The 144,179-nt window shown below is 34.7% G+C and overlaps 2 protein-coding genes across 8 annotated transcripts; both read right to left on the reverse strand.

The window, feature by feature from the left end:
- Positions 1-1,606: 1,606 nt before the first annotated feature.
- Positions 1,607-9,935, reverse strand: LOC145675274 (uncharacterized). Its single transcript, XM_081745659.1, has 2 exons — positions 9,239-9,935; positions 1,607-1,677 (listed from the first exon to the last, which is right to left on the reverse strand). Exons 1-2 carry the CDS (start codon positions 9,933-9,935, stop codon positions 1,607-1,609), a joined length of 768 nt encoding a protein of 255 aa, XP_081601785.1.
- Positions 9,936-35,317: 25,382 nt separating this feature from the next.
- Positions 35,318-90,872, reverse strand: LOC145675018 (uncharacterized). Of its 7 annotated transcripts, none has more exons than XR_014129104.1 (6): positions 89,978-90,870; positions 82,293-82,769; positions 81,611-81,684; positions 76,668-77,019; positions 60,442-60,684; positions 37,498-37,632 (listed from the first exon to the last, which is right to left on the reverse strand). XR_014129104.1 is itself a non-coding variant. In XM_081745386.1 (6 exons), the coding sequence occupies exons 2-5, from the start codon at positions 82,613-82,615 to the stop codon at positions 72,079-72,081; spliced, it is 798 nt and encodes a 265-aa protein (XP_081601512.1). In that variant the 5' UTR covers positions 82,616-82,769; positions 89,978-90,871; the 3' UTR covers positions 64,456-64,592; positions 72,039-72,078. The 7 variants fall into 7 exon arrangements, 6 of the variants coding, with proteins under 6 accessions (XP_081601511.1, XP_081601509.1, XP_081601507.1 ...); XM_081745386.1 differs by lacking the exons at positions 37,498-37,632; positions 60,442-60,684 and adding exons at positions 64,456-64,592; positions 72,039-72,127 and having other exon boundaries at positions 89,978-90,871; XM_081745385.1 differs by lacking the exon at positions 60,442-60,684 and having other exon boundaries at positions 35,318-37,632; positions 89,978-90,872.
- Between the last annotated feature and the right edge of the window lie 53,307 nt (positions 90,873-144,179).

Raw genomic sequence — 144,179 nt, forward strand, 5'->3', positions numbered from 1 at the left:
TCGGAAAGCGGGTAACCAGGTCTTACCAACCGTGAAAACAGAATTTTAAAATTCAAATCGAAAGTGCTCGAAAAAAAATTCGCAAACTTCGACTTTTCAGATAAATTGACGTTCATTTGTTAATTTATGTACAAAAAGATACGCATGCGCAAACCAAACTATAATAAAATATAGTTTATTTATATCCCTATGTACATACCACAACAAGGATTATAAATCTACCTGTCTCCTCAGCCGAATGGTGAGGCTCCGAAGTTGACCATTTTCCATGTCTTCTACAATTCATAAATTGTACTCCTCATCTTTGATAGCCCATTACTTGGCGGGAAAATTTTTTTCGACAAAACAAAAAACTATGGGTCTCTTAAAAACATGTCTAGTTGCTATAAAAAAAGTTTCAACAATATCTGAGATGGTGATGGTACATGCTCTGCCTGAATTGAAATGGAAGGCACCAAAATGATTTTTAGTACAGTGAGGACTACATTGCAGAACTGAATGACGAAGTATGTGATTTTCAGTTTCATGTTCTAGTATCAGAAGTAATAAAACATTTAAAGAATAAACAAAATTTAACATATTTAATTACACAGCCAGTAATTAAATCCTCACATAGTACATAGTTTTATATAATATTATTTATAATTGTTTACCATTATTTGTTCATTGTTAATTGTTTAGCAGTTTCCGGAAGTATTCTTCTCTTTTCTTCAGTACTTTCCCTTCCTCTATTACTCTCTGTTTACGTTTGGTTTTGCAGTTATCCATTTTATATTGGTTTGTAACAGGTTATCTAAAATTAAGTATCGCTATTTAGAAAACTCTGGAATGTAACCACTGGATAGAATGCAACCAAACTTGTTGGGAGTATATTTGGAAATACGCAGAAGCGATTGGTGTAGAAAAAATAGTTCCAATTTTCGCCACCAGAGGTAATTGTGGCGCTGTATAACGCCAAGTAAGTGTAGCATGGATGAAATAGGACACTAGTGATGCGAAATGATAAGAAAGGCTGTAATTATCTCTCCTGTGGGTCTTGTGGCATTGTTGCGCTATTAACACCCCGTGGGCAGTAGCGGACTTAATCAGGGGAGATTTTGGACTGAACCTCCCCTGAAACTTCCGGGATCTCTTGAAAATCAAACGAAGTAAATGTTACTCTTTTTTTATGCTCATAAGCGCCGATCACTCCCGAAGTCCAAGATTTTCATAAAACAAAGTCCCTTGTGGAGAAATCCCTTCCAAAATATTGTTCCACCAATGTCCGTGGTTTAGTGGACACAGTATACTCACGGCTTAATCTGCATCTGCAGAGTGAGGTATGAGGTACTGTTGAACGTGAGCTCCATCCTGATGTTTCATGAAGAGAATTCGATCTACTGTATGGTCAATTTCAGAACGCAGTTGATTTGCAGTAATAATCTGGACATGTTGAATAATGTTCTGACGCAAAATGTTCCGAGTCGGAACATGTCCCTGATACACTAGACGTTTTAGGTACCTCATACACGGAGTTAAGTCGAGTGATCGGGCTGGCAATGGAAAGGCAAAGCAATGGCTAAGAATTCGGTTTTTTGTGAAGTGTTCGCGAAGAATTTGCTGTACATTAAGCTCCACATGTGGTGTCGTTCCGCTCTGGTGTAAACAGTTGATTTCGAGACACCTGCGTTGCTGCAACTATGGAATAAAAAATGTGGTTAACATGTTGGCATATCTCTGATAAGTGATGAACCTTGTCATTGGTCCATTTGGACCCGTCCTCAAAGAAATATGGTTTGAGGAAAAAAAAATGTGTAGTAAACCCGCACTACACAGTAATTTTAGGTGAATGCAGGAACACTTCGTGTATTTCATTTGGGTTTTCGCTAACCTAATGTGGTAGTTGTAGGTGTTCACAGTCTGAAGGTAAAAGTGAGCCTCATTGTTCCATAGAATATTCCACAATCAAGTATTGTCCACTTCCATGTGTGCACGAAATGTCAATGCAAATGGCATACGAGCATCGACATCTGCTGGACGCAATTGATGTTCTAGTTTACATGTAAGGGTACCAATGCAGCACTTTGCGCAGAATTATCCACAGTCGAATAGGACATGTCCAGATGTTTTGACACTGTCTTCGCATTTACCACGCTACTGTTATAACACAACCAGCGAACGAGTGCGGGCGGCCGGTTTTGGAACTAAAATGCAAGCAGCAGTGTTTCTAACCGGAATATTTGTAATCAATCTATCACAGTTCTTTCTGTCTTGTTCGTAGTAAACCACTTCACGCATATGCTCAAGTCAGGGGCGAGGATATGTAGATGCGATCGGGGCGATCGACCCCTTAGAATAGGATATTTTTTTATTTTAAAAATAAAACCTAAGAATTTTCACCTTTGTATTATAAATGTAAAATAAAACCTAAAATAGGTAGGCCTTACGTTTTTTTGTTTTACGTTGCAGAAGTCAAATAAAACAATAAATAGCAAGAAATTACTTACCTTGGCGTTCTTGCTAAAAAAAAAATGTCCACCTTCGAAATCGCAGGTGGCCATTTCTGTTCTAGAAATTGCAGACAATAGGTACTTCTCCTTTTCTACTTGATTTGACTTCGAACGACCGCCCCCTCCCCAAACTTTCAGCCTGGATCCGCCCCTGGCTCAAGTTAAGACAAACAGTTTAAAAGTTATTGTAGTTATTTACAGCATACAAACTTGCGAACAAACTAACCTCAGTATTGTACAAATGATCAGATGCTCTCTGTGGCAAAGAAAAGGAATTAAAATTGGTCGATTCGACTCGTTCTGACGTTTTTGACGAGAGGATATGTAGGATGTGTACTCGTTATTTTCTGGTGACTATCTGTAGTATAGGGATGGCCAATTCCGGAATCCGGAAAGTAAAAACGGAAAATTTCGGAAAAATTCCGGAATTCGGAAAAATTCCGGATTTCGGAAAAAATCCGGAATTCGGAAAAATTCCGGATTTCGGAAAAAATCCGGAATTCGGAAAAATTCCGGATTTCGGAAAAAATCCGGAATTCAGAAAAATTCCGGAATTCAGAAAAAATCCGGAATTCGGAAAAATTCCGGAATTCGGGAAAATTCCGGATTTCGGAAAAAATCCGGAATTCAGAAAAAATCCGGAATTCGGAAAAATTATTTTTTCTTTTTGTAATCCTAAGAATTTTGTTCAAATGCAAACGAACAAATTTCCTTTTTGTAATCCTAAGAATGTATGATGCAAGTTAAGCTGAAACTTACATCCTAAAGTATACACTACTCAATCTTCCCATGGTTAATGAGATGTAGTCCAAAAGTACGATGTACTCCTAATATTTAATTTTTGTTTTACTGTGATATTGTCCAGAGATAAGACATATATCACACTGAGATAAACAACTTGACATAATGAAGATGTTATCATACGTAGTTTTCCAGAAAATCGTGAGAAACGATTTTTTATGAAGTTAAAATATGCGTCGCTTGTTGCCAGTGTGATGCAATTGATAACTTTTATGCTGGAATAGTCTTATTATTATTATTATTATTATTATTATTATTATTATTATTATTATTATTAATCGTTTATGTACTGCAAAAGAAAAATATGAACCGTTAAGTAGTAGATTTTATCTGTTGTTTTTTGATATCTTCTAACAGTAATAACAAACTGTAAATACGCAACGATTATCAAGGACAATGGCATATTAACTTACTTGCTCTAACGGTTAACCTCATTTTTGAGATGATTCTTAGAAGTGGGCGTGTTGGCATGCAGTTGGAGTACTAACGATTTGCGTCACTATCGAACACTAACGTAGCACTAGCGACGTTTAAAGTCGAAATTGGAGTCTGACATAAGTGGCTTGTCAACTTCACGGACATTATATTTTCCTTGAATGCGAGAATTTTGCGCCCGGGAAATTTGCGCCCTACCCCAAAAAGAGGGGAAAATGCGCTCGCAATATATTTGCACTGGGATGTTTGCGCCCTACAATTCAACTTATTATTGTATTGTGTAAAGTAACTTCCACTCGCACTTGAACTAGGCTTGCCTCTCATCGTCTCAGTGAGTTACTCCATCCGTTATAATATTCCGAACAAATGAAAAAAATACAATTTTAGTTCACTAAAGGGCAATCCATACAAATACAATTTTTCATTATACTACAAAATTTACAATAAACGTATAAATGACTGATATATAATTATTTATTAATATAATCAAAGAGTATAATTTAATCTACAAAAGGCTGTTTGGTTCTACCCAGATATCTCTGTTCACAATCCTTGCGAGTTGTTTGGCTTTACAGGACACAAAATATAGAAAAGAAAATGTAAAGTGAATGTAAAATCAGTTCAGTAATATTATCAAGAAAACTATGTACAGTGTGTTTACTTGCTGGAATTACACTTCAAACACACAATTGCGTTCAGTCGTTCTTTCAGGAAAAATGTTCCGGGGGGCACATTTAGTATTCCGGAGGGGGGTCACTGCTGGTACTATTCTATTTATTATTATATTGTAGACGTATTATTTTGGTCTCCTCCGAGGGGGCACTCTGAGAGCTCTGGGGAGGCCAGTGTTCCCCCAAAATCATCTCCCTGGAAGAAGCAGTGATTGCGTTGATCCGTTGTGTTCTTTTGGCTTATATTGAAGTTTATTCTCCCCTTATATAGCCACAATGAAAATAAATCACAAATGGCATGGTTGTGGAGGGAGGATTGTTTATGCTGTAATGTCAGCCCCTCCGAGCAAATGTGCAAGCTCCAATAGGTTCTTTTATTTCGCAGGGCTCAAATTTCCCGGTGGAGGTACATCGCAGGCGCAATTTTCCCTGTTCTTGAGGTAGGACGCAAATTTCCCAGACGCAAAATTCTCGACACCGTTCGAATGACCTCGGAAGACGATATCTTTTTCAATACTTTTTTTATATTCTTTTACTCGAAATTTCTTCATAGCTTCTTATTAAAATACTTACTAATATATCCTCATTTTATTGTCCTAACCAATCAATATGGGTATGTTGTCAGTAAAATATTTAGATTGATCGAGCCTCTGGTGTGTAACCACAGTATTTCATATCATGCCCCCATTAGAAATCTTGGCTAAACGAACCAATATATGTTGCCAATAAAATAGTTTAGAATGATTGAGCCCCTGGTAAATAACCACAGTATTTCGTGACAGACCCCCCCCCCCTTCCTATTACCATATTCTAGCTACGTGCCTGACTCAGCTAATTCTCTACATTCTTTACCAAGCACACATTTTCTAAAGCGGAAAATGCTCTCTAAATACCTAAGCTCATTATTTTCAGCAGATGCACAAACTGGGTAACATTCTATCTACATGAATGTTATATATGTCGATTACTGGAAACCGCTTCTCGCTATCTATTACCATATTTACTATATAATGATTAACGTTAAAACCGGAAATGGTTGATTTGTACCGCTTCCGGTTTGAATATTACATTCATCAGGGAACTCGATTCTTAACTATTGACTCTGTACATCATGGCCAAAATTGATTGGTAATCCATCAGATAGTTCTTGAGACTGTTTCACTGACGGACAGAATGAATATATGGCTATAGAGTTTTGATAAACTAAATTCGTTAATGAGTGATGATGGAACAAATATAAGAAAGGGAACCAAGAGTACCACCGGGAAAATTTTCGAACACAAAATTAGCCATCGAAAACCCACATGTCCTGGGTTAGAATACCATAGATGAAAACTCTACCACTGAGTCATCAATCACCCGCTTATTAGTTTTGTTAATTATTATATTAATATAAATTAATGAATGCCTGCTTATGTTAATTATTGAACAATTACATTGTATACTTCGTAAAGTCAAAAATTATAAATTTGTATTTACTGTACATACAGTGAGCGCAGAAAGTGTTCGTACACCTATGCTATTGAAACGAGAATGCCTGCGAAAAAGAAACAGAAAATTTAAGAAGTGTAATAACACACACAATATGAATAATGCAAACTAAGCTTTATGAATATATCAATAAAGAACCACAAACACAAGTTTAATGGTCAGAAAGTAAATAAATTCCGTAGAAAATGTATAGAGTAGACGCAAAAAGTGATCGTACACCTGACGTACGAATACGAAACAAAGATACCACAACTGGGATTCACTAGTATTCACCTGAGTATACACCTCTGTATAGCATGACGAGTAACAGAATGAGTTTAGTTGTGAATAGGAGTGAAAAAAACTGCACGGTGGGCTGTCGAAATGGGAAGCAACCGAACAGAAACAAATGAGGAGACAAGAAAAGTAATTATTAAAGTGCATAAGAAGGGTAAGTCTTTGAGAAAGATAGCAAACCTCAGGGGCAGATCCAGAGGGGGCGATCGGGGCCATCGCCCCCCCCCCACAAGAGGAAACTTTATTTTATATATAAATAAACCCATCCATAACAAGTTTGGAGCTCTTAAAAGTAGCAGTATTACTGCCGACCGCCCCTTCCCCAGAAGTCCGTCCTTGATCCGCCCCTGTATAGAGTAGCCACAATCGAGTATTTTCCGCTGTATGTTTGGAGTCGTTGTCTTGCTGAACAATAAATTGTTTTCAAGAACCATCTTCTGCGCACTAGTATGGAGATATTCCTTTAATATGTTAATATACACTTTGTGGATCATCACTCCATCGATAAGGTGGAGACGACCCACTCCTGAGGCACTCATACAACCCCAGACGAGCACGGACCCTCCTCCGTGTCTTACTTTAGGGACGAGATTTTGAGGATTCATCTCTGTATTCACCTTGCGCCATACAATACGCCTCCCATTGGACTCGATAAAATTAAATTTACTTTCGTCCGAAAATATGACCCTATTCCAGAAAGAAGCCTGATCAAACTTTAGTCTCTTTATACGATTTGTCTTGTTCACCCAGAACATTTTCCTGGCTATCCGACCATGATACCCTGCAAATATTCCGCACTGTACTGGCTGATACTTTAACACCGCGTGTTTCCAGATCCGTTGCCAATTGCACAGCACTGCTTTTTGGAACTTTTTTTCTTTCCCTAATAATATAACGTTTAACTTGTTCACTCAACACTCTTGGTCTTCCAGTTCTTTTTATTATTATTATTATTATTTTTTATGGTTTCGCACAGTGATAGAAACATTATACATCGCAATTATTGTTTGTACTGTTGAACGAGGCCTGTCTGCAAGGTTTGCCAGGGGCGGGTCCAGGACGGACTTCTGGGGGGGGGCGGTCGGCGGTAATACTGCTACTTTTAAGAGCTCCAAACTTGTTATGGATGGGTTTACTTATATATAAAATAAGAAAGTTTCCTCTTGTGGGGGGCGCCCCCCTCTGGATCCGCCCCTGACTCTATAATACTTTGAAACAGCTTCGCACACCTCCCCAATCCCCAGACATGAACCCCATAGAACATCTATGATCTGTTCTGGAGACAAGAATCAGAAGGCACAGCTTGTCTACTAAAGAAGGCCTAAGAAAAGCTATTCAAGAAGAATGGGACATAATCAGTCCCGAAGCTACAGAACTACGAACTACTACAGGTGAAATCAATGCCACGAAGACTACAGACAATCATTAACGCACAGGGTAATCCCACAAAATATTAAATAACGTAACATACTTTATAAGCATTAATTCAAGCATAAGTGTACGGTGACTTTTTGTGTTTACAAAAAAGGAATTCTCTCTTTTCTTCTGAACAAAACAGTGATTGTGTTTGTTTGGCCTTTCTCTTGTATATAGAAATAAAATGTATGAATGTGGAGTCTTAATTCTGGTTATATATATATATTTTCCACCTCCCGTTCTCATGCTAGCTGTTTTCAATATAAAGTATGCACGGTGTACGAACACTTTCTGCGCTCACTGTAGGTATGTTGACAATAAGCGAATGTTATTAGAATATTTGTTGAGATTTATTTTCCTTCACTGCCTTTCGCCTGGTTAAAAAGTAGTTTGCAGTACTTGGAGCAGCTGCAGGTGGGAACGCGATAATGTTTGAGACATACCGGCGACTTTTTTGTGTGTGAAAATAAGACCTTTCTCATAAAGTAGTAAATAACTGCAGTAGCAATTGTCTACGTAAATAAAGACATCCAACTACAAGAAATTAATACAGTATATATAGCCTATTCATTATTGTGTTTCTCTTTTAACAGGCCAATTCCAGAATTTTTACTTTCCGGAATCTGGAAAGTAAAATCGGAAAAATTCCGGATCTCTGAAAAATTCCGATTTTTTCTAAATTCCGGATTTTTTCCGAATGTCGGAATTTTTCCGAAATCCGGAATTTTTCCGAATGTCGGAATTTTTCCGAAATCCGGAATTTTTCCGAATTCCGATTTTTTCTGAATTCCGGAATTTTTCCGAATTCCGGAAAGTAAATTTTTCGATTCCGGAAAACAAAATTTCCGGAATCCGGATTCCGGAAAATTTTGGCCATCCCTACTGTAGTATTTTTAAGTCTATAAACTATGCATAGGGACAAATACAAGGGAAGCTCGGAGCAAAAAGAGAAGAAACAAATTATAGAGTACTCACAATAAACACTAGAACTTTTGATAGATCTCCCATTTTCAAAAGTATAGGGCATGTTTATCCTCGTATACGCTCCTTCTTTCGTAAATATGAAGTGAGACAAGAATCGAAAAGAGGCGAGAAAATTCTTGAGTTTTGTAGGCAAGACTAGTTCACTCAAATGTTACATCTTAATTTCAAATACTGTTTAGTGGTACATGAATAATAATTAGCATATATATGTACTTTGATAAGGTGATTGTATGAACACAATGAAGAACATTTATCAAGTTTAAAGATCTACAAGTCATTACACAATTTACTTCAATAATAAATATATTTGAATGTTGTTACATGAATTCTCCGTCGACTCCTCGTAATGTGGAAGAATTCTGATAAATTCTACATGAAACTAAGACGAAAATGAGAACATATTTTGTACATAAATTTACAAAACGAGACAAGAAAATTTTGACTCGAGACGAGACTTCTAGAAACATTTACGACACGAGACGAGTAAATCTGAATTCTCGTCTTGTGAGCAACGCTATGAGCAAGCGAGTTAGAAATCAAAGAAACATGATCATGGTTCCTTTCAAGTGTATCATCTAAGTAGATAATTGTACTAATTTGATACAAGTTAGGAAGAAATGATACACACGTCTGAAGAAAGAAAGAAGTAACAACATGGTAACCAAATATACATACCTAATCTGAAAGACACTGCACACCTGAAAGTCCTTCTTCTGCCTGCCGTATCTGTTGAACTATCAGTTCTCTCTTCACTGGCCGTCTCCGTTTCGCTGTTGCTGCTTTCTGAAGAATGACATTCCATATCACTCTCTTCGTCACTACTAACAAGTCCAATATTAATCACAATCTTTTCGATTTCTTCCTCCATTAGTCCATCTCTGTGCCAATATTCATCTTCTCGATTTTTCACAAATTTACAAGCCTTCGACCAATCATCCGCAGTTATTTCATTGATTGCTTTTCGAGTAAGATCTTTCAGCTTACTTATGGGAATGTTAGGCATGTTCGCAGCTGCGATCTTCTGTTTTACCAAATTCCAGATTAATTCTATTGGGTTAAGATCACAATGATAAGGGGGAAGTCTGAGAACAGTAAATCCGTTTTCTTTCAAAATTTTGTCGGCTGAATATACAGGTTGTGGTCTGTTTTGTCGTACAGTTTCTAAGAATTCTCTTCTAATCATTTGGTCATCAAATGTAATGCCATTGTTTCGGAGCCACTGCTGAATTTCTTCTTTCCGCGAACTGGACGAAGGAAATTTATTTTCCTGAATGGTATGATACGATGCATTATCGAAAACAACAATGGCACCAGGCGGGAGATTAGGAATCAATCGTTCTTGCAACCACTTATTATAATTATGACTATTCATCTCCTGGTGATAATCTTCACTTTTTGACTGAGTCGTAAATTAGTTCTGCCCCGTCTATAAATCCCATTTCAGATCCCGCATGAACTACTATTAATCTTTGTCCAGCACTTTCATTTTTCATTACACCAAATACATCACTGCTTTGCCAACATTTATTCACTGTATAATGGGTGTGAATCCATGTTTCGTCTGTGTAGACAACTGGTAGCTTGGGTCCTTTGTCGTTGTTTCGAAGAGCTCTTAAGTACGTTGCACGCTGGGCAACGATATCTTGACGTTCTATTAAAATTGACCTTCTATTTTTGCACCTTTTGAAGCTAAATCCTATTTCCTTTAGGAGCTTCCGTAAAGTTTCCTTCTCACCTGGAAAGCTAATATCCTCTTTGAGTGCAGCAAGCAACTTTTTCAATGTGGGAATTTCTTCCTGGACTTCATAATATTCCAAAAATTTTCAACGCACAACACACTTTTCAAAATCATCCCAAAATATCCTTCCTCTTCGCAGTCGGGGTTTACGTGGAGTTCCTACTTTCTCTCCGCACCTTTCCGCTCTTTCGCAGTCTTGACGTATGTTTAATACTGTTCTTTCACTTCGACCTACAGCTCGAGCTGCTCTTGCAGTTGTCTGAGTCAAAGGAATTAACAGACCACTCTTTTTTTCTTCTTGACAAAATTTTAATACTTTATAAATAATACTTTTACTCTGAGACCGAACAACACTTCTCGGTGATTTGTTAGATGTCGATGACATGATGCTAAGAAGTTCAATCAAGTAAACAAACTTTTGTACAGGAAACGCAAACCACACACCAATCACTGCACCCTAGTTACGTTACACTACTCACGCAATAACAACCTTCGACGTTCATTTAGTATTAGTTTCTAACACTACGAACTTCTTAGCAGTCGAGTGTAAGAAAATTCTGACTCTCCCATTAACGAAACCGCGAAGTTCACAATTGTGAATCAAAGTTAAACATTTGGCAACTGCGCTTTCATTGTTTAAACCAAGTTCTATTGTGTAGTTTTGAAATAAAGCATCTCCGAAATTACGACCATGTCGGATCATGTGATTTCCGATCCATTGTCGAAACGGTGTCTTGAGTAAGGAAATTCTTTTGCATTGACATCATATTCGGATGTACTTCAAAAGTTTGGTGAGAGAGAGAACTGATAATCTTTCACCGCCACACTCCTAACCGTCTCCCCAGGGGTCCTGGGTCTACCCCCTGATTGGGATGGTACATAAAGATAATTTTGTCTAATATGTGTCATTATTTAGCATGGTTTAGTAATTTTAAAAAGATATTTCTGCCACATTTTGATAACTTTCAAATAAAGTTTTCAAAATGTGGCAGAAATATCGTTTTTTTTTTTTTTTAAAAAAATACTAAACCATGCTAAATAATGACAGAGATTAGACAAAGTTTCTTTATGTACCATCTCAATCAGTGGTGGACCCAGGACCCCTGGGGAGATGGTTAGAAGTGTTGCATTGACGGCGGAGGGGGAGCGATTAAATGGGATGCCTGATAATTGAAGGTTCCTTATAACTCCAGTAAAATTCAGACAAAATCTCTGAATTACATAAAAAAGAAAACACACAAAATACATTTTCAGGGTAACTTACAATCATTACGTTATTCTAAGATTAATGCTACTTCTGAAATTGATTAGAGCGAATATGTATTTCAATAACATTTTCATAAGTTTTTCAAAGTATCAAGTTTGAAAAGAACGAAGTTTGTCTTCCATTGTTATCTCATTGTTCAAAGATACCGGTGATGAAGTAATTGGCTGGAAATCAATCGGCTGTTTCTTACATCAATTTATAAAGAAGATGAGTGCCAATGTTAGATATGTCAGTTCAGTATTTTAAAAAAAAAGCCACCCAACCTCTTGCAACCATGCGTAGCGCATTTTAATACTTACACTTGAAATAAAAATACAACTGAATAAAGACGATTGACTTTGCCTTTGAATTTCATATGTGAATAACAATATAGGACTTTTCAGATAGAGGACAGGGAGGAGCAGGTTTTATTAAACAAGACCGTACATCTGATATGTTTGAACTATAGGCAACGTGTGTTTACGGGCTAAACTCAATCCTCTGAAGTCAATCGACAAATACCTTTAAGATGTTCAACAGAATAACGTATCAGCATTATTATATACTATAGACACAAATATAACACTAGGCTCCCAAGTTTCAAAATTATATTGTGTGTGAAAACAGTTAGTAGATTTAATTCTTTGTCACCTGATAGCTAAAACCTGAGAGAAATTTAGAGTTAGTCCAGGGGTAATTTCTTTCCTCATAAATAAAATTTGTGTGCTGAAGCAATGATACTTACTCTTACACTACCCATACGCTGATGTTTTATCAATACTTTTATTCGAACTTTACCAAAGGGCTGGATTTCTATAATGATCCTAAAAGAAGGGTGCATTGGACCAAATTGTACAAATCAATCCCTAAAGGCAAGCTATCCAATCCCATAAATCTTTAAAAAATTAAGGAAAAATTTCTTCACCTCCTTTTCCCCCAAAGGGTTCACATTTCTCGAATAAAAAAATGAAATTTCTTTATTTTAATGTCCCATGTTGTTTATGCTAGAGGAGACAGATGATTAATGAAAGTGAAGAGTTGTAAAATTAAATTTTGGTCTCTCAATGGGAATCAAACCCAGAACCACATACAATTAAAGCATATGTGCTGGCCAATAGACTAGCGGAAAGAACTTTCACAGTTCTCGAGAGGAAACGTTTCGAGATTCTTCCCTGGCTAAAACTCGAAAAAATAATTTATTTGTCAATCGATAAACATACACTTAAACAGCAGCATCATGAGCCTTAACCTTAACTTGATTTAAACTTACAGTAACAAGATATTGCGCAAAACTCTAAGCTATCAACCCAAAATTAATGTTTTAGTCACTGACATTGTCATTCCTGCGTTTTACAGGCTGCTACTGTTTTATAATGAAATCGAATAAAACGTAATCAATTTTTATACAATCTGCTTAATGCACGGTAGAAGCTCACTGAATTGTCAACTGTGCTATGTTGTTCTTAAATTGGTAATTTCCATTCATAAATCACTATTCACAATACATCTGCATTACTGCAGGAATGGTTCACTACAATACATACATAAGTTACGGCGTTTTTTATTAAGCGTAAAGAGATTAGACTATGCATAACATCTAAACTGCAACTTTAAAAAACCGTTGGATACACTGCAAAGTGAAACTCTCCGTTCCCCTGTCCCACCGCGCTTGCCTAGAAACTGATGTAAACACAACAGCAGCGCCATCCTTCCAAAACCGCACTGCTATCCTGGTCAGGTAATACTAACGGATTTCTCCACGAGGGCCAGGGTGGAAAAAATAATGATAAAAAAAAAATTTTGTTGATTTTTTTATTTAATTTTTTTTTGTTTAAATCAAATGTTTTTCCTTGTATAATACAAGTCGGAAACTGAAGAAAAAACATTAGGAATTAGTATTAAATGTTAATTACGCCATTTAATTAAAAGTATTAGGGTTGAATTTTGAATTAATCACCAATTTTTAACCTGTTTCAATCCCAATGTTTTTTAAACATTAAGGAAAAAGTACAGCAACGCTTATAAACATAACTCTTTTTTTTTCACAGAAGTTATTGATATTTGGTAGAGGCATATTTTAAAAAAATAGGAACTAGCTTGGGGCACGAAATACATATACGTAAATTTCACCTAAAGTTATAAAATCTAATAATAATAATAAAAAAAAACGTTTCGGATTAATACGCCCCTATTGTCTGGGAACAAACAAACAGACGCGCACACAATAGAATTTTCATCTTAAATGTCGATGGTGACTTCCCCGTTGGAATAGTTAACGATTTAAAACCCTATGTTACGAAGAGAAGTTAGTAGGATTCTCCATTTACCTGTTCAAAATTGGATTTTCACTAATCATCCTCTGCATGACACTCGTTTTCATACTATGCTGTACATACATTTGAGTCTCATTGTATTATGATTATCATCTTCCATAATGGAAATAAGGAAACAGAAACGGGATTTTACTTATTTTCACTTCAAATTATTTCGGAATTTCATTTAAAGCAACAATTTTTATTTAAAAAATCAAGTGATTTAAATCAATCCACCCTGACGACAGCAGTAGCAACATTTTGAACTTCTTCCTGTGTTACACTCTTACGAACTCCTCCTGGTCTCAACCCTAGCATACCAGTCTCTTCAAACTTTCTCATCATTTTCTAACGCACATGGTGTACTGGGACCATGATGTAACTCCTTTCGTCGGCGATATTCACTATTATTCAACGTATAGTAAAAAAGTATCACTAACAAGGCTCTTTCTGGCAAGGTCAGCACCATGGTTGTTCTCTTGGTAATCAATTCGTAACCTGGTCTTGCACAACATTACAACGCAGGTGCTAACTCACGCCTGCATGTGTTTCAGTGATACGGATTCGAGCGCAACTAAGTGCCAGAAGTGAACTGCTCTGATCTTGCTAATCTCCGAGTTCGGCCTCTTTTATATTTCTTCACTCTTTGCCTTGTGATCAAGGGATTCCGGGTTCGAATCCCAGTGGAAACACGTGGGTCGGATCATAGGTACCGTCCTCAGAACGTCATTGTAATCTCATAAGAAAGCAATGGCAAACCAGCATGGGTCCACCTTGTCCAGGGACTTTCATGTAAAAGACGTGCCTTCGGACAAAACTCCACATCATCATCATTATCGCTCATAATACACCATGGCGTTCTTAATAGGACTACAAATCCATGCCACGTGTCTCATGGGGACATAATTAAGCCTTTCTTTTATTTAACATTAATAATGTTATGTGTCTTCCATACCGCATTTACGCACTTTGCACTGAACGGTACCATAATAGCCTCTGGAGGCGAAATTTGAAACTAATCTTATCCTGGAATATCGGGGAGCTTGCAGTTTATGAGCATTGGATATAGTAGCATTAGCTTTGTTATTGTAAGATATCCAGGAATTTTAAGGGGATGCTTCAGCCTAAAAGCCCCCGGAAATATGCAACCATGGGGTATTAATAGCATTAGTATTCAATGCCACGAGACCTACAGGAGAGGTCATTACAGCCTTTCATATCATGTAGCATCCTAGTGTCATTTTTTTACTGTGGGGAAAGTGAAGAACTATATCTGTCTTCATTCTTTTTTCTCTCTCATCCTTAGTTGATTGAATAAGTGAGAGGTAGTTGGTAGACAAGAAGCAGCAAGACTAGGCGCAATAAGCTATGAAAGTAGTAGAGCTCCGTATCTAGTTCTCTAACCTTTATACTTTTATTACTTCCTAATATTATGCTCCTATAACATTATAATTAACAAATGAACAATTTTAATGCTTCAAATGGAATAGAAATAGCGCAATGACCCGTAAGTGAGAGTGCGATGATTCCCCATGGTACGGAACAATGAAAAATGTGCAACTAAATTCTTCAGAAACTGAAATCATCGAGAATTTGAGAATTTACCTTTATCGTTCATCAGTGATAAGTTCTGCCAATAAGGCATAAATAAATAATAATAATCAAATGATGGTGCATTTTTTTATGTTATTGATTTAAATGTGCACTTCTTGTACAGTTTAAGTAGGCCTAGTGTTATTTTATTTTTCTTTTACAATAAATTTGTTACAAAAATATTTGTTGTCCGAATGCTTGCAACTTAAAATAACTTATATTTAAATGAATAAGTCTGTTTACATGGTAATATCATTGTACTGTGTTTCAATCATTTCTTTGTTGTTACAATATTTTTTTTAACGAAGTAAGGATAATATTCCATTTTGTTGTACATATTACTCAATATGGTTCGTGTCGTTTGGTTTGTCTACACGAACTTCTTGATTGGTCCCATTCACCTTCTTATTTCTTCTTCATCAGCACGTTTTGGGCCGGTCGTGGTTACTTAACCGTGGGTAATATTAAAAGTCAAATCCTCTATTCGTGTTACTTTTTTCTTTCCGAAACAGATATATTAGAAATTGGTGCCCGAACAGGGACAAAGTCGAAATCGTAAACGAGACACCTTGTTTTCACCTTTAGAGTAACAAAAATCGTAGTGTGTCTTTTAAAATCTTATGTTCAGAGGCAAAACCGAAATTATTCAACATGCTAATTTTAGAATTAAATGTTAGAAATCATTGAAATTCCGCACTGATAAATCAATACAAATACAGTGATGCACCTTTCACTTCAATTGAAGTTGATAATTTTTTAGCTACTCACAATGAAACAAATAGAAATAGAAAAGTTGCGAAACAAGCAATTAGTGAACATGCATCACTTTCCGACAATTCCACCATACATAGAGCCTAACCTTCCGTGGTTGCAGAAGTAGTCTTGAAGTGTGAGCAACAGTCACGTGGCGACAACCAATGTTTAGTACGCTTGGGAGTTTCATCGAGGATCCACCTTTCGTCACCAGTGAGCAAGCGATCAGATAGATGTAAGGTGCCGAGTGAGGAGGGACAAACAGCCTGTCAATCGTCCGTTCTTGTTGGTTGCCTGCAATGTGAAATTACCTATTTGTTCAACTTGTAAGAGTTCCGTATTCAATGCAGGTGCAATCTGATCGTTTCAGTGGAAACATGGAACTTTCCTTATAGTTCATCACACGTTACACCACTCTTGTTCTCGATGACTGCTTTCAGGGTCTCATCATCCAACTAGGTGGTCGTCCACTGCAAAGTTTATCCGAAAGGTTCACATCTCTTGAACGAAATTTCTGGAAGCAATGCCTAGAGGTGCGTTCGTTCATGGCATTCTCCCTAAATGCCTGGCATATGCTGCGACTTGATGCGGCAGCTAATAGGACTACGTTAAAGCCATACAGTAAATACATGCAAACAAGCTGCTTCAATATCTGCATTTCTCTTCGACACTGGAAGGGCTATGACTGGTGTGTGTGCGCAAGGTGCCTGTATTACTGAAAGTCAATGATCAGATTAACTCCAGATCGCTTGGCAGGCACACGCATCATTTCGTTTCCTCTATGAGCTCATGATTAATGAGATGTCAAAAACGGAAAGAGCTTTTTTATTTAGCTCTTAAAATATGTTTACTAGTTGCCTATAATTTAATTCAAAATGGTTCGTTTACAAGATAATCGATTCCATTATACAATGGCAAATTATCTCTAAAAAGTTTATGATAAGGGATTTTACGAAAATATACGTTGCAAAAGAAACAAAGCGTTATTAGTAGGAACGATATAGAAAAGACTTTTTTTTTATTGCAAGGTAGTTAATTAAAACCCTTCTAAACTTTGGATAATCTTGTAGCAAATATATTCAAAAAACGTAGATATAACAAGTAAAAACACAAAACGTACATGTCTGTAAAACAATATTTCGCAAAAATATAAAGGGGTAATAAATATAACAAACTATACAGAATTTTACTATTTACTGAAAGGAATTAGAAAGGCCCAGAAAAGCTCCCAATGTTAAATACTACAGAGGAAGAAGTAACAATACGAATTGTGGGAATAATTTTCGAAAATCTGTTAAACTTATATCACTAAAATTAGTATAATACTCTAACATCACATAAAATATATTTTATATATCGTTCATCAACTATTGAGGTGGAAACAGTACTATTAGTTTCACATCGGTTTTATGTATTATGCCAGTAAAAACTTGATTTTAATGTTTAAAGAAATTGAAATATTATTGCTCACTGTTTCTGTTTTCTTAATTCATCCATATATTAAAGGATCTTCTTTTGTGAATGCAACTATATTGATAATCACTGAAAGTTCATAGAGTCAAATAGGGAAAGAAAGAAACAATGGTATGTACGAGCTGGGTGGAAGACAATAGTAAGCGCTATTTTCAAAGTTTCAAATAAACTGCTAAAGAAAGTTCAACATTCCCACGCAATGCAATGCAATGATACATACTAAACAAGCTTTCCGTACTATATGCAGGAACAATACCGAAATCAAAACCACTATTTGTATTTCTGCTTAGCGTTGGCTTCTTCCGAACCGCACATCTATTTTGTTCGAATTGAAAAAATAATTGTGAACGTATAAAATATCAACAGACGCACATTTCTAATTGGGAATTCACCCCAACAGATAACAGCCGAAAGGTCACAGTTCAGTTTTCTTTCATGGGCGCTAAGGTGTAGTAGCTTGGAACATTTTTAGAGTGGTTTGCCATCGGACACAGTTAAGAAAAAACGACCGTTAGATGGGTTGAACTATTAGATTAACGGAAAATACAGCGTAATGTACGTAAGTTGTTAAATTATCGGCCAAATTTTCTAGAAATCGAGAAATAAAAATTTCTTCAACATCAGACGTTGATACTTGACAGGAGCAAATGTTAAAACATACATCAAATAGAAGTATTCGTAGCAATACTTGAATTGAAATCTACCCTTTACAAGATGTGCTAACATCATTTCCGTCTAAGAATCGAAACTGGGCTTCCAGTGAAACAAACGGTCAGAGAAAATACGATTCTGAGAATGAATTTCAATTTTGATATTTCAAAGTAATTCTAAGTGGAAAAATAAGTGTTATTGTTATACTTCTGTGTGTTATGATAAGCAAACCGTGCGAGAGACGTGCTGCAACACACTAAAGCATTTCAGAAACAAAAAGAATTACAATTTCGGTTATGATCTGGCATGATAACTCAGTACTAACTTTATATTGTGTATATGAGGACTGTTTTACTTCTTTTGTACAAGTTTTCCTTCTAATGGTATCTTTTGTGTTGTTAAGAATAAAGTCAGACATTTCGTTTGGCAATCGGCGTAAAATCCGATATACTGTCCATGCTGCTGTTTGGTACTTGTATTTCGAATTACAAGTAGGAAATGAATGTCTTCATTCGCGAATTTGGCTACCAAAAATGCTTCTGTGTTTGAAAAAAGTGATTTAGCGTGCTTACGACATACAAAAATTTAGTGCAAATGTATTACAATATTTTCAATATGTATGCGTTTGATTTGGCATGCTGGTGGAAGAGTTTTATAGCCGCAATTGAGAAGTGTACAGTTTATGTCTTTCTCAGACAAGCCGCTGGCTTCTTAAATTCTGTTTCAGAGTAGCTAAATTTTCACAGTAAGGTTTTATAAAACATTAGTTATTATAAACAAAGTTTCTAAGTAGACACAGATTTTTTTTTTTTAATTTTAGCATGTTATTTCTAGTACTGGGTGTTACAAGCACTCTATACTGCGTATTTCATGTCTCACGGCTCTGTTTTCCCGGCCAGAAGGCAGAGAAAAATGAGATACTACAGGTTAATTTGTGTCTAGGGATATAGGGATCAAGATACACCCATCTAGTTGTACCCTTCACTGCTATCCTAGAAAGGATGGGTTTAGATCTAGTATAAAGGAAGAACTCTCCTTCTTCATTTAACAAAATACAATTTATTAAAATAAAATAAAGATAACAAGAAAAGAGAAAGAAGAAAACATAGTTTGCAAAACTCAGAATATATCAAAGGAGTACTGAGACAATACTGTGACATCCTTGACAAATTATGACATCTTGTCTGTCTTCAGGTTTAAGTTATAACAGAATAAAATAAAAATCAAAATTACCAATTACAATGACAGATATTGATTGCAATAATTTCCAATCAATTAAAGAGTTAAGTTATTCTAACATTTGAAAGATAATGAATTTAGTTGAGAGTTCTCCACTAAAACTTTGCCATATTGAATTTGTTCCGAGGCTGCCTGCCGAAAAAGAAATTACTTAAAACAGAAACATATTTACCTGAAAAACTGATGGTAGGCTTCGTACAAGGTGTTGACACTTGACGAACACTATACTTTCAATCGCACTCAACTCACCATGTTTCACGGGTTCGGTCATTTTATTATGCCCGACTCCGTCATTGGTGACGCATGTGGTGGTGTGATATTCTGGATTTTTCGAAAACAAGGATGAGTCTCCTCTTCACGTGTCAATGTGAGGAGGGAAGAAAGATAGGACAAGAGACATACGCAATTGCTTATCCGGAATATGTTTACTTCAACAATCAAAATAAGTGATTGACTAAGGAGGGAGAGGGAGAAGTCGGATATTAGGGAGATGGTATCTCACTTGATCGGAAGCATCACATCACTCCTAACTCAAACTTTATGACATTATCATACTGATATTTCCTGAATTGTGGGATTATTTGATTCATATCGAGCCAATGTCCTGTTTCTTGCAAACTAGGTCACGTATGCACTGGTCGTGCAACATAACCTTGAGTGGTTTGTTGTTTGCGTTTTCTTGACTAATCATCCGATGTTTTACGTCAAAAAGAAAACGAAGTGTTTACATAATTTCCAGGTTTGGATGAAACTAGAATGCATTAGTCAACCAATCGTTATCTCTCTATTTCCTCTCTCCTTGAATCACTCACTCCTTGGAGGTAAATTGGACAATTTAAAGGAAATAGCAATCAAACATTAAGATTGTTGTTCCTATAAGCAATGCATATGTAGAACAAAGAAAGAAATTTTAAAATTTTGTTTCCAATAAAGTTAAGGAGACTCGAACTAAGGACCTAGGAGTATATAGAATGGTCACGAAATATAGCCCGTGACATCTCCCCGCATTGGGTTTTCCAAGCGACTCGCTTGGAGAGGATAATATTGGCACTGAAAGGGTTAATGTAGTAACTGTGTACAATTTAAGTGAAACTGAATGCAACTCGACGCTTCAATATGGCATAGAGGTGGAGAACTCATATCATGAGTGTTGTGTTACAAATGGAAGTACTTACTTAGACTAGAAATTAAACTACTGAAGTTATTGAGTTGAGTTGATTTTAGTTTAGCGTCCCTTTCAGCAGCGAGGCTATATGAGACGTGGACCTACTGATTAACGTGGAATCCGAACCACATGAGCTCCCGCCGGGAATCGAACCCGGGTTTCCCACGCCAAAGGCGCGTACGCTAACCGCTTAGCCACGAAGGAGCTCTGAAGTTATTGAATACACTATGACATATGAATGGTACGTCGTATACTAATGATACAAGTTCTCTGTAATTACAACTCGTACATGGACTAAAATAAAGACTAAAGGTAAAGTACAGAGAAAACAACAAGTATATTAATACATTGACATACACAGGTGATCACAGAGACTGTATGAAGGTACAACAACCATGTTGCGGTGCATGACATAAGAACATCATTTCATTTTGAAATCATAAGATTCAAATTACTGGGTTATAATATTCAGAAATGTAGCAACACTGTAATACAAAGCATAATGAACAGTAGTGAAAGAATTCTTGATATTAACAAAACATTAACGATATTGTAAAATAATGTAAAGTACTTCCTTACTTTTTCAACAATTTCCTTAATATGGTTGAACCATTTAACTTCGTACTTATTGATAACGTTTCTATAAAAAGGGGAAGCAAGTAAACCGTAACTTTTAAACAAGGAGGATTCAGCAGTGAATCCGTAAAAAAAAAATGTGTATTGCAAACAGTGAGAGCAATGCATAATACATAATCTATAAAATGAAAGTGACACGTATTCTAAACAATAGTTATAAAAAAAATAAGAAAATAAAATTTAAACTGAACTTTTAAATTGAACCAAAAAGAAGTGAATAAAGAAATAAAAAACTTGCTTAACTATGCAGAAGCATAAAAAAAAAAAACTAAATTGGACCGTAATCTCCACCTTAAATACATTTTACTATAGTTATACTAATGGACACAATAATGATACATCACATTACAATTTAACATTTAACGCTGAACAAAGCGCTTTAAATCAGCAATACGATAAATGCAATGTTACAAAAATAAAACAAGTTCGCCAGAGCATAAGTACACATATAGACACGGCGAAGCTATATAAGGAAATCTATAACTTAACAAACACTACGAATAACTTCAATATATGAAAACCATATTTTGATTAATAGAAATAATGATGGTGTCAACCGTCACAGAAGATGGGATTTCGGGACGTGAAAATAAAATATACAGTATACTAAAGCGAAAATGAGTTTAAAATAATGTGTTCACTGCACCCAAAGATCCGTGTTCTGTGAGGGTGGACGTGTCATCTTTAGGGTCGCCGTTTCCCAAATCATAGTACGCGAACCCAAGTGTGCCGAGCATCAGTAAAGTTTGGGAAACACCGAGCCATGCACAATGTAGACCAACTTTGGGCCAGTTGTAGATATAAGAAGATATATAAACATATACGTGAATATTACATATACTCATGTGTAAACACAAGAGTATTATTGGTTGCGAAATAAAGGTACTACAGCCAGTACAGCGATATTGTCACTCACGAAACAGTAGCATAACAGCGGCGGAGGGTTCAGAGCAAAAATGCTCGCATCCCCCACTGAAAAAAAATTCCCATTCCAGGGGAAAACCCAAAAGGAAACCATGGAGGACTGCGGGCTGCGGTCCAACGGTTGAGAACCGCTAACCAAGAACCCAGAAATGCATGAAACGAAAGAAATCAGAATTAATAACAGAAGCATAAGGTAAACTTGGCAAAATAGAAACCACTCGCAAAAAGAGCCAGAAAAAAATCTGAGCTGAAAAAAAAAATTATGCAGTACATAAATAACACAGGGTTTAGAGTATATTTAATCCAGCAGAGCATAGTTATATCATAGCACCAGTTCATGTAGAAGCAAAACAGAGAGACATCCGGACCGATAAGAGACCGGATGTTCCGAGATAGGAACAATGCAGTCTACGACAGCAGGGTGTGAAAAGCAGAGTGTCCAAGGCAGAGTGTCGCGAATAAAGAACGGGAGTGACCTGTCCGGAGCGGAAAAGAAATTGGACGTAGATCGAGTCTCGTGAGACCAATTGTGTTAGAAATGTCGGGATCGGCAGGGTCGAGCGCGGGTAGTGGTACAATAGCGAAATAACACACAAGAGACTAGGAAGCAACAGAGGGAACCCAGATAGCAGGTGAGTATAATGAACTCATAGCAAGGAGCTTATTGCAAATTAATAAATTAATCAGTGTATACTGAGGCGCGAAGTTGTTTTTAAAAAAAAACAAACAACAAAGAGCAAAAGAATGGTAAAAAGGGGGTAACAGAGAGAGAGGGAGGGGGGCGTGAGGACTGATGAAGAAGCCACAAAGCGGAAAGGGACTAAGTAACAAACGCTTGCATAAATAATAGCACAATCATGGCTATTAGGCGTACATAGGCGTATGAGATCGAAGAAATGAAAAATGGGGTCCGAAAATTTCATTAAAAAAAAAACGCCATACAAAAAAAAGGGCGACATAAAATATAAACATGGCGCCTAGGTGTGGTTACGAATCACACAGGCCGGAAATTCGTAACAGAAGAGCGGAAGAGCGTTGGTTGATGGAAACAAAATGTGATTGGCCGAGCCTGTGAAGAAAACATGGCCGACTAACGAAAGTGACGAGGGGAAAAAAACATGGCCTCCTCCATGGAGCACTGTATCCGGTACAAGGACTGAAACACAAAGTGGCCAAAAGAAAACTAATTTGAGAGTCGTACAAGACAAAAAGTAGCATTATTAATATTATTATTATTATTATTATTATTATTATTATTATTATTATTATTATTATTATTATTATTATTAATAGTAGTAGTAGTAGTAGTATGAAAGAAGGCTGGACGGCAAATCTATATAAACCAACGGTAGTACCGTACGATACCGCATAATGCGAATTACATAAACGTGCAACACAACGAGGCTGGATAGGCTAACGAAGTACTAGAAACGGGCGGATGCGAATAACGTGGTCGTACCTCGAACAGGCCAGGAACTCGCCAACCCACCAACGATAATAGTTACATGAGTAGTATGATTGGGTGGTAGATGTTCTGCTGGTAATACTCAAACAACAGGAACACATACAATTGAATAAGGAAATAAAATCATACAACGGGAAATTAGGGTACTAAAAATTATGCTAGTAATAATAACGATATATAATTGTTTTGGTTTTATATACATATATATATACAAGAAAGATATTAATGCAATAAATCATTAAAATCATATATTGGGATGCAAAAAACTAAAATAACATTGTAAGGAAAACAACTCATAAATAAATGGAGAGAGCTAACCAAATAAAACTAAATAGAAAAAGTTACTTGACAATAAAATGTAGCAACGAAATCCAAATAAGCAAATCAACAAAACTAACGTTGCAACTGCTCAGTTTCAAACTATTTTCTTGATGAACTTCCTTTCTGTCTTTAGTTCCAGTGCGAGGTAAGATATGTGCTTAGTGAATGTATGCTACAAAGCTTGCTTGGCTGCTTACATATCACTGGGTGGTGTTTGTAAATGAATATATATAGGTGTAAGTTGCCCTTCACTAGACAGCTACTAGTATGTAAGTAGATGTAAGTGGACGGGGTTCGAACTCAGACACTCAGGCGAACTTCGAGAAAGTATCAAGTCAACATGGTGGTAGTGAATGATAGGAATGATAAGAGGAGCACAACCGCCGGAAATGAGAATGGGTATCCTGGTTCGGACTCGAACCAAGAACCCGGTAGGCGGAGTGACACGAGGGGGGGATGTCAAAATGGCGGACACTCACATGGTGGTAGTGATACATAGGACTTGGAATATACCTAACTGTGTGTGTGTACCCCCCCGGAAGTGTACCCAAAATGGCGGACAACTGATAAGAGAAACAACATTAAAATAAACAGGAATAGAAATGACAAGAGGAATACATGTATGAATAACGAATATACACTTACAAGGGTTCAAAATTCCCATAATATGGTGGAAGACTTTAAACATAAAGCGGCCGCTAATAGTGTTAGGGTAACTAAATAGCATTTAGTGAAACTTTTTTTTTTTCATTTTTGGAAAAAGTAGTGATTAATTTGCATAACCAATGGATAGAATTTCTCATGGAAATTGGTTTCCGGGACCAACCGGAAACAAAATGGCCGCCTGATGCTAGTGCAAGGATGTATGATATAGTGCAAGCATAAGTTTCAAATGTAGGATATAGACACAATGATAGGAGTTAGTGTGTGTGTGTAGGAGTTAGTGTTATGAACTAGTGTGTACGCAGTCGGCATATAGCTGAAATAAGACAAAATACCATAAACATTCATCAAGTTATCTCACCAACTGGAACGATCTTTGCATTTTTCTCAGCCGATGGGTAGGTTAGGTCATCCATCTAAAAGAAAAACTAAAGAACAGGTTAGGCCTGAAAAAGATAGTGTTAACCATACACGTCAATGTCAACTGAATGAATTTCATAAGTTTACTACTAAATAAGTTCTTATTATTACTAAAGAAGCGGAATACCTACACATAATTCCTACATCTAATGAATTTCTTCAATTCATTATTTCAAGGCTCTACAATAATATTTACTAAATACTACATGATAGAATATATAATACAAAGATTGAATACTTATATCTTGATTATAATGATTGATCATGAATACTATTGTCATTGTGAATACCTACATTAACATAGTGAAAGTCTTAACATATAGGATAACAAATATACTGATTACTCTAAATCTACTTATTGCAAATAAAAAAAACCTTTTTTTTTGCTATAGGCAAAATAAAATAATAATAAAGCAAAAGTAATACAGAGAGATATAATAAAAATGGATAAGAAAATTAGTTTAGTAGAATAAGCTTATTTGAATTATTTTGGTTTTAGCCCTAAAATAATCACTAAAACTGTTTTCTTCTCTTATTCTTATTTCTGCATATAGAGTGTCTGTGTGTATCTACTAATCATGTGCTTTCTTTCAGCAACCGGTTTACAATACAGCCATATATTCGGCAGGTTGGGCATTACGTGGTGTTTCATATTCCGGTGATCGGTTAGCTCGCTGGTGCATTTGATTTGCACATGTTACTCGAGGGGGTGGTGTAGGTTTGCGAATCGAAAGACGATAATATAAACCACCGAGAGTCATAAGAAATATGCATAGTAGAACATTGATGCTGACACTCACCGGCACGAATACGTTTGATGATGGACGAGACTCTTCATGTAGTGGATGTTCAGATAAAGTAAAGGAATCAACAACTGCTGGTACTGATAAAGGATATTGGGTTATCCATTTGGATGGAATCACATGATGGATTTTAGCCTGTAAGGTACTTGTTGAGAGGCAAGGAAACTTTGGACGTAGGGTTACATTCTGAAAAGAAAGTGTACATGAGCAACCGAGTTGCACGAAAATAGCACCAATTTTCTGAGTGGCCCTCAGAGGGATGTCAACTGTAGGACATGTAACTGTTAGGGTTTGTTCATGCGTAATCATCAATGATAGGGTAGTATAGTTTAGGTAACTTGTAGACATTTCATACGGCTTCGCAAAACAAGTCCATTTACAGAACTTATTAATATCTTTCGTGATGCCTTTTAATTGAGCCTTTATACATTCAACATATGGTAAAAGCGTCATGGGCGGAGGAGTCAATAGACACAATAATGCACTATGAATGTCACAACTAGTGTACAAAAGCTGGTCCCCTGGTTGTCGATATACTATAAATGATTGCGGCATTTCTATATGACAAATGGTGTTATCTTTCCGAAATGCAATAGGTGATACTACATAAGCTTGGTCGCGTACATTCCGCTCTATGACAGGTAACTTAATTCCTACTACGGCGTAAGTAGAAGAGATTAGACATTCTGCTAGTGGATAATTGAATATAGAAGCCGGGTCTTCAGGAATTATAGTTAAGGTTTTTCCTTTTGAAGCTAGACTAGCCTGAATACGATCTACTAGGGAAGATAATTCGTCAAAATCTAGAAAACTTGGGTGCACTACTCTTCTTTGACAAGCTGTCAACAGTTTTTCAAATTCTTCAGAAGAATTGATTTTTCTATTCCGACTAGTAAAGAACCATGGTTCATTAGCAAATGAAAATAACGTACGATAGATGTGGTTGATATTATCATGAGATAATAACAGACGTTTAGTATGCAAACGCGTAATGGTGTGAAAGTACGAACCGGTTGACGGGTCGTCGGCCGAAATAGTTTCCAAGGAAAAAGATTGTTCCAATTTACTAAACCCAATTGATGATGAGACATCTTCTGGGTATTCGACTTTAAAAAGAGTGACCACGGATGATTCATAGAAAATCGGGGAATTAAAAGGTAACATATTCAATCCACCGTGAATAACTATTGGTATTTCAAGAGTTTGGGTGTACAGAGTTTACGGTGTACATACCGTTAAAATCAGCAATGAAGATTGACATTTCCCTACGAATAAATGAAACATTTAAGTCACTACGGTTAAACTAATAGTTTCAAATACTGGCATTTACATAATATGTGATACACAAAGTTGTGGAAACCTATAAGAAATGCACAGAGATAACTTAGAGAAATGATCCTATTCCTGACTCTGGGAAGTACTGGGTTGAGCATTCCTTTGGGAATCGGAGTCACCCTTACGCTGAGGTGCACTATTATTAGGTCTTTGTTGGAACCTTGATGGTTTCTGATTACGCGAAGTTTGATTTCGTTTGTTTTGTGGTTGTTGGAATTTACGTGTGTTACGGTGATACTGATTATATTGTCTGCGCTGTTGATCGCTGGTGGTTCTATTGTATGCCTGATTCTGTTGACGGCGATACTGGTTCGAACCCTGACGATAATACTTGTTGCGATTTTCAAGAGTCATGTTACGCAGTTGTTTTATTAGGGCCCGAACAGATGGATCTTGGCGTCTAGGACGCTGGCGAACTGGCTCTTCCGAACGTTGAGCCTGCTTAGTGGTAGTGCCTATTTTGGACGTATACTCATCTATTGCCCTTAAGTTGGCTTGATGTTCTGCAGCTTCGTAAAGCTGTAGATGTTTTTGTAGGTCATCCAGAGTTTGGCAATCCTTAGTTATAATGAAGTGAAGGGCAGGACTGTCCAAACCCTTTAGAATATTTCGGATTTTCTCTTTCTCATCCATAGTGCCGTTTGCCCTTTTACATAAGCGAAGGACATTAAACATGTATTCATTGTATGATTCATTTGGCAGCTTCTTTCTCTGATACAATGCTGCAAATGCATCGCCGATATCTCCAGGTGATTTGAAAGCCTTAAGGAGTTTATCCCTAACTTGATTGAAAGTGACCCCTTCAGCGTTCAACTCGGCACTGTGAACTTCGAAGTAATCGCGAGCACTACCTGAAAGGTATGGGAGTAGATATGCCCTCTTTTCGGCATCACTCCACTTAAACATCTGAGCCGCGCTTTCGAAATCATCAAGAAAACGCGTCACATCCTGATGAGGTTTCCCAGAGAATACATCAATTGGGAAAACTGGAATTTTATTATGAACCGTCACCTGGGGTGTTTCTTTGGTATCCATTACAGAAGGGGTAGATTGTTTGGAATGTCTACTTGGTAACTCTAATTTTATAGAAATGTCACAAGGATTAGACTTACAATGACTACGTGTACGGGCTGCTACTGGACTCCCAGACATGTATTGTTCCTGCGGTTACCAGATGGTGTTTTCCTTTCTACAGTCTGCAAAAAGAGAAAACAGTCCATCAGGGTAGAGTTTAAATGAATATTGGTTCAAACCCGGGAATCTTGAACCTAAGCTGCCTACTCGAAGAACCTTAGGAACATTTTTTTTGAGAGTACAGGGCGTATACAACAAAGTAATTTTTTTTTGCCAATCAATTCAAATAAAATGGATGTCTTCGAGACCTAGCCGGCCTGGATCACGAAGACACCAATCTCTATCTAATTAAACAACTGCAAAGAGACACCATAGAAGGAAGATGATTCTAAATTTTTTTTTAGGCTTTAGTATCAGAGTTGATAGGATTGCCTGGAGACCATTTGCGTTCATGAAATGATTTTAAGCGCTTAACATTCACCGTAAATTCCTTGTTATCACTACCAAGTGTTCTTAAGACACAGGTGTTACGAGGTAACACCTTGATTATTTCGTAAGGACCAACATAGTGCTTCCGTTCTAGTTTATATGAACGACCAGGTTTCCTAGCGTAGGACTTTAATAGTACTTTGTCACCTATTTTATACGATATTTCACGCCTTCCTTTATCAATCCGTTCTTTATCCTTAGCCTGTCGCTGGGCTAGAGCTTTCTTGGCAACTTCGTGAATTCTTTTGAGTCTTCTTTTGAACTCACGAGACATTGGTTTATAACATTGCGTCTCCAATTCATTAAACAACTTCGGCTTTCTGTTATACACTAGCTCAAAGGGACTATATGGATGCAAGTCGTGTCTACTTATATTATAAACGTAAGCTGCTAAAGGAACGTACTTTGCCCATTGTCTTTGATTAGCATCAACGTATTTACTTAGGTATTTGGCCAAGGTATAATTCCAATTCTCTACACGCGCTTGGGACTCTGGGTGATAGGAACTACTGAATACCTGCTGTATGCCTAACAATTTAGCTGTCTCCTTCATCAGTTCGGAATGAAAGTTACTTGCATTATCTGTTTGTATGATCGACGGAGGACCATACACACAGACAATATTTTCAATCACGAAGTTCACCACACTTTTTGCAGTTACGGATCGCAAAGCTCTGGCAACAGTATACCTGGTCATCTTACAAGTGCAAGTGATGATATATTTATACGAATTGGAAGGAGGAAGAGGTCCAAAAATATCGAGTTCCATGGAATAAAATGGATGTTTAGCATCAACTGGGCAATGGAAACCTTGCTTAGGTCTATTGTCAGCGTTCCTCTGTTGGCACGGAAGGCAGGACTTGACATAGTCTCTCACTATTCTTCCCATATGGGGAAAATAGAAACGGGTGTTTATCTTTCCATACGTCTTTGTAAAACCAAAATGCCCACCATGCAATTCTGAGTCATGAGCTTCTAGAAGAATTTTCGGAATCTCTGACTCCGGAATGCACAGCTTAAGGTCATCTCCCATTTTTCTATACAACACACCGTCCTTTAACACATAAGGGCGTGCGACAGCACCAGTCGGGTTGTCTTTGACTTCCTTTAGGATTTTGGAAAAGAATGAGTCCTGTGCTTGTTTAGCCGCCATGGTTTCTTCAGTATTTACCCGAAGATAATTCACCATAGGTCCTACTTCTCTTAGATCGCGCTCTTCTTGAGACAACTCAGTAACAGGGTACCTTGATAAACAATCTGGGACATAATTTGTTTTTCCTGGTTTATGCACGACTTTGAAAGAATATTGTTGTAATCTTACTGCCCATCTTAAATATTTTCCACGAAGAGAAGTGAGATTGCGTAAGTAGCAGAGACTACATGCATCTACATACACTACGAAATCAATTTCACACAAGTAATGATGAAAATGAAGAATACTTTGCACTAATCCTAAAGTTTCGATTTCCGGTATTGAATAATTAGCTTCAGGTTTAGTAAGGGTTCTGCTAAAGTATGCAATAGGATGTCTTTTCCCATCCTTAACCTGTATGAGAACCGATCCAATGCCTTTCTGGCTTCCATCTACATGTAATTCTGTTGGGAGTTGTGGGTTAAACATCTGAAGAACTGGAGCCTCTGTGAGTTTCCGTTTTAAGGTTTCGAATGCTAATTTCTGTTCTTCGCCAAAACGAAATGGAACTGAAGGTTTTGTTAGTTCAGTGAGAGGCTTAGCTATGATGGAGCAATTTTTTATGAATCTCCGAAAGAAGTTTACACAACCTAGAAATGAACGAACATCTTTGACAGTTTTTGGTTCGGGGATTTTTGTGATTGCTTCGATTTTTGATGGAACCGGTGATAGCCCATCTCGCCCAATTTTGAAACCTAAAACTTCTAAATTGTTATATGCTATATGGCATTTCCCTGGGTGGAGTTTCAGATTAGCTTCTCTTAGTCTCTGAAAAACTAAGTTGATTCTTCTAACCATCTCAGGAAAGTCAGGAGCGTATACAATAAGGTCATCAAGAAACAAGACCATGATATTGAATTTCAAAGACGCAAAAATTTTGTCCATACATCGCTGGAAACAACTTGGACTTGCGGATAAACCCATAGGAACTGTCTTAAAACAGAACAAACCTTCACTACATATGATTGATGTCTTTTCCTGGTCTGATTCCTTTAATTTGACCTGATAATATCCGCTGCGGAGGTCTAGGGAGCTTAGAAACTGAGAGTTGCCAATGTAATATAGAAGATCATCTATCAGAGGGGCCCGATATTGGTCTCGAACTATGTACTGGTTGATTTTTCGGAAGTCACAAACGAGTCTATTTTCACCATTTTGTTTCTTTACCACTAACACTGGAGATGCGTAGGCAGATTTTACTGGCCGAATTACATCTTGAGCTAGAAGTTTGGCTATTTCTTGTTGTATTATTTTACGCTGTGACGGCGTTTCTCTATATGGTGCGGTACTTATGGGTACATTTGTGAGCATTTCGATTGAATGTTCATATTCTGGAGTTACTGTAATATCCTCAACACGCCAGGCAAAAATATCTTGGTATTCGCGGAGTAAATCCACAATCTCTGCCCGTTGATCAGGCGTGAGATCGGGTGAGATGTCTATTTCAGTGGCTACATCATGTTCAGAAGTCACCGACTGGACTGATGAAGAGGCCTGGGGCTTATCTTCGCTTTTCCGAGTCAACCGATTTACTGAAGCAACAGATTCAGAATGTACAATTTCGTCATATTCTTCTAACTTACCTATCTTGGTACCTGGAGGGATAACGGTGGTCACATGATTGCAGTTAAGTACTAACACTTGACCTTCTAATTTTGGGTCATATGAAGTACGTGGTACAAGACATCGAAACCGGTGATGTAACTCATCACTAGGTTCAATGTACATCTTAGTAAAATTATGGGAATCAGTTCTTACTTTTACTACCGCCATTTGTTTGGCGGGGATCTTTATTTCGTTAGCAGTGTAAACAAACACTGATAGCTTATATTCTTCTATGTCCTGAATTCTAAAGATAGACCAAGCATCATCGTCTAAAGTCTCTTTTTCAACATTGTTGTTTGTTGGACTTTGTGATTGTTTATCTTTCATCTGATCTTGGGTAGACGTGTAATCCCTTGACTTACTCTGGGTTAGACTACTCCTCGAATTTATTTTCCGCTGTGGTCTTTGCCATTTATTTCCTCTTCTAGTGGAGTTTTTGGTTCGATTCCTACTGGTGGTGATCACATTGGAATCATTGCGTGCATTTATGTCAGGAGGTCCCCGTGGTAAACCTGAACGTGTGAAGTAGTAAACACGTGATAAGTTTAACCTGGGTCTAAACCTAGACTTGGTACATTTGCGGTTTGTCCAGAAATAAACTCGTCTCTTGGGTTGACCTGCAGGGGTTTTCAACAGCAAATAGTTTGGGTGGATGGCAAGTGAATACTTTTGGATAAAATCATTACCTAGAATAACACTATGTTCGTTTTGGCGACCTTTCAACAAAGCCATATTTAACCACATACGGTTGGTATAGCCTTGATGATCCTTTAAATAGAAACATAACCGAACAACTGGAAGTACTTCGGTCAGGTTTCCACCTATAGTCTGGATTCGAACTGTGGATTTAAGACGATTTGCTATAGAAAGCTTGGGTGGTATTAAACTTTCGTGACACACGGAGACTTCACTTCCCGTATCCAAAAGAGCATTTGCCAATCGCCCTCCTAACTTAAGACGAACCGTGGGGAGTGATGTACCTAATTGTGGACCTTTGACAACACCAACGGCAGATAATTTAGTTTTCGTGTTAGGACTACCATCCCTTATCGAGGGAGTCAACGTACTACGTGTTTTCAGATTGTCAACACTTTTTAAAATTCGTAATTTCCTAATAACATCCTCTAATGATCTCACTTCAAATAACATAAGAGTCTCAGCATATGGGAGAGGGAGAGCTCGAAGCAAATAAAGTAGCCATTCCCGTTCGGAAATGTCAGGTCTTACTAGCAGCCAATCTCGTTTGTAAGTGTAAACGAAAGAATCCACTGCATCATCGGGTTGGAGTTTTCGCTTCAGAAGATCCCGATGCAGATAGGATAAATACTGGTCGTCTGGAAATGCTGTTATCAAGAGTTTTTTCAACTCTGCAAACGTTTGCATTTCTGCTATGCGTGGTCGTACTACGTACTCCCATGCTTGAGCACTTTCTCGAAGACATAATGAGAAACAGGAGAGTTTCTTTTCTTCAGACCATTGGTATGCTTGAGATAACAGCTCATAGTCTGCCAGAAAACGAGTAACTGATTCACCTTTGGCTCCCTTAAAGACAGGAAAGTTTAAAGTAGGAGCCCACACTAACTTAGATTCCTGGGTACCTAACTCAACACGAGGTGTGAAAGGTGAAGCCTCAGGGGTTTCTTCTTTAGGATGTTCATCCTGATTGGGGATGTCACCTGGTTGTACTTGTATCTGTAGAGGAGATGCAACTTCCTCTTTTGGTATTTTTAGAGGGTCCTGAGGAGTTGAAGTAGCCATTGGGTTATGAAATTCATAGCTACTTGACATGTTCCCAGGGGAATCCGAGGATGAATCTGAGAATACGGTGCGTGGTTTCGGTGCGGGTTTCGACACCGTCTTATATTCAGTAGTGTCCAAAGGTTCCTCATGAATTGCTTGAGGGAGGAATGACCCAACCATAGGCCTTCCTGGGCATGGCGTTCTCTGCAATTCCTCATCATTCTTAGCAATAGCTCCACATTGCAAACAGTGCACTTGTGAACATTGCGGCCGAACACTCGATGAATGTGAGGTTTTTGACTTTTTGACCTTAGTCCGCTGCATAAAGAAAGACATGACCGAAACAGAATGGAACTTCAAATTCTAGTGACAAAAATACAGCCCATATGCTGAATAATGATTAACATATTCTCACAAAATATTCATGGAATACAATATGGATGGAAAATAACATTCTTACACTAAAATAGAGGCAGGCATACTCTAAACAAAAGCAATTAGGCAATGGGAAAGGTACAAGGGCGTAATCCCGGACAGGCCCCCAAAGATCTCACGGCTCTGTTTTCCCGGCCAGAAGGCAGAGAAAAATGAGATACTACAGGTTAATTTGTGTCTAGGGATATAGGGATCAAGATACACCCATCTAGTTGTACCCTTCACTGCTATCCTAGAAAGGATGGGTTTAGATCTAGTATAAAGGAAGAACTCTCCTTCTTCATTTAACAAAATACAATTTATTAAAATAAAATAAAGATAACAAGAAAAGAGAAAGAAGAAAACATAGTTTGCAAAACTCAGAATATATCAAAGGAGTACTGAGACAATACTGTGACATCCTTGACAAATTATGACATCTTGTCTGTCTTCAGGTTTAAGTTATAACAGAATAAAATAAAAATCAAAATTACCAATTACAATGACAGATATTGATTGCAATAATTTCCAATCAATTAAAGAGTTAAGTTATTCTAACATTTGAAAGATAATGAATTTAGTTGAGAGTTCTCCACTAAAACTTTGCCATATTGAATTTGTTCCGAGGCTGCCTGCCGAAAAAGAAATTACTTAAAACAGAAACATATTTACCTGAAAAACTGATGGTAGGCTTCGTACAAGGTGTTGACACTTGACGAACACTATACTTTCAATCGCACTCAACTCACCATGTTTCACGGGTTCGGTCATTTTATTATGCCCGACTCCGTCATTGGTGACGCATGTGGTGGTGTGATATTCTGGATTTTTCGAAAACAAGGATGAGTCTCCTCTTCACGTGTCAATGTGAGGAGGGAAGAAAGATAGGACAAGAGACATACGCAATTGCTTATCCGGAATATGTTTACTTCAACAATCAAAATAAGTGATTGACTAAGGAGGGAGAGGGAGAAGTCGGATATTAGGGAGATGGTATCTCACTTGATCGGAAGCATCACATCACTCCTAACTCAAACTTTATGACATTATCATACTGATATTTCCTGAATTGTGGGATTATTTGATTCATATCGAGCCAATGTCCTGTTTCTTGCAAACTAGGTCACGTATGCACTGGTCGTGCAACATAACCTTGAGTGGTTTGTTGTTTGCGTTTTCTTGACTAATCATCCGATGTTTTACGTCAAAAAGAAAACGAAGTGTTTACATAATTTCCAGGTTTGGATGAAACTAGAATGCATTAGTCAACCAATCGTTATCTCTCTATTTCCTCTCTCCTTGAATCACTCACTCCTTGGAGGTAAATTGGACAATTTAAAGGAAATAGCAATCAAACATTAAGATTGTTGTTCCTATAAGCAATGCATATGTAGAACAAAGAAAGAAATTTTAAAATTTTGTTTCCAATAAAGTTAAGGAGACTCGAACTAAGGACCTAGGAGTATATAGAATGGTCACGAAATATAGCCCGTGACACATGCTAGGATATTAACTTTATACATTCCATATGCACTTTGGTTTTATAGACGCTTTGGTGCTAAATACAAGGTTTCTGTATTTTATAGCATAGGAAGACTTTTTGGACTTCTTTCTGGAAAGTTTACTTCCAAATTTAACACCATTACGAAATTTCTATAATGAAGGGTTCATAATAAACTTCGCAAAATCAGTTTATGAGAGAACCGCATTTCGCAATCCCGAGGAATACTTAGATTCTATATAGAAGAGGTTAGTATATATATTCTCGACTCTGATTTTTGTGAATATCCTACCATGCAAACGGGAAGAGTCTACTACCTTTATACTGTATTGACTGATTGGTCCACTTCAAACTTTCTAGTGGGAGCCTTGACGCAATTATGGCAAGTATAATGTTAATGCTTTGTCAAATCTAACTTGGAAATGATTTTCATTGACGTTCAATTTTCATCTAATATATGGATCAACATGAGGAATTTCAAATATCACTTGTGAGAGAAGCCATTTTAATTTCCCTAGTATGTGTATGCTTTACCAAAGATATAGAACATTACCTCGTTTGTTGCACCGTCTCAGTAAAACGATGTGGTCATGCATTTGCTCAATTATGATTTTCAAGTTCTTTTTTATCCTAATGCCAGCTATGTGCTTCTCTCTAATAGAGTGGTTTATATGAGCAAATACAATTTCTAAAATACCGCTTACAAAGTTATACGCCAGAGTATGCTTGCCTAAAAATTAGAAAGATATTATGATTATCCAATCTATCCTTAGCATGTGTAAGATAAGATTTTGGCATATATGGCATCACCTATGCCATTAATTTTCTGACATTTTAATATTTCCTCACATTCATGATAAAACGTGTATACGCCAGTATATGGTTTGCCAAAGATGTTCTCGTCAAATGTGCTATTTATGATTTTCGCGTTAACTAGTGCCGCCTGAATTCTGATACAAAAAGAACATTTCAATATTTGCCGGCAAGGTGGTTAACATATAGTTTATGTTATACTTCTTACCAAGAATAATTCTCGATTCAAAGTTTTTACGGCATAGATTCGCTTATTCTGCCTATGAATTTATCACATGGATTAGTATAGAGATGGTTATTCTATATACTAACTTGTTTTCTCAACCTTCATTTAAATGAGTTTTACACACACTCGCAACGTAAGTTTTCACTAGATAGTATGTTACAACATACCTTTTAAAACAAGATTACTGTGAATGTTCACTTTGGAAATGATTCTTTTTGAGCATCTGTGAGAAATTAGAATAAATTTGTTACCTTAAATATTTTCTTTTTAAGAGAAAAAAATCACAACACTTGCATAATTATGTGTGGTTTCTCGAATGTATTTGGTAATACGTGACTTTACAGAAACATTTTCGGACATACGTAAGAAACAAGCTGTTGATCTTATATAATATTTTGAACTTACCAAATGTGACTTAAAAATAACCTTTTCAATACACATGACGTTTTTAGTTTTGCACTGTATAAATTGTACCTTTCAATTATTATTACTATTCAAGGATATTTTGTATCAATTTCACGTTGATTCAATAACGAATGTACCAATTTGTGCTTTGTCATATTTGATTTTTGAGAAAACTGCTTGCCACATTCTTCGCACTTGTGTGGTTTCTCTAACGTGTGTGTTAAATTATGTCTGTTTAAATCTGATTTTTCAAAGAACCACTTTCCACATTCATTGCATTTGTATGGTTTTACTGACATATGTCGTAATTTATGCCTTCTCAAATTTGTTATTGAAGAAAACTCCTTCCCACACTCGTAGCATTTGGGTGCTTCCTGTAATGTTGTTTTGTTGGTTGGATTGGAGTTTAACGGTTCTCCAACCAGTGAGTCTATCTGAAGCGTGGAGTTACAGGTTATCGTAGGGCCGGAAACGTATGATCTTGAACTGTGAATTGCACCTGGACCTTCCGCTCCAATCGCATCTACAATAACTACATACCCTCGAGGGAGCAGTGGTCTCTCTAATGTATGAGTTAATTTGTGATTATCAAAGCATGATTTTTTAGTGAAGCTTTTTCCACACTTGTAGCATATATACGTCTTTTCTGATCTTTGTATTACTCTGTGAGTAACCAAATCTGATTTCGAAATATAATGCTTTTTATTCTTGTGATTTTTCTGTTGCTGTTTAACACTCATTTCTTTAATATTCGTTGCGGCACTGTCTTGTTTATTATAAAGGCTTACGTCAGCAAAACCTTTAGGGTTTTCCTTAGTATCGGAAACTTCATGAAATCCTTCACCATGTTTGTTACAAAACAATATACTTTCTCTGAAAATATAAATGTATGTGAGCATTAGATAAAAGTGTCTGTACGAAACTATTTCAGGACTATAGAAAACATAATTCAAAATATTACCATTACTTAACAATTTTCAGAAAGACTTCTAAAGTTAAGACAATTAAAATCTTGGCGTTTCATACTTGTTATATTTAACCTAAATGAAGTCTCAAACTAATTCGGTGCGTTTGAAACTCAGTTAAGCTAACTACAAAACTAGAAATAATTCGTTTAGTAACAAATACTACTGTAATTTAAACGATGAATATTACTTCTACAGTTAAACTGGATAACGTAAAAGCGAAAACTAAAATAACAAACATAGATTTGGCTCATAAATTTTAGATTACAGTACGTATTCAGAAAAAACGTAGACCAACAAAGGACGCTCTAAGTATAATAAACTGGATTTTGATTAGTGTCAAAAGAAAGCATACAAAGGATGCAATAAAGGTATTGACGGAAAATATGAAAACACTAAACGCAAAATACAGAATGACTTCTCTCATACATATTACTGCTGCATTCAAATACTAATTTTACTCCTTTTTAATGACAATCTAATAATACTGAAATCATTAAATAATTGTATTTATAATATTGTACATTAAGTGACTATTTTATGAACTGAATTGCAAGTCACTGTTTATGCAGATGCCGAATTTGATCATGATTAACTGTGATGAGTAATGAATTATAGGGATGTACTGATACCACTTTTTCACCGATACCCGATACTTAAGAGGCCGATACTGATACTTTTGGACACATTTCTTATATATTATCAGGTATTTTCAGAACAATAAAATGATCTACATTATAATTGGGTATATTAGATATAAGGACAAAATTTGACATACAAAGACAAAAAGCAGAATTTCATATTACATTCCACAGAAAAAATATATTTCCTCTAAATTTAATTGAACTCTCATAAAATGAATTAAAATATAGCAAATACTTATATAGTGTAAACCTAATTCTAAGAGTCAGTAACTGATATTTAGATTGCTAATGTACTTTGACAGCTACATTCCACTTACTAGTCTCTATTACATACATACAGTGGCGGCGATTGGACGTTAAAAGTGGAAGGAGCAAGACATGATCTGTACATTTGTGTATCAATGTTAGTCTTCTTGATTGTTTCTAACAATGTTTGACGGAAGATTGTATAATTAATAGGATACTATTTTTTCAGTTAAAATACCGTGTATCGTATATATTTTATTAAGTAAATTGACAAGACCAACGCAAGTAGGCACTAGCGTTTTGTACTCTTAAAGAACGAAGATCTAAGAAGAGATTTCATACTTTGCTCATGAACATCTTAAAATTGTCTGGAAAAGTGTGTGATTTGGCTAGTGTCCAGTTAGTCAGTGTCCACCGGTCATTATTTGATACCAAAATGTTCACCATCCTCTTAGGTATTGATCAACACCAACATATCATCTCTCTATAATTTACCGTTCCCAAGATATTGGCCCCAAAAAATTGCGATTTCGGGAGATTTAAATAGCCATATCTCGGGAACCTTAAGTCATAGATGATATTGTTGTTGATCAATATCTAAAAGGATGGTGAACATTTTGTTAACAAGAAGTAATCGGCAACCACTGGTTATATCTTCATTTCAATATATATATATATATATATATATATATATATATATATATATATATATATATATATATAATATATATATATAGTGATAAAAAGTGACAGCTCAATATAGCTAATTCAGCATATTCCCTAATACGCAGGTTCCAAATATGTAAATTATTATCTATTGAATTTAATCAAATACATTTAATATACAATTTCATACAAATTTCGAAAAAAAAATATTTTTTAAGTTCGTTCTGCCAATGCTCTTCCATCGTTATCAACTGTTTTTATTTCTTGCTCAAAGAAAAAATCCAACGAAAAGGGCTTTTCTGCGTCTGCGAAAAGGCATTGTTGTATCTGCTACTAAAAAAAGAAACATTTTTTCTTTCACCACTAATTTGTAACTGCGGAATATCAAATGCTGTGGCAAAACAATAAAAAAGGTAGAAGTTGATTCTTATTACTCTCTTTTTAATCAATATTTTTTACTATTAGAAAGAAGAAATGGCATTTTAGGAATTGTCGATTTTTTTGTGGAATTAAATAATAACTTGTGAAAAACTTTTCTTGGTTTGCGAAATGTTCTCTCAATTAGTTTGAAAGTGGCTGACTAATATCGAGATCTTGTAAGAAGAAATGAAAGTACGCTGGAATTATTGCGCTCCAAAAGGTTAAATTTGGGGCATTTTCCGTAGCGATTAAAACGCAATTCATGTAGCTTTCTTAACTCCACGGAAAGACAAATAACCAATACGTACTCAAGCCACGACAAATATTATATAGCACCATTTTTTCTATAAACCAGTAATACGTACAAAAACTACATTTCCAAATTAAGCTATATACGTTAAGGGGTTACTTCAAAAAAAGTGGGGGCAACTGCTCCCCTCCTGCCCCTAATCGCCGCCCCTGCATACATATAATGCAAACGGATACTACCATCACAAATTTTTTGTTTAAAAAATTATGCGTGGTGAACCAGGTGTTGCGCGTATACCATAAAAGAGGGTTCTTTAAGAGAAGTCGAAAATGATAAAACTATTTATTAACTAACCAGTAAGTAGGAGAAAATAATGAGAAAATGAGCGTCTTTGAGTTTCTTCCCTAGCATTTTCTTCTGAATCCAAACCTCTGTCTCGTTTGGGATTCAAATAACTGGTCTGCTATCTTGAGCATAGGCGCCCGAAAGGGGAGGGCAGGGGGAGTCCCGCCCCCCCTGAGTCACGAAAATGTATAATAATATAGCAAACCACGTATATTAAATACCAGACGTAATATTTGCAACCATGGAATGGGCCCTCTCTAGAAAATTTTCTTCGGGCGTCCATGATCCTGACTGAGGAACTCTGGCTTCTCTTCACCAGTATTTTTTATGGAGGGACTAAAATTATCAATTGAGTACGAGAAGTGCAAAATCAAGGCGTACATATGCATAAAGAAATCGATGAAATATAAGTGTAACTGTTAATATTAAACAAATTGAAAATAGTTCGGAAAATGTATCGGTAAATATCGGTGTCCATTTGCTAATACCGATACTACCAAAAGTGGCCGATATCACCGATACCGATATGTCGATACATTCATAACGAATTATATTGATCAACATTAAGAAGTGGTTTTTCACGTAAAAATAACGAAACGTGTATATGTATCGTTGGCAGAATTGCACAGTTCCAGACCTGTGACCATCGTGGAAATAAACTGCGCCTATTCCGAACTTGAATAACTATGGAAAAATGGTCCATACCAGCGTAAAACAAGTAACTAATACGCCATCCAAAAATACGTACCTCAACAATGTTCAATAGACGCGCAAGTGATTCGCCACCAGCCCAATTTCCCAGATATGCTGCTAGAGAAGGACATGATATGCACGGAATCAATGGTGGGACCCGAGTAGACAAAAAGTATGAGACGCACTTTTTCATGCTTAGAACAGACCTAACTCCAACATTTCTCCACATGGCCACATTTTATTTTTATGTGGGAAATGACACACACACACACACACACACACACACATATATATATATATATATATATATATATATATATATATATATATATATATATATATATATATATATATATAATTGCACATGTGTGATTTCTTTGAAATTTACCGGCTAACGAGAGGTACACGAGAAACTTTCACTCTGACCAACTTCCACATGCCGTACAGCGATGAAATTTTACATGTGTAATCCTTCATAGCTATGTAGGACATGTAATGTACAGCATGTAAATCGTCACTGTTACTGTATTATAGGTTCGAACGTGAAGTAAGGTGTAGTGGTCCAAAATCCATTACTACACCTCAGAAAAGCAGCGTGACAACACCACAGAAGTATTTGCCCCTAGGAAGTAACTGGATGGTTGGGAAGAGGTGGAATGAAGATGGTGTGCAGGCAAGAGAAAACGCGAACTATGTATGATTTCATACCCAGGGTCGTGCATCTATCTGGCGAACATTCCAGAAGTGAACGGATGCGTTGTTTCTTAGGAGACGAACACCTCTTGTCGGCATGCCACGCTCTGTTTTTAGTTTTCACAATCTTTTGTTAGTGCTACAGATAAACGTGTTTTTTTTTATGACTTTCCAAGATTTACATTTTTACCTTTGTTGAAAGCTTATAACATTAGGTTGTCATTGTAGCATTGGTATAGCAATGGTCGTAATTTTGTTTTGAGTTATTAAAGCGATGTACTCGATTACTATTTGATTTGTGTTTTTGGAAGGGCATGACAGAAGGAAGGGTTGGCATCTCCAACTCTGGGATCATAAAGGTCTTTTACGAGGGTCTAGGATTTGGGAAGGAACTGGCTCTGGCTTTCTAGAAGATACCGTTCCTGCCTTAGCCTAGTGGGAGTGAAGAAAACCAGGGAAACCTAGTCAAACGAATGACGCGTGCCGACGTATCACTACCAAAGAAAGTCCGTATTCAACTCTGAGCGACCAAAGTGATGATCATTTTATTTGGGATTAGCATGGGGTATTAATACTTTCCAGGCAAAGGGCACCACAATTACCAGGATATGCTTTGCCTCGTTGCAACGCACTTTGCAGGATTCTGTGATATCCCAAAGCGTAACATGCTTACAAAAGGCATGTTCGCCTCCTCAACGCATCTGTTCACTTTTCGAATGCTGGCCAAACAGATGCAGGACCCTTGGTATGAAATCCATCATAGTTTGCGTTTTCTGTTGCACGCACACCATCTTCATTCCACCTCTTCCCAAAATCCAGTCATTTCCAAGGAACAAATACTCTGCAATGTTGCCAGACTGCTTTTTGAGGTGCAGTAATGGATTTCGGACCATTATACCTTACTTCACATTCGGACCTATAACACAACAATAGTGCAAAGTTATGTGCTATACATCAGGACATGACCTACATAGATACGCAAGATTACAGGAGTAAAATTTCATCGCTCTGCGATATATGGAAGTGGGTCAGGGTGAAAGTTTCTCGCGCACCTCTCGTTAGCCAGCAAATTTCAAAGAAGTCACAAATGTGCAAATTACTCAGAAACTATTGATTTGCAACTCCCGGTTCATACAGGTGAAAATGTTTCAAAGTATTTGTAGAATATCCTCTTGCAAGGAGTGCACCGAATTACCTGTCACCCTAGATATATGCACAAATAAAAAGGCAAAATGACCGAAATTTTCTTTAACAAAAACTACTTTATGAGTTCGAGGAGTCTCCTTGTTTTTCTAGGGTTAACATCCGATTCCACGACTGTATTAACTTAGAGATTGATCCGACTACAGGAGTTTACCGTTAAAATTATTAACACTCATTTGTGGCCACTATATTCTACTCCAGAACAATGACGGTTTTCGAGGGAAGTCTCTCCGATGAACAATAAAATTCCATTGCTTCAAATTAAGGGAAGGAAACTTACCATACATATTTTTTGTATGCGAGCGTTACGATATTATTGATAACGTGTTAGATGTAGTAATTACAACTTACTTTTACGGTTGTAACAAATATTAAGTGTCTTCCGACGTCTTTCATTTTCATATTTATAATAACGAACATTATGTCAAAAGTAAATTACATATTACGACGATTACCGTGTGCGTGGGTTTTCTCGGGGTTCTCCCGTTTCCACCCACTTTCTTCATTCCACCATTTCATTCATTACTCATCATCATCGTCTCCTTTAGCCTAACCGGCATAACCGTGGGACGTAAAACTCAAAGATTTCATTTCATTTCATTACGACGATTACAATTATAAAGAAACAAACAATAACATTGTAACCACAAATATTGCACATGTGTGCAACACTGAGAGTAGCAAATGTAATCGTGTTGTGGGTTAAATTCCGCTTACAGTAAAGAAATAAAAAAAAGGAGAAGCTAACAGAATTGTGTGAAATTTAGGCATCACATTTTCTAAAGAGATACTGAAGTTCATCATTATTGTGTGAGTAATTTGGGAGAAAAGCATGTCTTTATGTTAGACTATATGAAGGCCACAGTAGGTAAAGTGGCTAGAGGACGATATGTTAGTTTGAAGATCGATATGTTAGTTTGAATCTCACTGATTTACTACGAAGCATATCCATCAGTAGTGTAGTGGAGTGTACAGATGTTGACTGGACGAACATGGAACGAAAACTACATGTAAAATAATTACGGTACAGATTTACTTTATATATGCAATGGGTAATGCCTCTGACGAGACAATATTCGTCAAATTTTTACATTAGTCATTCACTTAATAAATCGATTCGTAAGCAACTGGTTTCTCGGAACGGTTCGTAAATATCACAAGCAACTAGTACCTCACGAATCGAATCTGTTCGAATCATGGTGGTTCGGACTGTAATGTTTGTACAATTATTTCAAACATCGTCAGGTTCAAATGTTGATATATTCAGTAACATGCCAAATTCATATCATAACACAGTGTGAAATTTATCTAAACTTAAAATATGTAACAAAATAATAATAGAAGAAAACTGTAAAATCCATGCTAAGTTCCAAAAATGGAAAAGTTTCGTTTATATGGCGTATGTGCCACCACTCAGTGAAAACCTGGCTATCTAGTATTCACTGTAGAAGCAGTTTAAATATTCCCCAGAAGAATGCACGTGCTTACATATCCGATCTGTTCTGACGTAACGTATGAGCTATTTACTAAATATTTTCGTTTTGGTATTAGCACGGATTTTATATACAGTCTACATTTCTACACTGCAATAGACAATATGGGAAAAGAAACAAATCACCAAGGCCCGAAAGCAGAAGTAGAAGAAAATACGAAAGAGAATTTATTAAATATATATATGAGCAGGGATCAAGCCGCCTAATACTATGAGCAATTAAAATAAAGATACTAAAACTAATACGAACATCTCACAAAATTATGTACTTGGAAGGGAACAAGCCCTAGAACCCACGACCTGAACAAACCACTTATCTTAAAATATGAAGAGAACAACTAGAAATAAATGCCTGAAATGTTACTGTGGTAAATATAGTTGGGCAGCTTGCTTCATGAATACATACTTCTGTCCAATAGTATAACCAGAACAAAGTTTCTGCTTTGTAAATTTTAGCGAGCTGCATCACTATTCCTTCTCGAAAGGTACCAAATATTATCACTATTTTGCGCGTATGCCCCACTATCAGGGCTGACGAAATTACAGCATTTCCTCTCAGTTAAATATCTCCATTAATCAATAGCTAAAGACGAAAAACTACTGAAGAAAGAATTTATTAAATTCATTGACACATACTAATGATAACCGACAGAAATTGAAATTTCTAATTAGTTCTTTATTAAAGGAACATCCACCGCATTAGACATGTACCGCTAGGAAAACAGCTTAACACGCAGTAGAAATCAACGGCAAGTCACCGCGTGATGACTCGATATCAATAACAAATATAGAATAGAAACATAGCACATAATGTTAAGTCAAATCCACAATTCCGCGCTCAGAAAAGTAACCACCATCAATAATAGGTCACCATATGACTCGGCAATAACGAATCTAGAAGAACACATACAATCTGAACACTGGAAGCAAATCACTGAATCGCATATAGTGAATCAAATGATCAAAGAAAAAACTTGTCCAATGCTCGGATGTCGGAAAGCAAAATTGTGAATACATTACAAATACACAAGTATTTCAGTGGAATTTAATTTTAGAATACGAAAAGGCGTATGGATCGCCACAGAATGTCCATTAGCAAAAAACGACACCGATATCTCTCGACTAGATGCTTTAGAAGTTCTCTCGGAAATAGTTACTCGTAATCGAAGTGTTGCGTCAGTGATTCCTCCCCCCTCAGAAAAAAGGTCACACAAGTAGCACTTTAAATTTGTGCCACTTTCTGGACATGTTGAATTCCACAGAATGTTCCTTGGACAAATAGAAAGTCCCATTTCCTGTGACTGAGCATTGTTTCGACTTCCAGAACATGTGTATAAGGTGTGAGGAATACAAACAAATACAAACATGAGCTAAACCGAAATTATCCTTGGCTGCACTTATGAAATTTAAAGTATACTTTAAAAAAGCAATGTTTGTGAAAGCTAACCTTACCAAAATTACATTTTAAAAAGCTAAGCTAAATCTAACCAACTCGGGCACATGAAAATTATACTTACAAAAACTAGATAACATTCTAGAAAAATGTAATATTTCTATTGTTACACCCTACGAACATGCAGTTCAGGCTAAGCAAGTCAAGTCATTAACGGAAGGTAATGATTATAGAAGAGTACTGACAATTCGCGAAAGAGGATATGAAAAACCCATGAACGCAAAATTGTCTTCGAGAGATTTACTCACTCTGAGATCGTACTATAGATCCCAAGAAGCGATTTCCCGTTTAGTCGCTGTGAGATTTGCTACACCTAAGAAAGCTAAGAGAATGCAGCCCACTGAAGCCAAGCAAATGTGCACATGTCAAAGCATCTGTAAGACAAGCACGACATAAGGCTAAATTACACTAGGATTTTTGCAGTAAGACATACGTCGGAATGGGTTGCATGAATCTTGTGAAGTCACTCCTGAAGTTCAGCCTCCAAACCTGCCTTTAAAACGACAAGAGTGAAACGTAAGTCAGGCTCACATGAGGGTATTTCAGCTTTGGGATACTGTATTGAGGGTTCTGATTTCAAACCTGTTTTTCCAAAACGTATGGAATGAAGTGCAAAATGTTATAGAAGGAGTACTTATATAATTTGCAAAGAGTACCGGATGGAAAGATTTCAAATCGGAAAGGTACTACTACTAAAAAGCAATACAATATCGACGCCTACATGTACATCGAGAATATATAAAAGTAAATGTTAACTAGACCAATTTAAGAAAATTTACCATATGAATTGGAGAATTTATTTTGGTTTGTGAGGAAAAGTGAGAGGAATAGTTGAAATTAAGAAAATACGTGTTGTTGTGAGTTGTTTTTGATGATGTAAACGGCATTATATGTGGAGGCGAAAGGGACTATTTGGCAGAGGGGTACTCTTATTATTATTTATGGAAAAGACAGTGTGGAAATGGTACGCAAATTGTTACATATCATCATTGAGTTGTTTTATTGATTGTACTAAAATAAGGAGTGTTAGTTGTTAAAATTATGTGAGAGGCATGATCTATTGAAAAGGCAAACAGTTTGTCGTAAACGTAGAAACAAATTGAAAGTACAGAAAGAAGAGGAACATCTAACCAAACCGAATCTAACCTAATTTAATGAATTTTGGTACTTTTTATGGATGGCGTTAGTATCTTCCCCTCCCTCAATAAATATTTATTATAGTTTAATTTATATTAAGGAAAACCAAACTAGTTATAATTTGCGATCTAACGTGCACGATTACAATACAAGGTACAAAGATAATTTAGAAACACCGTCTGTCAGATTATGCAAGACGCAGCAAAATTTTAAATATAATGCAATAAAACTGTTCAACTTGTTACCTTTACATATACGTAATTTGGAAAACAAGCAGTTTGTTAAACACATTAGTAATATATTAATAGAGTGTTGTGTATATATAGTATTACGGAATTTGAGGAATGCATTTGTAATCAATAAAATGTAAATAGCTGGTAAAATTTGAGGGTAAAGTTTCGTAGACGACATACCTCCTTAAAGGATTCAAACATGGTAACAGTAATCAACTAAACCTGCCATTACCTAATCTACTACTACTATCGCTACTGTTACCATTGCAATTGCTACTACGGATCTTCACCCAAATTTGAAAGATGCAATTCACTAGAAGGCTTAACCCTAATAATGGTAATAATGGGCTTTTTGTTTATTGATATGTGGTAGTGCCAACAATGTAAATATGAAGTATATTCATTCTATGAAGTATATATGTAGTAATACTTCTATGAAGTAATTATGAAGTCTATATGTAAATATGAAGTATGTAATTATGAAGAATGCAAATTGTGTTATAACTGTTAGTAATAGTTTCAATTAAATATTAACTGTCAATTAGTAATAGCCATAGTTTCTTTTTTTGTTACATTTCAATAATTTTTACAATTTAAATACTATTCTGGACGAAGTCTACTGCAACTATGTTGTCTAATGACTAATAAAGTATTCTATTCTATTCTACATTTTATGATATATAAGGTATTCCACTATCCTCGTTTATGGGGATACCCACTGCCACTGACGCGCCTGCTTCCTACGGACTCCCTCCATCGCATTTTACGTCTGGCCAACTGCAGTGCTCCCGCGTTGATTCGGTTAGATAGCATTCGTGCTTTTTAGTGGCCACCTAGCACAAGTTGGTTAGTGTTTTAATCGCTGTAGTTTTATGGCATAAGTGCACACTGTATTCCGAATAATAATCACTATCACGTGTGCTAGGGTCACGGACAACCTAGTATTTTTAGGGAGAAACTAAATAATATTCCGCTCTTTTTGTTCGATTTTCGTGTGGTCCGGCTATACAGCTGTAATGACGAAAATAATAGATAACGCTGAAGAAAAATGAAATATGGGTACACTGTTAAAATGTATAACTTATAAGTTATATGGGAATGTAACGCAGACAGTCCCTTCGTCTTCTTTTCGTTCCTCTCTGTGATGATTCAGCTGGGGTTAATACTAGAAGCATCATAATGTAAGAATAAGATGATTTGTGCCGATAAAATTATAGGTATTTGTATTTTCCTTAATGCCAATATCTCGCCTATTTGCACAGGTGAACGCTGTTATCATTCTGAACCTATCAAATAAAAAGGAAATATTTACCTTTCTGTTTCAAGACAACTCCTAATGTTCACAATATTTTCTCTCCCATCCATTGAGTAGTTTGTGCAGATCTCGCCAGCCTCTTGGTGTTTTGATATTTCTAATTTTCCATTATATGCATCATCTTCTTGAGTTGCAGGTTCTGACTTCACCCTAGAAATATTGACTGCCAAACTAGAGGAATAATTTATGGTTTCGTTCCGTGTTTCAAACGTCGGAAATATAAAATCTTTGTCGTCTTTTCGGGCGAAATACATATAACCATTCTCTTCTAAAGAATGTTCTTCCTTCACAAACATATCATTGTCATATTCTTCGCATTTAATTTCAGCTTTCACGTATGTTTCACTTGCCATCGTGAACAACCTTTAATATATCACATTTAATACAGATGTGGAAGCATTTATGTAGGACATTTGTTTTACTATACTCGTAGTAAGATTACTTTCTTGCAAATATTTACACACAAGAAACTGAGATCGTCTACAATTAAGCATACCCTGTCAGAATCCGTAAAGACAAAGCATATTTTACTCATTAGCAACGTACTTCTATCACTTCCAATAATAAACTGTCGAGTACGGTGAAATCAAATTATCAACAATAAAAAATATAAATGATGGCTACAAGAAATATTTAGACTACTTTGCTTCTTGAAATTTTTAAAGGAACAATCACCAAAAACCGGCAAGAAGTATGTTTTTCTAACTTTCGTTTCCGTCCCCTTTTATGCTCTGTGGTAACTTTTGTAAAAATGAGCAACTCATGGATCGTGATGCAAAAACTAACTCTAGAACTCGTAGGTTCAATACCGCGTTCACAAAAGCTCTCCACTGACTTCTATCCTTTGCCAATTGGATCCAGTTTCTACTATGTATTCCTATCTCTGCGAGATCCATATTAATATTGACCTCTCATCTGCGCCTAGGTCTCCTTTGTCGTTTTCCGATTGGTCTTCCAGTTAAGACTTTGGAAGCGTTGGTCTTCCATTCTAGCTACATGGCCCGTCCACCTAAGCATCTTAGTCTTGATGACCCTAAAATGTTCGGTAAACGGTATAAATTATGTAGTTCTTCGTTATAAAGTTTTCGCCATTCCCAATTCCCGTTCCTCTTGAGTCCGAATATTCGTCTCAGGATCTTGTTCTCAAATACTTTCAGTCTATGTTCTTCCCTCAGAGTAAGCGACCAAGTTTCGCAGCCATACAGAAGAACAGGCATGATTATCGTTTCATATATTTTAAGTTTCAAATTCCTCGACAGAATTCGCGACGACAAGAGATTTTGAACCGAATAGTAACACGAATTACCTGCTTTTAGTCGACATTTAATTTCTTCGTGAATATGATTTTCGTCTGTTAATATTGATCCTAGACATTTGAAAGTATTCACTTCATCAAAAGTATTATTTAATATTTTAATGCATCCATAATTTGCCGTATTACGGTCCCTACGAACTTCCATGTATGTAGTTTTGCTGCATGTACTTCTAAACCCATGTTCCTGCAGGCGTTTAATAAGATCTCTGCATTTCTTTCTATTGTTCTCCTATTATTCCCTATTAAATTTACGTCATCAGCATATGCCATAACCTGGTGAATACCGTTCAGCTCTAGTTCCTGGTTGCTATATATGATTTTCCTTATAGCGTATTCCAGCACGAAGTTAAATAATAATGGCGACAACGCATCTCCTTGTTTCAGGCCATTTTCGATGTGAAAGCTCGTGGACAAAAATTTTCCTACCCGTACTTTACTTTGGGATTCATTTAAACATACCTTAATTAATGTAATTAGCTTTCTAGGTATTCCAAGTTGTACAAGAATGTTGTATAATGTTTCTCTCCAAAGCGAACAACTACTAAAACAGATATATGGTAGACTTCTTTTTTTGTATATAGTATAACAATGAATCTCATATTTGTTATTTAAAGCAATCGTGCTTAATTACAAACACCGCCAAATTAATATATATATAATATATGATAGAATGCCGTCCGCGGCCTCTTTCAGCCGCTATGGGGAATCAAAATTTCATTATGTGGCAACATCGTATATTAACTTGGAACCATTAGCATTGCTCTACAAACAGTTACATCAATTGTTAAGGTAATAAGTGGCGCTAATGCCAAAGTTTATTGATTTTAAGTGTTATCTGGCAAGAATCGATGTAATTGTTTGATTGTGGTAGATCTACTACGCAATTTCTCAACGTGGGGTTGCGACACCTAGAGGAATCTTGAGAGAGTTTTATGGGAGCCGGGAAGATAAGCATAAGAGATCAATATAATTAGAATCTAATACCGCAAATATTTTTTAAAATATTATATGAAATTTTGTTCTGATATGAATATTTTTATTTTTATACATAAACATTTTCAACAGGAGCAAAGTTGTTTAAAAATCAATTTTAATGAAAGAGGTATGATATGAAACTAATGGGAACTACATATTGAATTATCAGAAAAATACAAAAACCTGCATATTGAAATATAATTAAAATTAAAATCTAATAAGATACAGGCGCATGATGTAATTTCACTATTACGACAATGTCCGGTTCAATCTTGCTGACGCACATTATCAAGTCATTTAAAATACTCAATAGCTTTTTAACGAGCATCCAGGTTTCTTTAAAACCCAAATTAGAAATGATTTTCTTTCTCTATCATATGACCCAAAATTAATGGAGTTATGAAAATTTGAAATTTTAAAATCACCTCCATTTTGAAACAGTATGATGGATTGGATTCGATATTTGTAATATGAATGAACTGACCAATTACATTCGCTTTTAGAGGAATTTCTGTATCTACTATATGAAAGAAATTTATTCTATCCTTATAGAAATAGATGGATTTAGTGAGATCTCCGCAATAGTTGTATTGACAATCCCATACAAACTTATTACAAAGCAATAGTTATAAGGGGGTCGCTGGAAAGAGGATTTTTATAAAATGGGGGTCGTGATAGGAATTAGGTTTAGAACCACTGATCTACTCTATGTATCTTTGTCTGCGACGTTGCCACAAAGTACAGTTCGCGTTTCCAGACGAGAACCTGAAAGGTATACTAGTATGTATTTTTGTTGTTGTTATTTTGACTTGTAGAATAGTGCTCTGAGATCTGTGGGCGCCATTTAGAACACGATACATACATACACAAGCACGTGTATAACGATACGTGCAATTAGACGGACCACACGAAAGGATCCGAGGGAGGACGAGCCACCAGAAGAGGACAAATAAAAGAGGGACCACGGAGGAACCTGGTATCAGTCTGACCACTGATCGACTAACCATTACCTGCTCCGAGGTTGCACTGGACTAGGGGTACACCTTTCTTAACCCCTATGTCGCACTGGACTAGGGATCCTAACTACAACGAAAAAAAACCTCGCGAGGCTGCTGTGAGCTGACGGGGTTATCCACAAATTTCACCTATAACCTTGCAAATGTTCTCGATGCTGCAATGAGCGGAAGGAGCACCCTGCAAAACACCGATCTCCTTCATTTGGTCAATTAGGAGAAAATACACTATTAATTACTCTTTGTAAGTAAAGACATTCCGGCTTATGCAGATTCATTTTGACATATGATTAGCGTCTAAAGGTCCGACTACTGTAGGAAACGTATGTCAATCGAACTCTTTAGTACAGTAGTAATCACGCTTCAGAACGACTCTGCATAAGGCCCATTGTATTTAGTAATTTTATACTAAAATTGGTGAAGGGGAAAAGACACGCCCGGACCATTATTTGTCTCTACCTATAAGACATCTCTATCTATCTATCTAACTATATATATATATATATATATATATATATATATATATATATATATATATATATATATATATATATATATATATGATTGTGTGTGTGTAGATTTATTGTACAGATCTATACATAAAGTCACTGCATATGTTCTTCATTTTCAGTAAATTGACTCTTTGTACCTAGACTAGCTACAAAGCACGAATGCTATCTCAGGGCAGGAGATCAGGAGTGGACTTTAGCGTGGGGGGTGCGTCTATATGATGCAGGCACGTCAGCGAAGTCTAGCACGGAAGTACCCACTAGGGCATCATGCACATGACTACTGTCACCCCCTCTCCCAAAAATGCCCCGTTCCAACTGTGCTATGTAAAATAAGCGTTTCTCATATTGCTATGAGGAAATGTGTTATTTGTCCTTATTAATAGGCAAACCACTAGGAAGAGTTTTGTATATACATATTTGACCGCATAAAATGTATCCTGAGAGTATTTGTATTTACCATGTCAGAATAATGAATAATGGTAAATGCTCCTCTTTTTTGTTTTGCCGTGATTTAATGTTACACTCTTTGTTCAAAGAGATTTTGCTTTCTCCATTATTGTGGTTTCAGCTTCTGTATAGACTTCTTCAAAATTTGTATTCGTATTCAGTAGTGTAGTATTATCTACAAATAAACTTTATATAATATTGGTATTAAGAAGTAAATTAATTATTATTATTAGAAAAAGCAGGGGACCAAAAAGTTCCTAGATATTCCTACTTTACTTCCTTGATATTTTAATGTATATTGTTAATATTGACTACCTGTTCACCCTTTTTTTAAATATGATTTTATGAAGTTCAAAGTGCTGACACGAAAAACGTAACACGATAATTTATTATATAAAATATCATGATCTACACAGTCAAATGCCTTACTTAAATCACAGAAAGTCGTTAGAACATGGCCCTTTTAAAAAATCGTATAGTTTCTTTATTAGCAACCCTAAGCGGAAACCATAATAAACTAGGTTGGTGTGTCTTTTATCATGTTAAGTATAGAGATTTATTCAGGCTTTAGCAAAAATTGCAGAGCATAACAAAATGTGAAACTTCCAAAAACGAATTATGACTGCTATTGTTAATACCGGAATTTAAAAAGCAAATTTAGCATTACGTTAAAGAATAAAGTCCATAATCGCTACAACAGGAACGTAAGAAAGGTGTTCAAAACTTTGGACGTAAGAACGTGGTGTTTATCCTATATCGTACTTCATAAGCAAGACTACTACAACTACAGTCAAGGAGCTTGACCCTTAGGGACGCACCGCTGTCACTTTTGCGGGTGTTACACATTATTCGTGCTTTTTAGTGGCCATAAAACAGAGGCTTGTTAATGCTTTTGCGCTGTTGTATTTTTACGGTTGTATTTATACCCATAACGTTAAAGCCCACCTAAAGTTAAATTGAATCCAAGTATGCATAAGCGGAGCTATGGGGGAGTTGCCGCTCAATTTTTTGACAAAAAGTAAAAATGCCACGTATAAGATAGTCACCTACCAAGACCTGCCAAGTAATCCGAGACTGCCCAAAAGATCTGGCGATCAGGAGGCAATTCCTAACTCCGCTCATGCAAGATTGCAATTTCTCCCATGAGAAATAATTGATAATTCATTATATACCCTAGTAGCTCAAATTGTTGGACATTTATGGGATCATATGACATATTTTTGACCGTGTTCCACCTATATTTGAACAACATAGGGAGGATCGAATTCTCTATGGGTATTAATATTTTTATTTTCTGTTTCAATATCATTAGAAATGCATAAAAATAATGACTTTTGCGAAGTGTCTATAACAATAAACTACAGAAAGACAGAGTGTAATTCAATGTAGGTTAGTCGTTGATCAATGTGTTAAGCCATCATGATATCGAGCTTTGTCGGACGAGAAATGTAATCGCCAGTTGTAATTCATTTGTTGTATTGTGCATGCATGGATATATAGGAAATGCGCTACGGCCATTTTTGTAATTGACTCTTGTTATAATATTCAGTTATGAATACAAAGGAAAAAGGAAGCCACAGATATTCGTTTTGATCGACATACAAGGACATATGCAGATCCGTTCTGACGCGTGAATAGTACCGTATTAAAGAGTTCGACTAACATACGTTTCCTGCAGTAGTCAGACCTTTAGTACGACAATAATCATGCGTAAAAGCGACTCTGTATAATTCGAACTGTGTCAAGCTAGTAATAGAATATAATTTTGTATAAATGATTCGCTTTTAATTTGCAGTGTTTAATTTTTTCAAATGTGTGAAACGTCATTGTTAACTGTTCTTTGGGCAACATTTTGTTTTACAACTTTGGAAATAAGCATGTCATTTGAGAAAGAAACAATGACAAAAGAGTTAACGTATACTTACAATGCAGACTAAGTATACGAAGTTACATTGCTACAACACTTCAATGGTACATTCCTCCGTAAAAACTTCTACTGAATACCTTTCCACTAATAATTTCTTGGCGCCTGACTTCAAATTCTATGCATATTTATAGTATGTATGCGAATTTTTACTCTAAAAAACGAGTATTTAGTTTACCAGCTTTAGCGATGGTATCTGGTCGATAGCTATCGAGTAGTCAAGGGGAACTAAGATCCCTGTGAGCACCTTCACCTCTCCGAAACTTTCAATTTTCTCGTATCTATATAAATAAAGGACGAGAGTACCGAGTTTACTCCCTACCTAAATCATTCTAGACCACTGTACCGCCAACAAAAGTTTATCAAATATAGAAGTAGGAGAGGAGAAAATAAAACAAGTAACGAGTTTTCGATAGCAGCGTAGTATTATTAGAGATGATACGAAGCACGAATGTGAAATAAAAGCTAATGTGAAAATAGTAAAAGAAGCCATTGGTAGGAAGAAAGTAGTAGAAAATGGATCGATCTGGGCCATATGAGGCCATATTACAACATACTTGGCCAACTCAGGAGCCCCTGGGAAATCGAGCACCTTGTACCGTCAACCCACGGTCTTCTACGACCTCCATTTTAGGGGTGTATTTGTTCCCTTTTATGAGCACTTTTTAGGGGGTGTACTCCTTCCCTTCTATGAGCACTTTTTAGGGGTAAACTCGTTCCCTTTTATGAGCATATTTTTCAACACCTACGAACACATAGCAGAACTAGTAAAAGAGTATGACTTATTTTAACATAGCAAAAATAGCTGAGACTACGTAACATATCAGGGGTGTATTCATTCCAACCCTTATTTTAACATAGCAGAAATTACGAATACACAGCATAGCATAAGACTATGTAACATAATAGAGCTAATACAAGAGTATGGCTAATTTTTTCAACCCTTATTTTACCATAACAGAGACTATGAAACATAGTTCATTTTAGAGGTGGACTCGTTTTCAACCCCTATTTTAACATAGCAGATAATACATAAGACTACGTACTTTTTCCACCCCTTATTTTACCATAGCAGAGAATACATGGAGACTACGAACACACAGCAGACATTAGACTACGAAACATAACTGGAGTGTACTCGTTTTTCCAACCCCTATTTGAACATGGCAGAACATAGCAAATTCGTTCCACCTTTATTTTAGCAGAATATAGCAAAGGGGGTACGAACACACAACTATTTAACGTAGCAGGGGTGTACTCGTTCCAACCCTCTATAACAAAGATTCTTTTAAGGAGTGAACTTGTTCTAACCTCTATTTTCTTTTACAAGGAGATAATATTTAAAGATTGCAAAGGAATGCAAACTTCCGTGTTTTGTTTTCAGTTACATAATAACTTCCGCCATATGTGGATAATTCTCATTACGTCATTCATCCGGATTTTAAAAACATTGTGCTAATTTTTTCTTTAACAGACAATACTGATTTAATAGTATAACTTGTCATTCAACGATAGGACTAAAAAAAGGGGGAAACCCCGACCGTGACTCGATGATATCATCTCTATTGCACAATATTGCGCAATGCAATTACGAAAGGTATAAAAGACTGATCGAGAAGTGATAATGATGAAAATTCAACTATAGCACGGGTTAGGCTTAACTTGTACAATGAACAATTACTAAATTATATATTTGTAATTACAATTCAATCTCTGATCATATTACACGTTTATCATTACCAATAACACTTCTACAATCACTAAACTCTCTCTTAAATTCAGGGTCACTTATTTCGTCATCTTATCATAATTGCTCAGCTCCTAACACCTTAACTTATTAGCCATTACAGTTTGAATTATCCATAAACAACATGCTAACATAGTTCTTCTTCTTTTAAACATTACATACTTGGCGTTAAAACCTAAGTTCCTCGTTGTCAACCATTTCATTTCCCTACAACATAGAAAGGAGGAGGAAAAACTGTTTTTAATATTATTATTACGGCGCACCATTATCAGATTTCTTTTGCGAGTCGTTGACCAAGTCGTTCCCCACAATAGGCGTGTCGTGCAAATAACCAAGCACACGTCAGGTACTAGCTTTTACCTATTGCTTCCTGCTCACAGCTCAGAACATTGGTAACTATGGATAGACGTACAGCAGTAATTGCTTTATGGGAGTTGGAAGGCTATTCTGCAACTGCAGCTAGCAGGCGAGTAGGTGTCCCGGCCTCTATAGGAAGGCGATGGATTCGGAAATATGGTGCTACAGGTCAGACTGGTAATTTACGAACTCCTGGTCGTCCGCATGTGTCAACCGAAGCCGAAGATGCGAGATTAGTAAACGAAGCCCGGTTAGACCCACTAAGGACGTCTAGACAGCTAAGGGAAGCTTCTCTCTTTCCTGGTAGTAAGCATACAGCTCTGCGAAGGCTTCGTCATGCTGGGTTACGTGACTGTGTTGCTGCCGTGAAGGAAAAACTCTCAAACGACCACAAAATTTACCGTTTCGCGGTTGCACAAGCGAATGTGGGTCGCAATTGGGAAAACGTAGTTTTCTCAGATGAATCCATATTCACAACATCAAATGAGGGACGCCGTTTTGTGTATCGTCCGAGAGGCACCCGATATGACCCTGGATATGTGGCTGCTTGCAATCGCAGTGGCCATGTATTTATTTCATGTTGGGGATGGATTTCCAGTCGCGGAGCAGGACAGCTTCACAGAATTGAAGGACATCTGGACAGTGCTCAGTACTTAGACACTATGAGTAATATCATGGTGCCATCTGTACGAGTATTTCAGCCTGATGGTGTAATTCAGTTCCAGCAAGACCAGTCGCCAATACATACTTCCCGTGTGGTTCAGAAATGGTTCGCAGGGCAGCCTGAGATTGATTTAATTGACTGGCCGCCTCGTGGAGCAGACCTCAATCCCATAGAAAATATGTGGGCAGAAGTGAAGCGTACTCTAAGGGACAGTTGGCCTGAGGCAGATCCACCATGAACTCAGGATGACCTGTGGCATCTTGTTTCCGGAGCATGGCTGGAGGTAGGGGAAGGAGATAGATTTGTCACCCATTTAATAGATTCCATGCCCAGAGGAATGGAGCGTGTAATAAATTCAGAAGGGTCTTGGACACAATATTAATGTCCCCGCCTTAACTCCCGAAACAGTTCTTTTCAGGGCTACCTAAACGTTTCTGAAAATATTTCTAGAAGTAAACCACTCCTTGTATCCGATTTCAGTGCAATTCTACTAACAAAAAAGACGATAAATCGCTGAAGGGTTTGAACTCAAGACCTCTTCATTAACAAGCCCGTACTCTACTAGTGAGCTAACATGAACACGCAACCCAAACACGATTTTCAATTTCTGGTGTTCGATGACAATGATGCTCATATACTTTGTAAATGGTGTATTCAACTTGGGATATTCCGCAACACACACACAAACATAAACAAAGCGAGAGAGAGAGAGAGAGAGAGAGAGAGAGAGAGAGCGATGAATATACAAAAGCATATTCAACGTATTCGAATGAGACTCTAAGTAACGACATTCCGTTCTAAAGAGAATTTGTGTTTCTTCCCGTGACGTTGAGGGGATCGGGAAAAATTATGTGTCTTCAAGCAGGATCCGACTTTGGATACTCTGTTTATACACTTTCTATATCCGTAGGAATATACTGTATTTCACGAATGTAAAAACATGCTGTAATGAGAATATTGAGAAGTTACATCAGTACGACAAATAGCTGCAAATAAATACACTACATAATTTATTTATTGCTATTGAACGATTTTCCTAACTTGTATTTAACATTCTCATATATAATACCGACCATTTTTGCAATTGCTCCATTATCGGTGTGGTATGGTTGGTTTTGGCTAATTTTGACCATGGCGTACCCGTGACAAAATTTTGGAAATATATATATATATACGACGTATATATATATATATATATATATATATATATATATATATATATATATATATATGATTGTAGGGTAAAGCCACGTTTCATTTTTTTCTCCATAATTGTGCTCGCAGACCATCATAGATAAAAAAAACTCAAAATATTGAATCGAATTTTTTGAGGGGGAAAATGGTCGGGGGGAGCTGTTAATTTTTTCAGACAAAGCCCTCGTATGCACCTATACATACATCCAAGTTAGAACAGAATCGATCGAGCTATTCTTGAGAAATAAATTAATTGCACTTTTCCAATTTTGCCCCAATTCTCATGAACCAATGAGAGTTGAGGTTCGAAACGTGAGGGATTAATGTATCTTGGGGGTACCTACATATCACCTTCTTGTTCCAAAAATTCATCTGGGGGCATTTCCTTATACTTATCCACCCACGCACTTAGTTTAGTACCATTGTTTTTTTGGTGTTTGTTAGAACGTTTTTCTTCAAACTGTCAAATACAAATCACAGTAAATTGTGTAATGTGTTGTCACAAAAACGTATACCATACTATTTTCCGATCGGTATAAGGAAGAGATACCATAGGTACTATTTTTCGATCGGTATGGTAAAATACTATTTTTCCATACTATTTTGCCGTAAATTATTAATTATATGTAAACTTTGTTATTTTTAAATGATTGAAGTGAGGTAATTTCACGATGATGTTTTAAAAGCTGGTCATTTAAGGGGGGGAAGGAAATCATTTGGGGGGCCTGGCCCGATGGGCACCCCGTGGCTACACCCCTGAAAACAACAACTTTCTTCTCCTTTAGAAACTAAACTGAACTTTTATCATCTTGACATCTAAACATGTAGCTCCCAGGCAAAGAGTTTCTGGTTGTATTGACAAATTCGTGAGGGATTTCGTTTTTGTTTTTTCTCATAGTTCCCAAACATGTTAGGCCCACACTAAGTAGGTGTTCTGCTAAGTGATAATTAGTAAAATAATTATCCATTGTTACGTTGAGGTGGGTTCGTTTTATACTTTCTAACAGTCTCACCACAATATCACTCGGTTTATTCGACAGCATTTTAGGACCTAGTGGTTGATTTCCACAATAAACTTCAAGATCTTAAGTGTAGAACACAGTGCATAGATTTTCAAGCCGTGCTTTGCAGGTTTTTGAGCCATATATTGAATAAAGCTGCAGCGACCTCTGAATACTACTAGCATCTCATCAATGGTAGTATATTCTCCTAAACTGAATGAACTTTGGCTGTTGACACGAAAACAGTTGAACAGTTCCCGGATTGGGGCTAGTTTGCCAGTTGCATTACGTTGTGCTCTACTACGTATGTCATCAAACCTTATTGCTCGCAACAAATATCTGAACCTGTTTTCGCTTAAATTAGCTCGTAAAATTTGGTTCCATTCCGTTTGTATTAAAAAATTCTGATATATCGGCGTGATTTCCTCTTTTTACCCCAATGAGAAACAGAACGCCAAACACTGCTAAAATTTCTGCCTTTGTTGTTAGCCTGTAATCTCTTGCTCGAACATTAAAATCCCCATTTTGTACTGCAAGTGTTTCTCGATTGTTTATTTTTTTGTTCTATATAAATATTAGTATATTTTACAACATTATCTACCATTGCAGGACTAATTATCAGTGAAAAACATTCCAGGCGAGTTTTATAGTTACGAGCTTGTCTTCTAGGGCCTGGGAGTGTTTTTATTATATTCACAGTCTTTATTTTTGCAGGTAACTTGACAGTATGGCTAGACCTAATTGTTTCGTTATCTTTACCAATGCAAAATTTGCACACCTGTTGTTCCATCTGTTGCAATCTCTTTATCTTCACCGGAATCCAAGTCAGTATCTGTGTCACTATTATGAGTAGTATCTTCAATCTCCTCTGCAACGTAGTCTGGATCGTCTGAATCACCATCACAGTCTTGCATGTTACAGTCACCTTGTACAGAGAACACTGCATCTTCATTCTCACTTTCTTCCCTTTCCAACTCGGCCAGTACTCGCTGAATATCCTCTTCGGTAATATAGCGTTCAGCTTTGCACAAAAACAAAAAAGCAGGTTTTAGTTTTCACAAGAAAATACACAGAATATTTGGAACAAAGAAAATTGGATATAATAAGAGATAGATGGAATCACTGGTAAGAATTCAAAAAGACGATCTTGGGGGGCTGGGAGGTCCGGCCCCCTAACTGTATTTATGAATATACAATATATGGCATATTTTGAATGCAATTTGTCTTAAAATCCTCATATATACCTTCTGCCCCCCCAAATTTACAAAGAAATCGGCGCCCTTGCCTACACCATCCAATCTCCCCATCTGGTAAATTACCTTTCCTGCATGCAGACTTTTCTGTTTCTGAGCTGGCTACACTAACGTATTTTCGTTCGTCTTTTTTTCTTTTGTTTGTTAACTTTTCTTTTGTGGTGCAATATATTCTTTTAAGTGCTATAAAATGATTAAAAAAGAAACAGCCAATGAAAAGTAATGATACTTTTACTTACATTTTTATTATAGATGCGCAACAAAAGATATTCGTTTTCGCTCGCGTTGACTGCAGATTGGCCGTGGCCCCTTTACCATGAACTTTGGGATTGTACTGAGTCGGAAGTAGGCGCTGGTTATAGTGCGTCCAGTAAGAGAACGTCTCTGACAGCTCGCAGTGACATTGCCACTACTCGCGTGTCAAGGTTTTTTTCGGTGCAACTGTTGTGGCAATTTAATTAATGGTATAAAACAGAGTGATCGTGGTTGGTAATACTGGTATCAAAGTAGGGGCTGCAATGTCCCACCGCATGTAGTAAGAAACGTCTGCACCCGCACACAATCTAGAGGGCGAAAGTGTAAATAGAGAATACACAGCCCTCCAGCGGTAATCTTAACGCTCTGAGAAAAATTGTGCACAGAAAATAAAAATGATAGCCAATTTCCCGCGGGCGCGAGCGGATGAAGCTTAAGTTCAAAACTAGTTAACGGTTTTTATAAGATTATGTTTAATAACTAGAGATTATAAATTAGATTCAAGATTTTGCCTCGCTCATATAGCCTCGCTGCTGAACGGGACTTTAAACTCAAAATCAACTCAACTCAATTGTGTAGTAGTTTGAATAATATAGGTATTTCAGGTAATTCTTTTGTCCATATATATTTCGTTTAGTGCATATTTTGCATATTAGTTTTTACTTGTTTTTAGTGCATAGTTGCATGCATATTTTCAACATTTTTAGTGCATACTGATAAGTAGTGATGAGTTTACGAGCTGATGAATGTTCTCACACAGAAGTGAGAATTATCATGATATGAAAATATTCTAGGCAAGGGTCTAATAAGCCTCCAAGGACAAAAAAGGACAATAATTTCCTGGTAAAGAAATATTGTGTGGCAACAAACGTGAAAGCTCGACCGAGAAGTGAAAGAAAGATGTACCTGGAAACACATGCCGAAGCTAATATATCAACTGAATTTTTCTCCTTAAAATCCATTCGCAAACAGGCTGCTGCTAAATTATTTTAATACATAAGAAACTAGTAAGATATAGGGGTATACGAACTACAAGGAAACACTGTTGCACATTAATAGCACTTTGTTGTCATTTTATTTCATGTCTACTGAAGAAATAAATAAATACAATAATTTTTGAACGCCACTAAGCGTTTGTTTATATTTATATCAACTTTGTCTCATAATGTCACTAGAAGTGATTTATGCGAGTTTTTATTTCAAACGTTCATATTTATTGCTACAAATATTTCCCGGCACAGTACTTCTAATAATGGTCAGTGAAATAGAATACCAACCAAGAAAAGCTTAGACTATATTAACATCTGAGATAATTTGGAACAAAATATCATTTGAATTAGCATTTTTTTTACTTCATTCTTGATCGTAATTTTGTAAATGCAAATATTGAATGTAATAGTACATTATTTTTATTAAAACACATTAAATTATTATTACCTAAAATTAACTGTGTATGAAATTTCTGTACGTACAATTGAAATTCCTACTGTCTATATTAAAATGGTCGTGCGGTGGAATTTTCTAAACATTGTTATTTTATATTAAAATTTTCTACGCCGTTTTTGAGCAGAGCAAAATTATCTTGATCCCAAGAACATAGCATTTGTAATTCAAGGTATGCAACTGGAGGATATTCTTTCCTTAAAATTTCTTTTATTTGATATAGAAATTACATTACCACCCATGGCATAAAATTCTAATTTTTTGAGGAGAAACAGCAGATCACAATGATATTCTTTTTTTTCTTTTAGCATTGTATACAGGAAAATTGATTCTAATTTTAGACTTGAGGTATTGCTCTAAATTTTTCTTCCTACAGTACTGATTAACTTGCTACAAGAATATAACATGTCGCCTATGACAGTTAAATTTTGTTATATTAACTTGGCTGTTTTCAAATAAATATCTCATTCGACAAAACAATATTTGTATCTATGTGTAAAATTGCGTACTTTATTCTTGAAGTAAATGCAACATTGAATTGAATGCAAAAGGTTTTCACCTCTTCGTTGTGTGATACTAGGAATATCTTATGACCTTAGTTCTAAGAATATTTCACCATTATGGATTTTAATATGTCATTCTAAATGATACTTCTATGTGTACTTGATACAATATTTGTTTTTGAAAAATAAACGTTTTTGGGTTAGGTTTAAGTTTTTATCAATATCTTGTTGTGCGAGTTGGTTACAACCGTTATTTATTACATGTATGAGTTAAAAGATGTCGTTTCAAACTTGTTCTATGATTAAACCCCTTATCACATTCCTTACATGGAAATGGTTTCTCATCAATATGGTTTAGAATGTGTTGCGCTAACTGTTCCTTTCGTGTAAAAGACGCACTACATTTCTGACAAGAATATAATTTTTTACCTGTATGAGTTAAAATGTGTCGATTCAAATTACTCTTTTCTATAAATGATTTACCACACTGGTAACAAGTATGTAATTTTCCTCCTGTGTGAGTTAAAATATGGCGATTCAGTCTAGTCTTTTGAGTAAATGCCTTACCACATTCATAGCAAGGATATGGTTTTACACCAGAATGGATTAAAGTATGTTGTTCTAAATGAGTCTTACGAGTAAAGCTCACATTACAGTCATTACAAGAATACAGCTTTTCACCTGTATGGATCAAAATGTGACGTCTCAAGTTGCTTTTCCTTCTAAAAGTCATACTACATTGGTTGCAAGAGAAAGGTTTCTCACCGGTATGGACTAGTATATGTTGTTCTAAATGTTGCTTCCGTATGAAAGCAGAACCACATTCCAGACAAGAATATAATCTTCTATCTTCATGAGTTAAAGCGTGTTGATTTAAATTACTTTTTTCTAGAAATGACTTCCCACATTGAAAACAAGTATATAATTTTCCCTCAGTGTGAGTTAGAATATGCCGCTTGAGATTATTCTTATGAGTAAATGCTTTACCGCATTCATTGCAAGGATATGGTTTTACACCCAGGATATGGATTAAAGCGTGTTGTTCTAAATATGCCTTACGAGAAAATATCATATTACATTCATTACAACAATATTGTTTTTCACCCGTGTGGATCAAATTGTGACGTTTTAAGCTAACTTTTCTTGTAAAAGTCATATTGCACTCTTCACAAGTAAATGGCTTCTCGCCAGTATGAACTAAAAAATGACGTTTTAGATCACTCCTCTTGGTAAAGTATTTATCACACTCGCTACAAGAATGTAATTTACTTGTTATACTGGTAAAAATGTATTTATCTACATCAGTGTTCCCTGTAAGCGCTTGATTTCTTTGATTAAACGATTCTGAATTATCACAAGCGTGAATTGCATTTGCTCGTTGTAAATCAGATTTCAATAAAAGCGACTTCTTTGTTCGGATGAAATGAGGTCCAAGTGCAATAGACAACGGAGCTTTCAGCGATTCACTAGATTGCCTTCAATAAGAATAAATAATATTAGCAAGTATTGTCATAAAATTATTTTTATGACATCTTTCAAAGGAAAGTACGGGTCTAGTTCGTTAGTTGGTATTCTCAGGCAAATTAATATGAAAGTAGTTCAGTGGCGTTATTTTAAATTTGCTAAACATAGTCAAATAATAATTACAACAGTAATTCTGTAATTTAGTTTGTCATGGGCGTTAAGAAGCTCGCCCCCTTCAATATCTAAACTGTTTACTTAGGAAGTTTTGTCTTGCCTTTCATCAACGTCTACTGCTTCACTTGCTCCTCTTGTTTTTGGGGAATGTTTTACTGTTCAGTGTATCCACACTTCGCGACAGTGACCGTTTATTAGCTTGAAGTTTGTTAAGTTCTTGAGTTAAAAAGAATTGTATATAAAGGTTAGTTTTATGTTTATTAATTGGCTTGTATTATTTCCATCACTTCACAGAGAATGCTTTGATCCCAAGTTAATACGTACTTCGATATGGTGGTTTATCTTGGTTGAAACTTGTTAGCACACTTTTATGACGATTCGTGGCTTAAAGAGCCTGCCTTACTAAAAATAATACAAATTTTACAATTTTTCTTTTGTTTGTTTATTCATCAGTGAAAGGAAATAATGAAATGCAAGTCACCACAATCATATATAATGCTATTCTACAACAGAAAATATGAACCTGAAGAATGTTCAGGGTTGTCATCCATAGAAATTACAGTGTTGCCAGAAAAACAATTTCCCTAAAGTCTAAGTTAAGGCAGCGAATAAAGGAACGAACTCAACTGTATTTGATTACGTGTCATGTTGTATTGGTTTCTTGTGAACTAGTTTTTAATTAGCATTATTATTTAGTTTTAACAACTGTATGTTAAAACTATTTTGTGTATTACAAACTAAATACAACTATTTTTTTTAAAAGTATTTCCTAAATACAACTATTTGGTCTAAGAATTAATTCGTGCGGGTGGACAAGAGATGGCGCAACGAACGGAGCGTCCGACAGTTCCGTGTATCCACACATGTGTTGCAAACCCCTGTCATCGCGTATCGTTCGTAGTATAGAGCAGTGGATTAAAGCATCAACCACACCAGTTTGTAGTTAAGTGAACATGGCGCAATTTGTGCCTGATAAAGTGTTTTTGCGGGGTGTCCTGCTGCATTACTTTAACATGCAGAAAAGTGCCACTGAAAGTCATCGTATTTTGGTGGAAGTGTATGGTGACCATGCTCTAGCTGAGCGAACGTGTCAGAAGTGGTTTGCACGGTTTAGAAGTGGTGATTTCGGCTTGGCAGACCAAGAGCGAGCTGGACAGCCAAAAAAATTTCAAGACGAAGAATTGACAGCATTGCTCGAGCAGGATTCGTGTCAAACGCAGGAACAACTTGCAGCAGCATTAGGCGTTGATCAAACAACAGTCTCCAAACGCTTGAAAGCCATGGGAATGATTCAAAAGATGTCACATTGGGTTCCACATGAATTGAAAGACAGAGACGTTGAAAGACGAAAAACCATTTGCGAATTGCTGCTTCAACGACAGAGCAGAAAGGGGTTTCTGCATCGAATTATTACGGGTGATGAGAAGTGGATCCATTACGAGAACCCTAAACGAAAAAAGGCCTGGGTGAAACCAGGTCCATCACAACCAAAACGAGATATTCACTGTGCAAAGGTTATGCTGTGCATATGGTGGGATATGAAAGGTGTGGTGTACTATGAGCTGCTGCTACCGGGTGAAACTATGAATGGAGAACGTTATCGACGACAATTAATGCGTTTGAAGCAAGCTCTGGCCAGAACACGACCAGAATGGGAGAACAGACATGATAAACTTATTGTTCAACATGATAACGCTCGCCCACATGTCGCAAAACAGGTCAAAACCTATTTAGAAAATGTCGGATGGGAAGTTTTACCCCACCCGCCGTATTCACCAGACGTTGCTCCTTCGGACTACTACTTGTTCAATTGCATGAACAACTATTTGATTGGACAGCGGTTTACTTCTTCAGAAGATATCGAAACATGGGTCTCTGACTGGATCGCTTCCAAGGATGAGGACTTCTTTCGCCACGGAATCCGTACATTGCCTGACAGATGGGCGAAAGTGGTGGCTAGCGATGGACAATATTTTTCTTAAGGTATTTATGTATTTCGTGTTTGTACTACAGCTTCAATGTGTGCGTACCAACCGCACGAATTAATTCCTAGACCAAATATTTCCTTTCACTGATGAATAAACAAGCAAGAGAAAAATTGTAAAATTTGTATTACTTTTAGTAAGGCAGGCTCTTGAGCATTCTGATTGGTTAATGTTGTAATGCTATTGTGTGATGAATAGAACGTGTTGCCTGTGTGTAGTAGATGTGAGAGCTACTCGGTTACAGGATATGTTTACCACGTGATTTTTCTTTGGTGTTTGTCCGGTGGAAGTTACAATATTGTGCTATTTTTTGACGTATGTGTATTTTCATTTGCAAGGTGCATGAGTAGCAGTTGGTTCTCGGAATACAGAAATACTGCTATTTTAATTATATTTTCGGAAAATCAGTGAAAATGAAAGTAGGAAGGATTACGTAACTGCCGACTTACAACTTTTTGCAATGCACTACTTGGAAATAGTTCGTTTCTTCGTTTATTACTTTATTCCCTTCTATTTTTAATTTTGGAGATTTTTTCTCAGAAACAATTAAACCATTATTGTTTCAATCTTTAGATAATAGTTGGAAATTTTATTAATTTTAGGGGGTTACCAACTAACGAACTTTTCCCACAGGTACTTTTATGGATAAAAGTTAATTCGGAATATTTGCTTTGTTTTCTCGAGCAACACGGAAGTCCCTTTCCTCGTGAGATATCCTTTATTGTTTTTAAATACCATATACTTTTGAAATGTTAAATTTAGTTTATTTAATAACGTACAAAGAATGAAAAAGTGACTTACTTAATTTAGCTTTAATAACTGTATTCTATTATTTTTGGTATTAATTCAGTACAAGTTCCCAATGGTTAAGAAAACCGACAGCTTTCGCATGTACTGAAATACCTTACCCAAAATATATTTACGTATACACAGCGTGTCCATAAAAGTACTATCACTTATTAAAGTGGTATTACGTAGGTTTTTAGATAATCATATTTAAATGAAATTTGTCTCATTTGAAAGAAAAACTAAAATATGTTTACTATATCACGTAGACATTGAATGTGGGTCCGACAAGTTGCGATGCAGACATCAAGATGATATTTCCATTCATGGCACACACGCTCCAAAAAAATCTGACGAAATGCCTTGGATGCCAGCACTGATACGAACTTGCACTTCTTGCAGGTTTTGAGGCAATGGGGTTACATAGAAACGATCCTTTACGTAACCCCATAAGAAGAATTCACAGACCGTTAATTCAAGTGACCTCGACGGTCACTTGTAGACGACATTATTATCATTTCCGTTAAGTTCAATCCATTTTCCTGGAAGTCACTCACTTAGATTTTCCCAAACATGTAAATGCCAGTAAAAAATGATCCATCTACGAAAATAAAAATCACTGTCTTCTTCTTTCACCAATTGTGGAAATAATCAATCAGTGAGCAGGTCAAAGATAACTTGGACCTGTGACAGCAGCCTCTTGAAAGAAAAATGGGTCATAGACTTGAGGTTTCGATATGGCAGAAAAGACATTCACTTTAGGGGAGTCTCTTTCGAGTTCCATAATGGCATGTGGATTCTCTCTTTAAACCACATGCACCTAAAAGCACCTGTAAACCCTTCGCCTAAAAGCATGCTGAAAACCTGCAGCAGACTCCGCGTGCTGCGTGGTATTCCAAGACACACCAACTTCCTTCTTGTGGGATAGCCAATACTCCTTAAAACTTATTCTTTAATAACAACACAACACAACGAAAGGAAATAAATTTATGATAGGACATTATGAGTTAACAATATAGAAACAAAAACTTCCCAAGTAAACTCTAGCAGAAATAGCAACTACATGACAAATATCCAACAATGTACCCATATCGACTAATCACAAAATAAACATGAGTGAATTTAATTTTTTTGCGTTTGATCCCGTCCATTTTCGACATTGTTGTTCATTGTTGACATGCACAAAAATATTTGAGTTTTTTTTTTTTTTTTAAACGTGATCAACTTCATTTACGATTATCCAAAGGGACTTAATATCACTTTAAAGTACAATAGTATTTTTATGGACAAGCTGCTCGCTATATATATAGCGTGCAGTATATTATAAAAATACTCAATAACTAAGAAATGCATACTTACTGAGAAATTTTACATTACAGTATTTTATGGTCATGAATGTGTAATTTTAATTTCTTTACTAAATGTCAGAAAAAAAGGTTTATTGTAAAAATAAACGTGTAATGATTTCGCCAACTCTCTAGTTGTCTGATACTTGGTGAAACCGTTACACGATAATTTTGCAATTAACGTATTTCTTTGTTCAGCGAGTAGTTTAAATGAGATTTAAGTCTATTGAAAACAAAGCTTGTACAATCGCAAATGCAAAATATGAATTAGAAGCGAACAACACGGTTAAAAAGTGTAACATATGGTGATTTTTTGCACTTTATTAGTGTATGTATTGACAACAAAAATGACGATGATTTTAACTTCCTAACAGAAACTTGAAAGGGAAATTAGTGGGTCGTCTAAGGAAAAAGGGAAACGGTCAATTAATAAAAACGAAGAAAAGAATATTCAGCATTCAAGAAAATTGTGATTACATATCTTGAAGATTCGCTGAAGATTGGTTTGTGTCAAATTTAAGACTTCTTTTGAAAATGAACTATTATTCATTGCTAACTAATCTTTGTTTCAGAGAGATTAAACAAGTGAAATTTTTATAATAATATATTTTATAATTAAATTACTGTTACAGTAGAGATAGTTTCCAGTTGTGCTAGTGATGTAGGCAGTATCAAAGATCAGGTTAACTTACTAGTATTATTGTGCCTAAGTGATTTGATTTAAATATTTTTCAAGAACCATTGTTAAATAAGATATGGCCCGCACGCTTAGTGTGCTCTCCATTGTGTGATTTTGAATTTAGCTCTCCTTTCAACAGCGAGGGTATATAACACATAGACTTACAACTTAAGGTGCGTTCCAAACCACATGAGCTATCACTGAGTATCGAACCTGGGTCTGTCATGGATATGTCTCAGTTTAATGCCTCATAGTTATGCCTTTTAACCAAAATGACAATTTATTAAAGTAATATATTTTAGAATGATTTTTTTTGTGCTTTTCCACCAAAAATCGAATCGAAATTAAGCGCACGTTAGAGACAAGACGAGAAGGATTTCTAACTTTGTTTAACATGTTTATCTACATGATTTACTTTTCTATATTGCGTATCTATGACGTATTAATAGTTTTCTTCCATCTATATATGATATATGAAACATACTTGTTGAATGTAATAAAATAGATACCTTAATTTAAAAAAAAATCTACTAAACATGATTCGAAACTATGCTAAAATATACATATCTAGAGTTTCGTGACGCTAGCTACCAAACCCATGAAAGCATGAGTTCGGATGTGTCCCGTCTATGTGTGTCTATACATATATATATATATTTCTTTTATTAATTTGTGATCTGCTATGAGTTTATTCCATATATCATTCATATATTTACTTAGTGGCAACTTACAAATCGTCTAATTGCTCTTGTAAACCTACGCATGATACTCGTTGTCAGGTTGAAGGAAAAATAAGTTTCACTGTAAGCACAGATCCGAGGATTTAACGATCTAGGTTCAATTTTTTGGACTTAATCTATGGAAGGACTTTAGGTTTTTGTGACTAGAAGTGTATATAAATATAATAAAATATCCTGTGCATGAAGTCTATCCAATCAAAAAATTGTGATATTTTGGTATGCAAATAAAAAGCACGAGGAACAAGAAACAGTGAATTTTAAGGTGAAGCAAGACATTGAGATAACAAATATCCATTTTCTGCAGGGGAGAGAACGGTAATATAAGTGAAAGAAACAAGAAATAGGTAGCAGGTGCCAATCAGAAAATCTCTGAAAGATTATGGATCCATAAGATTAGAGCTAAAGCGAACCAAACTACTGACTACTAGATTTTGATTCATACCACATATTACAAGAAATGTTTTCAACTGAAAATTAGCTTTAGAAAGTACATTATGAATTCAGTAGTTTTCTATTATAACATTTTCGACAGTAGTAACCACACACTGATTAATATCACATAATCCAAGTTGCTTTTAACTAGAAGTTAGCTTGAGAAAGTACCTTGTGAATTCAATAAATTCTATTATAAAATTCTCCACAGTAGTAAGTTTCGATTGAAATATATAAAGTTACTATGCAAGAGTAAAGTCTGAGCATCGTGAAGCTAGAGTGTAGCAAAAAAATATATATCCAGGTAAATAAACATTAATATCGCAACGAACACAGGTAAGCAATCAATGAGAAATATTGGTAATTTACAGCATTCCATTTGTCAAATTTGTGAGGACTTATTATGTTCAAATACCACTATGTCAAAGTATTACACATTCACAGTGCCTGCATTACTGTGAAGAAGTAAACAAATACTCAACATTTTCTATTCAAACATATAGAAATTTGTACCAAGTTAGGACTTTTATGGCACTGGTGGTAATCGACTGTTGGTATCCTTTGTCATATTGGCAATGTCATTCAATCGATGTTGTGCACATTAAAAGAAATATAATTCATATTAAATTTTTGCCATATACTATGTTGACCATATGTAATAAATGTTTATGGTACAAAAATCTAGTTATGTATTTCCACTAACAGGTACAACTTCGAAATTCATACCGCGTTGGGACCTATAAATATACTATTTGGGTCTCTCAAACACATTGCATCACTGAGATGCGTTTCCTGTTAGTACTATTAAATTTCAGTTATAATTGAAGTATAAACTGAAAGCTTTTAATATGTAGAAAACTTGGAATAATAAAAGTGTGAGCAGGGGATGCGTCATATAACGCTACAAGGTTCACACTTGTGACTACATGATTAGCGTATAGATCGTCGGTGTGGGAGATCAGGGTTTGAATTCTAAGAGGAGCACATACTGGTTCAGATTCTACACCGAACCGGTTAGGCTGTAGGTTTACCTCTCATATAGCTTAGTTCCTGGAAATGGATTCTAACTCTATAAATAGTAACGAACTAGGTACCTGTGATCAAAAGCATAAACCTGTGTGGAAGAGATCTAAGACAATAATCTCATATACCAGTGGTAAACAGCATGGAACTGTGTGGAAAGGTTCGAAGACAATGATCCCCATATACCAGCGGTCAACAGCGTGAAACTATGTGGAAAAAATCGAAGATAGTCCTAAAGATAACGTTGATAGTATTGTTTGATACTGTTGCTAATAGGGGTTGTTACACTCACCAGTTTTGGTTTGCTATACCAGCCCTCTAGGAGTATCTTTCTATGCTGCTAATAACGTTATTGCACTGGAACCACACACACACGCATTACTACAAAGTAAGTCAGAACACTTAATGAAAACTCATGCCTCCTAGTGGTGAAAAAATATACTACTAAATTCTGGGACGAAAGGTATTACAACTAACAAGTTGATTGTCTCTCTTTGGACAATGTCACTAAATGTCACATTCAAGTAACTGAGTACATGGAATACCAGCATCTAATTTCAATGTATTTGAGTTATCAGAAGTACAATGGGCGAAACTGACAGCGTCATACGACTTCCCATCACACATATAAAATGTCCGTACCTATTACGTTGTTGAATGATTTTGTTCCCATTTTAATCTTTCTTCATCAATCCAATTCCGCTTGTTAATTGTTCTTCGTATGTAATCTGACATCAACTGCTACATTCCAGCCGTATCCCGCACCTATTGAACATAACAAGTGCTGACAATAATTTCGTGTTACCCGCATGTTAGTTGTAGCATTCAGCCTAATATCGACTCAACATTCCTATAGAAACTTATAAAGGCTTCCTAAAGCCCTATGAAGAATTTCTTGTCCAGTGCTCTCTGTTCACAGTTTTAAAACTAATGGATTCTGTGTTTCCACATTCCTCTAATTAACTTATGACCGCCGCTAATAGGTAAACTGGTTCATACGGTCCAAACATCTAACGCAACATTTTTGCACGTGTTGAGTGCAGAAAAAGGGCGAATTTGGAACCATGTTATTTGGGAGTTCGTCTTCTTTTGGTATCAGCTATTATTTACTGACATTTGCCAGTTTGTATATCAACATACTTATAAATTTCATGGAAATACGTGGGAAAAAGTGTAATTCTCCAGAACAACATGGCAATGAATTAACTTTCAGTCAATAGAAGGTTTGCATTATTTTCATTTATATATACAGGTAAGTCTGTTTATTAAGAAACACTATTCAGTTTTAAACTAAATTGAAATTTTGCAGGGACACAAATATTAAGAGGGACAATATCCGACATACTCCTGAATAGTGATGTGAGGCAGAAAATTTTCCGCGGAAAATTTTCCATTTCGGAAAATTTTCCCCTATATTTTTCCGGAAAATTTTCCGTTCTAAAAAAATATCAGTAATCAAGTAACAATTCCTCAGCAATCATGAAATTGATTGAATTCATGTATAGAAATGTTAAAAACTGAAAGATCGTTTAAAGAATCTAAAAATTTTCATGGCTCAGACAATTTTCAGTACTATGTAGGAACAAGTTAAACAATTATTCATGAATCGAAATATTTCCTGCCTTATATGGAAAAATTGAAGAATTTTTTATGAGTCGGAAAGTTTTCATCATTTCGAAGCAAGAAGTAAAACAATGTTTTCTGAATCGGAAAGTTTTATTGCTCTGTAGAAACAAGTGAGAGGAATTTTCATAGATCGGAAAATTTTCATAACGATGTAGAAACAAGTGGAAAACACTTTTCATAGGCCTGACAAATTTGGATATTAAGTATAGTGATGTAAGGCGGAAAATTTTCCACTATATTTAACTGCACAAAGAGCTACAAAATTGAATTTCAGTAGAGGAAAGTTAGTCAGCAACAAATTATAATTTTCCAATTAGCTTTCGGGAACCGGAAAATTTTGTATTTCAAGTTGGGAAATAAACTTTTACCACAGTTTTTCTCTCTCTCTATAGAAGAAAATTTTTCACCTCACATCAACGATGTAGGAATAAGTGGACTATTCTTTTACGAATCGGAGAATTTTCCGTTTCATTTTAATCACTGTACAGGACAGACAATTTTTCGATTCATGGAAAATTGTTCCACTTGTTCCTACATAGTAACTAAAATTATCTAAACCATGAAAGTTTTCAGATTCTTTAAACGATCTTTCACTTTCTAACATTTCTATATATGAATTCAATCAATTTTATGAATACTGACGAATTGTTACTTGATCATTGATATTTGTTAAGAACGGAAAATTTTCCGGAAAAATATAGAAGAAAATTCTCCACCTCACATCACGGCTAAACAACGATGTAAGAATAAGTGCAGCATATTTTTACGAATTGGAAAATTTTCCGTTTCAAAATTTCCCGGATAATTTTCATCACTCTAGAGGACACAATTTTTCGATTCATGAAAAACTGTTCCACTTGTTCCTACATAATACTGAAAATTGTCTAAGTCATGAAAGTTTTCAGATTCTTTAAACGATCTTTCACTTTTTAACATTTCTATATATGAATTCAATCAATTTTATGAATACTGACGAATTGTTACTTAATCACTGATATTTGTTAAGAACAGAAAAATTTCCTGAAAAATATAGAAGAAAATTTTCCAACTCACATAACTAAACAACGATGTAGGAATAAGTGGAATATATTTTTATGAATCGGAAAATTTTCCGGAAAATTTTCATCGCTGTACAAGACAGACAACTTTTCGATTAATGAAAAATTGTTCCACTAGTTCCTACATCGTACTGAAAATTGTCTAAGCCATGAAAGTTTTCAGATTCTTTAAACGATCTTTCACTTTTTAACATTTCTATATATGAATTCAATCAATTTTATGAATACTGACGAATTGTTACTTAATCACTGATATTTGTTAAGAACGGAAAATTTTCCAGAAAAATATAGAAGAAAATTTTCCACCTCACATCTCAACTTGACAACGATATAGGAATAAGTGGAGTATGTTTTTATGAATCGGAAAATTTTCATTGTACAGGACAAACAATTTTTCGATTCATGGAAAATTGTTGCACTACTTCTTACATCGTACTGAAAATTGTCTGAGCCATGAAAATTTTCAGATTCTTTCAACGATCTTCCACTTTTTAACGTTTCTATATATGAATTCAATCAATTTTATGAATACTGACGTATTGTTACTTGATCACTGATATTTGTTAAGAACGGAAAATTTTCCGGAAAAATATAGAAGAAAATTTTCCACCTCACATCTCGACTAAACAACGATGTAGGAATAGGTGGAGTATGTTTTTATGAATCGGAAAATTTTCATCACTGCTCCTGAATACCACTAAATTTAACAACGTTGCGAACAGAATATGAAACAACATTCTTTCAAATGGCACTACGTCAAATTATTACTTGTTTTAAATTTACATATTAAAGAAGTTTACAATGCCACATTTATTATTTGGCTTTACAAAACAAGGACGTTACCGTATCACAATCTACAAAATCTACATTTAAAAGATCTTTATTACAGTAATAATGCAATGGAGAGAGCGATTTACATCGAAAGTGCCTTAGTGGAGAATATTATGATCACGATATGACGTACTTCTAGTAAGTAGGAATACAGTTATAAAGAATTGAAAATAAAATTAAATCTCTCAGCTTAACGTCCATGATCATGCCTTTCAGGCTAAGGTAGAGGGATGATTAAGGCAAGTCAATGATGATGGAAGAATTGCTGGAATGAAACTGTGGAAGAAAACGGGAGTATCTCGAGAAAATCCACGGACACGATATAGCCTACAAAAAATTTACTTAGCCATTGATCGAACTATGGCCACAATACATAAGAGGTAAGCACTCTACCACCGAGCCACGGTGCCCTCCTTAAGACGAATTGAAAATTTGCCTTCTTTAAAAAGCCCTTATTTCGAAATATGTTTACAAGATTATCACGTTCAATTACGTAAATGGTTTACAGTATATCTGAAGATCTTAATGACGTTAATGGAATTTGATACGTCAAAAATCGTTCCGGAGATAGGGTCAGCACTATAATATTTGCTACCCTCTTTAAAATTCATGCAAGTGCGATAACTCGTTGTAGCTGTAAATATCGAAACCATTTTATCTTTCTTGTTACAATATTGTAGAATGATAGAAAAGCAAACTTATTTTTAATTATATAAATGAGTAATTTCAAAATGAATAACAAAATTTACTTTTAGTTTTCATATTTTCCAAACAATTTAAGGTTTCCAAATACTGTAAATAGCATTATTAACTATAAATTTATTATAAACCATGTGTGTTATTTGGCGTGATACTCATCTAAGCAAGCTTTCAAAATACAGTCATTAAAAAAAACGAAAAATAATCAATGTTGTATTATTCTGTACCTATTTGTTGCAGGTATGGCATAAAGATCATAGTATTTGATATTAACGTACATTCGAAGCGCATTGCCTTATCAGACGCACCTTAATTTTTAGTGTTTTAGAGGACAAAAATTTGGATATTTTAGATGCTGTAATGCCTGTCCTCAGTATGTAAGACATACTAAAAAAAAACAAAAAAAAACGCCATATTGTTCGTGTTCGTTTAATGGGTAGATTTGAAGTATGTAATAAACTTAAGTAGTGCCATTTGAAAATTGAACTTTATGTTGCGATGGCAATATTGTTAATCTGATCGTAATTCCGAGCATGTCAATACCAGGCTGCTGATATTTGCATTATACAAACTTCAAAGTTTGTATCTATTGGTCCATACGTTAAAAGTATATATCTATATCTATGTACCCATTCAGCTATATATATATATATATATATAAAAGCATAGGTGTCAAAAATGAATAAGTTACATTAGATGAATAATACCTTATACACTGATTTCCTTTTTCAGCTAGCAGTATATCCTCGTTCGGATCAGCGAAAACTATCATACACTTCTCTTTATCTAAATCACAATCTACTAAGTTCAAACCATTACTAGACACTGCGTGCACTACCGTTGTCGGTTCTTCTGTCACTAAAGGTCCTGATTCCATATTGGAGGTGGGAGGTTTCGTTTCATTATCAACAAGTGTATTTCCTTCCAACGCTGAGAAGCTCGTTTCTTCGCTGTCGTTCCACATTTCGGTTCCAACTGTATTCTCTTGAACGCAGTAGCCATCGATCTCTTCTTTACACACGATTTCTACGAATGTTTCGCTTGCTTTCATGAGCTCACCTAGAACAAGAATTAAGTTGGTGTGACTGACAACTATTGCTCTTTCAGGCAAGATGGTATAACACATTTAAACATTTGCGTAACACTAAAATGTATCTCCAAGGAGACAATCATGTATGAATAAAGTGACGAGTAAAAGTATGCTATTATGTCGAGAGCAATTTTTTGTTCAATTCAGAACAAAGACAAGTAATTTCCCTTTTTTATTCATTTAAGCGAATGTCTACACAAAAAACATTATTATAAATTATTTTTCCCTTTTGACTTTTTCTATAATCTTGAGCAAAATTAAACTGATGAATTACTTGTTCATACATACGATGCACTTCAAGTTATGTCGGCCGGGGAATGTCAGTATTCCCTCAAATAACGAATATTTCAACGCACTAGTGCTCGAATAAGTCCTCCATAATATTGGCATTCTGTACGTCAGAGTTCCATGAATTTTCATCCTCATTAAAAGCTTATATTGAGCTAAGATTTACTCAAATAAACCTTTCCTATTCTTTACAAGTTCCAGAATCTAGAAAAAAATATTTTTTCAAGTCTTTCTCGTATAGATGTTTTGTCTCTTGCCCGCTCCGGCACTATGTTTTTCTAGTATCGATATCAAATTTCAATTAGCAATAACAAAGAAAATTATAATCATTCTTAATGCCACATATTTGAACAGCTTCCTTTTGGCAAAGATCAGAATAACTCTCAGTATAGACGTCGTTCTTAAGACTGTACTTTAACAATTACAAAAATCTAACGAATTGTGATTATATGAATAAATAGCTTGCAATATATAATAATATTTTAATTATTAGAAACCAAAATTCTAAATTTTACTATAACAAATTAGAAATATCCTCTACCACTATTACCTGGTAATTAAGAGCTACAAAGTGTTTCACCTTTTAAAAAATCTGCGATATTTCTCAATATGGTGAAGAACGCCTTTATGCATCACGGTAAGCGAATACACTGTTAATCTTACTGAAAAATGTTAGCACGAATTCCAAAATAGAGGTTAAGATATAAAAAAATGTATTATTATTATCAAAACAAAGATTTTGAGACTGTTGACCAAAAGGTGGCGTTCTACGGATTATGCTAGTCTTATTGATTTGATGATACGCGTATGTATGATAAAGAGTTATGCAGATTAAGAGTGATATGTAAGCTTTATTGTGTGAAGTGCTTGTGATACTGTTAGATGTAGTTTATTTCCCTATTATCTATTTATTTATTTTTTTATTTTTCTCAAAATTATTACTACTAATATGTTAGTTTCCTGCATTCAATGGAATTGTATTTTCTTTGCAAATAGTTTTCAATATTAAAGAATGCTAAATTATAATAGGTCTTACGGAAATATTTAATGTTTCACATAAATCGATGTGCATATTATTTTGCTATAATTCTGTACCTTTCAACGGATAGTAAATAGAGCAAATCATACTGCTTCTTATGAAACTGCGTAATATTTGTATTGGACCAATTGGTATCTTCTTTAAGGTGATGAAAAGAATAAGACTTCAGAGATGTGATATCACGTCATTTCTGTTTATTCTAGGATAACAGCTTTATTTTTTTAAAAAATGCTATCTTTATCTCTGTCTTTCAGTATGGTAAAATGTTACTAGATCTATTATGTTCTGGGACTAAAAAGAAAATGAAAACTACTGCTTATTCTGGCAGTGTGGAACGGTAGGAAGTCCTAGCATTTTTCGTATTTGAACTTTTTGCGTTGTCTGAATATAGAAGAGTATATAATAAGTGCAAATGTATAAGAAAGTTACAAACGCAATGAGATAAATCGAGAAAAACCTAATTACATTTTTTAAAAAAAACAAAACTTGGGATATGTCCCTAAGGAATACTGAAGTCAATCTCTTTGTTTTCTAAAATGCACTTACGTAGTTATATTTCAATTTATATCCATTTGAGTTCTAGATCAGTACATAGACTAAGGTATATATTTTTTTTAGACATCACCGGTTTTGCACCGTACCAACAAGGACATGTAGAATAGACTATTAATGGTGAGTATTGTCACTATTTTTCTGGTTTTAAGAAAGAAGTGTACAGTTTTGGAATAACAATCTGGAATTGAAGACGTTTCCCTGTTAATCCTATTATACGAAGTATGTACACATATTTAGTATTATTCGTGCTATGATTTCAATTATGTTGCATTGACTATCCTCAAGAGAAGATCTTTGTAATATATGTACTTATAAGTTCAATTTCTTTTGCGGAACTGTAATAAAGAAATGTAAAATGCTCGCTTACATGCGATGAGAACTATTAAAGATAACTAACACAGAAAATATAGTCATTGCACAACTACGTATTAGAGGCAAGATTGAATCCGGATTCCAGTAATCTAGACATCACAGAAACTCGTAAAAGATATAAGAAAATTTAAATTAGAAAGAAAGTGTCTAAGAGTTGTGTGGGCGATATATATTTGAAGTACCTTACAAGTTTATAATGGGACTACAATGAGAATCAAGTAATGGAAAAATTCATCTGCATATAATTACCTTTGTTATTCTGTACACAATTTGTTTATAAAGTATAGAAAACATTCATTATTAAGTCGAGTTTCTTAATTTAAGGCTTCGTACACATGTTATTAGATACCCTTGCTTCGTAAATACTACAAAAGAAATTATAACTCCTTAATTGATGGTAAACATATTTCAATAAATTGACGTGATTTCTAACACATTTTCTCAAGTAATTACAAATGTTGTATAAACATTTTGTTTACGATAACAACACCAAATTAGAGAGCATTACTCTTTTCTATGCAACTACTACTAATAATACAAATTATTTAGTTCCCATTTCATCGAATTACGATGCGTCGAGTTTTCAGTAACACTTCTTATTATATTAATATCGAAGGAACTTACTTTCTTGCTTATCATGCAGTTACATTAGAAAATAGTAAGAAATGACAGACTCACTGCAAGCACAATATATGACAGTGTTAGCACTCTGATCCGTTCCGTTTGTGTCAAAACACGTGTCGACTAAATATCGTCATACTAAACAGGAATAAAGATTTGACCTGCTAACTACAGGATCGTTGTAAATTCCATACCTATTTTTCATTTAGATTATCTTAGAAACTAGCATCAACTCTAGGTGGCGTGTAATACTGTTTACTGATGTGAGGATTACCATTTATGATTCCAAAAGTTGATCCAATGAGAATGCATATTGGCTGTGTACACAGCGTAGAAGAAAGAGCTCAGATTGGCGCCAGGTATGAAGTTTGTTGGTCGGTGTTGCAAGTGCACAGATGATGGAGCCAAGAGCGAGGTAGAAAACCACCGCTTAACACTAAGACAATAAAGAAACTGTCATAAAAGTTAATGGAAAAGATGCAATCAACACCAAAGATAACCGCCTGCTGAAGAATGACTTCTCCCAGATTCATTGGTCTTTACCTACTACATAACACCATAGATGATGAACGATACTTGGAGATGCTTCGAAAATATGTATGACGTCATTCACGAATGAGAAAATTGAATGGAACTGCTGTTCAAGATGGAGCTCCGCCCCACTACGCAATTTCAGTAAGAGCATGGCTTGATGTCAGCTTTCCTGAAGATGGATTGACTATCGTTGACGGACGCAATGGCCTGCACGCAGAACCAATCTAACCCCTGCGACTTTTTCCTTTTGGGTTTGGCTAAGGAATGACTGTACAAGTTAAAACCGAGGGACATTAATAGTCTTGAAGAAATGTCCGTTAAGTGTTTGCAAATGTTCCAGTTGGGATGCTCAGAAGAGTTGTGGGTTTTGTTACTAAAAGATTCCAGAAGTGTGGAAAATACGAGTGCATACGCTGAAATGTAGCAGCTTAATAACCAAACGATACACCTTAATAATGTATTCAATGGAAATAAAACTGTGGTAGGTTGTTTACGTTTTGAAATATTGCTAAAAATAGATACTGACTTTACAACCATCTTGTATTATAATATTAAACACTTAGAGCTGAAGCCGATGTAAGTGTAGCTAAAATTTCAACTCTAAATCAATAACTGTTTACAAAATAATGATTATTCGTCAGTTTGTCGAGTGGTAGAAACCACGAGGCAAGAGTCGGGAAGACCTGGAGTAATAGTATTTCATATAACGCAATGCGCATATATTGTATTGACAGTTTGACACTTCAATATGATACACGTATACTTTATTACTAAAAGCACACTGGTAGTAGTTAAGTGCTCGAAGGAATTTACTATTGAGGTCCTCGGAAGTACGGATGAAATAACGTTTTCCTTTAAAATGAAAAAAATTGTTTAAGAAGTTTGATTTGTGTGTAACAAATTTCACATTTCAACCTTATTCCCCTTTACCTCACCATATGAAATCAAAATACAAATGTGTCCTTCTCACTTGTTGCTGGTTTTATTCAAATGGTCTTCCACGTATTATCATTAACACAAAATGGGACCTTGTGAATATAATGATTGCATGAACAATTTCTCTGTTTAACTATCCCACAAGCTAAAGTCACTTTCAGCAACTAGTTCTGAACGTAAAAACGAAGCTGTGGCATAACCGAACCCATACTTACTTTGTTCCGTCCTTAATTTTCTTACATGAGCAGTTTGAGGAGGCGGTTCACAATCATGACAGCTGTCGAGAAATCTATAAGATACAGCAAAGGAAATAGTAACAATAATTAAAACTTGGCAAATACTTGTTATACGCACATTATTATTTCTTATATTAAGCGTAATGATAAATTTCGTCACTGCATCAGCAATGTTACACGACCTGTTGAACGAAAACGGCCATTTCAACATTTAGATTCGGCCTTTGTTGTTTTCATTATTCAGTTTTTTAAAACTAATTTTTTTGGAAGAGTTACAGTACGATATGGAATTCTCAATCAAATACTATTGAGATAGAAAGTGCTATACAACAAATAGGAAAGGATGACAAAACCCTAGATAAATACAAATTTTGAATATGGAATATAGAAATATGATTCTCAATGAAAATAAATACATATCTTTAAATAGATTTAAAATGTTAAAAAGAATATTTTGCAAAAATGTATCGATAGTTGAAAATGAGGAATGATATGTGAGTGAGTTGTTTGCTGCAATTACAAAGGAAAAATATCACACAATGAGAAGACATAACTAAGCAGCAAAATTAAGTATAATTAAATTATTGTTTCCGAGGTTATATAGTGTACAATCATTGGTAAACTAAATTATAATTGTCAATATACAAAACAGAATACTTACTTCCTTGATAAATCGCGTCCTTTTACATAGCACATTTGATTACCTACAGTTCTACTTAATGAAGCTTCGCATGATTCATCAGCAATACCAGAACCTTCACTCACAAAGCTATGAACAGAGAAAGCTGGACGAGTTCCAGTCATTAATTTCAATTCAGCATCTCCCTTCAGCGTTTCAGTAGTCGGATAATAATCTGTGAACACCGGTATCGCATTTTCTTCCTTCTCCGATAAAATTCCAGCTTCCAAATCATTTTCTTCCAAGGATTCTTCCTTGAAATACAATTCGTCCGGTTCTTGTTTCCAAACAATTTGTCGTTCCATACTTAATGTTTCAATAATAATTTATAGCATTTGTTGAAGCTAAAATTTAAGGAAATTTGTACGCTTGTGTTTATCTAGAAAATTTCAGTTTGTAGAATCCCTGAACTTACGACTTACTGCATTTTTCTTCTATTTTCTTGGATGAAAACGTGTGCTGAAAAAACAAAAAAAAAAAAGTGTTACTTAAACATATGAGAAATATGAACTGATATTGATTTCGTAGCATCTAACTTAATGAAATTGTATGACATTATGCTCTTTCTTCTTTTATCCGTACAATTCTTTTATGTATCTCTCATTGTGCTATGCTTCTATTTATTTAAATGTCTGTTTAATCTTAAAAAGAAAAAAACGAGTAACAAAAGTCGATGACAAATCTATTTCTGAGAAAGACATGAAGTTTATAAAACTTCAACACTAGTGAGGTAGTTCGACTAAGTTCTTATTCTACCCTACTCGCGATACTACTACTACTACTACTACTATTAAAATATTATTAATAATAATTAACTATTCTGGTTCGATCAAAAAGTTCCAAGTGAAATTTTAGTATCACTTAATAAGGCTTAATTTTTCTATTTCTTTTCTCGAAATTCACCTCGAAATTAATCTGAAACAGTGAAGTATTGGAAACGAATTCTTACTCTGCTTTAGCTAGTCAACTACATCTCGATAAAACGCTCTCTACTTAAGTTTATTAGTTTCATGCAACTTTTTGTCCATTGACAACTTGTATTGGTAGTTATAATGAAGACATCTATTTTATATTTTAGTTGTTTGACACTGACCGGAAATAGATTTGGTTGCTATGCAATACAGGAAATTTTACGTGAAACCTGTCTTACAGTCTGAAATTACTTATCCCAAGAATTTAACTACATAATAAAAAAGATACTTCAATAAAACTGTTTCCGAAAAGCATCTTTACAAATTTTCCCTTTTCCACTGAACCTAATTTGTATGACAAGGTGAGTTTCGGGGAAAATCGTTTGGCTGGTATTTTATTCGCTCCAAACAAAAGCGTGAAAATAGAACGCATCAACTGCTTACTTCGGTCGAGTCAAACCAAAAGCAAACTTTAGAACATGACGAAAAAACATTTATTGTTATTGATAGCAATGAAAGATAAAAGAGAAAACTTAACAGTTATTCAAATAAATGCAACATAAAATTGTATTATTATTCCTATATAGCATGCTTTTCTTTGAGAATTTTTGGGAATATTTCTTATCAGGTAGGCTGCATATGTAAAGTAGCAGCTTTAAGATAAAAATGTTTTGGGAAAAAACTTAGTACAAAAACTAAATTATTTTCATAACTATCCAGTGGCTTTTCTCTTTAACACAACACTTGACATTACACCATTCACAAATCACATCAGCTCAAATATTCTTAAGAGGATCCCATGTCAGAAAGGTCCTGACAAAAGGTGAGGACAGAAAGATCCAAATGCAAAAAGGATCCCGCAACTTAATAGCCTCGGTGAAAGGCTTATGGTAAAAATAACTCATGGCTAAAAATGAATGAGACAAAAACAGGAGTGCAAATAAGAGGGTAGCGAGGGTATGGCGTCCAAATATGAAGCTGAAATGTTTGTCCGAAAGAAGGAAGAGTATCAGTTATTAGTAACGAATTTGAAACTTGAATGGTGATCTTAGTTTTGTTAAATACTTATTTCTTCTACAACAAATGCTGTTGCTTAATTTGCTAGCTCCTAAAAATATGTTTGAGCCACATCCCCCTAGTTTCGTATTCTCGCAGCCGGACCATACCATATCTATTAATTACTGTGTCCTTAGTTCTAAAGTTTCATGTCGACTAATGGATCAAATTATAAATATTTATTAGTATGAAAAATATTCTGTAGGGAACACTTGTTTAATTTTGTTATAAGAACATACATGCGGAACTCTATACAGGGTTAGTCACAAGTAATGGAACACGCTAGTAATAATGTTGCACGTGGATGGAGGAAAAGCAAATATCGCAATCAGTATTGGTGTGATAACTGCATTGATTGGGAGTGTGCTAAGCATGAAAGCCATTCTCAATACCGCGATATTAAATGTAACACAATAATTTTTCTAACGGAAAAGGGTACGCTTTTACACTTCTTTCTATGCTTTAATATTTTCACATTCGAAAATGTTTAGTCATTTTTATCTATCGCCATTCGCTTACGAGACAGGGTATGTGTGATATTTGTATCAATATAAAAAGTATCAGGATAGGGTAGTTACAAGGAGACGCGTAGATGAAGGAAGCGCAAATGTTGTAAGCTGGAACTGGTGGAAAATTGCATTAAATGATTGTGCATTATGGCAACCATTTTGGATTCCGCATATTGGATATTATACACTATTTCTAAGTAGAGAGAGGCATGTGCGTCACTAATCTAGGCTAGGATCTGTCTGCCAGGCAGAATCTGAACAAATGTTTTACGAATCTATACGAATCTACATCGTTTTACGATATAGCGTGTGCTACGTTTGACCTCTGTTTCTAGACGAATGAAGTACTGGGACAGGCAAGTAATAACGAGGGACGTTAAAGTGTTCTTTTCGTTTCTTACTGTGCTTGCATTCTAGAATATTGCTGAGTGAGTAGCTGACACCAACAATTGCAATAGTAAGTATACTTGTTATCACTTGTTACTTTACAACTGTAAAACAACACAATGCTCTTAATATGCAAAGTTTCGAACATTCAAAACGGCTCAACGACTTTGTTCAAAGAGTAGCGAGTGGTGATTATATTTTGTCTGTCAGTATGTTGTACTGTGTGAGGGTTAATACAGAAAAGGTCTAAAGCTAGAAAGCTAAAAAAAAAAAAAAAAAAAAAAAAATCAAAATTAAGAAACATACTTAAATTTGCTAGAGCTGTCATAGATTAGCACAAAATTTGTTAGGTGTATGTCTCATTAACTGATCGATTTAAATTGAAGCTCCAAAAATATGATGCTATAATCTATTTTCAACAGTGAATTACAGAATGATGCTATTATCTATTTTCAACAGTGAATTCCAGAGTTAAGTATCAATAACAAACAGCCTACTGCAAAACACGAGGGAGGAAGTATAATGGTTTGGATTTTGTAAGTTCATAAGGTGTTGTTGGAGAATTATTATATGTAGAGATTATGAAAAAAGAAATACATCTTAACATTCTCAAGACAAATTTCTGTCAATACCCGAAAATTTGGAATGAGCAGGACATCTAATTTTACTCCACGATAAACTACAGTCCTTAACTCTTTCGAAAACATTTACACGAAATGTAACGAAAAGGCAACTTGTACCAGTTGTCAAAGAAAATTTGCAAAAAAAGCATTAGGAACAGCATGGAGAGATATTCCCCAAACTTTACCAAGAAAGTTAAGAACTATGCCGAAACGCTTAAAGAGAGTAATCAGTCATCGTGCTTTTGCTATTAAATATTAAGTGTATTAATTTGGAGAAAGAAAATAAGTTTTGAGGAGATTTTATAGTACTTTGTTTAATGATTGCTAATATTATTTTCATGAGGTAAACTCAGAGTGACACATGAAGATGTAACTTAGCATGTTATCTTACCGGTATCGTAAATTTTATCCATCTAACACGAAAAACATATAACTATGTGGTACCTCTCTTTATTTGAAAATATCTTATTAGCTGTTAAGACTAGTGATGGGCAGTAGAAATATTCCCGGTGGGAAAGAAAATAAAAAATGGGAATATTCCCGGTTTTTTCCCTGGTATATAAATTCCCGGGAAGGAATTTATTTTCATTTTTTTTTACTTTATCTTCCAAATTATACGAACCATATGACTAATTACTTTATTTTCATTTATTATGATTTACTTTTAGGTTTTAAATAATGTGGAGATTAAAAAAAAATAAAATTCGTTGACTGTACTTTATATAACTAATAATAGGATTTTTGGAGTTCCGTTTCCATTTGCACTAAAAAGTAGCAAAGTACTAATTTACAAATGATGACCATTTTGTGAAGTAATGTAGAAATTATGTAGAAATAGATATGAAGTACTATTAATAAACCCCGAACCACCGTTAGTAATAGACGTCGGTCTGTCTCCTTTCTCTGACTCGAATTTCTAAAGAGGTACTCGGACTTAACCTAATTTGTTTAAAACATTTAAAAATTTAATATGTTAATAATATTTCTTTAGTGGAGTAAAGTATAGAAAATCCACTTACACATAAATTTAAACTGTGGAGCGGTTTATATATGTATCTGGACTTACTATACCATTTTTTTCACATATTTACTTGCATAGAACATAATGTAAATATACATTTATACGTATTCACTAAATATAATAAAATATTAACACCGTTCAAAACATACATTTTACAGACTCCTCGTGGGACAACAGTAATAATATACCGTGATGTAGAAACGAATGTAACATTGAAATCGTAATATATTAATAGAATCCAATTTTATTTGTGATTGTACATAGATTCCCGGAATATTTTCATATTTGGGAATTTTCCCAAAAATATCTTCCAAGGAAATTACCCCTCACTATTTTAGACATATAGAGTTATTGTTTTCATTGGACACATGTCTGTTCTTCATAAGACGTGTTGCGGAAATATGTAAAAATAGGTAGGTATACAAATCGCGTGGTATGCCAAAACTCCATAAGATGTACATTTGTTGCGGATTGGAACTGTTCTTTAAGTTTTGTTACGCCTCAGTAATTAATTTTTAGAAATTTTACCGTCTAGCACGCATACCACATCCCAATGGTGTGATTTTTTTTTATTTTAATCGTTTCCTAACCGTGAGGTAATCTCACTTGCTGTATTCGATACCTAATATCTGTAACGTTCTTCAGAACTTCACGTGTCATACTTTGGAAATATTCAAAAATGAGTTTGTGAACTCCATGAAATCCCCAAACCTTACTTGGATGTACGTTTGTTTTTTATTATAAATGTTCGTGGAGTTGTTCTTAGGTCCCATTATTAAGTTTTCGAAATTTTACGGTGCAGTACTCAAATCTCAAATATCTATGGTATCGCTTTTATTCTTCCATATTTACGTTACAGTTTGGCGCATCGACTTTGGCTTTTCATACTCATACACCTGTATCGTACTTTGGAACATCTTTACGATATATATATTGGAAATATTTAAAAATGGGATTTTTGTGAACCCTGTGACACTCCCAAACCCTATACGGGATAGGATACGTATGTAATTGAAACTACTTTTGAGGTGATTGTTAGGCCTCAGTATTTATTTTATTTATTTATTTTTTTTTCAAAATTGCTCAATCTATTACAACTCAGAACATCTATGACGTGGTTGTTTATTTCCGCATAATTCGGTAACCATACGGCGTTCCGAGTTGCAGTTTTTGGTAAAAGATATCAGTAATGTTTTGTACAACATTTTGAGACATGTTTCAATATATTTAAAAATGGAGAAAGTAGGTATTCCGGAACACCATTCAGGTACCCACCTAGTTTTGCATAGTAATACATTTTGCGCTGCTTTTAAGCGTCAATAAATACTTTTTCCAAATTCAGCGTTCTTCTACCTGAAACCCGGAAATTCATATCCGACTCTAGCATGATTTGTAACTGATGCAATTCTTAAGGCCCTGGTTCCAGTTTATATTTAAGGTAATGCTCCGAGAAACTAGTTCCTTTCGATTAGATTCACTAACAAAATTACTCAAGTATAACGACTAGAAGAAAGAGGTATTGTCATGTCCGTCACCGTAAATATTCGGGAAATCAATGAGGAAAATTTGTGAAATAATTGGAATATGTTGGCCCAAGGGTTACTAAGTGTTCCTTTCTTTAAAAAAAATATTGCCATATTTTCGTTAGGTAGGGTTCATTTAGTTTAGGTTAGATCATGTCAGGTTAGCTTTATTGTTTCAATGTAAATTTTGCCTGTACTTTGGCCCCCCTCTGTCTCAGATTGCCGTTATAATTTTTTACAAATTCTTAAGTGTAGTACATCTAAACTTAACCTGCATGTATACGAATATCTAATGCGAAATGAGCAAAGACCTAAATTGTAAGGTTCACAATTTAAAACGTTGTACTTAAAGAGAAGAAATGTATTTACAAATTTAAAAAAAGGCTGTTGTAATTCGTTAGTTAGTATTTTGAGATGGATTATGCTGGTTTACTAACGTTGATGTATTATTTTTAGTATATTTTAGGAAGATCAATGACAATAAAAGTAGGAAGGATTACGTCATTGCTATGTTACACCTTTTTGTATTGCATTGGAAATGGAAATGATGGTATAGTTTTGACGCACCATATTTTGGCAGTTTACAGGTAAAATCCAATAATTTGCATGAAAAGATATGTCAATCTGGAACAAATTTCTGGAGGCAACAGAATTAAATACATAGTAATACAGCTGTATTTTAGATTTACAAATGTAGGATTACTAGTGTAAAATAATTACAGGTTCTTTAAGATGGACAGAGAAAGTAAAACAATATGAAAGCCGACATTATTAGATGCTATTTTTCACCCGCGGCATATTTCGGCACAGTGTACACAACCTGCAAATAAGATTTAACACTGGAGCGGATGAGACTCCACTTTGAGCTAACCAAGTGATTTTTGGCAGAGGATGTGACATTGGAGAAATATAATCACAGTTCCTTTTACCTAGAAGCTTAGATTAGGTTTAGTTTAATTTGTATAAGGTAATCCATACGAATGTTCTGCTCTAAGTGCCTTTTCCGAGGGCGTTACTAGTATGGAACCATGACGAATGCCATTGAAAATAGTATCATTGCCAAAATAACTTCCTTTCACTTTCACTTGCACGAAAACCCACCATCGCTGACGCGCGTGCTTCCTCCAGACGCAAACCCGCGCGATATCATCAGCTTCCCCTGCCCAAATCCGGTAAGATATCACTCGTGCCTTTCCGTGGTCAAGTAGCGCAGGTTGGTTCGTTTATCACACGTTTTTCTTACACATCTGCTACATATACATAAGTCGTGTTTTAAAACAATTACTTTAGGTGGCCCCCTTCAGTTTTATCTGCGCTAAGTGAGATAAGTCGTCTAGTGGAAGCATCTCACCGGACAATAAGAAAGTAATTAGTGAAAGAATTACAATTTTCTAATATTCTCTCTAGTGGTTTTGCCAAAAGTAATCCTGTACGGGATTTTTTTTCCGTTAGTATTGTTTAGCTTTGGGGACGAGGTTTTTAACCGACTTTATTGCGATATTCTATTCACGTTCCGTTAGGTTAGTTTAGTAACATTTAATTCAAACTGTGTTGCCGAAGGAGCGTTAGCGAATGAAGGCGGGGTACGTTGTTTTTTGTTTGAGTTGGGGTTTGCCCCCCTATTACTAAAGAATTACCTTCGTTTCTTCTTCCTTCAATTTTGGAGATTAATTAAATCATCGTTCTTTTAGAATGCAGTTTTACTATACAGATCCACAGATTGCAAACTGTATGGAAAAAATTGGGGAAGTTTTTAATTTGCCTACTTTAGGTTGAGAACAGAACCCAATAATCCCCTGCGGAACACTCCCTACAACTATGGATCCTTATAGTAAGACTGAACGTGCTTCAGTATTCAGATAAACGTTTGAAAGTTTGTTTGGTGTAGCGGGATGCCAGCTAACAAACTTTACCCATAGAAAGAAAATTCCGCAACCCCAAAAATTTTCATAGGCGCAAAAAACTAATTTTATGTCAAGTGGTAAGTTATAATTGCCGCACTAATTATCCCGTAATAATCTCTTGTCTTCACACTAGTTGGTGTTCGTGTATTTAATAATAATTTGCGATACTTCTGCTTTGCATACCAGAACCAACTTTTCTCTTCTTCGACCATTATCGGTCAAATAGGTAGGTGGCACCACCTCTATAGACATTTGTGCTATTATTGCATTTTTGTCTTATGTGTACCTCACATGGAGGTTTTGTTTTTCAGGAACTAAATTGAATAAAATACAGGGCACAATTGGGAAGAAAGGACACAATTAGGGGAAAGGTCAAAATCGAGAAAGAAGTTCAGACAGTGAAAGAGGGCTGAAAGCAAAGTTCAACACGGCAAAAAGTTAGAGGAAAGTAGGAAATGTAAAAAGAAAAAAGAACATATAGTATAATAGAAAAGGGGATGTGTGTACGTGTAAATGTAAAAGAAAATGTAAGTGTAGTGTAGGTGGATAACAAATCCCACTCCAGTCTCTTCATCACAGAGCACCACAACACATGAGACACTCGCCGCAACGGCCCCTGTCGAACTCCCCTGAATCAAACTTCTCGCTCTCTCATTCTTAAGCCCGTTTTAGACGAACAAATATCCCATCATATATTGTATCAAATATTTCATCAAAGTGGAATTTGAACATGTATGATACCAAGTTGTATGCAACTTTTGGGTTGGTTACAACATTTAATACAACTGTTCTAAATTAGAACTTGTTCTATTTTTATCCAACAGTGTATGAAAGAAAACAAACGAAAATCGCTATGCGGTGGCAGTGAAATCGAGTATAATGTGGACACAGAAGTTGATATTCTTTTGATGCGTACTAGCAGTAATTTGTGTTATATAATTATAAAATTAAACAATATTAGAGCCAAGTACCGTAGGTGACTTCCCAAAATTGACGTAGATTGAGAATATTCCGTGAAATTAAAAAAAATCCTTCACTTTTTCTTGATTTAAAAGATTTCTTATGACGTGCTCTCATGTCTTTGGCGCATGCTCAGATTATTCCGTACGGTTGACAATATACCTGCATATCATGTGTCTGGAATGATAATGTGCTACCTAATTATATGTAGTTATGTTCACGAAATTTATTCGTAATTCCTCAAAAATTGTTTCTCAAGGTAGGAGTTGAATTCATGAGTTCAGATTCACTTTATGAGGACTTTCTTTAAGTTATAAATATGCATCGGACGAATAAAAATTAGAAAGAGACTGCAGAAAAAAGCAACTTACTGTAGGTGGCCATTAAAAGCGAGGATGATATTTAACCTCAGAGTAGAAATACAGCATGGGGTCCACGAGTTAGCACAGGGTTGGGTTCGCTAGAGACAGCGGCATTAGTGACTCAAGGTGAGAGCGAAAATGAGGATAGTGTGAAAATCACTTGATGTTGCATAAAATCACATAGGTTAAAGAGTGTGATATTTTTGCATTTCTAAATATAAATTATTAGTTTCCTACACTGAAAAATTCCTCCGGAATTTAATATCCTACAGAACCCTCTTTAATATGTACTCTCTCATTTTAACTGTAAAATCTAACATTTGGTAATTGTTTAGTAATGGGGGGCCATCACTAACGAAGACAGAAAACAACGTTCTCTTGGACACTAACCCGCCTTCATTCGCTAACGCTCGCTCGTCAATACTGTCTGAATTAAATGTAATTAACCTAACCTAACCGAATGTGAATAGAATATCGCAAAAGAGTAGATTAAAAACCTGGCCCCCAAAGCTAAACAACAGCCTAACATTTTTATGACGGACTATTTATTCTTACTCAGTGCCCCGAAATTACAAAGGTACTCGAAAAATTAACTGAATTGGACGAAAGTTAAGCATCGGACCAATAAATAGAATATAGGGCTATGTAGATTCATACGTATTTACTGAGCAAGGAAGGAAGCATGAAAATAAGATTTATTTGGGAATAGCAATAAAGGAGGGAAATGAGACAAACGTAACTGTGAATAGTCATTCTATTCATTTCTACAACCTTATTTATTGTGGTTACACCAGCAGGTACTACCATTAAACTACACAGATACGTTGAAGTAACCTAGCAATTGAATCAAGAAATATAAACAAATAGGTGAGAAAGTTTTAGGTAACTTATTTGACCAAATTACAATCAAAGAAGATACAATATTTGACGGAAAAGTATGAGGATGTATAATAGCTTTAGTGTTGCTAGCACCCAAGGAGAAAAAAGTACAAAAATAAATGAGTAGACACTATCCAAATGAGAAACGAATACTTGCAATTTTTCAATTCCTAGAAGTAAATAATTGTGCCCCCTGATCCAAGGAGGTCATTTAATGTTATGGCTGTTGCACAAGGTTGTGGTTAGATCCCCAAAATGGGAACATTGAATGTCGTATAATAGCCAGATCGTTTGTGATTATAGCTTTTATCTGTACTTTAGTCATTATCTAACGTTGTGTTTAGATATAATGGGCCGTATCAACACCCTCTTATAATGAAAGCCTACGAACTGATTTTGTGACGTCACTAATCGAAGTCATAGATTTTCAATATTGTGCTATTTGAAACAAGGGCAGGATTATGAAATGTACTGTACTTATTTTAATTAAACGTGATAAAATCGGATATGAACAACAAAAATTTGTTGGATACATATATGTGTGAAACTCTATATTAAAGTTTCTTCAAGTTATTTTCGTAAAAATATTATTTTAAGAAGAAAAATCTGAAGTAAGTATTTGGTATTAAAAGGCAATGATTTATTGTTTACAAAGTGGTGTTATGATTATATTTCTAAGATTGTGTAATGATTAAATATACATTTGAAGGGAATTAGTGAATGATGGATATGAGTACCCTTAAGTATATAAGAAAAATGTTTATTTAGAAAGGCCTGATTAATGTTGAACTAAGTTGTTCATGAAGGCGGAGATCGTGTTCCCAACTATTTTATTTATGACATTGAAGATTTACGTATATTTTTAGCATATATAAATAGTTGCAGTGTTTATTGCATATAATTATTTCTCTCACCTTTAAAGCAAACACAACAAATATTAAAATTGAATATGTTATCTACCCTTGCACTAATAAGCGGTCATTGTGTAATAAATGGTATTTATGTCTCGTTTTTTAATATGCCGTGAAGTAAAGGATTTCACTTCCCATTTATTACTTTAAATGAATGTCTAAGGTATTATGCACTTGTATATTCTTAGCACGTTTCCAAATAATTGCGTCAGATGTGCGTGCAACATAATGTACCATAGAAACGATCGTAGGTATTTCTACAGATCATACGTTCCGGCATCCAGTGAAAAAATTAGGGCTTATGGCATTACTGCTGTATCACTGAACCGCACGAAAATCGAAAGAAAAAAGTGAATATTATGTTTCCTCCAAAATAGTAGGTAGTCACAGTTGCTTAGTAGTGATGATTGTTTGAAACACAGTGTGGATGTATGGCATAAAACACCAATTTGTGCTAGGTGGCCACTAAATCCACACGAATACTATCTAACTGAGTCAGGGCAGGAGCGCAGCAGGGCCCAGTCGGTAGCGAGGGGGTGCTGCCGTAGAGAGCAGGCGCGTTATCGGCGGTGGGTATAAGTATAAACGAGAATGCTGAAAAGTACTTTATATGTCATAGAATGCATGGATTATGTGTTTCACAACTTTGGGGGAGATATTAAATGCCACCCAAAAAGTACAAAAATATACTAAATTAGGTTTGGTTACATGTTTCTCTTTTCACTAGTTTAAATTCGTTAGGACAGACTGTTCACCTGTTTAATAGGCCATGCCTTCCAGACAATTTCAACGACTGGCACTCCTTATTTTTCTACAACTCGATAAAAATCAAACATAATAAGTGAAAATCTTGTCATTTACGCACCATTGCCACACTACCTTTCCTATAAATCATAGCAAGTGTACCTCTCCGCCAAATAGTCCCTTCTACCTCCACTTCTAAAGACAACTAACAACAAAAAGTATTTTGTCAACTTCAACTATTCCCCTCGCTTGACTTTCACTCACTACTCACCACAAACCAAAATAAATTCTCCAATACATCTGGTAAACTTTCTAAAATTCGTCCGGTGATTAGGCATTTAACCAATCCCTATTTTTAAGTAGTAAGAGCAGTAGTAATAGTAGGTTAGGTTAGATTGGATTCAGCATAGTCACACTTTATGGGTGCATACTGACATTCGTGAAAAATAAGCCTTCAGCACCAAATCATTTCTTATTGGTATAGTCTCAGCAACTGTTCCTGAGAGGCTGTGCCGTATAGCATTTTACGGGGTGCACATTGACATTCATATAATAAAGAACATTACACAGACTTTAACAAACCTACACGAGGTTTACGTTCATCTTGAAAGGACAATCCACTGGGTCAACTTTTAGTTAAATAATCGCAGCGGGTATTGACCCTCAAAAGTTGTGCGATTGGGGAAAAGTGGAGCAGACTATTTGTAGGTGACCCATGATTACTTGTGACATGCATCGAACTTTGTTTTTCTTGTTTATTCACTTCTTTAAGACATAATCGTGCAGTATGGCCATATAACTACTTAACGCGCAGGTAATGTACCATAAAAAAAGATCGGGTTAAGTGTTACAGAGGGGTCCAGAAATAGATAAAAAATTTACAGGAGAAACTTCAGAGCTCAACTAATATTCTTGAAGCTGCAATGAACAAGAATACTATATACGCTATTTAATATTTTAAAACATGATGTTAATGAGATCATTTCCACATTACGGATGGATACATTAGTATTCATTATGTACTGGGGCAAATAGTTCAGATTGCTGAGTACTTGTTACGGGTGTGAATTGTGGATTAGGTAAAGGAGACAATGTTTGTAGCACGACGTGGATTACTGAAGCAAGGAAAGACGTGTGGAAGTTGTAGGAGAGATCTGGAGATAAAGAAAGTCCGAAAATCGTGTAAACGGTTAGGCAAGTGAAATATGTTCCACTTCGCTTTATTTCACATACTGTCCTTAGAACCGCCTTTGGTGGAGAAGCCATGGTTATTGTACAAAAAGTCAGTGCCTTTGTGATGTCACTGTCGTTCTGTTGCTGGTCTAATACGTATAATGTAATATCCTTAAAATTGTCATAGTGGGTGCGCCAGTTAACAATGAACGTACACCTCGTATAGATCGGTTATAGAGAATGTAAGCGTGCTATCGTAAAATTGGATATTATGCTACTAATACTTCGTTCTGCAATATATTAGCCCTGGTGTACCATATGGAAAGTTCTTAAGAAGAAGACGAAGTAGGCTTTTTTGGGTGGCCACTAGAAGCATGGATTGCATCTATTTCGCGCTGGGACTAGGCGAAGGTTGTGGGTACTCGCAGGAGTTCCTTCATAGAGAGCAGGCACAAACTGACGGTGGGTATACGCAAAAACTCTTGTTTTTGCGGAAAACACGATTCAACGTGTCCTAACTGGTCACTATAGGCAAGAATTGAGGGCAATTGGAATTGGTTTAGACAGGGCAAAAGCGGTGTACAACGGGCTGGGAGGTTGCATGTAGCAGCTACGTGTATGCAGATAAAGCAATTGCAAAAACGCTTTAGGATTGGTGCAAAGGATTCAAGTTAGTTTTGGAGGGTTCCTTAACCTGTAAATGGTGAATACTAGAACTTGATCATAGGGTAACACATGTTTTTGTAGTAAAGTTCAAGTTACTTGGGGAAATGGTTTTCTAGGTTGTAGGAATAACATGGCAGTTTAAGATCAGGAATATTTTTTTAAAAAATTCTTAGCGCAGGTCAAAATGTATTAAAAATGTCATAATAACCTACCTGGAGGGCAAGGACTTAGTGCTAAGTAAAACTTTTTCATCTAGAAATTTATACTTCGTCAGTTACACTTTTTAGACTTTTGTAAGTTACTATTAATGTAGTTTAATAATGTACGTACTTAATCTACAGAATGTTTAGTATGCGTATCATTCTTCTTCCAGGAAAACATCACACCAACTATCAGTTACCGGGATGACTTACGAAAGACGTGACTTAATAAATGAGAATGTAACAATTTGAAGAAGGCAGGGACGATAACAACTGCTTTGGACTAAAATAAAATGTGATAGAAGTTCATGAAAATTGACATTATACTACATGACAATATGTATACTGTATAGTAGTTACTGATTTTTAACGTATAATTATAGGTACTTTATATTGGTGTATGTTTTTTTTATCTAAATTACAGCAAGCCATTTCATATGTACGTACACAATACTTAATAAACTATGCCTCAATTTAGAAAGTTGTGATTAAAATAAATGCCTTAGTTTTCCACATATTCCTTGCTTTTAGTTTACTTGCTTTAATGTAGTGTTCCATAAGTTTCCGTACTTACGAGAAATAAAGGACTTTTTTTTTAATCACTTTTGTATATAATAGTAATTTCAAGTTATTCGCAGTTATAAAATCACTAGTCTGTGCCCAACTGTTCTCTTGCTGTAGCTTTTCCTAAACCCTCCAGAGATTAAATTTCACTGTGCTAGAAACTTTCGATGAATCTGTTTCATTATTAATATTTCGCACATGCCGATGGGCTTCTTTAGAATCATCTCGTTTCAAGAACTCATTGTTGTCCTATCTAAGTTGTTTGTCAGATTAAGCCCTGCAAAAGAAATACTCTTTCCCTCCATAATATCTGTGGATGAAACTCTTCTATTCTTCTTTCTGTCATCAGAAATAGTACTTTTCGCAGTCACTCTTTCTTTGTAAGGGACATTGCATGCTTTTCCTTACGTACTTCGGCACTAGGCACTTTGGAAGTTAGTAGTTTTTACAATATCTACGTACATTCTTCTAATTAAGTATGATTTAATCACTAGTGGGTTTCCTTATTATGGAAAATTCGTCGTTCCTTGAATTTTTTTGAAAGCAAATTCTACAGCATAGCTAATTAACAGTCTCATCGTTTGCCTTTTTATGTCTCAAATTAACTTTTAATATAAGGTATGTTCCATATGTACCTGTTCTAACAAGCAATTGGCTTTATTTTCTCTTGAAGCTTGACTAAGTCCAAATACAAATTTTAATGATCCATAACTGGGTTGTCGGCAAGGAAGGGAATGTCAGCGACATAAAAAAAAACTTAAGATAACATCAATTTTTCACGTGCAACCGGTGATGTAGTTGTAACATAAGTAGTACAGGGCTATCCCATTAGTTTAGCGTTTCGTCATAATAGGTATATCCGTGTCCCTAACGCGCCTGTTTGAAGCCGTATTCATTGCACAGTATTTCATAAATTGAAAAAACTTCATCGTTGAACATATGCAATACGTCAAGAATTTTTTTAAATTACACATGCATCACAAGTTTATTCTTCCGTATTTTCCTCTTCTTCTCGTCCTTGCTTCACACGTATAATCCATTCTTGACACAATGCAGCCAGCAGATTGATTATTTTTCTGAAATAGTGCCAGCCTTACCTTGATAAGAGATGCCACCAGCAGAGGTAGAGGAAGGCTTAAGCGCGGACGCAATTGAAATATTGGGGGAGGGGGCTCAACTACTATAAATAGATTATATAGAGAATTGTTGGTTGGCCGACATTATTAGGCAGGCTGCAGGGGTGAGCTCCCAGGTTCCGCAACCTATGAAGGGAGATAGAATACGTGGTAGAGAGAAGCTGTAGTGCAGTGTCTCTAGCATATTATCGAGTGAATAGACGGTACGAGGCTTTGTTGCATTACTCGCAATACTGAACCTTGACTGTGCCGCCGTGTTCTCTGGTCAAGGCATGGATGATCTACTTGCCAGTTGGAATCATAACAAATATATTTTTTTATTGGTAAACGACTTTTAGGTATGTGCTTATATAATTTTAAAGAAGACTTCTAAAGGAACGAATAGTCGTAACAAAAATAACCATGACATTCCCATGGGTTACAAAAATGTACCGTGGTGGCGCCTTAGCACAACTACACCACGGCTTGCAACTCATTCCTTCTCTCATATCTGCTTTGCAAATTTAACTGGCTTTCTAGACGTACTGGGTGTTCTAGGACAGAGTTTCTCAACCTGAGGGTCGTGAAGGAACACGAAAGATATAAGTAATTAGTATCTAAAAGCGGAAAATATTTTAGAGGCTATTTTCATAACACATACTCCTACTTGCATGCTTATTGTCGAATACTGCCAGGAATATTAAGAAAAGTTCCTTTTACAAACACAAACTGGAAATAATTTACCGAGGTCAGTGGCAATCTATGATAAGAGAGAATGATCGTGATATGAAATAGGTTGAGAGCCTGCTCTAGGGATGCGATTCTCTACCTTGGGATGCATGAGCCTGCTTTTCCACTCTCCTGGCGACCCCTGTGTATTGACTGTACACAATAAGAAAACTCGTATATTTTTCTCTACAAAATTTAATCACATTTCACTGTTAAAATAGACACTTGTAGTGTTAGGAAGAATGACCTTCAATTTGGCAGACCATGAAGTTTTTATTATTACGGAGATCATCCTTGATTTACAGAATAGCTAAGCAACTCCCTCATTACTTGCTTTTTTATGATTTATATTTACGGTTAGTAACAGGCTTGCTCCATATGTGTTTCTTCTAAAATGTTTTTTTTTTAATTTACAAGTCCAAGTACCAAGTTTAATGGCCCATTATTTTAAAAAAAAGCCTGTACATCACACTATTTTATACCTGCACCAAATATATCAAGGTCTACACCATGTCACATTTAATCCACATCGGTTGAACTAGTGCGATATATGGGCGGGTTAAAATTAGTGGTGTATCATACACACATACAGAAATCAGATCCAAATAAATCAATCTGTTAACAGAAAACGTGAAGTAAGACAGAGCTTTATTCAACTATGACAGTGGAGTTTCCAGTGATGAAGGGATACAACTGTTATATTAATTTCTAGAAGGCAAAGAAAATTAAACCCATCACTAAATTTAACCCGTTCATATAATGTCATTTGTGTTTGATTTATCTTAGAAAAATTATTATTATTATTTTCTTTCTTTCTTTCTTTCTTTTTTTTTTACAAAAAATCGTCACCGGCTTCAAAACGCACTGAAAAACAGAAAATAATAATGAAGAAATAGTAGTATATTAAAAGTTTTGAAGCCTGTTCCAAGCAAGCACAATAGGGTCTAATACAAAATTATGGGAATATGATGAAGCTCTAATTTGCGTGGCTTGGCACAGACTTCAAAACTTCTAATATAGTACTGTTTTATCATCATTATTTTCTGCTTCTGGGTGCATTTTGAAGTCATGAAGATTTTTTGTGAAAAAGTTACTACTTTTTAATTTTCAGTGCTTTCTGCCATTGAAGAGTTTCATTGTCTTACTCCAAAGATTACCACTTAGATCCAGCGACTTTACACCAGACTATCAAGAAAGCATACTTTCTTAACAAAAAGAAAATGAATCATTAAAATCGGTGCATACCCTCCCTCTCGAGACAAAAGAGCGTATCTCATTTTCTTAACTTTTCCAGGATACGAGTTTAAACCTTTTCTAATTATTTATTCTATCGTCTTCTTTTAAAATTTCGTTGGATATCATTCGTGTCAGATATGTAACTTACGAGATCACAAAATTAAATTTTGACAGCACAAGATAAAATTAACTTATGATAACATCTTTAAACTTGTATCCTGGAAAAGTTGAAAAAATTATATACGCTCCTTTGTCTCGATAGGGACGATATATACCAGTTATGCCTGACCATAAGCACAGTGAAGTCGATTAATCAGAATATTAACACTGCACCCGTTGAGATATTTCATCGTCAAGCTCGGAAGACTTTAATCAGACAGCAATGCAAATCCTAGGGGACCTTCCAGAAAGTAGTGATTTATAGGGGGCAAACGGGTAACTACACTTTTAAGAAAAATCATCAGAATCGGTGCACCTATGTCGAAGTTATGCGTGAACATATCCACATTATATATGTAAGCAACATATCGAAATTTCAGGCATTCAATATTCTAATCGTTAGTACACAAGTAACCAGAATTGAAAATGTTTATGAACAGAGCTGAATATTCTTATCAGTTTCCTCGGTGTTAGCGCGCTCACTTCTGGTGCATGGGTCACTGGTTAGATCCCAGTCCATTTTGTGGTAATCTACCTATTTACTATTTCCCTTAGCTTTCGAGCATAATTGTGAAACTTAACGAACAAGCAAACAAAAAAAAATCTCCAACTGTTCAGACAAATGTTAATTTTTCAGCGAAAAGATATAAAAAGTTTTAGAAGTTACAATTTTGGAAATTACGGTTTAATTTTGAAGTTAAGTGGTTACAATAAGGTTGAAGGACATATATAGTTGTTGTCGGTAACAATCTTCTATACAGACTGCATATAAAAATAACGCGGAATAAGACGCAATATTATCAAGTGTTTTAAAGCACCTGGGATTTGCCGGTATTACCTAGGTGAATGGTAAGTACAGAAAATAATTTTTAACAAGAAATTTCAATAATACTGACTCAAGTTAACATTTTTGTACAACTGGAGATATTGGAGAGTACCGATAAAAGTAACGAGTTATACAAGCAGCACAGTTTCCAAAACATGATGGTGACGACACGAGATCGTTGAAACAGAGTCGTTATGCAATCTTAACATTTGAATGCTTCAGTGAATACACTATTGTTTCATTCAGTCGGAATAAAGTCCACTGTAAGTAGGAACGTCACGTCTTATTAACAATTAGATGTCATGCATGGAAAAGAAAATTTACATTTGTAAATTATAAACCCTTGAAATGACACACAACTATTGTTATTAATAAAATAAATTATCTTTTTATAATTACAATTTATTGAGGCAAACAAAACTAGATGCATCGAAATATTTACAATAATAGTAAAAACAATATAACATTCTTAAATTTGACAATATTAAGGTAAAAAGTCGTAAGCCTCACTTCCAACTATTTTTCAGGAGAGCAAAAAAAAAACCTCTAAATTCCATTTACATCTTTCCAAGACACAATTCAAAATTATGAATAGATGTGCTTAAAATTCGGCAAGTAAATCACAAGCACGTAATTTCAGAAGTTATCATTAGTACATGTGCATGTAAAAAACGCAATGAAAACTTTATTTACTCTCGTATAGTACTCTCACTGACATCTCTCAATTTATATTTATTTGGATTGTATTTTTTCAGAACATGCCTGATGGAGGTGATGTTACACTGCCAAAACTGTTATCCATGGTTATTAATATAGGATGTCCTTTGATCATATTTTTTTATTACATAATGAATTTATATAATATGTATATACAAGATAAAAATACTTTGTTGTTCTGTGAGGGTGTGAATTCTTTCCGGTGAATTAGGGATAACCATTTCCTTTTAGATTCTTCGTCAGGTGGAAATGAATAAACGTTCACTTTTGGACCACCTGGGAAGTTCCCTTTGCAAAGGGGTACGCAACATCTATTTGGCATAGTTAACACCTGAAAAAAGTAATAACGAACACTTTATAAACATTAAAGATACCTCATGCTTTTTACACATAGTTTGATCTGATAATATAATAACTTAAAAGTGGATACTCTTCAAATTTGAAAGTATTCATAGGTTTACTACCAGGGAAATATCCACTCGTCTTTCCATCTTTTCCAAAGACACGCACGTAAACAAACGCTTAGAATTGCTTTTAAATTCTGGATAACAAAAACAATGGTGGGAACATCTAATCGTGCGGAAGATTGGAAATCTTTAATAACTGAACTTTCACTGAGCATGTGAAAAAAGCTAAATCATTTATGTGTTGATATTGACTATTAGCATTCCTTTTCAACACGGAAACTATTTGAAACGCGAGACTACAATTTCAGGTAGACCCCGAATCACTGTGATGTGTTCCAATATCATAGCTCTTCTACCGGGAATTCAACCCACGATTGAGGCGCGCGTATGTGCACCGGGGCCAGCCGGGAGGACATCCTTAATATATGGAATAAACCCCACTAATAAATATATTATAACCCTAAATATTCACCTGGTATCCAAATTGGCAAAAAGTATAACGAAAGTTAAAGACTAAGGCGCAGCGATACTAAGGAGCGTCAAGTTACACGAGTGAGGGTTAATTTATAATAACATTATACAGAAACAACCACATGCATTACATATACAAAGGAGAGCCCATTTTACCTTCAAACAAAAAGAGCGTCAGCTATTATTAATGTAATGCTCAAGAATGAAATTAAGGATTCTGAGACGACGCTAGAACATCAAATCTGAATTTCCGTTATATATATTTGAAACGACAATAACCTAATAATTTGTTTCATTAAGTCACTATCATAAGAAGACTGCTGTACTAACTGCACGCTTTCACTTCATATCTTCTTAACGTGCTAACAAGTTATAGGCACCACCTTGCAGTATGGTAGAAAAACTATTTCGTATCAATGATATTAAAAAGCACTTTGTTCTAATTAATTATTTCAGTTTCTCTGACCTATTTCAGAATAGATAGTTAATGCAGAACTCTTCACTTTCACTCTGTACAATATTCTTCGTTTCAGTCGCAATATGTTCATCGATAAGTCTAATATTAAACGGTGTCAGATAAAGAAATTGCAGTTTTCTATTAATAATGAAACTATAGTTAGTGTCCTTAATATTTTGTTTTCAGTTGTTTGTATAAAGACATTTGGGCAATATCAGGCAGTAGTAGTAGATTGGGTCAGCTTAGGTTAGGGTAAGTTCTGTTCTGTTATATAATCGTGGTCACTAATGCATCGCGGAAGGCACTGCAGGAGGTATGCCATCTACGGAACTTTACCCCATTTACTTTAAGATTTGTAGATATCAAAAACTTCAATAATCCATGTCGTTTTAAAATTATTCACATTTCGCTTTAAACTTATGAATAACTGATAACAATACACTCTCTTTCATATCAATTGCATGAAAACTTGTTAAATTACTTAGTTTCTCCAGTAAATTTTGCTAATTTTGCCGCCTTTCTGCAACAGTTAGCCCCCGGAATATAAGTGTATAGCAATAAAATACGGTATCTGACATTAACTTAACCTACTGCTATTTGCAAGAAGGTACTGCTCTTGTAGCGGAGGCTGAGCAACCGAAGTGCTATCTGTCTGAAACCATGACAATTGCCACTGAAACTCATGTTACTGCCAAAATATATTTGGTTTCACAACCCTCACTTACGTGTATACCCACCGTCACTGACGCGCCTGCCACCTTCGGACACAGACCGTCGCTACATCTTGGGTCCTAGTTGCGCTCTGCCGTGACGGTTATATAGCATTCGTGTTTTGTGGCCACCTAGCACATGATGGTTTGTGTTTCCTTGCATATAATTTTTATGTACTGTATCCGGACGCCATTTATATTCAAATCGTAAAAGAATTGTAATTTTTCAACAATGGCCCCCTTGAATCTCAACTACGCCAAGTGAGATATTTTCATGTCACCCAGTACAAATCATCTAGGAGACAATAAAAAGCAAACCTGTGAAGGGATTATAATTTTTCAGAAATTATTTCGAGTGGTGCGCCAAAAGTAAACCTGCACGGTATTGTTTATTAGTATGATTAACTCTTGTCACATGGGGAAAAAGCATGTCACCCGCTTCAATGTGTATTAAACAGAAGAACATGGAGGAAATGTCTGTTTAAATGAAATGTGCAAAATTCCACACAAATTAATGTGTACTATTATAAAAAAAAATAGTGCAAGGCTGGACATGTGCTCCCTGGAGCGCGTAGCGCTACAAGTACCGGGACTCACAGTTTTCTTACATTAAATTAGATTATAGGCCTACTAAGAACTTTCTTAGTGGTTTCTTGTACTCTTAAACATAAATGAATATGTGTAGGACTAATTATTTCAAACATTTTCACTCAATGAACTTCACCTCGGTGTTATGGAGAGGAAGATAAGTTCCTATTTCCCTCCAATATTTTAATACACATAGGGGTTTACTACAAAATAGCCTTCTAATCAATAAGAAGTAAGATATTTATTCTGATTATTTTCAACAAGCACGATACGAAAATCGTGAATTTTTATATAGTTTACGGTGTACTTCTTAATCCAAACTTAAGTAACATTGATAAGTCTCATTTTGACGTAAAATTTATAGTGAATGTATTGTTGTTTCGATTGTTTTCAACTGCAAACTCTTAAATAACGTATGAAGTACATTTATACATTACTCTAACCTCTCTAGACATTAAATGAACCATCTTACGAATAAAAATGTCTTACCTTCAGCTCCTTCGTATCCTTCTTCTTCTAACATTGAAGACATTATGACTTCGATTAGTGACGTCACAAAATCAGTTCGTAGGCTTTCATTATAAGAAGGTGTTGGCCGTATTCAGAGAGAATTCGTTAATGAAAGGTTAGTCACGGCCTAGTTACTAGTGTGCCGGTGCTGTGTCATCAGTTATAGCTCAGAATATGAAATAAATAAATGCAATCAAATGGGGATGGAACTGATGCACAACACGGTACTTAACTGTAAAATTGTGGTTGAATTTAAATAAAATTCAAATGTTTTTAATTTAGAAAATGACTAGTTGGGGAAAAGGGTAAGCGAAAGAGAAAGGTTGTAATTAAAGAATAGGAATGAGCACTAGCCTGATACATCGATCGAGACTGGCGTCGTCCTGGTCATCTGGAATGATGAATATCTGGAGAAGTCTGGATTAGCTGAAGACAGTCAACATCTGAATCTTAATCCTTTTGGTCTGCAAGAGGCGTCGATAAGCGTCTTACGATAATGTCCTTCTACATCTTCATTCTACTACTCTGGTGACAAACTTAAAGGTGTCTGCGGCGATGAACCGTCAGAATGGTACTCTTTGACTTGTGAAGTCGGTGGTCCTCCAATGGTGGGATCCGTTTCTCTCCGATGATCCTGCACCTCTCTAGATCGCGTGTCGAATACCCTTGTTGTTCTGTTCCTCGTGGTTTTGATCAATTCAAGAATGATGACCTAATCGGGAAGTATCAGGCTGTGCTTGAAGGTATGCGGAAAGGAAAGAAGGAAGCTAGTCGAGTTTATTTAACAAATGTGCATTTACAACATGTGTCTGAGAATGTACACTTCTAGTCAAAGTTTTCAAAAGTTCATGCTTCTTTATATCAAATACACAGTCACTTCATTTCCAATAGACAGATACTTCACACCCCCTCCTCGAAATCAAAATACACGAAAATTTTAATTTTCCGTAGTAGAAAAAGAAAGAAAAAAATATTGAAGAAAGTCCAGAAAAAAAATTGTTCGTTAAAGGTAAGAGAGTTCTTTGTGTAACATGTGTATGTTTTGAATTAATCCTTGACCACAAACTGCAAAATGCTGAGTGTGCGTTGCTGAAACATTTCATATAGTTCACTGGGTAACCTGAAGATATGACGACAGCGTCTCTGGGAAGATAGAAAGTAAGAAAAAGAAAAATAAACATTAGTGCTTGCATAATATCATTGTGAGTGACATGTGCTTTAAAACGTTAGTGTTGAGTTCCGTTAGTGCTCAGGGAAGGGAAATGAAAGGTAGGAATAATACTAAATTTAATTATCACTTACACAGATTATCAAAACTTTGATACGTATAATAAAAAAATCATAATCAAATAATTAAATATTTCATAAATATAGTATAATCTAATGTAGACCTCTATATATATGTATGTGTATATGTTCCTCTAATGCAAAAAATAACTTCAATATCAAACGTGACTAATACGCGAAAAGAAAAAACGGTGTAATACTATCTAGCTAACCAAAGATAGTAAAGTTAGACTGCACAAGAAGGGTACTGATTTCAGTTTGAGAAAAATGAGCTTTAAGTTATTTAGGCTTAAAGCGTCCGTAGACTGGAAAAGAATTCCAAGATATGGTTATAGCTCCATATACTGGCTGTAATCAAACTATATGAAATCAGCACGACAGAACTATTCACCACATATAACCTACAACCCTAACTAACATATAAATTTCTTCTTATCTTCATCTTCTTTCTTCTTGAATCTTGTCCTCTTCGGGCATCGAATACTAGACATCAATCATGGCATCGAATCCTAGACATCTAAAGGGATGGAGCATGGTTCTTGCAATCTTGACTTCAATCTTCTTACATCTTCTTAATATATCCATCGAAGTAACTATCCATACGCGTGTCGTAGTTTTTCTTCATTCTTCACATACTCACATTTCAAAAAAAATAAAAGTAAGAAACTTCTGTAGTGATACGCTGTCCAATCAAACGAAATGGTACAATTCTTGAAGATACCAGCGTGTTCCAAAATTCGAAGTATTCCAAGTTTCAAAGTGTTCTAAGTTTTCGAAGTTTTCCACCGGTGGATTTGGATGCACAATTCAAAACCAAGATAAACTAACTTCTAAGCGTGGCCAGTGCTAAAAGAGAGTTCATCATCCATCTACAAGGTGTTCCTATCCACAATCCAATCTTCAAGAAAAGTAATCCACATACAAGTTACGTGCGGACAGACGGACTAACAGATTCTTCATCAATGGGAAAATATATGGGGAGTAATCGCTGATAAATGTCCCAATTTTCTCTATCATAAATACAAAATACGACACGGTTTACGTCATCAAGATGTTCCTCTAAAAATATTCTTGTTGTAGCCAAGGCAATTTTGGCAGCTTCTAACTTTGGAAACTTAAATTCTCCAGTCGAAATGTTAGGTAATACAATTGTAGAAAGATCATTCTCCAACATCACTTTAAAACAATTTTTATATGTCTCTCGTAAAATCTTCTTGTCTGAATTCCGTGGTCCACATGTCATAATTACATAATTAGCTGGTAGACGATAACCATTGGCAATTTTCGCTTCTCCTGGCTTCAATGATGATATGGTCAAACATTCTTCTAAAAATTCAGATCCAGCTGCGTCTTGAATGGCTTTATCTGCACCACCTAAAGGAGTTAAGGTTTCATTCGTTTGATTTACTAAGGCATCTGCTTTTATATCCACTATGTTACCTTTATAAATACTAATCTTCTGATTGATGGCAGTATTACAGGCAAATTTCGGTTTTTCTTCTGTAGAATTCTTCCCTATAGTTGCCCACGTCGGTAGATTTTCGGCAATTACAACATCCTTAATATGAAGAGAAGGGATGAAAATTTCTTCTTCCAAACACTGTTTCTTGGGGTTGAAGATCTCTTCAGTTGGTGGTCCTTGATGGTCTTCGCGTCTCGTCTTCTTCCTTTTCATCGTATGGTCTTCCGTGCAGACGTTGATAGGCATCTCTTCGTCAGAGTCTTCAAGGTGGTCTTCCTCTTCCGGGTTTTCCTTCTCATAAAACTTCTTCAATCTCTGAACTGCTATGCTGTCTATCTTGTAAGATCCTCAGGCGGTCTTATACTTAACAAAATATGAATTTGGATTTTCCACACGTTCAATTATGCCTGGACCAATAAACTTTCCGCTAAATGCTTTGGCGTGACCTTTTTTTCTTGTGGTGTCTAAAATCCAAACTTTTTCTCCTTCTTTAAAAGCTGGTTTCGTATGTCTCTTGTCAAAAAATTTTGTCGCCGTTTTATGACGTTTGTAAAGATTTTCTTGCGCTTTATCTCTAATCTCTTGTAATTGCTGTAAACGAATGGCATTTTCTTCGTATTGACACGGGGTATTTAAAATTGCCTGATGAAGTAACCTAGGTTTGAAGCCAAAAAGACATTCAAATGGTGAAATTTGAGACGATAAGTTCTTGGTGACGTTAAGCGAAAAAACTATGGGTTGTAATAAATCAATCCATTCTCCTAAATCTTTGTCACATAAAGCTGATTTCAATCGTTGTTCTATGTTTCTAATAGTAACTTCACAAACACCATTACTATAATGCCCATGTACATTTACAAAACGCATGTTAGCACCAATCATAGCACATAATTCTTTAAAAAGTCCACTAGTGAAGGCACTGCCTTTGTCTAAGACAATTTCATACAAAATTCCAAACTTTAAAATTACTTTGTGATAAAGAAATGAAGCCGAAGTACTTGCTGTAACATCAGGAAGTGAATCTGCAATTATGTATCTAGTACAACTGTCTACTACAACTATCATATATTTGTGATTTAACATATTATTGGGAGAATAATTCCCAGCTACATCTATGTGGATGCGATAGAAGGGGGGATCGGAGGGATAAGTAAGCAATGTGCCATATGGAGAACCAATTTTCGATTTCGATACTTGACATATCGTACATTCTTTACACTTCTGATATATATATTTCTTCATGTTGGTAAAATATACTGTTTTTACTAACATATCATAGATTTTAGAATAACCAGAATGAGATGATCCCAATGCAGACGTATGACAAGCATTAAAAACTTTATAACGCAAAGAAGTAGGAACTGCAACTAAAAATCTTATACCTTGAGACGTTTTCTGTTTTCTATACAAAATTCAATCTTTAATAGTAAAATATAATGCTTGGCGTTCTATTTTAGGATTTCTATTTTCTTTCTGTTCCAACCAAGAAAAAATATCTTTAAAAATGGATCTTTACGCTGTTCTGTTGCCAGATTTGGCTCATTTAAAATTGAAAATGAATTTGTGGTCTGAGTAAACAAAATTTTCGGATCTTCTTGATTCTTTTTCTCGTCTTCCAAATCTCTAGGGGGGTTAGAAAAACGTGAAATGGCGTCTGCCTCTACGTTACTGGAGCCACTGATATGTGAAATAGTGAAATTGTACGATTCAATTTCACTCAACCATCTAGAAATCTTACTTACATTCTTTGTTTGCTTCAAATAAATTAAACTATGACAATCTGTCTTCAAATAAAAATGACGTCCCAAAAGAAAATATCTAAATGAACGTAATGAGTACAATAATGCTAGTAATTCAAGCTGATATGGGTGTAATTTTCTCTCGCTAGGAGACGTTGCACGACTACAATAACTAATGGGAACTAGATTTGTGTCGTCAGGTGAATTTTGAGTTTGTTTGATTAGTCCAGAAAGAGCGAGTTTGCTGGCATCGAAATAGAGATACAGAGGATAATCAGGCTTGTACCTCATGAGACAAGGTGCTGAAATGATGGCTTGTTTGATATTATTGAATGCTGTCTCCTGTGCGTCCTTCCAACGAAAAGGAGCGTCTTTTTTCAACAAAGAAAGTAACGCTTCTGCTAAATACGAACGAACGAAAGAAGCCAATCCTAAAAAACTTTTAACTTGTTTCTTTGTTTTGGGACGTTGATAGTTGGAAATTGAGTTAATTATTCGTTTCGAAATAGACAAACCATCTTTACTAACAGTGTGACCTAAAACATCTAATGAAAAATATCCCAATTTTGTTTTTTCTGGGGAAAGCTTTAAACCAATTTCTTTTATTCTTTGAAGCAACATACGAGTTAACTGCAAAATTTCATCAAAACTATCACTAGACCCAGGGGTGTAGCCAGCAGGTTAATGTAGGGGGGGCCCGTCGTTTTTCAAGGGGGGCCAAGCCAAAAAAATGTGTTGCAGCTGGTGTTTTTGAGGCCTGAAAAAACCCGGAAAATTTTGGTTTGTTTCCGGAAAACTAAAAGCACCGCTTTTTAAGATTATTATTATTATTATTATTATTATTATTATTATTATTATTATTATTATACTTTTTCTCCATGAATTATATTCCAGATGGTTTTTATTATATTTAACTCTGAACTACTGTCCCGGACCAAATGTTATACCTTTGTGCTTAACTATTTCAGTTTAAGCCTTTGTACACAGAACCTATCTACATAAGATTGATTTTCTTTAAAATTGCACTTAATTTCTTAAAGATTTCCTAACAAAAATATTTATTTATTATTCGTGACTGAACAAACATTTATTTTATTAACAGCTATATCTTACTTCCTGTTTTACACCAAGTAGCGTTTTTTAAAAAGCGAATGAAATCCAGACTGAAAAATTGAATAAAAACTTTGTTTTTCATCAAATTTTCCATATGATAAAAATATGTTTTATAAAACACGAGATAGAGCATACAAAAATATAATGTACTGTACTTACAAATTAATTTAGTACCAATGTTTTATGGTAGTATTTATAGTACCTTGTTAAAACGTTTGTCATCAAACAGTCAAATATAAATCGCAGTAAATTGTGTAATCTGCTGTCACAAAAAAAGTATACCATGCTACTTTCCGATCGGTATAAGAAAGAGATACCATCAGCGGCGTAGCGAGCATTACAAGATTGGGGGGGGGCGGATGAAACTTAACATTGCCAAGTCTTGATTTTAAAAATTGCCAAGTCTTATTAAAAAATGAAAAGTGTTTTGAAAATCTTAGTCTCACTTGTACCAACCCTGTGGAAATCTATTACAGCAACCTTATTTTCATATTCGTCCCATTCCATGCCTCGTCTGAGGTACGAATACGAACAGCCCTTGTTCCACTTTGGAGTGCAATTTTACACCTTAACTTGGGATCATTATTACCATGCACGATGCACAACTGCTAATTTGACAACTTATGGCTAGGTTAGATAATCCGCGTCACCCAATCCTCACGAGAACCTCTAAAGCTATAATCTGTTGTAGAAATGCATTAAAAAACGTAGAATAAGGTAGGCTATATTTACTGCTTATTATATAGGGACATATAATTTTCATAAACATTCAATTGAGGGGTTCAGTGAGAGACCAGGCTAACCTGCACACAAATACCTCCTTAGCTCATCTACGTACTTCATATTTTAAGGACGTTTGCTAAAACGCCGGATCTTGTTGGGTAGGGTGCGGAAAAAGGCTCTGGCAGAGAAGTGGGAGAAAGCCTGAGAGAATGTCTTTGTAGTATGATTTTCTACCAAAATGAATAATGTATGTCGTTAGAGAAGATGAAAATGCACTATAATTCATATTATAATATGAGATTTGATTCTACAAAAAATTCATTATTTATTATCGAATTGAAATAGTGAAATTTATTGTGAAAAACAATGTGCGAAATCCTTGAGGAACAGGGGAATTCCCCCACTGAATATTTTTTGACAAAATTCCCTCACTAAATCTTTGCTGGGGGGGATAATACACTGAAATGTCAGAAGTTTCCAAAGTAATTACCGTAATTCATATGTAATCAACGTGTATTTCATATTTAATTATTAGATGAACTAGTGATCAGTGGTATACTAGTATAATTCCTAACTTTGTATAATATACTACTTCTGGATGCCTAAATACGTGAACTTTCTATATCGAAACTTTAAAGCATAAAAGTGCGCAAAGTTTTTTTTTTTTTTTTAACTTCAGTCCTCGTCTTGTCCCACTTCGATTTCATGATTTCGCACTCTGATGAAATATATTAAATACCGGCAGAAAAAATACTAATATATAACCTCCCTTTTAGGCGCCCTTCTAACCACGCACCCGGGGCACGTGCCTCGCTTCCTCCCCCATAGTTGCGGCCCTGTGATTTACATATGTAATGCTTTGACTTAAGAAAGAAAGAATTGCAATTTTTGTTTTACTTTCGAAAGAAGCAATTACAGGATTAAAAATAAGGTAGGAAAGGCAACATATTTGTATGAAAATGAAGTGAAACACACACCGGTCTATTTTTTCACCCAGCAGACGTTTTGAACCCCAAAATGTGACTTTTGAAATCTTGGACTTAGGTTCACAGTGGAAGCGACGAAATGACTTGACTCCAGTGCCGTGCCGTGGTAAATCAGCGCCCGGGGAGAGTATACGACGGTGCCGCCGTACATATGGGCGAGATTGACAGATCAGCCGCGAAGCGCCACCATGCTTGGCGCGAAGCGGTAGAAAATTTTCAAAATTAAACCTTGCTTTCTCTTGAGTTTGAGCACTTTTAATTACTTTTTTCCTTGCATTTTATACATGTGTACGCACATGCATTTTTCTCCCGAAGTTTGTGCCCCTTTACATCTGCACCCGGGGTGGTCGCCCCACCCCAAGGCACGGCACTGCTTGACATCCATTGTAGCTTTTCTCTCTACCGAACAACACTCCCAAAAATCTAATGTGATACCATTCCCAAAACACATTTTGTTCAATTCTCTCTACTCGAAAAGCCCTGTAAATAGAGTCTTACTGCAAAACAACTGAAATAATCTATTGTTTTCCTCCGTATTAATATGATCACTTTTTGTTCAAAGGGAAAGGTCTATTCACACACAAAGCAGACACGGTTACATAATATATTCACTCTGGTATCAAAATCTAGTTCCCTTTGATATTTTACTATTAGGGAAAAACTCCTAAATTTGTCAAATTTACATACTATACATAGTAAAAAGTTTATACTAACTAGTCACTGACTTGTTCTTATTTTATTAATAGGCCTATTAGTTCTTATTATTCTCTTATTAATCTCCACAATCTGCGTGTTGTCTTGTATACGCTCTTGTATCAAATGCTTTTGCGTCCAATGCTCTACCTGCAACCGAAACGCTTTTTCTGTCTGTCTTTGTTTTAATTTTGCACGCCACCTCTATTCAGCTTTTGTCAGTGGTACAATTTCCCGATTTTTCATTAAAGATTCTTCAAAATGTTTAGGAATATCAAATGAACAAAAGTGAAGTGTGATCACTTGCAGAGTCGGATTTAGGTTTAGTGGGGCCCTAAGCTGTTGAAGGTAATGGAGCCCTTTACGTATCCAGTGAACGTAGGCACCCTGTATACAGAAATGAATAAACTAATGATATTTTAGGAAGTAACCTAGCAGAAGGGGCACCATTACCTATATCAGAGTAGCCTACACAAAAGGAAGCACTGCTGCAATGTCCTACGTAGATGTAATTTTTTTATTGATTGATTTTCTTATACATTGGAAATGAATATCCAGTTTCCTTCAGGTTTTCGGGGCCTACAAGACAGTGGGGGCCTAAGCTATAGCTTGTTTAGCTTGTAAGTAAATCCGGCACTGATCACTTGCAACAAGTAAAGAAGTTTTCAACGAATACCGGTATATCAATTTATTTCAAGATAGGAAACTACACAAAATTTATGCCAAGTCTATAAAAGAATTGATCATGATTTGCAACACGAACAAAGCGGCATTCTTCAAATTGCCAACTAGGTATTTTAATTTGCCAACTGGTTAAGAAATTGAGAACTTTTTTGGGGGGGATCTCCACCCTTACCCCCCTTAACGACGCCCCTGGATACCACACTATTTTTCTATCGGTATGGTAAAATTGTATTTTCCATACTATTTTACCGAAAATTATCAATTATATGTAAACTTTGTTACTTTTAAATGACTGAAGCGAAGTAATCTTACGATGATGTTTTATAAGCTGGTCATTTGGGGGGGGGGCAAGAACTCATTTGGGGGGGCCGGGCCCCGGTGGGCCCCCCGTGGCTACACCCCTGACTAGACCAAAAATAATCGTCAACATAGGCAAATATTTTATCTTGTGGAAGACCTTCTAAGGTGAGTTTCACTAATCTGTTCATACCGCTAGTAGATGTCTTGACACCCTGAGGCAAAAAATTAAAATGGTACGATCCAAGATTCGGAATCGAAAAAGCTGTAATAGGTTTAGATTCTTCAGTGAGGGGAATATTAAAGAACGCTCCAAAAACGTCGCTAGAACATAGATATTTGCGTCCTGCCAAATTAGTCAAAATATCCTGAATAGGAGGGACCGGAAAACTGTCAGGAACCATTTTTTTGTTCAAAAATCTCGCGTCTTGTACAAATCTATACTGTCCATTCTTCTTTTTAACAAGCATTACCGGAGAATTATACGGACTAATACTAGGTTCAATGATCTTACTTTTCAATAAAATATCTACTTGTTTTTTGATCTCATCCCGTAGATGAAATGGTATCGAAAATTGGGGTCGATTTACTGGAATATTGTCTACTAATTCAATTTTATGTTTATATCCCTTAGCACAACCATAATCAAATTCATTCCAAGAAAAACTAGAATAAAATTCTACTAAATCATATAATTGCTGTTGTTGATATGGCAACAATTCAGGGTTAACATTTACTCTATATTTATCATAACCTTCAGGAAAAGATTTCGTATCTGCTGCATTAACTTGATGAACCTTATTATTAGTGCTATTTTGTTTCTTGAAGTTGGTATTACTGATTACATTTTCGGCAGAACCCAAAACAACATCTTTTTTCAAGTAAAGTTTACTTTTGGTAGGATTAATCACAGATATTACCGGATGAATTTCGTCTACGACTGATTTACGCACAAAAATTTCTGCCTGCGTATCTATTAACTCATTGGGAACTAATAAATTGCGAGTTCCTGCAAGATCATTTACTTTTTTCAACGTAACTTGTACACTTGAATTTGGAGGCAAAACAACAGAGCGAGCCACTAAAAATTGAGGTTTATATAATTTCGCTATATGGTTAGAAATTTCTTCAAAAGATACGTATGGCGGCAATTCAATTCTTGGAGGAATACCAAATTTAACAAAACTAAAAGAATTCTTATTGTGATCAACCATTGCAAGATGATTTTTCAAAAAATCTTGGCCAATTATGCTATTATACGGAAAATTATTATACACTCGAAAAGGATGCGTAAAATACAGTCCTCCTAATTTAAATTTCACTAAAGCGATTTGATCACTTCCTTGAGAATTTCCAGTGATACCACGAATAAAAGTCGTTCCTTTAAGTATTTTATGCTTATTGCTTAAACTATTACCAGAAATTAAGCTAACAGTGCTGCCTGAATCCAATAGAAATAAATGCGGCTTATTATCAATATATGCTTTAACATGAGGCAAATCAGCTTCATATTGAATAGGAACATAATATCGCTTACTATTTCTAACATTATTACACATATTCTTGTCTACTTTATTCCTATTATTCGATTTAACATTCTCATTTACATTGACAGAAGCAGGAGGCAACGAATGAGCAAAGGATGGAGAGGATGCATGAATGGGATTTCTTCGCTCCAAACGCGAATGCTCATAAGATTGTATACACAGAGATTTTCCTTTGTGTGCGTGAGAAACTTTTGCGAGCGCAGTTCGTTGCACAAGATCTTGTAACTGGACTTTGATACCGTCCAACTGAGCTATCAATGTATTTTTTTCTTCATGCTGACTTACAATTTCATTTTCGTTCTGAATATTAACATCTAAAGTATTTTCTTTTTGCTGTATAGCATTCTTACTAACAGGATGTATATTGTATTCGTTTGTTATTGCCAAGGACTTCGATTGCTGACTACGCATGCTGGCAAGAAAATTAACTCTTTCCTCTAGACCTAAGGACTTTGCTAACTCAATAACAGTCTTATACAATTTCCTTACAAATACAGAATAAAATAAAGGCAATAACTCATTGATTATCAAGTTAATTTGTTCGGTCACTGGCATCTTCGAATCGCACTCGAGTATTAATTTCCACTTATGAAAAATGTAATCTAAAACAGATTCAGAATCTGACTGTTCCCTATTTCTCATGTCTTGCTCTAAAACTTGCGAAACTATATTATCTTCATAAGCCTCTATTAATTTCTTCTTAATCTGTACATACATGAAATTATCATATTCTGCGGTTGATTGTAAAGCCAGCAGATAAGCACGAGCCCCGTTTTCTAAACAATACGGCAACAAATGACGTTTCTGTACATCACGTAGGTTATGAAGGACAGAAAAATCCTCAAAATGACTAAAAAATGACTGAACTGATTCGTTCAATTTGCCGGAAAATTTGGGGGGTTCTACTAAACGATCTATAACAGACGACATAGCACTAGTATTCTCCATTATATCTATTTTCAAAATCACACTTATAATAAATATCTTACACTACTATGTATATATATATCCAACACCACAAAGAAAAACAAAATATTATAACTTGGCAAATTTTCTCTTCTCACCCACTTATCATTCGATTAAAATACAACAAAAACAAAAAATTACTCTAACAGAGCAAATCAATAAAGTAGCGAGGGTGGGCGGGTGGGTTAAAAATAACTCTACTTAATTTCTCTCGACAAACTAAAATTACACAGTACAAATTACTCAAAATTTGCGATCTTAAAGCATCTACCGAATATTTAGAATCGTAATTTATCGAAATTTTAGGATCGTAACAAAGGCGTAAGCCTCACAGCATCTCCATCATGTGCCGGTGCTGTGTCATCAGTTATAGCTCAGAATATGAAATAAATAAATGCAATCAAATGGGGATGGAACTGATGCACAACACGGTACTTAACTGTAAAATTGTGGTTGAATTTAAATAAAATTCAATTGTTTTTAATTTAGAAAATGACTAGTTGGGGAAAAGGGTAAGAGAAAGAGAAAGGTTGTAATTAAAGAATAGGAATGAGCACTAGCCTGATAGATCCATCGAGACTGGCGTCGTCCTGGTCATCTGGAATGATGAATATCTGGAGAAGTCTGGATTAGCTGAAGACAGTCAACATCTGAATCTTAATCCTTTTGGTCTGCAAGGGGCGTCGATAAGCGTCTTACGATAATGTCCTTCTACATCTTCATTCTACTACTCTGGTGACAAACTTAAAGGTGTCTGCGGCGATGAACCGTCAGAATGGTACTCTTTGACTTGTGGAGTCAGTGGTCCTCCAATGGTGGGATCCGTTTCTCTCCGATGATCCTGCACCTCTCTAGATCGCGTGTCGAATACCCTTGTTGTTCTGTTCCTCGTGGTTTTGATCAATTCAAGAATGATGACCTAATCGGGAAGTATCAGGCTGTGCTTGAAGGTATGCGGAAAGGAAAGAAGGAAGCTAGTCGAGTTTATTTAACAAATGTGCATTTACAACATGTGTCTGAGAATGTACACTTCTAGTCAAAGTTTTCTTTCATAAGTTTTCAAAAGCTCATGCTTCTTTATATCAAATACACAGTCACTTCATTTCCAATAGACAGATACTTCACACCCCCTCCTCGAAATCAAAATATACGAAAATTTTAATTTTCCGTAGTAGAAAAAGAAAGAAAAAAAATATTGAAGAAAGTCCAGAAAAAAAATTGTTCGTTAAAGGTAAGAGAGTTCTTTGTGTAACATATGTATGTTTTGAATTAATCCTTGACCACAAACTGCAAAATGCTGAGTGTGCGTTGCTGAAACATTTCATATAGTTCACTGGGTAACCTGAAGATATGACGACAGCGTCTCTGGGAAGATAGAAAGTAAGAAAAAGAAAAATAAACATTAGTGCTTGCATAATATCATTGTGAGTGACATGTGCTTTAAAACGTTAGTGTTGAGTTCCGTTAGTGCTCAGGGAAGGGAAATGAAAGGTAGGAATAATACTAAATTTAATTATCACTTACACAGATTATCAAAACTTTGATACGTATAATAAAAAAATCATAATCAAATAATTAAATATTTCATAAATATAGTATAATCTAATGTAGACCTCTATATATATGTATGTGTATATGTTCCTCTAATGCAAAAAATAACTTCAATATCAAACGTGACTAATACGCGAAAAGAAAAAACGGTGTAATACTATCTAGCTAACCAAAGATAGTAAAGTTAGACTGCACAAGAAGGGTACTGATTTCAGTTTGAGAAAAATGAGCTTTAAGTTATTTAGGCTTAAAGCGTCCGTAGACTGGAAAAGAATTCCAAGATATGGTTATAGCTCCATATACTGGCTGTAATCAAACTATATGAAATCAGCACGACAGAACTATTCACCACATATAACCTACAACCCTAACTAACATATAAATTTCTTCTTATCTTCATCTTCTTTCTTCTTGAATCTTGTCCTCTTCGGGCATCGAATACTAGACATCAATCATGGCATCGAATCCTAGACATCTAAAGGGATGGAGCATGGTTCTTGCAATCTTGACTTCAATCTTCTTACATCTTCTTAATATATCCATCGAAGTAACTATCCATACGCGTGTCGTAGATTTTCTTCATTCTTCACATACTCACATTTCAAAAAAAATAAAAGTAAGAAACTTCTGTAGTGATACGCTGTCCAATCAAACGAAATGGTACAATTCTTGAAGATACCAGCGTGTTCCAAAATTCGAAGTATTCCAAGTTTCAAAGTGTTCTAAGTTTTCGAAGTTTTCCACCGGTGGATTTGGATGCACAATTCAAAACCAAGATAAACTAACTTCTAAGCGTGGCCAGTGCTAAAAGAGAGTTCATCATCCATCTACAAGGTGTTCCTATCCACAATCCAATCTTCAAGAAAAGTAATCCACATACAAGTTACGTGCGGACAGACGGACTAACAGATTCTTCATCAATGGGAAAATATATGGGGAGTAATCGCTGATAAATGTCCCAATTTTCTCTATCATAAATACAAAATACGACACGGTTTACGTCATCAAGATGTTCCTCTAAAAATATTCTTGTTGTAGCCAAGGCAATTTTGGCAGCTTCTAACTTTGGAAACTTAAATTCTCCAGTCGAAATGTTAGGTAATACAATTGTAGAAAGATCATTCTCCAACATCACTTTAAAACAATTTTTATATGTCTCTCGTAAAATCTTCTTGTCTGAATTCCGTGGTCCACATGTCATAATTACATAATTAGCTGGTAGACGATAACCATTGGCAATTTTCGCTTCTCCTGGCTTCAATGATGATATGGTCAAACATTCTTCTAAAAATTCAGATCCAGCTGCGTCTTGAATGGCTTTATCTGCACCACCTAAAGGAGTTAAGGTTTCATTCGTTTGATTTACTAAGGCATCTGCTTTTATATCCACTATGTTACCTTTATAAATACTAATCTTCTGATTGATGGCAGTATTACAGGCAAATTTCGGTTTTTCTTCTGTAGAATTCTTCCCTATAGTTGCCCACGTCGGTAGATTTTCGGCAATTACAACATCCTTAATATGAAGAGAAGGGATGAAAATTTCTTCTTCCAAACACTGTTTCTTGGGGTTGAAGATCTCTTCAGATGGTGGTCCTTGATGGTCTTCGCGTCTCGTCTTCTTCCTTTTCATCGTATGGTCTTCCGTGCAGACGTTGATAGGCATCTCTTCGTCAGAGTCTTCAAGGTGGTCTTCCTCTTCCGGGTTTTCCTTCTCATAAAACTTCTTCAATCTCTGAACTGCTATGCTGTCTATCTTGTAAGATCCTCAGGCGGTCTTATACTTAACAAAATATGAATTTGGATTTTCCACACGTTCAATTATGCCTGGACCAATAAACTTTCCGCTAAATGCTTTGGCGTGACCTTTTTTTCTTGTGGTGTCTAAAATCCAAACTTTTTCTCCTTCTTTAAAAGCTGGTTTCGTATGTCTCTTGTCAAAAAATTTTGTCGCCGTTTTATGACGTTTGTAAAGATTTTCTTGCGCTTTATCTCTAATCTCTTGTAATTGCTGTAAACGAATGGCATTTTCTTCGTATTGACACGGGGTATTTAAAATTGCCTGATGAAGTAACCTAGGTTTGAAGCCAAAAAGACATTCAAATGGTGAAATTTGAGACGATAAGTTCTTGGTGACGTTAAGCGAAAAAACTATGGGTTGTAATAAATCAATCCATTCTCCTAAATCTTTGTCACATAAAGCTGATTTCAATCGTTGTTCTATGTTTCTAATAGTAACTTCACAAACACCATTACTATAATGCCCATGTACATTTACAAAACGCATGTTAGCACCAATCATAGCACATAATTCTTTAAAAAGTCCACTAGTGAAGGCACTGCCTTTGTCTAAGACAATTTCATACAAAATTCCAAACTTTAAAATTACTTTGTGATAAAGAAATGAAGCCGAAGTACTTGCTGTAACATCAGGAAGTGAATCTGCAATTATGTATCTAGTACAACTGTCTACTACAACTATCATATATTTGTGATTTAACATATTATTGGGAGAATAATTCCCAGCTACATCTATGTGGATGCGATAGAAGGGGAGAACGGAGGGATAAGTAAGCAATGTGCCATATGGAGAACCAATTTTCGATATCGATACTTGACATATCGTACATTCTTTACACTTCTGATATATATATTTCTTCATGTTGGTAAAATACACTGTTTTTACTAACATATCATAGGTTTTAGAATAACCAGAATGAGATGATCCCAATGCAGACGTATGACAAGCATTAAAAACTTTATAACGCAAAGAAGTAGGAACTGCAACTAAAAATCTTATACCTTGAGACGTTTTCTGTTTTCTATACAAAATTCAATCTTTAATAGTAAAATATAATGCTTGCGCGTTCTATTTTAGGATTTCTATTCTCTTTCTGTTCCAACCAAGAAAAAATATCTTTAAAAATGGATCTTTACGCTGTTCTGTTGCCAGATTTGGCTCATTTAAAATTGAAAATGAATTTGTGGTCTGAGTAAACAAAATTTTCGGATCTTCTTGATTCTTTTTCTCGTCTTCCAAATCTCTAGGGGGGGTTAGAAAAACGTGAAATGGCGTCTGCCTCTACGTTACTGGAGCCACTGATATGTGAAATAGTGAAATTGTACGATTCAATTTCACTCAACCATCTAGAAATCTTACTTACATTCTTTGTTTGCTTCAAATAAATTAAACTATGACAATCTGTCTTCAAATAAAAATGACGTCCCAAAAGAAAATATCTAAATGAACGTAATGAGTACAATAATGCTAGTAATTCAAGCTGATATGGGTGTAATTTTCTCTCGCTAGGAGACGTTGCACGGCTACAATAACTAATGGGAACTAGATTTGTGTCGTCAGGTGAATTTTGAGTTTGTTTGATTAGTCCAGAAAGAGCGAGTTTGCTGGCATCGAAATAGAGATACAGAGGATAATCAGGCTTGTACCTCATGAGACAAGGTGCTGAAATGATGGCTTGTTTGATATTATTGAATGCTGTCTCCTGTGCGTCCTTCCAACGAAAAGGAGCGTCTTTTTTCAACAAAGAAAGTAACGCTTCTGCTAAATACGAACGAACGAAAGAAGCCAATCCTAAAAAACTTTTAACTTGTTTCTTTGTTTTGGGACGTTGATAGTTGGAAATTGAGTTAATTATTCGTTTCGAAATAGACAAACCATCTTTACTAACAGTGTGACCTAAAACATCTAATGAAAAATATCCCAATTTTGTTTTTTCTGGGGAAAGCTTTAAACCAATTTCTTTTATTCTTTGAAGCAACATACGAGTTAACTGCAAAATTTCATCAAAACTATCACTAGACCAAAAATAATCGTCAACATAGGCAAATATTTTATCTTGTGGAAGACCTTCTAAGGTGAGTTTCACTAATCTGTTCATACCGCTAGTAGATGTCTTGACACCCTGAGGCAAAAAATTAAAATGGTACGATCCAAGATTCGGAATCGAAAAAGCTGTAATAGGTTTAGATTCTTCAGTGAGGGAAATCTTAATCCTTTTGGTCTGCAAGGGGCGTCGATAAGCGTCTTACGATAATGTCCTTCTACATCTTCATTCTACTACTCTGGTGACAAACTTAAAGGTGTCTGCGGCGATGAACCGTCAGAATGGTACTCTTTGACTTGTGGAGTCGGTGGTCCTCCAATGGTGGGATCCGTTTCTCTCCGATGATCCTGCACCTCTCTAGATCGCGTGTCGAATACCCTTGTTGTTCTGTTCCTCGTGGTTTTGATCAATTCAAGAATGATGACCTAATCGGGAAGTATCAGGCTGTGCTTGAAGGTATGCGGAAAGGAAAGAAGGAAGCTAGTCGAGTTTATTTAACAAATGTGCATTTACAACATGTGTCTGAGAATGTACACTTCTAGTCAAAGTTTTCTTTCATAAGTTTTCAAAAGTTCATGCTTCTTTATATCAAATACACAGTCACTTCATTTCCAATAGACAGATACTTCACAGTAGTATACTAGAACTTCACTAAGGAAGGTGTACTTTTTGGCATTCAGAGTCTACTTTGAATACAACTAAAATTTTGATTTGGGTATGATTAACTAATATAACTTCAATTCGTCGGGTGAGAAAAATAAATGTGACAACTACGGAAAAGAAGTTGTGCGCATGCGTAGTCTGAATACATGAAAATACTTGAAACCCGAAATGTGTCGCACAAGCTAAAATGTGGCTAAAAGGGTATCCTATGCCAGTGGCGGCGATTGGACGTTAAAACTGGGGGGGCAAGATATGATCTGAATATGTGTATATCTATGTTAGTGTTCCTGGTTGTTTCTAACACTTTGTTTGACGAAAGGTTGTATAACTAATAGGATACTATATTTTTCAGTTAAAATACCGTATATCGTGTTTCATATTTATTTAAGTAAATTGACAAGAGTAATTTACTTAATTGCTCATGATTCGTTGCTCATGAACATCTTAAAATTCTGTCTGGAAAATTGCTTGATCAGATTATTTAATAACATTTGTAAAACAAATAAATAGAAATGATATTACAATAGATAATAAGGTTTGTTTTGTAGAAGTTATATTGAAACTGGGGATTAATGAAAAACTTACATTTTTAACTCCACACTTGCCATTAAATGTATGTTACTACTCTTAGAAAATGAAAGACAGTAAATACTACATGCATATGCTACGACGCAATTGTAATATTAATTCCTTTGAATTGCAATTAAAACGCAATTCCTATAGCTGTTCTTAACTCCACAAGAAGACAAATAATCAATACACTCTTACGCAACGACAAATATTATATGGTACCATTTTTTCTATGAACCAGTAATATATGCAAAAACTTTACATTTCGAAATGCAACTATATACATTAACAATTTTAAATTATGGCTTTTTAAAGGTAAATTATTGAATTTCAGTCAATCAGCTACAGCATCATCCCTATCTATCCTAGGATCATGGTTAGTACTTCATTCTCTTCAGAATAGAACACCCTTTCAAACGGTTTCATTTACGTTTTCCTATCGTGTCGCTAAGGCGGGAAAGTTTGAGGGAAATCTGGATTTTTCTGATTTTTTCATACTTTGATTCCCTCTGGACCCGCTTTGTTAACGCACACATCTCAAAACAAACTGAAAAATACGAAGGAGTGTACTAAATATATATATAAAAAATTCAAGCTTCTATCTTGAAAAGTAAGTGCGGGAAAATGTTTACCAATGAGCTAAGAACATTCCCACAATGCCCCAGATGACCCGTATGTAATATAAAATTTTCCTGAGACATCCTTATTTATACTATGATCATTGTTCGTACATCATTCTCTTCAGAATTGAACATACTTTCAAACGGTACCACTCACATGTCTCCATTATGTACCTGAGGTGGGAAAATCATGAAAAAATGGTTTATTTGTTTAAAAAATATTCCTTCTTTGTACTTTTTTGCCCCTCTGTACCCCCCTGTTTTAACGGAGAGATCTGAAACAAATCTGAAAAATACTAAGGGGTGTACTAAATATGTGCAAAATTTAAATCTTCTAGGTGCAAAAGTAAGCCCGCCAAAAATAATATTTCTGCAATAATCTAGATTCCCGTATAAAAAAGGATCTCAGGTAAAAATTCCCTGAGACATCCCTATTTATACTAAGATCATGGTTCGTACATCATTCTTTTTAGAAGAAAACAACCTTCCAAACGGGACCACTCTTATGTCTCCATCATGTATCTGAGGGGGAAAAATCGCGAAAAAAAGTGATTTGTTAAAAATATATCCTTTTTTAACTTTTTGTTCCCCTGGACCCCACTGTTTTATCGCAGAAATCTGAAAATAATCTGGAAAACATTAAAGGGGAACACTGGATGTGTGTGCAAAATTTCAACCTTCTACGTGCAAAATAAACCCTGCAAAAAGTAATAAAAAAGTCATAAAAATATGTTTTAGTTATGACGTCATCACACTACCTCTCGACGCAGAAAGGCGTGAAAGCATATGTAACATGTTCTACAACGCCTCCAGGCTTGAGAAAAAAACAAGTAAAACTTTTTTTGGTAAGTTAAGTGGTCACTTCAAAAAAGTGGGGTGGCAACTGCCCCCTCTTGCCCCCCTAATCGCCGCCCATGTCCTCTGCTCTAGATTAATTAGTCGCATGTGTTTAACTTCGTGAACTACTACGTCCTAATCATAGATTCTGAATACACCTTTTATAACCATCCGTTAGTCAAACCCGTAGTAGGTCATTAATCAGACGTCAAAACGATTCTGCATAAAGCGCAATATGTATTTAAAGAAAAATAATCTTGCACCATTCGTATGACCGTAAACTTCCTCTTTTTTTATTACTTCTGGATAATGAAAAAAGAGCTCATCTGCCCTCTGATCTTTTGGCGCTGTACCTTTTAAATATATATACATTTGTTAGCTATACATTCATTAAAGTATATTATATCACCCATGGTTCATAATGTAGAGCACAAATAGTAAAGCAGAGAAGTTTATGTCTATATTTACTAAGTACATCGATAGTAGTCATACATTATTGTTCCATTGATCTTTTTCTGCAATATCTTATAATCAGTAATTTAAAGAACAAAAGAATTAACAAATAACATCCATCTCTGTTCAGTTCCACAACTGCTTCGCCACATCCCCTTATGTATTAGGATGTAATATACAATGTGCCGACTGTTGACTTATACAGTACGCAGAAGCGTTTCGAAAATTAGAAATAATCAAAGTCTGAAATACGTGTTTGGTGTTTTGATAAATGCATTTAATTATAGAAGGAAGGTACGAAAATGAAAAGGGTGAAAAGACACCCACAAGCTTCGGTTTGCGCGGGAATATGAAGAATGAAGGTTTACAATAGGATTAGTAACATTTTCGAACTTGAAGTAGCTGCTGTAGAATATGGATTTAAGGGGTTACGACTTAACGAATTTCCTCGTTTTCAAAGACTGATCTCTACCAGTGATTTTTAAAAATCCATTAATATATAAACCACTTCCAATCTGAAGGAATTTATTAGGATCATTTCTCCATCAACTAATTATTTGTATCGCCAGGATAGTTGTGGCGGATCCAAGGTGGCGATCGCACCCCCCAAGAAAAGAAAACTTTTTTTATTTTATATATATAAATAAAACCCTCCCAGAGATTGAAACTTAAAATTAGATCTAAATAGCAGTATGACAACCCACCGCCCCCCCCCCACAAGTCAGTCCTGGATCCGCCCCTGAGCTGTCTGATAGTTTTATCTATCTACATATACACAAAACATTTACACACATTATAAGTATGTATGTGTTTTAGTGTATTTTTTCATTTGCTAATCAATTATAATTAAACCTTATGTTTTCCAGAAAATTCGTTGATTAAGAAATTAAGTAGTTACTGTAATTTCAAAAATATGTAGTAGTACAACTACATTTTAATTTTAAATACAAAGATTAAACGTATTCTTCAGCTCCATCGAGCAACATTGAGAAATACGCAAAGAAGGATTTTTCTGAATTTACGTTACATTTCACAAAATATTTCTTATCCTAATACGATCGGAACTAAAATACTGTTTGTTGTCACATACAGGATAAAAGCTCAAAAGTTTAGAATTATCGTTTTTGAAACAGGTAGCCTCTAATGTATTGAAATTTCATTCCTTGTTGATAGCATGAAACGTCGTAAATAGTTGTACTTTAAATTTTCATAACAATTTTCTAAGTATACCAACCAATTATAGTTTTGTCAAATTTAACAGAAAGTGAAAAATAAGACACTTGATGACAGCTATTTCTAAAAGAATACATTATGATGGCTTCTGACTGCTGCAATGATCTGTCAAAGCAGCTTGATAAAAATTCAGCGTAGCAAAATTAAAAAAGCTTTATCTAAGTAGGGTATGCATGTAGGTTCTAGGACACATTCATTTTCCCAATATTTTTTGATCAAAACAGAATAGTACAAAAAACATTTTACATAAGGGATCCAACTAACTATACATAGCGCAAAGTATTTAGATAACAACAATTCTAAAGTGAGATTGAGTTGGCTTTTATGACATTTAAAATCAAACAAAAATGGAATAATTATATTTGATATTTTATATTTAATAATAAATCATGAAAAAGTCTGTAATTTGTGGAGAATTAAAACAATACTACGAATTTGTTCGAAATGGAAATACAAGACTAGATGAGTGTAAAGCATGCCGAAATAAAAAGAACAAACAAAATGATGAAATAGAAAAAAATGGGCGCGTTTGCTTATAATGTAAATCCTGAACAATTATATGAAGAAGAATTTACAGACTTACAAAACGAACTGAATCATATTAAAGTAATGATTTTAGAATTTTACATCGACTATAAAAATGGAAAAGTTCAACTTGATGAAAGAGCAAAATATCATCTTCATAAAATATATGAACTGTGGAATAATACTTTACCCTATAAGAATGTAGACTACTATTTCAGTTTTAAGAAACATCATATTTTTATGAATCATAATAATAACAAGTGGAGTGATTATATAAATGCATTTTTGAAATGGAGGGTAAGGATGATGCCTTATTCACATTGGGAGTATAGAGAAGCAAGCACTGCTAATAGAGAAGCAATAGTGTTAAAGGAAAAATAATTATTAATAACACAACAAAAACACCTGATTTGAGTAGTGCTGAATACGAATATGATAGTGACGATTATGACGATGAGTAAGTTTACAAAAATGATTCAGTTTTAAAATGTGTATATGTAACTTTGATGGGTTATTCCCATGAAAGCTTTATAGTAACACATCTAGGAAACATATGTAAGCAATGGCAGGCGCGTGCAGATGTTTAAATGATGTGTTAAAAAATAAAATGATTTTAAAAATTTTGGTGAAAATAAAAAATGAAGAGTGATGATAAGATTTTCTATATAATAAATAAGATGAATAATTATAATAAATTTTACTGTAGTAGAGTTAAGACGACAATGTAATGAGAAGGGAATCAAAAGATATTCCCGATTACGAAAACATGAACTAATAAACTTTCTTAAACAACATGACGATGAACAAAGCAGAAGAGAGATTAGAAATATATTCCCATTTCAACAAGAAGTAACTGAAGAACCAAAACCAACACGTATACCAATTAAGATAGAATTAGAAGAAACAGCATTCAAAAAGCCTTTACAAACCATTAAAGTTGAAAATATACGTGGATATAAAGACCCAATAAAATTTTTAGATACAAGTGGAAGAGTTGCTATTAACAAAATCAAAGAAGAATGAAAATTTCACCCTGTTAAAGTTAACCTTGTTTTCATTTGTGATTATATGAAAGATAAAGAAATACAAGAACGCAATTTCAAAACATCAAATGAGTGAATATTAGAATCAACTGACTTAGATGAATATATATCACATGCCAAACTAAAACTTCGTAGAGAAATGGAAGAATTTGAAGGTAGAGGATCAGGTTGGACATTACATCAAATTAAATACTTACAAATCAGATTAGACAAATATGTACCATTAAGAGTTTCTTCCTATATTGAACTTCCCAAACCAATTAAAGATAAGAAAGCAGTGATTAATGTTAAAAATAAAGACGATAAATGTTTCTTGTATTCTATTGCGAACTATTTAAATCCAGTTGAAATGCAGTTTAGAGGTGGAGTTCACAGTTATTACAATTTAAACTATAAAAAATCCTAATTTTGTCCCAGTATTTCTTCACAACTTAACTGGCTATGATACACATTTGTTTATTAAGGAGTTAGCTTATGATACACAGAAAATTAAACTGATCGCAAATAATGAAGAAAGGTACATAACATATGAAAAATATATAAAAGCAGGACCAAAAGATGGAATAAATTTAAGATTTGTTGATTCATTTAGATTTACGTCAAAGAGTTTAGCAGAGTTAACTAGTAATTTAAAGCCAGAACAATTTCGAGAAACATTAAAGTTTTTCCCGATTGATAAACTTGATCTAGTTAATACTAAAGGTGATTATGCGTTTGATTATGTTGATTCATTTGAAAAATTAGAAGAACCTGTTCCATTATCTATAGACAAATTTACAAACAGATTAACTGGAGAAAAAATGACTTCTGAACGCCATAAGCTTCATGTATGAGTTTGTAAAGAATTCGATCTGAAGTTAGTGAGGAACTTAACTGAACATTATAAGAAAACAGATGTCCTTCAATTAGCAGATATATTTGAAAACTTTAGATTTGTGTGTTTAAAGGCATATGGATTAGATCCTGCATGGAATTACACAGCATCTGGCTTATCGTGGGATGCAATGTTAAAGATGTCTAAAATTAACTTAGAAATGTTAACTGATTATGATAAAATACTAATGCTAGAAAAGAGTATACGAGGAGGAATCTCACAATGTAGTAAAAGATACGTAAAAGCTAACAACAAATATATACAAGACTATAATAAAGATGAGTGTTCAAGATATTTAGCGTATCAAGACGCAAACAACTTATATGGATGGACGATGAGTCAATACATGCCCTATAAATAATTTAAGTGGGTTTAACCTTACATAGATATAATGAATATTCCAGATGACTCAGAAACTGGTTACATATTAGGAGTAGATTAAGAATATCCGAGGCATTTACACAACAAACATTCTGATTTGCCAATAGCTCCAGAAAACATGTCTCCACCAGAATCTAAACAATCAAAATTACTAACAACACTTCTAATAAGGAAAGATATGTAATTCACTATAGGAACTTAAAACTATATATGTCGCTTGGAACGAAATTAAAGAAAGTGCATAGAGGATTAGAATCCAAACAATCAGACTGGTTAAAGAAATACGTTGATTTAAATACAAATATGAGCACGCAAGCTAAAAATGAGTTTGAAAAAGATTTTATAAGCTCATGAATAACTCAGTATTCGGAAAAACAATGGAAAATATTCGAAAGAGACAACCCATACAATTAGAATGTGATCTTGAAAGAGTAGAAAAATTAATTGCAAAACCAAATTTTGATTACAGAACAATATTTACAGAGAATTTGTGTGCTATACATATGAAAAAAGAGCGATTGACATTTAGTAAGCCAATATATGTTGGCATGAGGTATTAGAACTATCAAAACTATTAATGTATGATTTTCACTATAACACTATGAAGCTGAAATATGGAAACAATATAGATTTATGTTACATGGATACTGATAGCTTTATATATGAGATTGACACTGATGACTTTTACAAAGATATGGCAGAAATAATTGACCAATTTGACACGAGTGAATACGAGGAAAATAACGTATATGGACTACCACTAATAAACAAGAAAGTAATAGGTAAGATGAAAGATGAGAATAAGGGCAAAATAATGACTGAATTTGTGGGGTTACGAGCAAAGATTTATGCTTATAGAGTAGAAAATAAAGAAAGGAGAAAAAACTAATGGAGTAACTAAATGTGTGGTTACCAAGGAGTTGAGATTTAGTGATTATAAAGAAAGTTTATTTAAATATGTAAAAAAAAATATAGACATAAACCTCATTAGAAGTTATAAGCATGATATATATAGTATAACCGTTCATAAGCTAGCATTAGATTCTTTAGACGATAAAAGATGTATATTACGAGGTGGTGTAAATACATTAGCTTGAGGCCATTATAAGATAAAGTAAAATGTAATTAGGTATATAGTATAGTGTAGTTTTAGATGTAAGTTTTTAGATGTAAGTTTTTATGATTTTAAGTATAGTGTGGTATAGTTTTAGATGTAAGTTTTTATGATTTTAAATATCATAACACCCTATTCAATTTCACTTTAGAATTGTTATGGAAATACTTTGTGCTATATATAGTTAGTTGGACCCCTTATGTAAAAGTGCTTTTGTGCTTTCCTGTGTGCTGATCAAAAAGATTCTCGGGAATAAGTTTAAGCTGATCATATATTAAATCACAATTATTCTCCATATTTATTATATAGAAAACCAAAAATGAAATAAATTTTAAAAAAATAAGAATAAAACGAACAGGTGATGATTAGTGCTAAGGAAATATTATCTTACAAACCTATATTTGATTGTGTATGTAAACATTTAGATATTGGTGACTATACTGATGAACACAAAATAAATTTTAGCATATCCTTAGGTATGTTAGATCATTTGTTCAAGAAAGCTACTAAAGAAAAGAACTCGTATCTTATACAAAACATTCTCTGTGCAAACGTTATGAACTTGTCCGATGAGATGTTAGATTCACTGACTGATGAACAATGGTTATCTATAGGTTATGATTATTATGAGGAGGAATATAACTATGATCACATTACAGAAGACTTCATACGCAAATATCAGCAGAAAGTTAATTTGAGTGAAATATGTTCATGGAAAAAGTTATCAGAAGAGTTTATAAGAGAATTGGCTGCTAAAGTTGATTGGGAGATTATTTCGGAAAGCCAAGACTTATCAGAAGACTTTAAAAGAGAATTTGCAGATAGAGTTCATTGGAGAGAAGTATCGTTAAATCAAAACCTATCTGAAGAATTTATTAATGAGTTTATAGACAAAGTTGATTTTGATGGTATATCTTATGAAAGCAAACTCTCTGAAGCTTTTATACGAGAACATGCAGATAAACTTTCTTAGTGGCGCTTATGTGGGACCCAGCAATTATCAGAAACCTTACTAGAGATTACGCTGACAAAGTAAATTGGGCAATGATTTCAATGTTTCAAAATTTAACAGAAGAAATTATTGCAGAGTTCAAAGACAGTGTTCATTGGTATTACATTTCGAGGTATCAAAACCTCTCTGTAGAGTTTATATATTTATTTAAACATTTCGTAGATTGGAGAGTTATAATAAGAAGATATCATGGTAATTCCAATTTAGGTAATATATTGAATATGGCATTCGATGTTACAACAGATGGTTTGTTTAATGCTTAACTAATAACCTTTTATGGCTATTATACCATAAAAGAAAACATTTATATTTACATTACAACAATACTTTTATCTATCAAGCTATTATGTGAATCATCAAATCCTAGCCATTTAACGTATACTTTGTCACCTTTCTTTCTCAACATCTTTTCCACCAAGTATTCATCTTTATGGCTTGTCTTTAATAGTTCTGGTTCGTAAAATCTACCTTGCACATTTGCTTCTTCTAAATCTTTAATTCTATACGTAGGTGCATTAGATGAAATAACTTCGCTAGTAATAAATACTCCTGTTGACCAATTAGGTGTATATCCTTTCTCAAATAATCCTTTCGATTTATTTATACGAACATGATCACCTAATTTGTATTTGGGTTTAACGCGCTTATATTCTTTCTTATACACTTTCTCCAATATTGTTCGCTCATTCTTCTTGTTAACTTCTATAGGCTTTAAAACAAATGTTTTATGTACTCTATTTTTATACTCACTAACCAAAGTTGGTAATATCTCTATCCATTTGTAATTACCTTGTGTTGTGAACCTTTTCCACATGTTTTGTTTAAGTGTTCTATTAAATCTCTCAACAACAGAAGCTTTCTTACCACTATAGGTTGAGTAAGGATTAATCTTATTTTCCTCCATCAACTTTTTAAATTCTTTATTGTAAAACTCTTTATCTTGATCAGTTTGTAAGTTACTAGTTTTTCTCGCTTTTAATATGGATTCAAATGCTTCTGTAACATTATTACTGTTCTCATCTTTAACAGGAGCAGCAAACGCATATTTCGAAATCACATCTATAATCGTTAGCAGATATTTATAGCCTTTATTTAATTTGGAAACATCTTTTAATATTCCGCTATCCATTTCTACAAGATCAGCTTGCCAAAGATCATTGATACCTTTATAACCACACTTAGTTTGTCAAAGTTTTTTTCTAGATGGTTTGTGAATTTCTTCTATAATATCACTAACAACTTTACCATCATATAGCCAATCTTTCTTTTTAACGAATTGAGTTTTATTAATTCCACATATACTACATATACCTTTCTTTAGATATCTTCTATTCTTTGTTTGTTCAACTCTAATGGTATCTTTCTTCGTATCTGTTGATTTCTTACATTTAACACAATACATTATCATTATTATTTATTGTATAGAAAATCAAAAAATAATTTTCATCATCATTACCTAATACTAAACTCTTAACATTATCATCATCACTTGATTTGTTTTCACCTTCATCTTCTGTTTCTATATACATAATAAGCATTAATAATTTGCCTTGTTTCAAATCAGAAACTTTCGATGGCCTAATTGTTAACTGATCATTTATATTAAAGTGTAATGGAAAACTTTCAACTAGAATGTCATTTAAAAATATGTCTATAAGATATAAATTAAGACTTGATACTATATGCATTAATCTACCTCTATAAAGAAATTTGTAGGCAGCGGCTAAATTATCTACAAAAAAGACTGGTTTCCCAACATCATCTTTTGCCAATCGACATGGTAATTCTACAGTTTTTCTTTTCGTGTAAACTCTTCTTTTGCAGATCCAAGCTGTTTTAATGTTACAGCATCTTGTTTATCGATAGCATTAGATACATTAACCAATCTTTTATTCTTAAAATCAACCCAGGATGTGTTATTTGATGTAAAAACTTTATCTATTTTAAATTTAAGCTCTTCTTTCGTAGCAAATGTTTGTAATAGCATGTCTCTACTTTTAACGTTACCAAAAATATCCATATTTTTTCTATAGCAAATGCTTTTTACGAAAGTTCTCTTTCTATGTACATTACAATAAACAATAATTCGCGTTCTTCTTAGCAGAATTTTTATTTGGTTTAATCGTAATTATATCGTTTTTCTTAAAGCTAAAAGGTAACTGTTCAATCAAAGTATCACCTAAATATATGTCTAGAAAGTATTTATCCAAACTTAATTCCATGTGCATTATTGCACCATTATAGAGAAATTTAAAACCATTAGAAAAGTTAAATATTCTAAAGATTGGTTCCTTAACGTTTTTAGCTCTCAATCGAAATAAAATGTGTATGGTTTCTTTCTGCATAATTAATTTAGTAGTATCCATCCTAATCTTTTGAAAATCTTCTTTCTTTATGTATGTGTTTTGTAACGATTCTAATACATCTTCAAATCGTTTTCTTTCGTTCTCTAATTGAGCTTCTATTGACCTAAGTTGACTTACGCTAACAACATCATTTAAATTCTCCAACAATTTTAATTTTTCTTCACTAATATCAACATCACCTTTTCTATCTACAACATTACTAAATATATCCATGCTCATTTATTATAAAGAAAATGCCCATCCTAATTTTTCAAAACATTTCTTTAACATCTCTATTTGTTTAGGTGAGTGTTTAAAATCAATATCAACATGAACATCATGCTTTTTCAACAGATAGTTACAATACACATTTTAAGTTAATAATACTCTTTTCGGGTACAATTCTCTAAAGGACTCGTGTAAGTTTTCGAACTTGTTTATAAGTGTTTCTTCCATATGTTGTAATTTTAATGTTTTTGATCGGTAACGAGATAGTGTATTAAATAGACATCATCATAATATTTTCTGTATTTGTTTTTCTTTAGTACTTCTAGAACATCTTTTGTTGATATTAAATCTTTTGCTATATCTCTAAATTCATCATTTAACACCTTGAACACATCTTTAGAAATAATTCTATCCTGTAAACCTTGTAAACGAGATAACTGTAACTTAAATCTTTTTGTAGTATCATACCATGGTTTTCTTGCACAACCAGCTTTCATTTCTTCATCAGTACTGTAAACCCAACCACACTCTACAGAACAATCATCACAAATATAGCTATTCATACCTTTTGTTAATGAAATACTACCACAATTGCTGCATTCTAATGGTCTAGAGCTATAATTTGACAACTCCTTTAAGGTAATTATTGGACGTAACCTTTCCAACTCTTCATCCGTGTACAAAAATTTAGGTATTAACGTTCTCCATAAATCAATAACGTTATATACGTTGTTTCTATCTTTTAAGTCTATCTCACTAACATACTCAAAATACTGATAAAAATTATATCTATCTAGTGCATCTAGTTCATCCACATGCTTCTGAAAATAATCTAAAAATCTATTGTGTATAGCTTCCATATTTATCTTAAACAAAACTTTTATCGATAGAAACCATAAAAAACTTAAACTTAATAATATTTAATCATTTTTAATCATATACATAACGTCACTAAAGGAATACCCTTGATTTAGAAGATTTAAAACCTTAACACAAAGATGGCCACATATAACTGAATTAAAGTTTTGTATTCGTTCGTCATTGTAAAATAAGTTCTTGGTACCAAGATATTGTACTAGTTGTTTAGGAGGAACATCACCATAAGAATCGAACACGTACTTTTCGTTATCTTTCCAATAGCATATCCAATGAATACCAATGTTTTCGGATTCATCGAAGTTAACTATACCACACTCATTTACATAGGGTTTTTGTGGAAGTTCGTCACTCAAAATACACCTCTCAATCGTTTTATCTTTAATTCTTTAACCAACCTCTCTATATCGAAGTTGGTCAATGGTTCTAGTTTTTTGACTTCTTTGGTTTACCTGCTCCTTGTTTTTCTTCTATCGCCATTGTGCCTTTTTCGTTCTTCAAGTTCTTGTTTATTTTTCTTAGCATCAAGTACAGTTTAGTAACCGCTGGTGCACCACCTGCATATGAACCAACTGCTCCTAAAGCTGCTAGAATTGCTGGAATTGTAAAGATAAAACCACCCATATGCTCTTTCTTAATCTTTTTCATTTGTGCAGTAGTTAGAGTTAAATCCATTCCTTTACCTTCTTTAATTTTCTTGGATTTATCGTTGTTTCTTTGTTAAAACGTGATCGATATTTAAATCCTTTAGTTCACTGTAAGAAACACTAAACATACAACCTTTAGTAGAGCACATCTTCCTATTTATTTAAGAGAAAATCTTGGTTTGTGAAAGTACAGTTTTTGTAGCTCCACCAAAATCAATTAAGGAATCATTCTCATCTGTTATCCTTATCTCAAAATTATCAACCTTGTCTTTAGATATAGGGAAAAATAATGGATAAGTAGGCTCGTAAATAATACTATATTTAAACTCAGCATCTGTTTTAAATGATGCTATAATTCCTGTTTCTCTATGTGTGCACTCAGTATCTTTAACAAACATACCATCTGCTATATTACAGTGAACATTAATTGTATCGAACGGATTAAACTTTGGCACCTTATCTCCAACATGTTCTATGTTTTTGGTCAAGTTTTTCTCACTAAAACCTAATACGGTATTAATGGTATCTAAGGCTATATCACAATGTCTGCTAAATATTTTAACTCTATTTTTCTCTCTGTTCTCAGTAAATTTAATATTTTTAAAAGCATCGGTGGAGTATGGAAGATTTGATTTAATATATTCTTCTAATTCTTTTAAATTATATTGACCAGCTTGAACTATGAGTTGTTTTGTAAGATCAGGATAGTCAAGAAGGTTACTACAAAATGTTAATTTATTATTTCTTTCCGTAATGTTTGGAGTTAGATATGTACTGTAAAACCCAACTAGTCCTACACTTAAATAGTTGTTGCTATTGTCTAATTCATAATGGAGTTTCTTCTTTAAAACAGAAGTATCACTCGTTAACTTAAATGCCTTAGCCATTTATTATATAATAAATGAACGAGTTTGATTTACGTAGAGATATTCCAAGAGAGAAAGTAATCAAGTTAATAGAAGATATCATTCAAAAGTTAGAATAGAGCTTAAAGAAGAAAAGACAAAACTACGAATTGTTAGATATGCATACTACACTTTGATTACGTTATCGGTTATACTTTCTGCAACAACTGGGTATATTAATATTTATATACCTGTAACAATTTACTCAATATTAACAACGTCTCTTGCAACTGGAAGTGCTATTATAACAGGTTTGTCTTCAAGTTAAACATAAGCAAAAGAAAAGATGAATATAAAAACATTGTCACTTGTATTAACTCATTTAAAGAACAGTTAGAGATGATAATAATATTAAATGGTGAAATGGATGAAGTATATATAAAAAATACATTACATAAGATCAGAGAACAAATTAAAGATATAAGATCATAAAAGATGCTGGAACCCAGGACTTAACTTATAATATAAGCACCCCACGATTTAGCGGGTCTGAATCAAAATTTTCTCAATAATAAATGAGCAAGGGATGTAAAATTAATTAATTGGGATGTAAAAGAGATGATAAAAGAAACAACAGATAAGTAAAGAAATGGAGAACTTATACCTGATGATATTCGGTGTCTTATTGTGGGTCCATCTGGTTGTGGTAAGACTTTTCTGTTATTTAACTTCTTTTTACAACCAGGTTGGTTAAACAATAATTACTTCTACATATATTCTAAAAGCATGAATCAACCAAAGTTTGAGCAATTAAAAGAACGATTTGAAAAAGCAGAACTAATGTTCAAGAAGCTAATAGCAACGTTCTTAAGCAGTAATGATTGTATTGTACCTATTGATGAATGTGAAAAATACTCTGTCGTTGTGTTTGATGATTACATTTTGGAGAACCAAGATACTGTTGGAAATTACTTTACGAGAGATAGACATAGACATTTAGACTGTTTCCATCTTGCACAGACATATTCAAAAGTACTAAACAGCTTATAAGAGATAACGTTAACTTGCTATGCATATTTAGACAAGATGATACTAATCTTAAACATATGTATAACGAGCTTTTTGGTGGAGGTATGCCTTATGATAAATTCAAAGAGATATGTTCAAAATATTGGCAAGAAGATTATCGTTTTATAGTAATTTATATGACAAGAAAGGTAAACAATGGTAAGTATAGGAACAAGATAAAACACTCCATAAACGTTTGATGTTTTTTCACGTTTTACGTTTTAACGGTTTACGTTTCTTTGACGCTTTTTCACGTTTATTGACGTTTTTCACGTTTTTGACGTTTTTTGACATTATTTTTGACGTTTGTTCGTTTTCTATATAATAAATGGATGAGAGAGAAATTAATAAAAATATTAAGTTAAAGGAGTTCTTGATAAAGGGCTTCAATTCTTGGAAAAAAGAAAGAACAGGTATATACGATAAATTTAAGACACAAGAACAACCTGTAATTGATGTTATCCAGAATTTAGAAAATGAGATCAAAGAAGTAGTAGAAGAAAATAAAAATCTAATAGCTGTACTTGTTCCAGTTGCACATACGACAGCTTCAATAGATCCTAGTCTACTAGAAACACCTAAAATGATAACTTATGATAGTCCTCCAAGTAGTAGTGATACACCTATAACAGGAGAAATAAAACAAATTAAAGACAAAGTCGAAGGAGTAGAGCCTTTAACAACAGCACAATCATTTGGTAAGATTGCAACAAAATATTATAGTAGAAGAAATGATAGTGTATTTGGAATAAGAGCTGTTGAAGAAGGTGGAAGAATAATAAATAAGATAGAAAATTCTTAAGTTAAAGTGAGTGGCGATGATTTGATAATTAATGGCAAAACTTATAAAGGAACAGAAGGTCTATGGGAATTGTTAACGATGAATACTAATAAAATTATTGAAGATTATTATAATGACGATTTTGAACAGTACAAGGAAATAATAATAGAATTAGATGGTGCCTTCCAAAAATATAATCGAGATAAAAAAAAGTAGAATCTAATAGAGGTTCTAATACAATAATATTATCAAGCCTATTTGGGATGATTATATTAAACCATATTTACCTCCAACACCAACAAGAAAGAAAACACCAAAGTCTGGGGAAGGAATAAAAATATACAACGAATTACCTAAAGAATATATATGGATGGATGATGTGAGAAAGTTAATTGATCGGTTAATTGTTATAGATGGAGAAGAAAAGGCTGGTAATATTAACTTTTATAATGAGAAAGTAGGTATAGTGAGTATGATTAATAATAAGCTTCCACAATTTATTCCTAATGATCCGAAAGGTATAGGTTATTTGATTAAGATCTTAAATACATTACCACCACGATTCTGGAATGATGAGAAGCTTGGAAAAGGATTAGTAAATGATTTGATTAATAAACTTCCATTTGAATTACATATTCCTGGTATGTCGTACTGTGATCTGGGCACTAAGCTTAAAGATAGATTAGAAAGAGGTGATAAAGGTATTAACTCATTAGATGAAGCTTGTAAAGAACACGATATATACTACAGAGACAATAAAGATACAGAGTCAAGACATATTGCAGATAAGGAACTAGAAACTAAAGCATGGAATAGAGCATTTAGTAGTGATGCATCAATTGGTGAACGATTAGCTGCTTTTGGGAATGGTACTGCTATGAATGCTAAGATTGTTAGGATGGGGATTATAAGTTTTTAAATGTTATTATGTATAATTCTTTTATGGGTACATTTCGTAAAAGCGTTGGTTCAAGATTTTCTTTATAACAGATGGATAGTATTGAGAGTTACGAGTTACAGAGTTTTAAACCTAACACAAGAACATTTAATAATTTGAATGAAGCTAACAAAGATATTGAGTTTGATTTCGATGTGGGGATGGGTTTATACATCCACACAAAGCAGATTGCCATATGACTTTTGAAGTTGTAGGCGTATCAGCTGGACGAACATTTGGTGAAAATGATACTATAAAACTTATAGATAAATTCTTACCATCCTCCTTTTCTCAAATTGAGGTTAGAAGGCATGAAGTTTTTATAGATAAGATTGATCTACCTGGAATAACATCTACAGCTATTGGAACATTAAAGATTTCCAAACCAGAAGTTGAATATCTAAAACAAAGAGGATTTGAAACAGATGATAAATTTGGTTTACGAAAGGACTTTAGCGTTTTGTACCCATTAAGGTTAATTCCGGGATTTTTAAGTGATTATAAAGAGGTTATGTGGAAAGGTGGATTAAGGATAACATTTACAAAAGCTAACAACAATAACGATGCCTTGTACAAATGGGCTGGAACAGGAGCAGGTGCAAGAGCTCCTCATGATGGAAAATAATAAAGAATATGGAGATAATGCCTATTATTGAATACGAATCTAATTACAAAGGCAAGCTAAAGTTGAATATTCTTAAAGAACCTAAAATCATGTTTTCATTCCATACTTATATATACATTCTTACTATCTAAATTTTATGTACAATTTCTACGAAGTTCTATGTTGTGATCTCTAAATTTTTTCAGGAAGTTGAGAGAAATTAAATAGGCCTATAATTCACAAGCACTGATTTGTTACTGTAATTACAGTTTTTGAAATGTTTTTATTTACAATTTAATTCCTATATTTTATTTACAATTCTTAGCAAGAAAACCAAAAGGAAAGTAATTTTCACCTTGGTAATGGATTATTCGTTTATATTTCCTATTGATCGTTGATATTTCCACCAATAAATTATTCTTGTAAATTACAATTTGCACAACCTAATTTATTACAATATTACTATAAAAAAATAATCGTTAGACATTTCCACACAATTCATTTCTTGATGGCAAATGCTTTGTTTCTATATCAACAACAGTAAGTAATGCAAATATTCTTTTAATCCAAATGATTTCCTCTAAATTTTACCTGAAAAGTACTTTCTCTACACATATTTGATATAAAAGGTTATGTATAAGCTTTAATTATTTCAATCCATGTAACTTAAAACGTTACGAATCAATTTGTTTTCGAAATTCAAAGACAATAAATCATCTTTTGTTGGTGATTTTATCAAAAAATTGAAATCTTCCTGCATTATCAATTGCAGTTAAACAACATTCACAAACTATAAAATTTTCATTGTATAATAAAATATGGATTGATATTCTGGAGAAATGCACCTAAAAGTATTGTTATCTTTAGGCTACAGAAGAAAGTGGAAAGAATACTTGCAGGAGAAGAATGTAAATCTTCTTGCAGAAATATTTTTAAGGAACTTGGAATAATGACTCTTCCCTCAGTGTATTTCTTCTTAATATTAATGTATTTGAAAAAACATAGTAGTGAATTTATTGTTAACAAAGATATTCAAAGATACATCAAAAGAGGTAAGGATGACATTCAATTGCATGCACATAGAACAAATATATACAATAAACCAGTTACGCACAAAGGTACTCTATTATACAATCTATTTCCATCAAATATAAAAATCAGGTCTCTGTACATAGCTTTAGATCCAAACTTAAAAGGTACTTGATAGAACAATGCTTTTACTCAGTTGAAGAATATGTACAAAATAACTCGAATATATATATTCCTTTATATTCGCGAACCGTTGGACCCAATTTTTTAATTTGTGTTGCGTTAAGTTAGTTTGACTAGTTCTTTTGTTTTTAATAATGGTTTGCCCTACATTTGTGGAATATTTATTAAAAGACGCTGGTATGTTCTTTGAATTTATCATGCTCATGCCCTCATAAATTATACTATTGATATGGGTACTATACATTTGCATGTTGAGCTCTTCTTTAATTATTTTTCATTCTTAACAGAAATACATGATTCATCTCTTGACAAATTAGTTCTACAATATCTTGCTGCACAGGTAAAGTTTGGAATTGCAATATAGTCAATCTCGTCATCCCTGTGCCAATGTTCTGTTATACATATAATATCAACATCTCTGTACGAATCATGTAACTGCACTGCTAATTGGAGTTGTTTATCTGTATTAAAACCCTGTGTATTTTGATGAAAAAGTGTAAGTGAATTATTTTTGTTAGTAGGATGTTTATTATTGTATTTCTTTGGAGGCTGATCTATATTTTCATACATTGACGTGTTGTGTTGATTTTTAGTGTTAAAATTAAGTTTTAATTTGTTTGAATTCGACACCTTGATTCTGATATTTACCATCTATTTGTGCAATGTTACACATAAAAAATCACCATTACTGAGTTTAGAAGGAGGACGTCTATCTCTGTTTGCCGTATTGAACATTGTATTTCGCTATTATTTACAGTGCGTTTCTTATAAGTATCTACCTTTGTTTTTTCAGTTAGTTCTATTACCGGATAATACATATTACTAACATTACTGCTAATTTGCCCTTGCACTAAAACGTCATTATTAGAATCTTCAGCTTTGTGATCTACCCTATGATTTGTATTCTGTATTAAACAAATCATATCCACATAGGCGAATCTTTCATCACAACGGTTTATATTATCTTCGGCATGTATGTGTACTACATTGTCTATAGTACTTTGCACATTGGTTAGATAATCTATTTCATACGAAAGCGGATTTCTATTGGAATGTATACTATCAGTTACATTTGCAGTTATTATTTCCTTTAACTTATTACACAAATACTCTCCCTGAACCATTCAAATGTAGCTCATGTTTTGTATGATAACTGCTAGGAATATTCTGAATATCCAGTACATTTACATTATGGAAACGTTTACATGAGTTAAATATCTTACCATTAGTATCGCTTAGTGCTAAATTTACCCAGAATAGATTGTTCAGATCATGGCGAAAGGGTATTGTGACTACAATAACATTTGTATGGAATAACATCGGAAGGATTTCATGTAATGTTCTAGTTACATCTTCCGCTTCATTTCTTGCCACATCATTAGTACCACCAATCACTACCATTGTATCGTTGTACTCATTTCTTTGCTACTTTTAATATACGAGGCTGCTACCTCATTCAGCTTACCATTTGGTTTCACAAACCCAGTTACATTGGTTAACTCTTCATTTAAACATAAATCTACACCACGAACATGACTGTTAGCTACAAATAATAGTTTTACCAGCCATACAGGATTTTAAGCTAAAGTTGTTCTTTTGAGTTCCCTTGTACCTACCTAAACTGTTCCTCTGTACCTTGCACTGAGATTGGGTTAATGTTGTAATATCGGAGTAATTAACTGATACATTCAACTCATCAGAATTCAATACACTAAATATGTTTTGGGAACTTACTTGATACTGTTGATAAGCAAATTTTTGTTCAGAGATATTAATAGATTTATTAATTGAGTTTTTTTATCTAATTTTAGTCCGCTTATTGTTTACACCTTGCACTATTGAACAATATTCTTGTTGATACAAATATTTGTTCTCTCGCCCACTGGATTAACCTTTTGGTTCCCGAAGAGTTTCTCTACACAAACTAGTTTACTCTGACTAGTTTACTCTGTACTAACTTTGTGCGTAAAACTTATGAATTTCAAAAAAAGGTTGTTCGAATTATACCGTTTTTCATAGTGTTCGTGTGAAATTTCAGAGTATATGAACCATTACATTATTGATATTCAAGAATTTAGAATGTCTGATAATAAATTTATAGTTTGTGAATTTTGTTTAACTGCAATTGATGATGCAGGAAGATTTCAATTTTTTGGTAAAATCACCAACAAAAGATGATTTATTGTCTTTGAATTTCGAAAACAAATTGATTCGTAACGTTTTAAGTTACATGGATTGAAATAATTAAAGCTTATACATAACCTTTTATATCAAATATGTGTCGAGGAAGTACTTTTCAGGTAAAATTTAGAGGAAATCATTTGGATTAAAAGAATATTTGCATTACTTACTGTTGTTGATATAGAAACAAAGCATTTGCCATCAAGAAATGAATTGTGTGGAAATGTCTAACGATTATTTTTTTATAGTAATATTGTAATAAATTAGGTTGTGCAAATTGTAATTTACAAGAATAATTTATTGGTGGAAATATCAACGATCAATAGGAAATATAAACGAATAATCCATTACCAAGGTGAAAATTACTTCCCTTTTGGTTTTCTTGCTAAGAATTGTAAATAAAATATAGGAATTAAATTGTAAATAAAAACATTCCAAAAACTGTAATTACAGTTAAAAATATAAATAAATAAACATTTAAATAAAAATATTTTTAATTTATCTGAACTTTGCTTAAATTTTATACATTTTGTGACTCTGCTTCAATTTTTCTTATTAAACATTTTAAAACAGTTCTCAAACGATTGATTAGGAATTATATGATGTAAGAAAAACAAAAAATAACAAAACAATTTTTTTATCGTTTTGATATACTTAGTTATTTGTAAAATATATTTTTCTACTTCTTAATAAAAAGTTCTTTATCTCCCTCGGAATAACCTTGTTCGGCTATGTAAATAATAGCTTTTTCATTTGAAGAGATTTTAACTGGCTATAAAATGACATTTACTCTGGAGGTGTTGCGTGCTGCAGTAGAAAGGTGGCCCACTACACTTCGAAGTTTCGTGTGAGGTTGCAGCCGACATACTTAAATATGATTTATGCAAATTGTTGTCAGTCCATGTGTGTTTTACATCATTTATGCATATTGAATTATCTTTAACCATACTATTACTTTTCACTCTTTTCTTTGTAATAGAATTTATAACCGGGTTTTATGTAGTACTAATTTCTTTTTGTTACTATGTACATTAAAATAATAGTATTAGTAAAATTAACTTTATTTCCTGAAAGAAATTATACTTGGAATTGTTTTGCTCTACATCAAGAGTATAAATTTCCTTATTTTTCAATAAAATTTATTTGAAGATTTTAAGCACAGCAAGTTTTTCTTGATTTCGAGAATATAGTTTCTCAAATCTGTGGACTGAAATATCAAGCTGCAACTCGTTTCCTCCCTGTATTTTTTCTATATAGAAATATCATTTTCCTGTGGGTTAAATTTAAAATTTCCTTTGTTATAAGAACACACTTTGTCGCTTGTGAATAAAATTAATAAAATTCCTTTTGAAAACACTATTTAATATTGCTTGAGAAATTCTTTATCGCAGTTACTAATTAAAATAGGAAAAAACTATTCCTAAAATTCCTATTAAAGTAGTTAAAGAATGACTTGTCTGTCCGACTTAAAATGTTCCATTTTTCTTGTACATATATACTAACATTGAATGAAACATTATGATATTTTTCTTGTGTGTGAAATTTCTTGTAAAATTACTGATTAGTATAAATGCAAGCATGGGTGGGTCGATAATGTAGTTAGTCACGT

Source organism: Thermobia domestica, chromosome 18 (assembly GCF_964235325.1).
Source record: "Thermobia domestica chromosome 18, izTheDome1.hap1.1, whole genome shotgun sequence".
Taxonomy (NCBI): Eukaryota; Metazoa; Arthropoda; class Insecta; order Zygentoma; family Lepismatidae; genus Thermobia; species Thermobia domestica.

Coding starts and splice junctions, on each gene's coding strand:
- LOC145675018 (XM_081745383.1), bottom strand. CDS start 82,615: ATGGAACGACAAATTGTTTGGAAACAAGAACCGGACGAATTGTATTTC. Junction 81,685..82,292: donor GGACGCGATTTATCAAGGAA/GTAAGTATTCTG, acceptor TGTATCTTATAG/ATTTCTCGACAGCTGTCATG. Junction 77,020..81,610: donor AAAATTAAGGACGGAACAAA/GTAAGTATGGGT, acceptor TTCTTGTTCTAG/GTGAGCTCATGAAAGCAAGC.
- LOC145675274 (XM_081745659.1), bottom strand. CDS start 9,935: ATGAATAGTCATAATTATAATAAGTGGTTGCAAGAACGATTGATTCCT. Junction 1,678..9,238: donor TGCAGTGTCTTTCAGATTAG/GTATGTATATTT, acceptor TTTATTCCATAG/TTGCAGCAACGCAGGTGTCT.